Genomic DNA, 121,896 nt, shown 5'->3' on the forward strand with positions numbered 1-121,896 from the left:
TCAAGTCACTAGTACACACAGACACAGACACTGTCATTTTCAAACCTGATCACTTGTCAGCAGACTTGTAGAAGGCCTTCTCGAGCAACACTGTTATGAATATTCGTTACACTAAGTACTTTTCCCTCTGTGGCTGCACTTGTGAAGGTCAAACTAGCCAGCTCTCATTTGGAGCTGCTCAGCATGACAGAGAGGTAAGCCAGAGCATGCTTTTGTAATATTACATAAAGATGAGGAGGGAGCGCTGCTGACAGCTGTGACAGGCTATTAATTATGGTTTCATGAATGTGCGTCTGTGGTGTGCGTTGGGTTTGGGAGAGGGGGGCAACACAGTCACAATGCTCAATCATAGCCATCAAATCAGAAAACTTTGAGCTTTAACGGGGCCATTTTATGGGTGAACTAATTGATTTCCTTGTGTCCGCCTTATTGAAATGAATGCCTGCATTCAGCTGGCGTTGTTGCAGGAGAAAAGGAGCAGATGACCTTTACCGCTATGGGATTTTCTTTATTACATCTAGTTATTTCGCCATTGTCCCTGACAAAGAATGCAACATTGGGTTTTAACGGCATCTGCGAGTAAAACATATCTCGCTGTCATGTGTTCATTCTTTCTCAGCTCCATTCGTCTGTCACTTCTTCTCTCACCTTGCCTCTCTCCTTCCTTCTTCCCTCCGGCACAGGGGCCACAGCGTGAATAAGATGTTGGGTGCATGGTAATTGAGTAGGTATTGATTGGACTGCAGCGTGGCCTACGAGAGGCCAATGAGAGCCAGGGGATCAGAGCAGCACTGACTGCGTCTCTCATCCCACATTCTGCAGAAAAACATAAACGCAGGATCACTTGAGGCATCAGAAAACAGAGGAACATTACATTTTTAGATAACATAAGCACGTCATAGCACGCCTTGTTCTCTGACTGAAGGCCCAGGAAGCGCTTCCTTCAGCCTTGGCTGTATCATTTGACTGACTGGGTGCATCATCTGTGAGGGGCTGACTGTCATATTTCACTGTGATATCACCACTGGCGAGAGAGGAACTGATGTGGAAATGTTTGCTAAGGAGGAAGGGGTTATTGCCCTGTCAGCATGCCGTCACTGTGCACATGCTGAACCCTCTTGTTCTTCCCCTCCGTTCTACTTGCGAGGAAGAGGAGGGTTTGAAAACACAACAAGTAATGCTGACAGGTGAAGAAGAAAGCCAGGGTTTAACTTTTCTAAGGGGTGACATTATTGTCATCGGCAGGGATGCAGATGCATCCGCTTGTGTACACATTGTGCAGGATATACTAACATTTTTTGAAATTCTACATAAAATTAAATTATGATGTTTTCTTGTCAGGGTCTGTTTTGTTTTTGATGACCAACTGCAGCATGTTTTTTTTTTTTGCCAAACATACATACGAGAGAGGCCGTGAAAGTCTAATAAAACAATTAAAGAAAAGAAGGTTTCACATTTTGGGAAATACACTTGTTTGCCTTCTTGCCGAAAGATAGATTATTGATACCACTCACATGTCAGTACAGTAAATATGAAGCTACCCCCAGCATCCAGCTGTCTTAGCTTAGCATAAAGACTGGAAACAGGGGGAAACAACTAGCCTGGCTCTGTCCAAAGGTGAAAAAACTCTCGCTTAAAGCAGTAAATTGTTATTTTTACACTTCATTTTTTGCACAGATTAAACAAACAAGATACAAAGTGTTACTTAGTGAGCTTTAGATGTGCTGGTAGGTGGATTTTATTACCTTTGGTTAGAGCCAAGCTAGCTGTTTCCTCCTGCTTCCAGTTATTATGCTAAGCTAAGTTAGCCGGCTGCTGGCAGTAGCTTCATATTTACCGTACAGATATAAAAGTGGTATCAATCTTCTCATCTAACTCTGGGCAAGAAAGCAAATAAGCGTATTTCCCAAAATGTCAAACCTTTTCCTTTAACCTAGATGATATACAGTATATCTACGTGTGTGTCAAATGGTCAAGATTCACTTCATTCAAATCTCTTCTCCTGACTTCACTGCCGTAATGTCATTTTTGAGCACAGCTTCTCTCCATTTAACTGTGTGTGTGTGTGTGTGTGTGTGTGTGTGTGTGTGTGTGTGTGTGTGTGTGTGTGTGTGTGTGTGTGATGTGGATAGGCAGCACTGAAGGCAGTCAGGCACATCCAGCCCATGGCCACGCATGTGCGAGCACAGAGCCGCATAAACTGCAGTGAGAGCCCCAAGAGGTGAAGCAGGGGGAGGTGACTAAGTGGGCTTGCCGGCCAATACTGTGCAAGCACCGGTTACCATGGGAACACATTGATTATTTAACAATTTGGATGAAGCCTGTGCCCTGCACTTGCCAAGGTTCAATGGGAGTCTTAGTGGCTTTGCTATCCCGAGGGTCTGCAGCCAAGTGAGTGTTGTGTGGTGCAATGCCACCGGGACATGATACACATCCACCGTGATGCTGAGGGACAAGAGACAGACACACAATCTCAACTGACAGAAGAGCAAGATGATAGATTGATGAATAAGAAATTATTATGAACAGATGGGTGGATGAGATGAGGAAGTGAGAGAAAGAAAGCACAGAATTTTCATCACATTTGGTGGTCAATGGGGACTTGTTGTAATGATCTCATGCTGGGAAAGCAGTCTGGACTCATTGTCATTGTGTGTACATGAGGTCTTTGTGTCCAGTATGCTCACTTGCTTCCATGCCTCAGCCTATGTGTATGGGTGTCCATATAGTGCCAAAGCTACTGTAACCCTGAACGCTGCATTGCAGGTGGGCAGAAATAAAGAACAACAACCGTCTGTGAAAACAGCCTTTACTGATTAATGTTTTGAATCAAAAGGAAATAAAGGGATTTTATGGTAATCATATCCAGATTTTGTTAATTCCTGCCATATCTGTCAGTCCCACACGAGTAATATACAGAGCTGTTTTTAAATCTTTTGGGGCCACTCTCAAGACGACACCATTTACACCTGGATAAGGAAAAACGCTTGTTAATGCCATGTGTAAATGCTCGCAGGACATGTTGTGATCAGATCGTCTGGCTCGCATTGTGATCAGATCTTAGCCAGGTGTAAATGCTGTCCATACAGCATGGCCACATTATTAAGAATAAAAACCACCCAGTAAGTTGAAAGGTCACCTTATTCCTCCTCTTCCTGCTAGCTTGGGCAAACCTGGCCAAAGCTACAAGTAGTAGCAATAGCCAGCAAGTCTTCCCTCGCAAAAAAGTAACACCCATCCATGGCATTGCTTTCTCTGGGACCCGCCAAGTCCACCTGCTCTGCCTAACTAATTTTCATGTTGAAATCCAATTACATGCAGGCAGAATCAAAATAACAAGAATGCTTATTGCCAGGTGTAAATGCAAACGCCCGTGGATTGGATGTCATTATCCAGATAATGAATATAGACACAGATCACATGTTAATACCAGCTGTAAATGAGGCCATCTTGTCAAATTGTCCTTGAGGGCTAGTCCAAGTCAAGTGACACGTCTCCGAATGCTGATCATTGTGGCATTTGAACATTTTCCTTTCAAAGCTGATAATAGTGTTTTTACTAAGCAGAGACCTTGTGCTTTCAATACAGAGGGATAATAATTAAAATGTCATGCTGTGTGACCATGTACGGCCTGTCGCTGTCTTATTTATCTTTGGTTGTTCCAGGATTTTACCAAGTCAAGTCTCAAGTCTTCATTTTTTAAAATTTAGTCTGACTCAAGTCCAAGTCTCCAGGCTCAAGTCTACAGATCTGGTACTGTACCGCATCTGCAACCTTTTACTGCCTCACCAATGAATCTCTTCAAGTTATCTGACCCAAATTCACCTGCAACACACTGACAGACATTCCCATCCCCTCCTGGGTTGACATCAATCTGTAAGAGACTGCTTTGGTCTTGTGATCCTCAAACTGCCTCCCATGGTAGGAAAATCCAGATACTGTAAGTTAGTTTTTGCCCCCTGCTCGTTGTCTGAGGGCCTATCGTAGCACAGAAAGATCCTACCTCCAGGATGTGTCATAAACTTCAGTGGTGGTCAAATCTTATGGTCTTTAATCAGCTGACTTCCTTCTCTGGACAGCAGGTTAACGTAAAAGCAGGTTACCGGCAATCCCGAGGAGGAGGGGTAATCCGACCTAATTCGAGTTATCTGAGTAAATTGCTACATTCTAAACAAACTCATGTTGAGATTATCTTCCATTATTCCTTTTTGTTTGCTTGTTATGTGAGATTCAGATAGAGGGATTACGCAGCGATCCCAGGCCAGGATAATACTGCTGTTTTCTACGACTGATGGGTTTATTGTCTTTCAGCTGGACTTGTAGGTTCAGTGATCCCATTGGGCAGCATTGGTCCACTATGATACTTACGATAAGCACTGCAGGCATTATACTGTAGCAGGTGTGTTTTGTGACATGTGGTCTCAGTAGTGGATTCAGTAGCTTAGTCTGTCAGTCACCAAGGGACAAAAGTAGCCAACGTATTCCCCTGTGTTGCCCTCAGGCTGTGGTTCATATCATTTCTTGCTGTACAGGCTTTGGTTTCAGGGTTTTCATTCACAATAGACTGTCACTAACATGGCTGCTGTGCACCCATAATACAGATGCATTTACTATTAAACCCTCTGCTGGATTTGAGGCAAGTGTTGGGGTCTAAGATGAATGGAGGGGGGTACAAAGCATTCATGAGAAATTTGCAGATACAAGCACAGACGTGAGCATCTGTTAGTCCATATGCGGATTACAGCAAAGGCCTGATTGTGCTGACTGAGGTGGGGTGGGGGGTGGGGTGGGGGGTGGGGGTGCAGCCACAGCTGTCCAGAGTCATAGCACATCACCACCGAGTGGTACAGGTCAAATCTACAGCTCCTGTTTATATGGAGAGCAATGAGGTGATGAATGATTTTGATCAAAGGATATCAGATCTTTTTAAGAGCGTGTTTCAAGCTACTGTCTTGTGGATACAGAAGTATTGCAACCTCATGCAACTTGACTGAAAACCCTTCAGTGGCTTTTATAAACTGCTCAAGTAGTATAAACTTAGATGTTTTTAATAGTGTACAGTACATATCCACAAGGTTGAAAGTACACTGAGTAGAGGTTGGCAATATGGATGAACTCTTTTATCACGTTATATGTAATTTTATATCATGATAGACAGGGTTGGGTAGTATGACCATATATACACATATATACAGTATAAATATATAAATTTGTCAACTGTCAGGTTTTGCCGTACTGTATAAACTGTTTATACTGTGGAAGTTATCCCTTTAATATCTCTGGATTTATTATACCATTATGGACAATTTTGTAAGTCACTGAGCAGGACTGCATTGTGGGAATTTTGGATTTTTATATGATCAATATGATGAAATAGCTTGACATGTCAGGAATTGTATTTGCTAAATACAGATGTTCCAATCTTTTCATTTTAACCAAAAAACAGTTTCTTAATCAATCACTAAACTGTAAAGCAGCCTTAAAGCCCTAAATTAAAATTAATATATATTGTGATATTACCATAACCAAATTCTAGATAATATTGAATCTTATATTACAATATTGTATTATATTGATTTAGCCAGCTCTACATATGTGTACATCTAATATTGTACTAGTGCTACAGACTGTCAATCTTTCACAGATATTACTGCAGGCAGTTCCACAATATACAAATGGCACAATAGCACAGTTTACATACAAAACTGCATCATAAGTAATCTGTAATATGTGATGATTCAGGAGGAAGATCAGAATCAGCTGCTTGGATACTGGCAGCATCTGCATATATTAAGAGCCAAAGGTGAGAGGGTGAGATTGGGTTAGGTGAGGGAGGGTAGGGGTACGATAGGCAGCTAGTGATTTTCTCCTCAGTGTTGGACCTCAGGAAGTGTAAGGTCCCCAAGCAGCGTCGTCAGCATCCCCTCACCCACACAGCTCAATCAAATCAATAAAAAGTAGACAGCCATTGTGCTGAACTAGAGGATGGCCATCAAGCTGCTCCTAAACCAACCAGCGTCTTATCCTTCACCCTTCTGCTTTCCACTCTGTCAGCTTTACTCTGAGGTCTCAGCTCATAGCTTCTTCGGTCGCTCTGCAGGCCTGAAATGGAAAAAGAAACACCAGGTGGCACAATAGAGCTGAGCTGGAAAGATAATTGAAATGTTAAAGTTAATAATGTAGCACTTGACTAGTAGGGTCAACTGGGTTTTAAAGGCTGATACTGATACTATCCATCAGTACTGCAAGAAAACACCAAATGTGTAGCCTTCTCCTGTGATAAATGACTTCAACGATTAATCCATTATCAAAATTGTTGACAATTCATTTTCTGTCAATTGGCTAAACGATTAATCGGCTTATTGTTTCAGCCCTATTTGCCAAAACAAAACATTCATTCCAGATTAAAATTCCAGATTAAACAGATATTTAACACATAACAATGGCTGCAATTAATGATAATTTTCTAAACAGCAGCGCTATTCAATTTACAATGATACTAATGAGTGAAAAGCCTTATATTTAAGAGACAGGAACCAGTAAATGTTAGGTATTTTTTCTTGATAAATAGCTTAAACAATTAATCGATGATCAAAATTGTTGTTAAATTATTATCTGCCAGTCATCTAATAGATTAATCAGCTAATTATTTCAGCATTACACATATAAAATATAACCCCCTAAATTATAGAATACAATAAGATAATTTCATCTAGTATTCTTACATGTAGCCTGTTAACTGAATGGCTACCAAACCATAAAATCATGCATTTTGAATGTGATACTACATGGTGTAATTTCTGTGTGTGAGTGGAAAGGAGGGGTTGATGTGGGATAAACGTATTGTCCCAATAGCTGGAACACAAGCCGGTTTGTTTTATGAGGTGACTGCAGGACGTCTGGCTGTGGCGGTTAATAAGCAGCGGTCTCTCTGCCCCAGTCCTCATTCTCAGTCCTCACACCTTTCCAACAACCCCCCCCCCACCCCCACTCTACACCACCACACACACACAGCCTCAGCCCCAAGGAGATTCACCGACTGTTCCCATGGCATCCGTTCACTTTGCTCCCAAGTGATAGTGTGTGTACCGCATTACGTCTGTGCGCTGCCAGCCTCACACACTCAGATAATGTGTATCTCTTCGTGTTCACAGGCCAACCCTCCCCCCATCATCGTCAACGCAGACTCACTAGATGCAGGCCCTTATGTAAGTATCTGTTCTCTCTCTCTCTGTACAGTATATATCTCTTATTCACACTCCCTCTGTGTTGGTGTATGCGCATGCTTGTGTGTGTGGATGTGTGTGTGTGTGGATGAAAAGGCTGCCTCCTGGTAGCAACACGCTGTTTGCCATGTGGACCGACATCCATTATCCTATTGACCCTGCCTGTTTGTGGGGAATGTGCATTCTGCAGTTGCACATTTACTGTCACAGTGCATATGCATTTTAAGAAAGAAAAACACTTTTGAATGCAACAAATCAGATATTTATGGTGTATTTTTAGTGAGTCAAACAGTCTGGTGAATAAATCTCCTGTATATTTTGTCAATTGGTTGAGCGTATAGGACTTGATAGTTATCCCTTAGAATAATCGGCACTTTCTTGACATCTTGAGTGAGGGGTAGGGGTAATCACTTCATTGGGGTCATCAGGTGGGCACCCTCTTTCCTTGGTTTTTCGTTGATAGGCCCACAACACCTCCAAAGGGCTTAACACTTAGCGTCCCAGGTGCACCCCGCTCTGCTTTTACCCCTCTTGGTCATTTTACAGCCCATTTGGGATCCTCCTGTTTTAGCCACAGCTCGTTGCTGGTTCGCTTAGCAGCCTCTGACAGCGACCTGATGGCTTGTCGGAAGGCCTGTCCTCTGACTCCCAACCCCTTCAGTAGCCTGGTTGTTGCTGTGGCTACAAAACCTCTGCAACCAACCTCTACGGGGGAGCAACTGGGTTCGCCAGCCCCGTTGTACTGCCTCGGCTGCTAGGTCTGAGTACTTCAGCCTTTTACATTAATTCGCTTCACCAATTGTAGTCTCCCATGGAACATACTTCCACGATAAACAGGGACTTTTGCGAGGTTGACCACAAGATCAGGTCTGGCCTGAGGTTAGTTATAATTATCTCAGGCAGAAAGCTGAGCTTCTGGTCTTCTGATTGTGGGGATTATTCTTCACGATTCTCTGTGTTCAGTCTGTACATAGGTCTACTCTGCATTATATGGTAAAGGATTTAGCTGAAACATCTGCATGCTTCTCCTTTTTTCTCACTATATTTTTATAAAATTACATAATTCAAGCTCAGTGATGTAACTAACCTTTATGCCTTATATTTTGACAGGTAAACGGCAGTGATGGGATGTATAAATACGAAGAGATCATTTTAGAGCGGGTGAGCTTTACCAGTTGCTTTTACATTTTTTTTCCCACAATTTACACATTCCTCTTTAATGTATTTTCTGCATGATGGATGGATTCCTCCCCACTAGGTGGTAGTAAGCAGCTCAGTCTTCACTCATTGAGCTTAAAGAACATGAAAACCAAAGAAAAAAATCTTAATCTCTGTGAATTTATGAGAATCACATATGATACTGTGTGCTAGTGAAGTTATAGCTGTTATATCACTGCAGCAATAATGTCTTATGTGTGATGTCTCATGTGAGTATGAGCACAGAATAACGCCAGTGAGGCGTAGCTTTTTACATAATCCTGAAGCACATGTCATCAGCAGACGGCAGAAATGTAAAGTGCTCTCCTGTTCAATTGTTCAGCAGGCACCACTGCACTTGTTAGCAGTGGTTCAGCTCGTAGTGGCAGAGCTATATGTTTGCTCATTATTCCACCCACATATAGATGCACCTCCGAACCCACGGTATATGCACAGTATCTCCCTGCCCCTTCCAATCTAAGTGGCATTTCTGCATGCAGAAAGCTTGAATAAGCGATGCGAAGTCACACTTTAAAAGGTCTGTGGGTGTGTAACATTTGGTGGTAAGGCCCAGTGTACTCCTCTCAGCTCCAGAGCAGCACACTGGGAGGCCTCAGCCTCCCTCTGTCCTAATTTGTTGCGACTGTTCCTCATTAATTATAGAAAATAATAAAGTGAGGTCTTTTCTCAGCTGTCTTGTTTGCTGGCTGTCTCTGTGGCCACGGCTGTCAGACGCAGCAGTGCGCCTGGACACACTGGATCCAAATAGGTCCTCTGTCATTTTCAGGGCCAGGAAACGGGACGGGAGGTGGTAGTGTCTGTCTCCCTCAGAGAGCGAGAAGCTCTGTATCATGCAATAGAAATGATGCTTCTCAACTCATCTTTACTTTATAGATCATAAATCCACTTTTCTGTGGACACAAAGAGACATTTCTAACACTGAAGCCTCTCTGTGGGTTGATGGAATAAGCATGACATTCTGAATGAAATGCCCTCTTCTAATGGAATACATGCCATTATCATTTGTCACATGTGAGGACACACACACACACACACACACACACACACACACACACACACACACGTGTCCACAAAAAAGGACATCAGAAATCCCTGGAGCAGTTTGCAACGATCACATCTTCCTCTGAGATACCAATACACTTAAGAGCCATATTGTGCTGACCTTGAGCCGACATTGTATGTGTGTGTGTGTTGTTTATTGTACCCTACTCAAAATGCATTCATAACCTGTGTGCAGGGGAACTCTGGCCTGGGCTTTAGCATTGCTGGAGGAATAGACAATCCCCACATTCCTGATGATCCGGGGATCTTCATCACCAAGATTATCCCTGGAGGGGCAGCTGCTATGGATGGAAGGCTGGGGTAAGTTCCCCTCCTCACCATGTTACCCTCCTTCCTCCTCCTCACCTCCTTCTTTCCTTCTACTCTTTTCAAGCTCAACTGCACCCTCTGTCCTCTCTCTACTCTAACCTCCCTACTCTCTTCTTTGACGCTCACCACCACCACCCTGTGTCCTGCCAGGCGGTGCTGTGTGGGAGACAGAGTTTCTACAGCCCTCTGCCCCCAGGCTCTGTGTGCTTCCTCAAAGTTATGATTCAGTGGAAAACCAAAGCCTGAAACATGCAAAAATTATGATATGGAGTGATTTTTTTATGTGCTTTGGAGGCCTCTGATTACAGTGGCCATGCTAGGGTCTCTCCCTGCCTTTGTGTGCTGTGAATTTGTTGCTATAATCTGTTGACTGAGAAGGTGGAGTCTGTGTGTGATATATATTAAAACTTTTCCCTGCACAGGGTGAATGACTGCGTGCTGCGTGTGAACGATGTGGACGTGTCTGAGGTGGTTCACAGCCGGGCGGTGGAGGCCCTGAAGGAGGCCGGGCCAGTGGTGCGGCTGCTGGTCCGACGGAGGCAGGCCCCACCTGAGACGATTCTGGAGGTCAACCTGCTGAAAGGGCCCAAAGGTCAGGGACACATCCACCCACTTTATCACACACTAAGATAGAAATATATAAGTTGAGTGTCATGCAAGCTTCTTGAAGATGAATGCAATAATGCTGAATGACCACTACACTGTTTTTAGATTCATTAAAGACATATTTATAGAAGTGTGGGGTTAACTTACTTTTTCAGCATACATGCACGTTAAATATGGAAATATAGACAAAGACTACACTTTCAAGGCAATATTTATTAAGAAGTGAACATTTCAGCATAGGAGAGGCAGCCCCAGACATGGAATATATTAAAAATGTGTAAAATCACAGGTGATTCTATGTGCACAAATTGACTATCTGTGTGTATTATTTAACCAGGGCTTGGATTCAGCATAGCTGGAGGGATCGGCAACCAACATATCCCAGGAGACAACAGCATCTATATTACCAAGATCATAGAAGGAGGAGCTGCCCAAAAAGATGGACGGCTGCAGACTGGAGACCGTCTGCTAGCTGTATGAGCCTCCCTCTGACTCAGTCACACATTGACTGTTCAAATCAAAATTAACTCATTTTAGGTGTTAATGCAGTTCACTAGCGAGTTAAACAAAAATTCAGCAATAGTCGTTAGTACTGATTACAAACACCCATTGCTTCAGCTGAGCAGGTATCTGCTCTATTGACTGACTGTTTATGGGACATGTTAAGTACACTACATGATCTGGTTGGTTGCTCTATGCTGTCATTTTGACCTAAGTGAGACAGACACCACACATCAACATTTATTACTTTGTGCATGATAGATAATCTACCATTTGGGCCGTGACGTGGGACAGTAAAAAGGCCCATCAGCTGGACATAAGAGTAAGAAGTATAGCATTTGTTTAAGGCTGCTATATATCAAAAGAAATCAGTAATTGCTAGAGTGTTTGTGAAAAACCTGTAAATAATTATCGTCATTAATACAATATGTCTTTACAGACATATTGCTTTACTGATCATTTTACACAGTTGAAATACAAATACAACAGCAGTCAAAAGTTTTTAAACACTTCTTTAAACACTGCTCTTATTATTTACTCACCTTTTATTTTGTTTTGTTATGGTTTTTCTTCTCATGAAAAACTTCTTTTTTATCTTCTTCTTTTTATCTAATTTCTGCAGCTGAATTTGTCCGATCATTTTTGAAAACTACTATGAGTAAATACAAGAAAATAAGTAAAAAAACACACTAATTAAAAATCCCATTAGGAACTTGACTGTTGATAGAATACAAACTCAGGCATCATCGTGGCAGTCAAATGTCAGCTCACAACAGTGAAAAGGCAAGCTGTTACTCCTCTGAGATATTTGTTGTGTCTTACATTATCAAAAGGCATCAATATGTCTGTAAATACATATTGTATTAATACTTGAAAGACCACAGAGAGAAGTCTGGCAGTCCTACTGTGTGGTGAAAACATGCACACTGAAGCATTTGCAACACAAATTTACAGTATAGTAACAACTATACAATTTGCAATAATATAAGGCAATTTGCAATAATATAAGATCTCAATATAGAATAATAAGAATATAGGGTGGTCAAAAACTTTTGACTGACGGAATTCAATCTTAAAACAGAAACTGTAGAAATTCAGAGCATCTTTAGAGCCTCTATCTACTGATTTTGACCTCTGTTAACGCTGCGCAGCACACCAACCTTTCACTCTGCTGCTGAAATGTACTGAAATCTCATAATACCTTCAAGCTATGATTCATTATTGTGTTGGCTGGTGTGATGGCATTTAGGTGTTGATACAAGGATTTTTGTTCCTCTCTTTTCTTGACAATCGTCACATTCAGGTAAACAACATCGTGCTACAGGATGTGCGTCATGAGGAGGCAGTGGCTGCACTGAAGAACACCTCTGATATGGTTTACCTCAAGGTGGCCAAGCCAGGACCTGTGCATCTCAATGACATGTACGCCCCTCCAGACTACTCCAGCAGTACGTATCTACCTCTTCTTGTTGTTCCAGTCGTTCTGCTTATATAGTGCAAACACTGTTCACACACTATCGAAGTCGGAAACTACATTTTATATTCACTAATCCATAAGCGGCCAGCTCCAAAACTAGAACAGGTTTATTTATATAAAATGTTTGAGGTAAGGTAAAGGGTGATTTATAAGTCAAGGTCCATGTTGGAGTGTTTTGCTCTAGGAATCATCCTTTTATCTTTATCAGAGATGTTTCAGCGGGCCTGCATGCATTTTAGTGTTGGATCACTGTTCTCTCCCCAAAACTGCTATGCCCAGACACCCACATAGTGAATGTAGTGAATGCTTGCACACACACACACACACACACACACACACACAAGCCTACCCACAGCAACAACAAGCGCAGTTCTCTGCCTCCCACTGAGTGTGGATGGTTTCTCACATCCCACCTGCTCATGAGAGCCCACGATCTTGAGCTGCAGCATCTCAAATTTCCACAGAACAGTGATTTAGTATTAGAGGGAGCTATTGAGGGCTTTTGTATGTTGTAAATGTTTGTAGTTGTCAAGGTTTAAGAGAGCCCTTAATGCAGACTTAACCCCGCTCTGACAGTATAACCTGTGGTCAGATGATCTGGATTTGAAACGCTTGTTTTATCATGCTCAGCTGCCTCCATCAAGAATGTTAATTCAGGGGAAAGAGGTGTTTTTTAATGCTTGTCTGTCTTATGCGTGCACGCACAAGGGACTACACCAGCTTTTTTAGAAAAATGGCCCCAATTTTTCCTCTTTGACAGACAACATCAGGTGTCATCTCTGTTATTTAGTCAGTGCTAGTTGCCTATTGTGTAAAGACTAGCACAGACATGGAACAGAGACAAGAGATGAATTTGTGTGTATAAAAAGCCAATTTCCTAAATGTCATTTTGGTTTTTCAAAGGGGTCTTATTTTTGTACTTTTGGCCACAATTCCTATTACTAATAATATCATTGTTCTCACCAAGTTAATTGCTGAGATCTGGGAACGTGGAGACTTTGCTAAAAAGAAGTTAGATGGGGTAATAAACACAAGCAGTCAGACGATTAGACAAGTTTTAAACAAACCCACAGATTGCGCAAACTTACTTGGAAGAGAAAATTAAGGCAAAATTATTACCCAAACTGTCAGATGTAAGCATCTACAGCTTACAGACCAACTTTTCTGGTTCAACTTTGACCTACTGTACTTGCCAAAGTTGTGTGCGTACAGTTTTCCTGTGCACTAAGGGACTATTACTGACATTGGGTCCACAAATTTTTGTTTTTTCTGTACTTCCAAGTAAAGTGGTTTGTCTGATCGTCGCTGCACTCCCACATCTCAGCAATTACTGTGGTAACAACAGTGTTATCATAACAGATAGTAATAATGGCCAAAACTCTGAAAATAAGACCCAAGTTGTTAGAAACTGGAATTTCCTTTAATATAATCAGTAAGGTGGTCATGATACTCTAACAGGACTAAGCAAAACCTGTGGATCAGATTTTTTGCTAGGGTTGTGAAGTTGCCAGTCTTATGCAGTGTTCCTGTTGTGCCTGTGTTGTAATCATTCTTTCTTTCCCCCTACTGGCCTGGCCCTCCCTCCAGCCTTCCCCACCATGGTAGACAACCACGTCAGCCATAACTACATGGGGGCAATGGAGCCCAAGCCCGTGTACCCGCCGCCCCAGGTCACCCCGTCCAGGTACTCCCCGGTTCCTCGCCACATGCTGGGGGAGGAAGACTTCACAAGGTAGGTTACAGACCGGTTCCTCCATGAATGATTCTCCTCCCATACATTACACTCATACAGGCTCTATGAGTGTAGATTTGAACAATCATAGCACATACCGTAGGTTGCTTGTGGATATCAGCTAAAGGCCTTTTTGCGTTTTTGCTGTGGCAGTAGTAAGTGAAGAAACATTGCTGTGGACCTAATTGTATAAGATTTAATTACTCAGTCTTCGGATCAGTTATTTTTAGTTTTGCATGGGTTTCTCTTTGTTCCTAGCAGCCTCCATTTTGTCGCTGTTTTAAAGGTATTGTCATGGTGTGGTTTACTTTAACGATACATGTACGTATAGTAATTTAAATTGACCTTATGAAGTGTTTCATGAAGCAAAACAATGCTTTGTTTACAATTTTCAGCTCATCAGGGCCCTGGTGGTGCACACTGTATTATAGCTTGACAGTGTGTGGTGGCTGTGTGCTGACCAAATACTTTGCAGAGAGGCCGCTTGTCACTTCTTGTACTTGTTATGACTGTGTTTTAACCTTTGACCTCCTATCCAAGTACTGGATCAAAAGTAGCATTCATAGAGGCTTGATTGGAGTGTCCTGCAAGGCCTTGAGTCATCTTAACCCACAGCTCTGGGGCGGAGGCTGTATTCCCCCTGTGTGTGTGTGACTGCATGCTGGCGTTAATGCGGTCTGTGTGTTGTGGAGTGAATGTGTTACTGGATGAGTGTTCGTTATGTGGCCCTGTAATGTCCTTGTACAAGCTGTCTACATGACTTGTATGTGTATTTGTCGCATCTTTGTTGGTATGTGTGCTTTATTTGTGTCCTACACTTGTCCCGTTCACTGTGATTCCTGTACCCCACAGCAGGGCTGAACCTATTTACAGTGTCATCCACAAACCTGGGGACAGCAAGGTGCCCCAGGCCTTCTACAGAGGCTTCTGTCCTTCCCCTGCTCCCTTGTGCCAAGGTCCACTTCCCTTCTCTGGCAGGTACTAACCTAGTCCATCAAGCCTTGCTTAGCTAACCCTCCTCTGTATAGCTCAGCATCTGGATCTGGCATCAGACAGGAGTAGGGTCAGAGAGACACGGAGGCCACCTGCCTCACCAATAGCATGTTGCGCCACATTTGTGCACAAATTACACAAGCAGAAGAAATAGACTGAGAGGAGAAAGATGGCAACGGACAGAAGAGAAGGAGATGAAAGGGGGGGGGGGGTGGCGGGTTTATACTTGTGTTGATAGGTGTCATATTTTTAAGCAGAGCTTTTTTTTACTGTAGCTTTCTGTCTCTATGTTTGCATCTAAATGTTTCCCCACCTCATGTCTACTTTACTGCTTTGTATACTTACGTATGTTGCTGCTTTTTATCTTTGTACAACATACTCAGTATTTGACTCATATGCAACAACAAATTGGCTGTAGATGAGCTGAGATGTTTTATAAGAAATTAGCTTATTATTTCTTGCCCTTTTTGTTTGTGTTTTGTTTGTTATTTACTATAATTTTCATATTTTAAAAGGTCTACCCTGTAGTAATTTTTTGTCCATCAATTTTCAACTAATATGCTCACATCTATGAATCTAAAACAATAGGGCCCTGTTTATCACAGTTTAAAATGGAGTCGTACCTGCTCTTCACAAACACATCTCCACAGGAGTGCAGCCGAAAGGGCTTCACGCTCCCACAAGCTGCTCAATTCCATCTGTCAGGAGGCATCGATAAAACTAAGCCTGTATCTTGGGCCAATCTACTTTCACTGGTGGTTATGGCTGAAGACAATAATATACAAGATATTTATGGCAACTTGTTTTTTGCACTGTTTGGCATTACCAAATGTGCAAAAGGCATCCTGTTTGTTGATTTTGTTTCACTTAGTTATTACATTATATCCACAGTCTTGTCCATGGTGCTACACCTTATGGATGAATGCCCTGATGTTTCTGTGTGTGTGGACCATTGCTTTTGTGTAATGCGTTTGTGTTGAACGTAGCTTATATTGTGTACCATATATGCCATGCACTTCCAATATGTGTTTTCCTGTGTGTGTGTGTGAGAGAGTGTGTGTGAGAGAGAGAGAGAGAGAGAGAGAGAGAAATGGACAGATTCTGGTCTTGTTTATGGCTGTAACCAATGGCAGGTTGTGACAGGACTATTACTGCAGCCACCCAACACAAACGTTCTGCTTTGCAGCATTGGAATGTTTTGCGTGCTGCTCTATGTATGCAAATATAAACACCAAGACTTGCTGTTACCATAAATGTAATGGGGAGTAAGAACCTGATCCGGTACGGGCCAGCAGACCAGTAGCTGCAGACAGTCGTGCAGCTGTCATGATTCATCTGCACACTGGGAAAACCAGTCCATGCACTCAAGTCTTACCCCTCTTGTCACCCATGCTGCCAGCGCCAATCACACACACATACTGTACACTGAGACATTTGCTCATAATGTGCTAACACATACGAGCACACACGCAGATACGCACACTTTTAGAGCAATGCACAATTATGACACGGACACATACCTGTGGGTATACATCCTGCACAGCAGACAACTCGTAAATCAACGGTGCAAATGAGAACAGCCTACATACTGTGACCATGTGTGCACCTGTTTGCCCTTAGTGGGTTTGTGTGTCATGTCTGCTGTATAATCAGAAAAGAGTGGCATTGTCTCGGAGGACATCATGGCCGACTTGATTCCAAATCACAGCAGATAAGCATCCAGCTCCATCAGACTGACAGGTAGATAGCGGACACCTCCATCCAGCCCCGGCAGCTTCCCCATTGGCTCCAACCGCGAGGGGTTATTTTAGATGGATGCTGTAGTAAGCACAGGCTTTTCCGCAGAAGGGGAGCAGGCTGGTTGTAAGGAGTGAGTCAGAGCTTGTATCGGCCCTCTGCCCATCTGCACATCTCCCTCAGTGCTGTCATCACAGACACATCCCCCAACACCCCCTTCTCCATCTGATATTACCCCCTTCTTCTGGAGATATGTCAGTACTGTACATAGCTCCCCTGCATCCTTGTCTCTGTCCACATTGGACTCGATAAGAGATAAAAACCTATGTGTTTAAATATGCGTGTTTGGTGTAAACATACGTGTGTGCCGTGTTGACAGTATACGCAATCACTAAACAAGATGCTCTCCTTTGCTGGTCTTATCGGGGCTGCAGGTGTTAGATATACACAACAATGCTTCTAGTTAGGCCGCTTTGTTCAGGCAGAGCTTGTGTATACAGAAGCCTGTGGACTGCAGCATCAGGTGAGCTAATCAGTAACTTTATGTGTCTCACACACACGCACAACACAAAATCTTTGACTGGTCAGTGCAAGAATTCAGTCATCAATAACGAGGAACCTTTGGTTGCTGTTTTTAAAAGCTGCAAAAGCAAAGGGGAGTTTAAAAAGTAATCAGAGCAGATTCACCTGAGTACTTGCCTTAGGTGTTAATCATTCATCGCTCCAATTGTATTCTTAGTCACAGTGAGACACATGGAATATCTGGTCTATCACCTTAGCCTGAATACATTTTCCCTATGTCAAATTAGAAGAAAATAGCAGGCCATGAAGAAGCAGCCACAGAAAAGCTATTTAAAGTGGTGAAATTTAAGCAGTGAAAAGGAAGATGGAGATAAAGCAGCATTTAAATTTTATCAGTATACGCCTCGATAAAGTGCTGCGAGAGGTACTGTCTGTCTGTGGAAAATGGCGTCCATCTGCAGTGTCCACCATTAATCAGCCAAGCAGAGCCAATTACTGGGCTGAGTCCAGGGCAGCATGACCCGCTGAACCCCACAGCCCAGATATCCATTCACAGCTTTAGGATTGAGCTGCGACAGCCTCAGCCAAAACACTGAAGCAGACAGGGAAAATATAGCGGTGGGAGGGAGGGTGAGGGGTGGGTTCTAAATTAGAGAAAAGAGAGGCTGGACAGAGAAAGGGTTTTTACCGCTCTATAACTGTTTACATTCCTGGCATGGATGAAAAGGCAAAGGGGGGAAGGGAGGGGAGGGAGGACTTGATCCCTGCATTTAAATCTGTTGGAATTCACTCCCATTTTCTATGAAAATGGCCAGGCAGGCCACATCCTATGGACAAACAGACAGCATGCATGCAGAAACACACACATGCATACAGCTCCTTCAGAGAGCAGCACCAACTGTACGATAATAAAAAGACGTTGTCCATATATTCCACAGTAGTCAGGTCACAGACTATGGGGCCGTCAAATCAAAGGCCTGAAAGTCGTGAAAGTTCATGAGCTCCTCATTTTGTTTACACTCACAAATTAGCAAGGACTCTCTGGGAATCTGTCTGTCTAGTGTCCAGCGGGCCCAGCTGACAGACAGGAATGCTGGTGTGCTGTATTGGAGAGGGTGGGGGGAGTTGCTGGACCCAAAGCAGCATCAGAGCAGAGGCGAGGGGACAGCACAGTGTGAAGGGGGATCAAACTTGGACAACTTCCAGTTCAACACATCCGCCGAGTCCTGATGCTCTTGATGTAATGCAGTCCTGGTTATTCCAGATGTGAGTGAGGGGTAATTTTGGCCTCTTCTTGTAGAATTGAACGAAGATGATTTGCATGGGAGCGTTAGGGTTAAATATTAAGTCTTGCATTGCTGTTGATGATGGGGACAGAGCGTTTGTGACAGCCCAAAGAGGAGCTGTTTCCCATCACAGCACACAAGGATGAGATAGGGAACACCAGGCCCCGAACACAAGAGCTTCTAAAATTGTAGCCCCTCTCTCAGTGGAAGGCCAGATAGGAAGAAGGGGTCGAGGAGTAACGCCGAACTAAGCGATGTGCCATAGCCACCATGTTCACAGTCAACATCTCGTCTTCCATGTCGCTGGTGAGGAGACTGCCTGAACGCACTGTTAGGAAATGCTCTTTCAGAAGCAAGCACCAGTTCCGGATACTAAGGTAACCATGGAGATCTGTGTGCCTCGTTGAGCTGGGATGAAAAGCTCAAGATGGAAAGCGAGGTTATTTTAAGCTTGACTTGTTTGAAGGCAAGTCAGTTGTTTTAGCATATTTAAAGGCATTTGCCACTTGCCATTTTTCTATTTTAGTTTATCATATCTGGTACTAAAACAGTCTAAAAGGATATGGAAAAAAGCAAGAACATAATGGAGCAAATGTTTTAAGCTTTGTCAGTACAATCGTATTGAATCTGTCCCTAATTCTGCCCTAAAGAAACACTACTTGCAAAGAAACCCTGCAGACCCAGAGTCACTATGTTGCTAGTGATCTATCTTATTTAGTGGTCTTACAAAGTACTCTGCCTCTAAGTTCAGTTAATTTCAAATGAATACAGTTTTCTTTAAGTCTTTCTATAGGCACCGTTTTACTATTTAGGACTTTCCGATGCTCTTAATTTCTTTAAGTGGAGTAATCAATGCTTTTTCCAGTCAGTCATGGGTATGATTCGGAAAGTCTGGAATGCTGCCTCGGCTGCCATCGATGGGAAAATGGTCTTAACAGCAAGTTAAAGCGCAGCTATTAGGGACTGAGTAGGAATTGTTCCTGTAGACCACAGGCTGAGTACTGCGAGAGAAGACCACTAATGGAAACCATGCAGTGTTTTCTGTTAAGAGAGGAAACTGTGTGTGTCTCTGTGTGTGGTGTTCCTATGTACGTGCATGCATGTATGTTTATGTGTGCATTTGTATATAAAGTATGTGCGCATGTGTTTGTGTGTGCGAGGCCAACGTTGGCCTTCCTAGAGTGTGTATTTGCACTCGTGTGAAGTGTGTTCTCAGAGGGCTTTTGCTGGACCATAGCAGCGGTTTGGCCTCTCTAGCATCTTAAAACTGAGGCAGTCTGAATAGCCTGCTGGAGGATGAGTCATAGTGGCTAAAGCTAAAGCAGAGCTTCAGCGGGTCTGTCGAGCAGGAGGTGGCTCATTGTGTCTGCGTACATTCATGTGAGTGGGTGTTTAAATGTGTACACGTGTACATTTCCATGAGATTGCCATGTGCAAAGCAGAAAGTTCTATAACTGGTAGATAATGCTGCGTGTTTTATTGCATTCCTTGTATATATTGCAGAACTGTTTTCAGTGTTATCAGTGTAATCCAAATCATCTTTATTAACACTATGATTAGTACATGATTGTTACATGCTTAATCGTTGTATTCTACTGCTGAGTGGTCCTGTAGATGAATCATTTAAATGCACTATTTAAAGCACTCACTTTCAAATATATACATAATGGATCTACAAAAAAGATCTGCAGGCCTACTGCTTGCAGCTGCCTAAAATAAATGCACTCGACATTTTGGGATCATACACAATGTAAACCAAAAGAAGATGGCTGTTTTCTGAAACAGCCTCATTGTACGCCTCTGTTTATGCTCTTTCAATTTCAGTTTAGGTCATATCTCTCCCTCTCACTGCCCATCTCTTCTATGCTCTCTGTCATGTCCTTCACCCTGACGCTGTCACTCTGTTTGGCAGGGAGCCAAGGAAGGTGTTGCTGCACAAGGGCTCCACAGGCCTGGGCTTCAACATCGTTGGCGGAGAGGACGGAGAAGGCATCTTCGTCTCCTTCATCCTGGCAGGAGGGCCGGCTGACCTGAGCGGCGAGCTGAGGAGGGGCGACCGGATTCTCTCGGTGAGTATTTCAACCTCAAGCTTTCTGTTTACCCACATCAACAACTGTAACAAGTTTGAGGCAGTTCTCAGAGATTTTCAGCCAACTCCCGTTGTCAGAATAATGATGATAGAATTAAGGTGGCCTAGTGTTTAGAAAGCCAGCAAACATCTGCTCTGCTGAAATGTCCTTGAGCAAGACATTAAATCCATAACAACTCCAAGGGAGCTTAGCTGTGCTCTGCCAGAAATGAGAATTTGGTGAATCAATAAAGTATCCAATAAATTACATATTAAATCCTTTGACTCGTATTTCATAACTCTTAACTTTTTCAGTATTGCTCTAAATATATGCCTGTTTTATTTCAATGCTGCTTGTAGTGTGAAAATACATTGCCACACATTATATGAAAAAGTTAAGTTATTCAATCTAAGGGTGAATAAATGTCTTTACTGCAACATGATTGTGTAATCATTGACAGCTAAAAATCTAAATCAGCGGTCTTATCTTTCAGAAAAATTCATTTTCATAAATACTTATAATCTGGCCATATTTAATTTCAGGCCTTTACATGATGAGGGCAGATCTTATCTCCACAGGCTGAAATGAAACCTTCCAGATTAAAGGATAAGCTTTGCTCCATCTAGTTTGACGTGTTTCCTCTACAGATAATTAGACCAGCAGCACACCTTTAGGATCTAATAAGGGTTTTCTTTGCTAAAAGATTTGTTGTCTGCTTGTTGCAGGTGAATGGAGTGAACCTAAGGAATGCCACACATGAGCAGGCGGCTGCAGCACTGAAGAGAGCTGGACAGACTGTCACCATCATAGCTCAGTACAGGCCTGAAGGTAAGGCCATACTGTCTTGTATGACACATGAATACTTCATGATCTTGAACTCACAGTTTTGATGGGCGGTATTGGAAAGAGTTATCAACAAACTTTAACGAACTGAATAATAAATCTCTTAAAACTAGATTTTGACACAGGGTCCATCTACAAGACATGGCCACAAAATTAGTTAATAATGTAGGACCCACCTTAGTTGATGTACTTTAGTGGTGCAAATTCCCTGTCAAAATTACAATTAATCAAATTACCAAAACCAACTGACACATAGTGAGTCTGTAGTTGCTAAAGTAGGTTTCTAAAATGTCTTCTGTAGCTCTGGAGACAGCTTTAAAGTCTGAGAAAATGACCCAGATGATGTAATCAGGGTTGTCTCAACTTGGGCTTGGAGACTATACATTTATAACAGAAAACCTGCATTACAAACTAGAGGCATCAAGTTTGAAGGAATAGTTCAATATTTTGGGGAAATATTCGCTTTCGATAGCACTCTTGTGTTTGCACAGTAAATATGAGGGCACTGCTAGCAGCCTGTTAGCTTAGCTTAGCACAAAGACGAGAAACAGGAACAGCAAGCCTGGCTCTATCCAAAGGTAACAAAATCTGCCTTCCAGCACATCTAAAGCTCACTGATTAATATGTTGTATATTGATGGTTTAATTCATACACAAATCAAAGTGTAAAAAGGACACATCAGAATCAGAAATACTTTATTGATCCCAGAGGGGAAACTCTTTCGTTCCAGCTGCTCACTATCACGTCAATGCACACAGGAATAGAAGTACTAAGCAAATCAAAATATAATACACTATAATACAGGTAAGATAAATTAACTACAAAGTGGATATAAGAATAAAAGCTAAAATAAGTGTAAGTACCAAGTGGATTTAAAGGTTGATAAGTATGTACGGTATAATACAATGTAATAATATAAGTAATACGTAATAGTGCAATAATGAGTACTGTCAAGTTAAGAGTAGTTTATTAAGTTTATTAAATTACAATTACACATTGAGTCACTTTGGAGTCTCTGCTGGTTGCCTGGCAACCTCACTTTCACAACAAGACTCAGGAAATAGTCTGGCACATAACCCTGTGAAACCACAACATGTTGGTTTATACACTTAATTTTTTTGTGCGGATTAATCAAACAAGATACCATGGGTTAGCTTTAGAGGTGTCAGATTTTTTTACCATTGGACAGAGCCAGGCTAGCTGTTTCCCCCTGTTTACAGTCTTTGTGCTAAGCTAAGCTAACTTAAGCAGCTGCTGGCGGTAGCTTCATTTACCATATAGAGTGGCATCAATATTCTCATCTAACTCTCAGCCAGAAAGCAAATAAGCGCATTTTCCAAAATGTGTACTTATTCCTTTAAAAGACGTGGGCATTTACCAGGCAGTGGAGGGAAAAGCACTGTTAAGTGCATTGTGGGTAATGTAGGATCCAGAGGTCATAAAACAGGATATCTCGGCCTCTGCTGCTTTGATTTAGGCCATTTTTAACTAGTTTGTCACAAGTACGCCAACGTTATGACAGTGCAGTACTAAATCACTGGAATACCCCTTTAACGGTGCAACGAAACAACAGATCTACCTGGTCGTGATACGCTCTGGCTTCAAATGAGGGCAGCGCCGCCGACAGGCTCGCTGTGAGCAGTATTCAGGTTCAGGGGCGGCACTTGCGTTAGCAGGCTGAAGTGTTGAACCAACTGCAAGGCGGGCAAACGAACCGCTGTTGTTTTCTCTGTTCAAACTCCGAGCTCCTGTGAGCAGCCGCTGTTCGTGGACACAAACCCGGACAGCGATGGGAAGAGGAGACTAGGCGGAGAGTGTCGAGCTCTACTTCTATTACGACACCGGGGGGGAAAGTTTAAAAGGGTTGAAACTGAAGGTGGGAAACGAAAAAAAACTTCAGAGTTTTATCTGTCTACCAGCCTGTGCGGATGGGGGATGGGCTCGAATACAACAGCAGCCCTGCAGAAGCCGCATGAACTCGGTAATGGCTGGATGAAGAAACTACCGGCTGCGACAGCGAACTAATAGCCACAGTTTCATTTAATTGAGGTGAGACGAGGAAAGCAAAACGCGGAAAATATTGACACACTGAAACAGGAACAAACTGAGTCTTTACATTGTGGAACAGGTTTATCTTGACTGTGTAACGTTACCGAGGTAGTTTGCTCTTCCTAGCTGTAACCTGTTGTTTTACTCCATTAGTACAGTATAAAAAGTAAGTTTATGTCTGCAAGAATTAGCCTTCTCCAAGTGGCAACACAGACTTTAAAGTTGAAAGCGGCTCTCTTTTAATCAGCCTTTTAATTAATAAGTTACCATGGCAGACATGTGATAGCCTCACCCCTACTGTAGCTAATACAACCACTTCTGTGGTAAACCCCCCTCATTACCTGGAATCCGCATTTGTGTGGTTTTATGATTTGTTAAATTTTTGTTTTGTTATTTCTCGATTTTTAATACTTAATTGAGACCAGTTGAAGTAGCTTTATGTTGTAATTTATTTTCATTCAGGCACTTTAAGCCACTGCTTTACTGTTCTTATGTAACCTTAACCATTAGGTGGGGACGCACAGGTGTGGTCACACAGGTGTGTTTAAGCATTGTGGTGGTGGTTTAAACAATGACCTCACCTGTGAAATCGCCTCTTTACATTTACATTACAGCTGTATGCCACTTCCCCAGTGGACTTTGGACATACATCTCTCTGACCCAAAGTCCATTTTCATGCTGACTAAAGCAGAAGTTATTTGTTGGCTGCCTGTAAGTTATATTAAGTACACATTTACTTATTTACGCTTGTTTCACCAAATGGTGCCACTCTTTCTTTGTAACAGTAAATTATAGACTGGCAGTGCATTACAGCTACTTTGGCTGTTGCATTTTTCTCAGTGTTCTTTGCATGTGTACTTGAGCATGATGCAGTAATGCTATAACAACAATGGGAAGGATATTGTGAGCTTTACATGTAGGCTGAGTTCTCAGGTTGGACTATGACAGGAATGTGAAGGGGCATAAGTTGTAGCACGCACTCACTCCTTTCTCTTTCAATAAAACACAAGCCTTAAATTTCCAATAACTCTCCAAGGTCATTGAAATTGAAGTGGAACGGGATCAGTGAATTGGAACGGAGCTAAGCTAAAGAAAGACACAGTCTGAGATCAAAACTGAGAATATTGCAGTATAGGTTTTCCTTATGCTACAAAATGCTGATTATAATGCCTCATTCTTGTCCATGTGAGTTGATGTTGTCTCGCATGCCGGACCAATCAGGCAGCATCTTGAATAATGATGTGGTTAGTTGAAGGGAACCTTTGTTTTCCATACCGAATCATGCTTTCAGCCCTGCGCGCCCTTTGTAACGCAGCGAAGGACAGTTATCTGTTTGTGTACACAATGCTTAACTACTCTAAACACACGAGTTGAGTGCTGGCAAATTATTGACTTCCTGCATCCCCACTGGTGACCTGAGATCTGTCGCCAGTAATTCGTCTGGCATCCTAAAGCGGTGTGTGACATGTGCAGGAGGAACCCCCAGTGATCTGTACAAGGACAGCCAGTTAGGTGGAGGAAGTGGAGGGTGAATGCTAGTTTATGCAGGGCAAACTGCCTGGAGAGTATTCTCAGGGGCCAGAGCCGGGACCTGAGTGTCCACTGACCTCTGATGGAAGGCCAGCACTGAAGACTACAAGAAGCCACAACAGAGCACACAGGCTGCAGCAGGAACCCCCGACTCTCAGTGGCTTACTGGAGCATCCCCAAGTTTTGCACTGAGCTCGAAGGAATGGAAGTGAAGGGTGTATATCCACATGCTGCTTTGCCCCACTATCAAGGAGTGTAATTACTCTAAAATCTTTGCATGTAGGAAATGGGCGGAGAGCCGTGGAGGAAATGTTCTCTGTGTGCCCTCACAAAACTCACACCAGTGTGCATTACAGAAGTTTGTAGAAACAGTTTAGCCAGAGTCTACATGTTCCTCCTGCAGTATATTATTGGGGAGGGGGTGTTTGTCTTTACTGGCTCGACTCTCCCTGAGAACATAACACACTCTCACATTACAAGTACATGCCTGCTGTGTTGCATAACTGGATCAAAAGAGAAGCGACCGTCCCCCCCAAAATAAAAAAGCTGTACGACTAATGAGGACACGCAGTGGGAGTGAGAGATACAGAATAGTCCCAGTTTCTATTAGCTGTCTTTTCTTCCTGTGGGTCACTACTAAAAATATAGGCTAGCTAGCTCTTGTGTATTAAGTGCTTTAAGGGACAGAGTTTTAACGTTAATAATTGCGGACTCCCACCGCCCAGCATTAAAAGCTGTGCTAGTGAATAGGGATGTTAATGAATAATTGATGTTGGATTGATCACCGTAAAGACAAGAGTTGGACTGGTCAAGAATAAATTAATCGGCATTGCACATATGACTCATTCTTAACCAGGTAAATATGGTTATTTTCTTAAATAAAAACAGTAGCACTTACTGTAAGTAAGTTTGGGTGCCTTCCTTTTGAGTTCCCTGCATGTCCATCCGATACATGTTCTATCCAGTACAAATGGCAAGTTGTGCAGAATTATGTTGTATCTGTTCAGTTTTGTTTGTTAAATAACAGCAGGCAGAGGGCACAGCAGTAATTTTGAGTGATGGCATTTTTGATTGTTTTGGTTTTTATTTTATTACTCAAATAATTTACAGGTGTTAATTTCTGATTCAAATACCCAATTTGCATAGGTTCTTCTGCAAAAATAGACCTTGCCAACTTTAAAATGTCCATGAAGTAAAAACATGCATTTGGTATTTTAGAAGTTTATATTGTTAAATTAGGTAGCTGACAGTAGCGAGATGACAGGAAATGAAGGGAAAGAAATGGGTAATGACATGGAACAAAGGTCCCAGGCCGGATGCTGACCAAAGACAGTGTGGTTCTTGGTCAGCGCCTGAACCCCTAGGCCACAAGGGCACCCTTTTTTCTTTTTTTCCTTTTTTTTTTAAGGGCCTTTTATTCATTAATCAATTACTGATCATTAATGTGACCAGCAAACAGTTCAGGACATTTCTTAAATTTGCATCCCTACTTGTGAGTCATCTGAGGACTGAATGATGCTTTAACAGTTGGTGATTTGGTTTGTGCTTATTATCTGACTTCCTCACAATCTAGGCACACTTCTGAAAGATTTGTTTTCATTACTGTTGATACAGAACTTACATTTCAGTATAATGTATCATTCTCCCGTGGTACTGTTGTGATATGGTTTGTGATCTTCATTCAGAAGTATCACAATACGTTCTATTTAAATACTGGGAGTATCCTTCCTTTTCTGTGAATGTGTATACTTCTTTACTGTTTCTTATCATCTGACTTTAAATTTACTGGAAACTGAAATTATTTTATTATACAGGAAATAAGTGCTGCAGATTGGTTGGTTGTTTTTGATAGATTGATTACAGTGTGTTTTCCTACTCTGTTACACAGATACTGTGATGTACTATACATAGATGATTGTGTTGCAAAATTGCCTGTACTCTGATGTCATCATTATAAATGAGGCAGGGCATCAATTTATGGTTTAGTTTAATTCCCACCTCACAGAGGCTTAAACTGGTTGTAGTTCAGCGCTCTTCCTCGTCTTGAATGTCCAGTCTTTAGATTAATCATTTGGACCTTATGTGGAATGTGAACAAGCAAAGCATTTAGCTCTACCACCTGTGCTACTCATAGTACTATCTCACCTGCACAGCTCTCAGCCAGCCCTTCAGGTTGCTGGTATTGTGAAGCAGGCCATTAAGACTGCTCTCTCTGTTTAGCTACTCATTGTCTTGTCCCTCGACCCCTCCTCTCCCAAGCAGCCATTCTCTCGTGTCTCCTGTTCCTGAGAGCCAAGTAGACTAGTCTGAATGGCTGTTTCCGCATGTACTGTCCCTGTTCTAGGAGTGCTATGATGTTGCTGTTGGTTACAGGCAGGCAGGTGGTGTCTGGTTACCTCACCTTGCAGTGTCACTCTTTTGTATTTGTTAACCCTTTGAGCAGAGACCAGGGTGGAGAGCTTGCACCAGACCTAGGGCAGGTTCTGAATCTCCTATAAGTTTCGGCAGGGGGGTTAGAGTTCGGTGACCTGAAGCTTGTTTTTGCACCTGCCCAGAATTTTCCGGGAGCTTGGAGTAACTTTGGCTAAATCATCTTTGTAGGCATGGGTGTTTGTTTTTCAAGGCTGCCTGTAGGTTTGTTGGACAGAATCTGGACTTTGATCTCTTGTTGTTCACATTTCAGGAAGCGTTACCAGCTATGGATGATTAAGCTCTAAGGTAGGAGTCAACTCCTAACGGTATGGCAGTAAAAGAGATATGTGGAATAAATGTGGACTATATTTTCTCGCACAGGTTCTTTTTATAGGCTAATTATGATCAAGACATAGATATGTCATGTCATTAGAGCAATAGTGTACGTTAGTGTAAATTCCTGAGCACAGCTGTTCAGCATGAAACAATAACACTCGTTTCATCAGCAGTGCTAAGTATAAAATTGTCAAAACACTTATATACGACAGAAGTGGTTGCTCGCAGTGCTGCTTTTTTGTGGCCCCAACGCCTCTTTTGTGTGATCACATGAGCAACCTAGCCTACTTGTTTTTCTAGCTGCATCTGCTGGTCTGTTTATCGAGCCGTGTGGTGCGGTGGCCTAGCTTGTTCCAGCAGCCTGGGCACAGAGCACGCTGTGCACAGCAGGCTAATGAGAGCATTCTTAATGAGGAGGTCCAGGTGGATTCATATATCATCCCTGTGCTCCTGAGCAGCAACTGGATTTTCACACCTATGACAAATGGTCATGTATTTGAAATTGTTAGAGGCCTTCCCTTTTTTTGACCACACCGAAGAGCCCATGTTGAACTTAATTAATCTGTATAATTAATTACCTGACATGAGACATTACTGGATGTGTAAGGCAGATCTGTGATAAACCATCTGTTCCTGGGGTCATTAATCAGCCTAAGGATTTGCTGAACCTTTCCTCTCTTCACTGCAGCGCTAAATGAGACACAGACATCTCCGACAATTTTCCAGTGAAACGAGAGCAGGGTCCAGCACTCTTTTGGCCTCTTTATTCGACATATTCAATACCACCTTAACCTCAGGTTTATCAACCTTAAAGGCCAAAGGGATGGTATATGCTCGAGGGCCTATTTTTGGGGTGCTGTTGACACAGTTTGTTTTGTTTGTTTCTTCCTATGCAGAGTATAGTCGCTTTGAGTCCAAGATCCACGACCTGAGGGAGCAGATGATGAACAGCAGCATGAGCTCAGGATCAGGCTCCCTGCGCACCAGTGAGAAACGCTCCCTCTATGTCAGGTAAAGCTTGAGGGCACACACTGACACACACATGTTTGCACTCACAACATCAAATTCTAAGATCTGTGGTCAAAATAGCCACTCTTGCATAATAAACCTCTACCTGCCTGTCGGTGAGAATAAAGCCTGAAAGCACATGTTATCAAAAGCAGCCACACACTGTCAGAGTACAGCAGCATGACATATCGCATAGATCATATGATAAAACATAATACTTCACACTGAGCTATTTATAAGGTAACATTTAATTTAGGGGATTGGGTTGATACCATGCATAACCATCAAAAAGCTGATGGGCAGGCATTCCCTGTTGTTGTTTTGATGCCACATATGACATTGACTCTACTTTGTGTAATGTAGATTGACAGTGGGGCTTGTCGAAGTGACCTGTGTTATGACACTTTGGGCCGGTTGCCAAACTGGTTGGAGGCTCATTTAGGAATTGAAACAGGTGGCACGCATAAATGCAGCGAGCAAAGGACTCAGAGGTCAAGGTGAAAGGACTCTGATGTAACTCCATAGTCCGAGTGCTTCACCATATTTCTACTGAAGCACTAATACACTTTACTTAACCTAAGCCTAATAACTACATTACTAGATTGATTTAGCCTAAGTTCAATAGCAATGGACCTTACTCGGATATATCAAAAGTATATAGGTGTTATCTCTTTAGACGCCTGCTATAAAGAGATGAGCATTAACCAGTCTGACTCATGCCTGTCTTATAGACCAGCTCCTATGAGGCATGTAGAGCCTAGCCTGCTCCTGTACGGATGACTAAGCCAGCAGTTATGTTGGAAAAGCTGTCTAGTTAGCCGGCTGATGCAGGAGCCGCCATGTCCTCCCAGCCCAGCCTCAGGAATGTGGAGGCGTTAACCTTCTTAGGTGTTCTCTAAAAAAATATTTAAAAAAACAACAGTGTCACATGTGCTCACACTCTCTCTGAAACACTCTGTAAGTATCTCAAGGGGCTATAACATGGTTAAGGCTAGGCATTTGACTATCTCTTGTCAACTTATGTTAAAAGTGTACTTGTTTCCCTGCAAAGCACACTAGTAGATAAACTTCCACTAGATTGCATCATGACAGTTCAGCAGTACTGTTTCCTTATTGCCAGCTGCAGTTTCAGTTAGCAGGACTACTCCAGCAGAAATCTTTAACCAGAGGAGAAATTGTATTTTGGCCACAACATGTCTGTCAACTGGACCATGGTTTATGGCCTATAGATATAGGCTTGTAGGTCAAGTTAAGTTTAAACCTGTAAAGCAGGTATTAATTCCTTTGGAAATGGCTGTGGGTTTACCTGTCTGACAAGATACTGACGCATTCAGACAGACAATACACAGTTTATGCATGTCGTGGAAGGTATGTGGCAACAGTCAAATGTCAAGTGGAAACTTATGAATGGCATGCTTTAATATACGTCTTGTCCAGAATAAGATGTGACATTACTTTCCACCTCATGTTTATATGGTTACATAGACACTGACTGTTTCAGTACAACACTAGAATGTAATAAGTGACATGTCTGAATATATCAAAGATGAATTTCACCAGGTTTTACATTGTCATCTTAATTTCCACATATTGTTAATAACAGTCAAGTCACAGCCCACATACAAGCAATGTGAAGTAATAGAAAAAATAACAAAGGCCAATAATGTAATGCAGGATATTCATAGCTGCCATTTTGTGCCAGAGTAATTTGATCATGGTGCATGTGGAATCTCTACACACAAATTTAAGATGAAAGGAAGGAAGGAGTGTAACCAAAGCCTTTGTTTTTGTAGAGCTTTATTTGACTATGATCGAACAAGGGACAGCTGCCTGCCCAGCCAAGGCCTGAGCTTCTCTTATGGGGATATCCTCCATGTCATAAATGCTTCTGACGACGAGTGGTGGCAGGCGAGGCTGGTCACGCCACATGGAGAGAGTGAGCAGATTGGGGTCATTCCTAGCAAGAAAAGGTACACTCACTCTTCATTTGCATTGCACTAATGCCAGACAAAGCTAATGTGACTACTACTACCATTCATGCCCAGCCTAAACTTATGTCCCCTTTTTTTTTTTTTGCCCAGAGTGGAGAAGAAGGAGCGGGCCAGGTTAAAAACAGTCAAGTTCCACGCCAGGACAGGCATGATTGAGTCTAACAGGGTAAGTGTAGAGGGCCAGCTGCTCCCTGCCCTGGTGCCAGAGAGGCTGTCTTTAGAGCTGCTGCTGGGCTCCCAGGGAGATGGCCTACTTCCCCCTGAGTGTGGGAAAGAGACCAGCACCTGCTCACTGAAGCGCGCACAAAAAGCGCTCATATTACTGTATAGATTACACAGAAGCTTGTGCACTCAGTGATATTAAGAAATGTGCACTTACAAAATGTCTGCACGTTTGTCAGAGGCTGATCTGTCAGATGTAATTTGCAGATGTATAAATCAGCTGTAATGTTGTGTCTGTATCATCTATAATGCAAGCAGATTCAGTTTAATGAAAATGGTACATGTTTAAGTTGGTAAACAGAATCCTGTTTCCTTCACATTGATATGCCATTCATTTTCACCCATTACCTGCTTCTCATTTTCATTATTTGATGTGTATTGTTTGTTTACATTTCATTTGTTTGTTTGTTTTGCACGAGTGTTGAGTGCCTTCATTGAAACCCATTCTGTTTTTGTTTTCACCCTCTCGTTGCCCCCCTCCCTCCCTTCTCACCCACACATCGACAAGCAGCCAGTCAAAGTAAAGCGCAAAAAAAGCTTCAACCTCTCACGCAAGTTCCCGTTTTACAAGAGCAAGGAGAATATTGTGCAGGAGTTGGTGGAGTCTGAACGTGAGTACCAGCTGTGTGATCGATTTTTTTTGGGGGGGGGGGGTTCTTTTTTTTTTTTTTTTTGTCCTTTCCCCTTCATGCTTCAGTTCTGTCTCTCGACTTTCATCTTTCCGCTCACCTCCAGGGATGGTTTGTGTGATGGCACCACTCGCATCCCTTTCTCACTGTCCCAAAGAGATGCCCACTTGCAGAGCCGGCATCAGGCTGGAGATGTGGGGTTCTCTCTGGTGTGTCTGTGCATCTGTCTATGGGCTCCAGAGGAGTGTCTAGTGTGTGTGCTGCCAGCTGTGTGTGTGTGCGTGTGTGCGCAAGTTCTTGGCTGCATTAACACACAGGCTCTCTAACACTGTGATGCTACTCCTTGTATAAGTCCTGATCAATTCTCCAGTCAGTCACTGACCCACAACAAGAAGAATCTCATTAACTGGACTGAAGCTTTAACACTTAACAGGTCAAAATCCCATTTTAATGGGATTGGGCTTGTGTAATTGAAAGGCCGTGGCTTACTATGAACAAAGTGGGGCTCAGGCTTAATGAGTACAGCACAGCACCATGTGTCAGTGGGCCTGGCGAGCACCACACAGCACTCCTCTCCCTCTCTGCCTCAACTCTCACTAACCTCTTCTTCTTCCTGTCTACTCTCTTCTCTTGGTTTCTGCTCTCACCTGTCGGGACACCTAGGACTTCCCAGGGTTAAGCGATGACTTTTATGGATCAAAGAGTTTGAGTAAGTGTGTGGTTGTACTGTGTCAAGCAGCTGTCCCCTGAGCTCAGAGAAAAATGCTTTGTCACTGCAGACCCAGCTGGGAATGCTAAAACCACACACATTTAGAGTGACACACGCACAGACACAACACACAAACACACACTCCTACTTCAAGTCACAGTACATATAAAATATCCATTCCCAAGGGAGAGTGAGTAAGTGTTAGACTTATTTTGAATGTCTCATGGGGTCTTTACAATAAATGTTTAGTAGAGTTTTGTCAGTTAAGGTAACACAGAGCTGGAATATATCTGTCACCAGAGCAGGCCTGGTTGGAAACGCTTTTTCCCTCAAGTTCCCCTGAGTCAGCCAGATCCTGCCTCCCTCCTGTGGACGGCGTAACGCCTGTGTGTTTTCTTTGTCTTTCCCCTGATATGAGATCTGCCGCCACAGGCACAGGTCTAGCAATAGGAAACATTGGCAAGGGAATTGCGGGTCATTTGGGATATTGTCACAGGAAACACTTAATTTCCTATTGCTTGCACCTAAAACCACTTCCCTAATATTGCGAGAGAATGGCTGCCACACCAAACAAGACTTCTTTAAGCTTTCTTTATCCCCTTTTTTTAATGGCCTAGATGTTGAGATACAGAGTGCTTTTTCCCCCTAAGGCTGAGGCAGGTGAAAATAATTTTCACCCATAAGAGAATTTATTTGAATTGAATTCTGGCTATACTGGTTTTGAGATTCTATGAAATTTGCTCTCTTGTGCTTTTGCAGAATGCCTGACATCCAACACAAGTGACAGTGAAAGCAGTTCAAGTGAGTCACGTTAATTTCTCCTGGTCTTTCTGGTTAGTTTTACACTGCCCACATAGATGAATAACATGGTAGATGTCCTTAAATTTACCTGTGAAAAGACATCTGTAAATTAATATTCCTCTTGATGTTTTATCATGATTGTGTTTCTTTAAATGAGATGTAAAATGTCTGATTTTTTTTGTGTGTTATTACAGAGGGACAGGAGGACACAATTCTTTCCTATGAGCCAGTCATTCGACAGGAAAGTGAGTGATCACTTCTACACAATTAAGGGGGGGAAAATGCATAAATCAAACTGTGGATTGTATAGTTCTGTATGTATCCTCACCTGCCTTCTTTGTCTCTAATGCAGTCCACTACACAAGGCCTGTGATCATTTTGGGCCCAATGAAGGACAGAGTAAATGATGACCTCATCTCTGAGTTTCCCCACAAGTTTGGCTCCTGTGTACCCCGTGAGTTTACAGCAACAAATAGATCCAGACCGTAAACATAACATGTTTGACAAGTGAGTGACAAAAATAGACTTGTTCCATTCCCCTCTGCAGATACGACTCGTCCAAGGCGAGAGAATGAGATGGACGGCCAGGACTACCACTTTGTGGGCTCGCGAGAGCAAATGGAGAAGGACATTCAGGATAATAAATTCATTGAGGCTGGCCAGTTCAATGAGAACCTCTATGGGACGAGCATCTTGTCTGTCAGAACTGTGGCTGAGAGGGTAGGCGCCGAGTCTTGTGTTTCTCTGTAGGGTTGGGTTACCAGATTGGTGTATTTGAGGTGTAACCCGAGGCATGTTAGGTGGGCTGCTAAATCGGAACGCAGACATCTGTACTTAACATTCCACCTCCAACTTCCAAAAATTATTAGTTTGCAGTAGTCATTTTTGCAACATTACAAGAACCACAATCAATGCTTGATACGTGGCCTATTTGTGTGACAAAATTTTAAAGTTTATATTATTTTTAACAAAACTTATCTCTACCTGTCTACAGGGGAAACACTGCATTCTGGATGTGTCTGGGAATGCCATAAAACGATTGCAGCAAGCACAACTTTATCCGATTGCCATCTTTATTAAACCAAAATCCATTGAAGCCCTAATGTAAGTTTGAGCTTTTTGACATACTGTAGTTAAGATATCGGTGAACGTAAGTGTGTCTGTGATACTAACCATTAACTACTTGTCTGTTCCAGGGAAATGAATAAGAGGCAGACATACGAACAGGCCAATAAAGTCTTTGACAAGGCAGTTAAGCTGGAGCAAGACTTTGGAGAGTATTTCACAGGTTGGTCTCACTACCCTTTTGCTTTGGGTCACTGATAAATATTTGTAGTTTCGATGGGCTGCAGCTAATGAGTTTTTAAATTATAGATTACTCTTTAAATTATTTTCTCAATTAATTGTTTGGTTAATAAACTGTCAGAAAATTTTTAAAAATGTTTGTCCTAATTTTCCAAAACCCCACAAGGGGCCAAACTTCAAACTGCTCGTTTTGTCCGACCCACAGTCTAAAACCCAAATATATTCAGTTTACTGCTTTCTGTCTGTCACATAACAAAGAAAAGCGGCAAAACCTCCCAACAGAAAAGCTGGAACCAGATGTTTGGCATGTTTGCTTGTAAAATTACTCAAATCAATTAATCGATTGTGAAAAAAGTTGCAGATTAAATTTCTGTCAATCAACTGATTAATCTACTAATCATTTCAGCTCTTTTTTTTTTGTTGTTGTTTCCCAATTAATCGTTTACTGTATGAAATATAATGTCAAAGTAATTTCTTCAAATGCCTTGTTTTGTTCAATCAACAGTCCGAAACTTAAATATATAGAATTTTTAATGCTAAAACACAGAAAACTGGCATTTGAAAAGCTGGAACCAGCAAATATTTGGCATTTTTGCTTGATTTAACAACTGAAATGATTAATTGATAATCAAAGTTGTTGCAGATTAATTAGCTATGGACTTACTGGCAAGTCGACCTATTGTTTCAACTCCAGTTCTGATGCAACCAACAAACATATCTGCCTGTGTTTGTCTCCAGCTATTGTACAGGGTGACTCACTAGAGGAGATCTACAACAAAATCAAGCTAATCATCGAGGAGCAGTCTGGTCCCTACATCTGGATCCCCTCCTCAGAGAAGCTCTGAGCTCCCTGCCGTCCCCTCTGCATCGGTGCAGAGCTCCCCACCTGCCTCCCAGAGACCCCACCCAAGCCCAAATAGCCCCCCTCCTCACCTCCTTTTTGCAGATATGTTTCATATCAAGTTTTAGTGTCATCATTATGTTACTCTCTAAATGAAAAAGAAGTCTTATCACCATTACTGTGACTGTGCACACCCCTGCATGAGTTTCTCAACAAATCCATTCATGACTGGAAATGCCATTCCAAAGGAATTTGTCAAATGAAAACAAAAGGGAAAAGGAATAAATCCTTTGTGAACTGGGACTGACTGAAGATCAGAATGTTTTACAGAAGGAGAGAAGTTGGGATTCAAAAAGAAGTTGCAGGGAAACAGAGACAAATCATACCAAGTTGGAACACTTTGTAAATGTACATCAAATCACATTTAAAAAGACACGAGAGGAGAAGTGAAGACCAATTAAGGTTGTTTTTTTTTTTCTAAAAAGACTGGATAAAATCGAGCCCTGCTGATGGTACTGTTCAAGGAGTCATCTCTCTTGTTTATAATGACTGAGGAAATTAGTGGAGCCTACAAACTGGTGATCTATTTATCACGAACCAGCTTGCTGTTTGGTCGTCTGCCAGTTGTCTGTGCTGCAGCTGATAAAGACATCTTGGGAGGCAGATCAAGAGGAAGAAATGCGTTGTGAATCTCTACATTTATATTATGAAATCACAAGATAAATGATAAAATCCCACTGAGATTTTACTACATATTAAAAACTACACATTTTACACTTCACTAGAATTGTCAATTTGGAGGGCTGTTAGATTTCATTTTTGTTTTTTGTTTTTTTCTTTCTTTGTGGGATTTTTTTTGCTTGTGGTTTTTAGCTGCTCTGTGTAAAGGATGGGGGTAGAGAAGTGTAACTGGGCTCTCTGCAAAACACCAAACTGCCTTACATCAAATACAAATTCTGTTTTGTGACTACCTGTTGTCTGTTAGGGAGGCTGCACACAATTGACAAGGAAGAGAGGAAACATTCTCATCTCTTCTTACTTTTTTTTTTGTGTCCTCCCAACTGCCAGGGGGCCTGACTTGAGTGCAATAGATATAACACAGTCTCACCTCTGTGGGCTCCTTTTCTCCCCTGTAGTTCAACCAACCTTCCTGTGTAATTAAATAAGAATTTGGCCATTGAATTACAATTTGGACAGCCAGAGCCTCCTAACTTATGTTGAGCAGCAGACTACCCTATTACACTCTCTGCCTTCCAAGAGGATTCTCCTCTGATTGAATGGTCACATGGTACTGTCCTATCTGCCGCCATGATGGTGGCCTTAAAACGGGTAGAACAAGACAATAATTGTATTGGATGTCCTAACAATTAAAGAGTCAATATAACCTGTTTTGGATTGTCCCCCTGTCCTCCTACCAAAAACACTAAAGTTGGGTTTGATTAAACTGATATGCTTTGTGTATCTATAAATGTATGAATTCTTAATGAATCTGTTGGCAGGTGCTGAACCACTGTGTTGAGCTTTTAGTGCGTCTGGGGTGAGCTAGACCAGCTCAGGAATCTTAACGTACAGATACCATTTCCCCTGCGACTGAAAGACCACGTTTTGGCGATGACACAGAGTTCATAGCTGTCAAATGTGAACAAACAAGTGCTAATAGTACTGTCGCTTAGTTAACAGCGTTTTAAGCTAACCAGTGTAATCGGGCTGTATTGTGTGTCTTCTCTTTTACGTGAGGTGGGGAGCTTGTTCAAGGCCATTTGTGTGGTAACATTTGAGTTGGTTGTATGGCATCACCGGGATTGAAATGACCTGCTCCACCCTCCCATGCAGATCTTGGCACTGTATGTTAATGTGTGCATGTGAGAGAACACGTCTGAAGAAGGAATACTGTGGCCCCTGATCATGAACGTTCTCGCTTCCCTCCCCAGCCTTTTGAAGAGTGCAAAGGGATTTTTTTCTTCTTCTCAGAGAGCCAGACCCAACAGGAAGTGGTAACGTAGACCTCTGGGTCCCCTGCTCTCTCCCACCCACAGAGCACCTGTAACTGCAAGCATTTTCTGAACAGGTGTGCCCACCTGCCAGGCACCACTGCTAAACCAGCTGTCATTACCTGTGTCAAAACCAGAGTTCAGGGAATAACCGAAGGGAACAGAGCCATTTATAAACTGCTTGCAGACTGTTTCAAAGGTTGTGGTAGCTGTACAATGTAAATAAGCCCCCAGCAGTTCCCCCTCACCTGTGCTTCATGCATGTGTGAATCAAACTGGGACAAACATGTTTTATAGACCACAAATGTCAGGTAAGTAAAGTTTGAGCTACTCTTCAGATATAATTTCCATACAAATGTGCTGTATTGTTGGTATTTCTCTTCAAATGCCTATTGGAAAACTTAACTAGTCAGTTGGGAATTCAATTCCCTCAAGTAGGGCCTGTCTACATGTGATTTCTTGTGGAACGTGTCTGGGTGTATAAATTTTAAAAATATATTGTAAAATAATCAAAAAGAGATGCAGGCAGAAACCTACATAATATCACAGAAACCAGGAGCATTGATCAATACATCATTAGAAGTTTAGAATTGGTCCTCTCTGGTGTTTAGTTGAAATACAGCTGACTGTTAACAATGTGTGTGGTATTCATACCTCAGTCAGCCATGTCAAAGCCCAAAGAACTTGATTTCATTTTACTCTTTCCATTGAGGTTGTGATATATAACGAGATGGAACCTGAATGCCTCTGTGTGTGTATAATTGATGAGGGTCTTTGTTCTGATGAGAGAAATGATGACATATATGCTTTTATTTTTTGGGTGGGGGGGGTCAGGGTTCTTGTTTGTACTTTTGGGTGATGATGTTTATGTTATAGCACATCTGTGCAGTAAGTGCTTGCAAACATGAACCCTTTGATTGTACAGTAGTCTCCTTCCTGTCACTGCAGGTGGTACAGCCTATCAGGACACTTGGCCTCATGGTCTTCCCTGTCCTAGTCATGAGGGAACACAGTCCTGCAACTTTTGTTTGGGTTTTATTTTGGGACTTGACAAGAGTTTATTTGTTTGAAAATAAAATACGTGATTCAGTTATGATTTTGATGTTCTTGTTATTCCGCTTTAAGTGACTCAGTGGCTTTGAAAATAATTCAATAATTAAAATTATACTTTTTTTTTTAAAGATTATTTGTTGGCATTTTAGCCTTTATTGACAGGAGACAGTAGAGAAAAAACAGGAAAGGGGGTAACATGCAACAAAAGTCTCAAGCCAAAATCAAACCATGAACTAATGTGGGATGTGTCTGAACCACTAGCCAGGATGCCCCACAATTATACAGATTTACAGCAACAATTTATCAAACTGTAATATCTGATATTTTACCACAACATTAATAACATTTAGCTGCAACAAAGTGATGGAACTGAGTCCATTTAAGTTAACCCTCAAAACAGGCAGTTAACATTGGGGTGACAACAGCTGACCTATCCCAGTTTGGTTATTCTTCCATGATGAGGTTCTTCTTGGCTTTGTCCAACCTGTCCAGGATTTCACTGTATAGACCAGACATCTGTGGGTACACAAGAAACAACTATCACTTAAAAAAGTATTGGCTCTCAAAAGTATACAATGATGGTTATATACTTAATTCATCATAAGACCTGTGTGTTTCTTGGGCCAACGCCTTTGTCATATTTGCCTAACTAGCAGGATGATTCAAGCTCTATCATGCTCCACTGCTACAACCACCCCAGTCTGCTTAATTCATCCCCTTCCTTCCTCTTCACCATTCCTGTACCTGTGTCTCGTAGCTCTCCTGTAGGGATCCCAGGTGGCGGATGAAGCTCATGGCGAGGCCACACCACTTCTCAGCCTCGGGGTACTGAGCCAGGCTGTACAGCAATATCCCTGTGTTCCAAGCCCGAGTCAGCAACCACAGGGTCTCCGTCTCTGGGAAGTCGTCCGGCTACAGAGAAGAGCAGGAAGATGTTCAAAAGGCCATTTAACGGAGACCACCTGGGTGACTCACTTGAGCCAAGCGTATGGAAGGAAATCTGTGTTTTTAGTGTGTACAGCCTGTGAGTAACTTTCATCCAATCCTGTGTCTACTGTATGTTAACCTTTACTAACGCTTAGGAGTCTTAAACAGACTGTAAACAAACTCCAAGGTCTGCCATTTCTAAAGTTTCATTCGTTTTTCACAACACTTTAATCTTGGGCTTTCACTTTGATCCAAAGAATTCCACAGCTTTCAAGTAATAACTCAATATGAAAGGGGAAATATGCACTGCCTCTAAAGCAGTGTAATGTCTCAATAATTTGATGCCTCTTTCAGAGCTGCTGCTCACCGGCAGTGTGATGACTTGTACAGCACATTAACATTCAAATTGACAGGAAGGGGGTGGTGAATGGAAGCATCTGCTAATTGAAGTGCGGCTGAAAGCCCATTGATAAAAAGATGCTTCTAGAACAGCAGGCAGGCATGGAGTGGAAGAGAGGGGGTTAATTATATAGCAGGGAGCAGTTCTGTTGGATGGAACAGGAGGTGGGAGCCAAGGGATGGCGGTGTGTGATTGGTGCTGACTCACTGCGGCTGCAATGATGGACAGAGCCTCCTCGTAGTAGTCGCACACCTCCTCGAGCACATGGGCCTCCACCTCTGACACACCACTCGGGAGGGACAGCTTGATCAGGCTGTGAATACACTTGCTGAGACAGGGACACAAAAACAGTCACACAATCTGAAACCCTTTCGTCCAAATAAGCATTTTGTGGGAATGGATCGTTAATAAAATGTCATGATTATTTTCATGCAGAGTAGTGATGGGTATGCCTGCAGCGGGCCAGGTCAGCCTGTGGTTGTTTCTTGTGCAGAGAGAGAGCAACCCTCAAGGCCTTCTTACACAGCAGAGGGAAGTGGGCTGGGGGCTCCATGGCTAAGGCTACATATAGAAAAAAAAGGATGCCAGCATACTGCAAATACTAGAACATGTCTGTTTCTTTAGGCATGTAGCAGAGATAAGATTAACAATCCAGCAAGGGTTTTGCTTTGTTTTTACCTGCAATGGTTTCTAGCACCTTGGTTTCAACATTTTCAAGCTCCAAGACAGACTCCAGTACCGTCTCAACCTTGGGGTCATTCAGCTTAGCACGAGCTTCAAATTCATACAGCAGCAGCAGTGTGTCTGTTGGGTCCATTGGGAAGTTTCCTGTAAGCACATGTTGAGAATACATTTCTTTAGCTCCATTTTGATGCATGAAAGACGTGAAAATAAACATGGCTGATATTCGGATAGTGTAGCTACTTAAGGTACCTGATGCTTTCAGGGTTTTCCAGACCTCCCAACAGATCTGAATGTGCTCCAGAGCCTGAGTGAGCTCCTCAGTCTGTGAACCAATCAGAAGCATATAACAAGCATTCTGGATTCATCATCGCCATCTAGTGTTCAGTTCCTCTTCAAAGGCAGAGGGATTAAAATGAAACACCTACGCCAGCACCAATAATGTGGTTAGTCACCTCTCTTCTCCACTGGTCTTGGTAAATTTCCATCTATGTGGATGGAGAGCATGCTAAATGTAGGAGATGGGCAGAGGGAGTGGGTGACACACCTGGACAGAGAGAAGAGACTTCCTGCAGAGCTCCAAAGAGGCAGCAGCAGCCATTAGCAGACATGTCTTCTGGCCCATGAGCAGTGTGCGATCAGTAGGGCACAACTGGGAGAGCTACAGGTCCATGCAGATGCACACACATGTATGACAAAGGAACTAATGCGCGATAGTTGAGCATTTCTTAAATACTGTATTTCCATTTTGATTGCAGTAAACCAAGACAGTGGCTTGTGATCTGAAGGTGGTTTTGAGCACAATATAAACTGGATCATTTGTGGTAGGAAAGAATTGGAAAAACATTCCTTCCTCATTCAACAACTACTTTTGACGATTCCCCCTAAAATAAAGTAGGTCATCCCAGTTTCTCTGAAACATCTACTCAACATCAGGAGCTTCTAATTGTATAGGGGTGTTCTCAGGCATGAATGCATGTACTTAAATCAAGTATGTGCCCTGAGTCAACATCTCATGGAGAAATAAAGGTTAAAAATCCACATGTAGGATTAGATCATTGTGGGTCACTGTGATTCTTTATCTTAAATTGATATGTTTATCTTTCTAAAGCAAAGTTAAATCCCTGTTCAGGTGTTATTGATCTACACCCACGAACTGTAGATATTGATTAATTCACCTGACAAAGCTAATATGGGCACTTGCCTGGTAAGAGAGCACAAAGAAATCCCTCATTCGGTCAGGGCTGCTCTCGCACTGCAGAGCCGAGTTCCAAGCTGTAACAAGGACACACACAAGCGTACACACACACACACACACAAAGACAAAATGAAGGTGCTACAAGATTTGAAGTGATAGCATACGATGTCTGATTGAAGTGAACAGGAGAGAAAGAGTCCTAGTACCAATCTTCCTGAACCAGTTAGCTTCCTCTGTGCGTTGCTCAACAGTCATGCAAGACTGGTGTGAAACTTTATGCAGAGCTGCAGTGATGGCAAACAAAACATTTGTGGGTTGTGATGCACAGCAGATACTGTAGTTGAGACATTTCTTCCCAAAATGCTATTTAACCCCTGTTGCATATGTACTCACCCATTTTTAGATATGGCAGCAGGACATCCAGATTCACATTTCTACATGGAGTGATACAAGGTAGTAAATGTAAATCTGTTTTGATTTTATTAAAAGCAGCATCAATAATACTATATAATCGCACTTTTTTAGGTACTTTCCCTTCCCCTCACCTCATCTCATCACTCGATTTTTCCATTGTGGAGAGCACAAGTCGAACCAAACACCTATAAAAAGATGAATGGAGAAACTGGTGTTGACCTCCTTTATTTCACCTACTAACTGTATTATACAGAGACACACTTTCAGTGGAGAAGCAAGGGAATATAGGTCAGTGGATCATAGAGGTGTATGGAAAACTAACAGACTCGCTACAATCTCTCAGCACATAAGCCATCTCTACTAAATGTTGTCGCTTTATGTGTAAAACTCTACCATCATGTTTTCTTTACGCGGTCACAACATATGAACACTCAATACTTCAAAGTAAACGGAAAAACAATTTGGTACCTGAAATTCAATATTTCTGTTCTCAAAACAAACTGCAAGCAAACTTAAGGGTCATCCAAAAAAGCCTTGTTTTTGTTTCAAGATAGCAGCATGGAAAACAAAGGGTAAGGCAAAAATATCAGCAAAAAATTAGAAGGAAACCAACCTATAACTGAAAAAGCCTCCTTGGTGAAACACATTGATTATTGAAATGTCCACATGTGTCATTGTCCTTCACAGCCATGTGTATTATACTTTCTGAGGTACTGGGACTTAAGTGTGTGAGGTTCTCAAATAAATACATTTTGCTGGCTTCCTACTCCTTTATTGCTTTCATGTCAGAGATATTTTATCAGAATAGATATTAATAAATTAATAGATAATTTTTCCTGCAGGAAAATTATTTTTTTTGGTATTTAACTCATTTGTATATTTGGGTTCTCACTGACCTGAGAGCAGTCAGGACCTGAGCTTCATCTTTGGAGTTTTCACACAAACTCTCCAGTGCCTTCATGGCAGTTTCCTGCTGTTCATTCTGTCACAGGGGAACAAGCATCCAAGCATCCTCATCATCATTAAAACCACCACCCACCAGTCATATTCATCACAATCATATTGTATACTAAAGAAAGGATTCTTACACATTTTCTATTCATAAAATCATTTTCTAGACCCTCACAAAGTACTGGTTATAGCTGGTTGCTGTCCAGTATGTTTCCTAATAGCAGCTTGGGAAAGGGAATGTCCACTAAGCTGTCTTTTTTAATAACTTATAAATATCACAAATAAGTTTTTTTTGTTGTTTATTTGTACAGTATGAACTGTCATTTAACTATTAAATCTGAACATCAACATTTGTCTACACTACCAACAAGAATGAGTGCAGTGACATGTGATATGATCTCTCATTGGCTTCCCACCCAAAAACTCTGCTAATTGTGTTCGAATGGAAATGTGACAATAATTCCACTAGACCAAACCAATTATTTTCCCATAAATTCCACACATTTTACGAATGGTGTACAGAATTGAGTAATGAGTCCTACGTCCAAAGCAATCTGAGCAGCCAGACTGAGGAGATTGGAAGCAGCGTCCTCAGATACCAGCAGTCTGTCCTCACTGGCCACATGACTCTTGGACAGAAGTCCCATTGCATTCACTGCCTCTGCAGCTGGTACATATAAACAGCATCATCACCATAGAGAATATACTGAAAATGTAGTTGTAATAAAATTGCAACACTACTACCATGCACGCTTTCACTGCATATTCATCACACATAATGTTTTGTAAATACCTTTCTCCACATTTTTCTCCTGCACTGCAATCTTGTAAACACTGAACTGAGTGAAAATGCTGTCAGGATCACATCTCTCTGCTTCTTTAATTGCTTCTTTGGCCTGATAAACATAAGTTTTCATATACATACAAACATACATCACACGTAAAAATGTGGCAGGAGCACTTGCCATTGTGGCTGGTGACAAACAAACTACCTGGTGAGTTCTGACACGCACCACCCAGTGCAGCCACTGGACAGCACATTTATTTCCTTGACTTGCTATTGTGGCTCAAGTTGTCTTACCTTTTCCAATTGTTTAAGTTGCAGGAAACAGGAAGCTCTGTTCCTCTGCAGCTTGGCTAAGTTGGGCTCCATCTGACCTGCCTTAAAGAAACTCAGGGAGTAGTTATACCACTGAAGAGCCTCAGAATAGTTCCTGGCCTGGGAAGAAAGATAGAACGTTAAGTTATCCTTTATGTATCCCTCTGTGGAAATTAAACCTCTGAATTGTACCTATCCTAACTATTTAGGAGCAGTGGGCAGCCACAATGCAGGGATCAGGGACCACCAGTAGTTCTGATGCCAGTACCTTGTTCAAAGGCAGCGTAGGAGTATTCCTGACTTTGGGTTTTAAGGAAACCAGAGCACCCAAAGCAAACCCACAAACAGAGAGAAAAATGCACAGTCCGCCAAGATAGGTGGGCCAACAGCGGCCCAACAGCCTTCTTGCTATAGGGCAACAGTGCTGATCACATGCTGATAACTATACATGTGTATATGCACTATCAAATATCTTGTGAATTAAGGATAAACAAGGCTGTGTTTTGGATACCTCAAAGTGTTTGGAAGCTTTATCCCACAGCATGACATGTAGACTTGTGAGGGCCTGTGGAGTCAGCTGTTTTCCTGTATAGTGGCCTGTGTGGATGTAAAAAATGTTAATACTAATACAGAGGCACATCTATAGTGCATTACCTGCATTACTATTAAATTCATTATGTAATTTTCATTAAAATCAGACTTATTCTAGAACTGGAATGCAAATATAAAGTACCAGTGATGACATCCTCTATCTTCTGTTTGCCCAACAGCTCCTTGCCTCTCTGCAGCAGTAGCTCAATTTGCAAGACAAGAGCAGTTCCCAGGTCAGGGGACGACTCAAAGTGCTGACACACACGTTTCAAATACTCAAATGCCAGCACGTCTCTAGAAAAATCAAAACAGATATTATTCAGAGTTGAATAGCATGTGTCTGAGCATTCCTACAAAGAAAATATGTATATACGCACATGTTCATGTTAAGCTATGTGTGTGTCTGATGACTTTCTACAAAGAGCCAAGTGAGAGCACTAGCAAGGATGCTGTAGTTTTTACCTGTTTTCAGACATGAGTCGTTTCACTGTGCTCAGACACACTTCAAGAGAAACCTTAGCTTCCAGCATCTCATTAAGTCCTGAAAACATATTTTTATGATCTGCTTTTAAACGTGTGTCTAACTGCTTAAGTCACCCATAGACACACATTAAGACTTAGCAGGGTCCCAGAACAAGCACAATCTTCTACTGGAGCACCTGGCTTGACTTGAGGGAGTAGTTACTGTAGACTATTGTTCAATGTACACACTTAGAATATTTCTGGAACAAATAAACTCATCAATAGCCATTTTTTAGTTTTTACCAATCTATTATATTTCCAGTAGCTTCAGAGACTCAAACTTTTAAATCTTGAATCTACTTCTCTAACCTCTCAGTCACTGACACCCGACTGCTGCCTATGTTAATGAAGATCTGTGTAAATAATTGAATGAGGTCGGGTAATGACTAACCTGCTCTGATATGATCGTCTGAGGCCCCAGATCTCAGGAGTATTCTGATTTTTAAGTACAACCCAGAGGCGCTCACACATTCCTGTCAAAGTGCACAGTGACATTAGGTACAGAGCATCTGAGCTTTTATTTTGTAAGTGCATGCTTCAAAATGCATAATGTAAACTATTATGTAAAAATGATTTCTTATATCCAACCTTGTTGGCTAAGCTGACAGCATTAAGGGCCTTCTCCTGAAAACTCTGACAGTCCCACTCTAAATAAACAGTGGCAAGGAGCCTCAAAACCTTGGCCTATTGGGAGGGAAATTGAAGACATTAAAAAAACATATACTATTTTAATTGTACCCACTAAACTTTGCATTGCACTGTCTTACCTGGACTTCAGATCCAGGGGCATATTTCACATTCATTCTTCCAATGTCATAGCTTTGGCTGAAAAAGAGAAGAACAAAAAATCCATTTTCCACTGCATTGTTTCTCAGCACTTTTCTGTAGAACGTAAACATTATATTTACCTCAACCAAAATGCACTGTCCTCAAACTTTCTCAAATTGTAAGTGTCTATTCCAAAGTTGTAGCACATAAGGGAGAGGTACGCAGTCTGCATTGAAAAAAATATATTCACAGTTTACATCCCCCACACTTTCAATAGCAATATGTACTGTAAATGTTAAACAACAATATATAGTTTTGTTATAGTGATAACAGAGGGCTTTTTTACATCTTTTGGTAGTCGCAGCAGCATGTCTTTACAGCGCTGCATGTAGGCCACAGCCTCATGGTTATTTCCTTGACTTATGGCCTGCAAAGAAGAAACTTTCTATTAAATGTAAGCAAACAATATAACGTTCCCTATTAGCACAGAATGAGATTTCCCCCTCTCATTGTTTCTCAGTTCACATTTTAGCTGTCTCACACTTCACACTGCAAGTCTGTCAGAATAGCACTTCCTCAGCTGCCAAATATCACAAGAACAAATATTCACATTGAAGGTGTTGAACATCACATGCGCCACAGCTCACCGATTCTGCCTGGCATGAGAGAACTCGAAGCAGATCCTTCTCTACATCCCCTTTGGATGAAGTGATGTCAGCAGCTCCGTCACCTCTGGACGTTAGTTGGCTATAGAGGGTTTCCAGGCTCTAGGGATATTGTATGTTTAATAATTTGTAAAGACACCATATTTATGTTTGCTCTCTCAGTTTGAGTGTTATTTTCTTCACCTTAACAGCAAGCCTTAAGAAGTTATCTGCCATCTGGGGATTTCTGCAGTCCAGCCAGGTTCTCCCTGTTTTGCTGGCCATCTGTAAAGATTAGACACTGACAAACAGACCTTGTCCTCCTGAAATGTTGAGCACTCACAGAGGGTGCCTACAGTACTGCCTACCAGGATTTGCTTGCGGATGACGCCCTCTGTTGGATTCTCAGGCTCACAGCAGTACAGCAAACTGCATGCAATATGACGCACTGTGAGGATGGTGAAAACATTTGAATGTGGCGTGACACAACCTTGACTACCCCTGCTTGCAATCCTTACATTGTGTCAACATTTCAGATGATGATGTCTGAGTATTTTCAAGTGTCAAGATCATCTGTAAAAATTTTCATGTAAATAAATACAGCAACTAGAAGTATACCTTTGGCTTTCTGATTTTTACTTATACTGGTGCCCACATTCTTAGTAACTGCCCAGTTCCACAGCTGGATGGCACACTCCTCAAGCTGGAATATAAGTAAGAAAAAGAAAAATGCATGCAACTTACAACTTCTGCCAACTTATTGGCCACATAAAGGTGACATAATGCTATATTAGAAAAAAACTAATACTACTTCTCTTTGACTTAATACTAAATAAAGAGATCTGATGTAAAACTTCACAACTCGGTTACAGTAGTCATATAAATTATGGTAGAACCAGAATGATGAGTTAAATTAACTCACATTTCAAGAGAGTGAAAAAAAAACCACTCTGCTAAGTAGAAATAAGTTTGTTGGCATTTCATATGGTAAGTCCTGCATTACAAGAGTGATAGCATGGTGAAATTTTAGATTTATGACTGTTTGCTAATTCATAAATGTTGGTTGCTTTTTGTTGCTTTGTTTTTTTTATTTACTATTACAGTACATACCTGACCAGAACTGTGGGCTATAGTCAAACTCTCTCACACACACCTGTGGATCTGGTATTTTGGGGAAATCCTCCAGGCCAGAGACTTCAGAGAAGAGTTTCTCTATCACCTCATCATAATCTGTCAGATGTTTCTGCAGCAGGGTCTCTGTGAGACCTGTGTATGAATAAAAGCAAATCAAGACATGTTGACAGGACACGAACAAGACAACAGCAGACACTTCATGTCCACAAGTGGTCAATGATGTCTCACAGTGTACAGCACATATCACAATATCGTTTTGCCTACTAATCTGACAGCAACCTTCATTTCACCATGAGAGACAAAATGGAAAATGTGTTAGCTCATCTCTACCTGCTGGTTGCATTCAAAAATATAACAGTAAACATACCAGTATTGTCCAATCAACAAGAAGAGCCACTATCCTTTTTTAAATTGAAATAATTCAAATGTTTTCCCCAAAAAAAGTTTGTGTTGCAATAGCTAGTTTCACTTCTTATGTGTGTCTTGTGGCAGTTTTAAAAATAATTGTGATATTTGGTTGTAGCTTATTGTTGGGCTAACACACGTTTTAAAATGACATAATAATCATAATAATCTGTTAATGCTGACCATTGATGTTCGATTATTTAGTCTAGTTATTCAGTCTAAAATCACAAATGTTCACAAACAAGTTTCCAAATCCCAAAGTATTCAACAATATGAAATAAAGAAAAGTGAAAAACCTTTTAAAAATTTGAGAAGCTGTAACCTGTAAATGTTCAGCAATTGTTTATAAAAATTCTCATTGACTAAGTTTGCTAATGTTCTGTCAAAAGACAATTTTTTTAGGTTATCTGATTGCGCCCTCGTTGGGTTACTTCAGCTTAGTGTCATTAAGGCTTGTTAGCATGCCATAAAAATGTACATTATATTGCATTCCGATATAAAAAGGATCCACTTGTATTAATTTTGGACATGACTAAGGTAACGTTAGCCAGGTGAAGGGCATAAATCAAGTCAATGCAGAGGTAGCAAACATAAACAGGCTAACCTAGCTACAGTAGTTAGCCTTAGCTAATGGCAGTATCAGTGGAACTCGGTGGTAGCTATGCTTAGGTATCCTAGCATAGCTAGGTTGGACGTTTAGTAACGTTAGCTAAATTTAGCCAACAACAGCCAAAACTGTCTTAAAGCAATACCTGGTATAACAAATAGTAGTTAGACCAACTGAACTGGATAGTTACTCACATTTTACAGTTGAAACAAACTGCTCCATGCTTTGGTTTCACCGCTGGAAAAACTCTCAGTCTAGCTTCTCCTCGAGATCTTGTTTGATTGACAGCTGTCACAAATGCCCGCGAAGTTTGTCAAGGAGGGGAAGAGCTTGAAGGTACCAAAATCAAATCAAAGTTTCCATTATTAGTGTTATCTCTCAAAGACTTTGTGTGCCTTACCAAGCTGATATGGTCCAGAATGCCATACTTGGTTGCAGTTAGCTATGTGAAAATTTTGAATTTTGGTTTATTTTACTGTTAGCATAGCTAGCATTAAGATGTATTGACATATAAGGTAACTACCCATTATAGCTATTGTTACTATGGCATATTGATTTTTTTAGACCATTTTGACTTGGTAAACAAAGCTGCAGCAAATAACCTTAATTATGGGTACACTACATTTAGTGCCAGTACCTGCTGGCATGGTGGCACACCCATAAAACTGTATTAGTTACACCTTTCCTTGTTTCTGTTAAAGCAAGTCAAAAGAACCAAAATGTTATCTGATACTGACATAACAACATTGAGATATTGTACTCTCTTCAAGATACTGAAATTAAACCAGATAGCTTGGTCAGCATGACTAAACCTGAGACCTTTCCACTTTTAAATCAGCTGAGTAATCAGAGCAGGCATGCAAATTTATTCTGCTAAGAGAGTTAGGGTTGCTCTGTTATTCTAAAACAGGAACTTCAGTGGTACCTTAAACGTGACAGCTACCTCTGCTAATTTGGTACATTTCATTTTATTGGACTGAATTTTGAATTGATCATTTTTTATTCCACATTACCTTCTTCCATATTTTTCGTTGTACTTTTGTTCTTGATCCAACAATGGGGCTGTCGAACACTATGTGTCTTTTATATCAGTTAGTTTTTATAATCTTTTGCAGAGAGACCCAGATTGGGCCAGCTACTTGCATGTCAGATTTGATGCATGATTGGTTTCCAGAAAACTTTAGGTTTTCTGACTAGAGCAGACTTCTGTCCATGACCTTGGCTTGAAAATCGACAATTTATAATATTGTTGTCACAAGAAATGGTTTTGTTAATATTGTAGACTATAAATCTTATTCTCCCACCAACATTTAATCCATAAAATTATATTCCCTGCTTCCAAAGCTGCAGTATAAATGGGGTCTGGAGACTGTGGCATTGTTTCCACTCAAGACCGACTACAGTCATTTGATCAACAGGGCAGACAGTCAGACCCCCTCCACTCTTCTGCTGAAGAAAGACTTTATTTCTACTGGTTCATTTAACCCTGAAGACTTTGCTGTTGGGGCAAAAGGAAGAGTGCATGCTGTGTGTGTAGAGCCAGTTAGTCCCCCATAGTGTGTTTTGAACACCAGATTCTAAAATAAAACACTTTAAATCCACCCGTCTCAGCTAGCAACTTCCAGCAATTGTTCATCAGGAGTCTTATCTGCTACCCTCTTGGCCCAGTGGGGATGTCTCCTTTACTGAAGACTTAAATGTGAACACATGCGAAGAAAATTGTTCTAGTAGACAAGGTAGTTTCTTGCAAACCTCACCTCATCCTTGTGTATTTTGTGAGCTACTATCTTTCTCTTAAAATGTATAAGCCTATAGCATATCATCTTTACCAATGTTGATAGCCCATGTCTTGTAGCCATTTTCTTGAGACTATTAGCTCTTTAAGAATCTTGTTATATCATGTAGATTTCCTTCCCAAATCTACTAAGTGAGAAGGGTGAATTCATTTACTGTTGCTTCACCAGATTGTAACTGTGAGTGTCCACAGTCTTGTTCAAGTCTAGATACAAAGTAACCCAACAGCCTATAAGCCTATGTCTCCTTTTTTGGAATAAACCATGCAGAAGAGAACTTTTTGTGTATACTCTTTCTAGCCACCCAAATATGGACATTACTTTGTTATTTCCTTGAGTGATTTCATGAAAAAACATACAATTAAACTACAGTATATTTTAAACTGTGAACTAAAATACTGATAGTGTGTTGGAAATCTTTGAATTCTTGAGCTGTGACTGTGGTCTCAGAGTCCCAGAGAGCAATTATGTACTCCTACGAGTGACTGGGATGTTATAAATTGTTTCCCATATTCTCATGTGCCTGCTGCAGGGATGGGAGAGTGATGCTCATCACGTTTCACCACTTGTGCTGCGCCTCACCCAGGACACACCACCACTCAAGATCCAGTTCCCAAGATGGTGGCTGTTCAGTCCCGACGTGGGCGGAAAGGTGAAGGCAGGATGTTCTTATTTACAATGCCTGCTACTGTGACCTGCAGCAGCAGAGTAATTGTTGTGGTGATAAAAGAAAACAGTCTGCAGCACATCCACACACTGCAGGGTGCTGGACAAAAGAGGATTATTTACATTGATATAAAAAGCAGTGTATCCTGTTTCTGAAGTTAAAAATAAATCTGGCAAATATTTATTCTAAGCACTTTGGCAGATAGATTTGATCTGATAATGATTGTTTACGTTTTATTCGTTTTCCTCTCTAGACAAGATAACTAGCTGTTACCTTTAACCTCAGTTACACAGTAGGTTGATTTTATCAAAGGCAGCATTACACGCAAAGGCCAGTTTAATGATCTACTGTGATTGAAACAATGTTGTGATACATCCTGTTCAGGTTGATTTCAGTTGCTTTAGAGTGGAGTTTTCCTCTATAAATAAATATAATTACTGTGATTTCCATTGCATATTTCATGTCCAAGGGTTTTAACATTCCTGTACCATTAGTTACCCATCATGTTGCAGGATTAATCATTGCCTAATAGTTATTTCTCATGAAGTGATCTCCCCCCACAGCAGCCTGATGAAAGGAGTTTGTCCCCCCCAAAAAGTGACGTTGCGTCCTTCCTCTGTGTCTCCATAAAACGTGCCTCACGCATGGAGTGCAAATGTTGCACAGAGGAGGCAAAGGGAGGAGAAATTGTCCAAGGCGCGCATAGGAGGCAGGAGCTGATTGATCTTGCTTTTATGGGCTATACCACACACCAGTTAGAAACAGATATACCACTCACTCCGTTTTTATATTTCACCACCCATTAAATTATTTAGAGCACCTGCCCGAGGATACAGCGGTACATCCGTCTCCTCATTGCGGGACAGAGAGTTGGACTACCCAGCTGCGCAAGAGAGCTCCCCTGCGAAACGCGTCATGGGATACGGGAGAATCACTGCCGCTTTTTGCATGTACACCTGAGGGTTTTGTGGATTTACGTCGCGCTTTTTAAAAGACAAATACGACTATTTGATTTGCTCGCTTTTAAAAGAAACTTTTGTCAGCCACCCGGAATTATAAGCCCCTGCCAGTGACTATTACTTTATTTCTAACACACGGTTTGGATTTCGGTGAAGAGTTGGCAGGATGGTCTCATCCGACTGCTTCAAATTGGTCGTTGTCATCTTCTGTTGTTCGTCACTCACAAATGGTAAGAAGTCATTCATGCTTATACAGATCCGTTATTACGCATAGTAGTTTTATGCATGGCAGAACAGAATTTTAACATCGCACAGTTTGACTGTTTGATTCGTTAATAGCTGAATGCATATTGTTTTTACAGATATTTGACCTCATCAACTTTCACTTATTAAAATGAGAAGTACAGAGAGAGGCTTTTTTTATTTGTCTCAATAATAATAATAATAATAATAATCTTATTCTTCCAACGTTTAATTGAACTGTAAGCTAGAGTTTATTTTTTGGCCAGTTTTTATTTAATCCTAACTTTTGTGGAACTTTTGTTATTGTATATGGATATGACTGTTTCAATTTGCATGTTTTAGGAAAATGATGTGTCAACAGTTTAAGACAGTCATTGCACCTGCAGTTCCCACACTAGCCGCTAGAGGTAGTCTTGTCCCGTTGTAATTTGGTGATTATTAACAAGTTAATAAAATGTGTTGAGTCTGACAGGTAATTGAAACAGTTGGGCAGATTTTAATATAAGACTGATTTTATATGAATTTTGATTTGTTTTCTTAGATATTATGAATATATTACAAATCAGTCTTTTGTTATATATTGTGAAAAACATTTATTCCAGCAATTGTTATCTGTGAGATAACAGGATTAAACATTTTGAGAAGAGAATGCATGTTTCTTCTAGCAGTACAATCAGCGTCATTGTCTCAGTGTCACTCCACTAAAACAAGATAGGATATAAAAGGTGGATGTTCCTCCACCTTCAGCCAGGTCTAGTGTGCCATGGAGATACACAGTAAGCCTTCCTCACCATTTCCAAATAAACAGCTCATCCAAACAAAGGAAATACTGTTCACATTCACCCCCTCCCCCATCACACACACACACTCGTACACACTTTCAGCCTATGAAGCTTTGTCTATGATGTTTTTAAGGAGATTTCCTTCACTGTCCACGCACAAAGCGTGGGAAAGACACAAGGAGGAAGCGGATGTAGGGGCAAGAGGCAACCTGGAATTGTTCTGGCTAGTAAAGGTCACGGAAATGTGACACGCTACCTGAGCAAAGATTTCTTCCTGGAGCTCCTTGTGCTCATATTAAGCTATGTCAAACTCCATCCACAAGACAATGGTAGAGAGGAAAGGAGGGTATTGTTTCTGCATAGGAGCCACTGACTGGTAGAGCCATTAGTTATTGATTGTCCATCAAGTTATTTCTATTCATGCTGGGGTGTGTAACAGATTTATTTTGGTGAATAAAGCACAGAGCTGTACAGAAACAATGAATTCATGCTTAAGCACCAAAATTAAAATTCATGTTGCATCAGTCAGTGATGTCAGTGTCAGTGATGGTGCAGTGTCATAATATTAAAGTTAGAATTTGATCACAGAGAGACATTGATAGAGGCTATGATTATTCTACTGAGACACATTTTAACAGCTTGTATTTTCAAATTTTCACTTAAGCCTCTTTTTTTTTACTGTGATTATATATACTGTTAGAGAAGAAAAAGGTAAACACTGTATCTAAAAGATAGTCTGACCTATTTTGTATTTTGTTAACACTTAACTTGTAGCTGCATCTTTTTCAGAAAGGAGCACAGGTCAAGTGTGTTGCTTCATGACCTTTTGACACCAATTTAAATGAAGCATAATGGCTGAGACTGAGGGAGAGAACCTTTTTGCAGCTGCAACATGATGCTTGCATTTCAAATTTATTTCAGTAGGTCTGTGTAGTGCTTAATGAGTTTAAGCCTTTTACACTTGGGGTGTGATGCATGCAGTAATATTGAGTCATTGAACTGTGTCTGTGAATTTCATAGATTTCATGCTACATCCAGGTAGTTGTGCAGGGGAATTTGTCTTAGAATTATGAGACAAAACCCAAGAAACAAGTTATATGTGTAGATTTATATTGTTTTAGTCAGAGGTGTTTTAGGGTACAGACCAAATTCTGGAAAAACAAGTGAAGCAAAGTGATGGTTGAAAGACATAATTATTGAATTTGAACTTGGAAGCTACCTAGTTATTTTTTGTCATAAAATTCCTTTTTCTTTACTCATCATGGTCGCAGTTCTTCTTTATTAGTCTTCAATATGCTGTATTAGTCAAACATCTCCTTTTCTTCAGTGAGGACAGTGTTGTTGTTTTTTTTAAGCAGAGTGAGTTGATGTCGTGTCTAATTTGTTTTGAAGTCATTTTTTCTTTCCTGCTGAGACACTTGAGATGGAGTGGAAAATGGGAGTGATGAGAGGTCAACCAAGTGCAGTGGGGGCTCATTGCTCACTGGCGGTACGTCTGGATCCATGCAGGCAGCACTAGAAAAACACATCCACACACTCATACACACACACTCACCTGGATTGGGAGACTTACCAGCAGAGCAGAAAAAGTCATTGCCTTACACAGAGATATTTAACTTAACAAATTGCTTTGTGTAGCTGTTCTTATAGGATGATTGCAGCATCTGGTCCATACTAGGCATAGTCACCCTGAGCCAGCAATATACTTTCTTTGAATCCTGCATGAGATTTCAATTTCAAGGAGCTTCTGCCTGCCTACTAGTCTTAATCAGACAATATGGAACAGGAATCCTCTGGGTTTACCATTTTGGACTCTCATTCCTATTTGTTGGATCTACTCAACTTTATATAACCTAGAATGGCCACTCATCATGGCCAGATGTTCCTTTATTTTGCTTTTTTAAGAGGAGTCTGAGGCATTTTGCCTCCAAATCTCCAAAGGCTAATATACAGCTAATAAAAAAGGTACTCTCCCTAACTGTTGTCTTAACTTTGCAGTTGGCAAAGTGGATGGGTTTCAGAAGGGCTGTGTGTAAGAGAATACTCCAGGACACACAGACCATGTAACACAGCCAGAGCAGTGGTAGCTACTCCTTATTTTGGGAGGTGGTCCTGTCCCACTTCTTGTCAAGGTTTCTACTTTATGTTATAATTCCACCACCAGAATGTTGAGCTTTTTGTGAATTTGTCTCTTTTTTTGTCTTGAAAATCTCAACCTAAAGGCAACTTACCATGAAATGTCACTGGCACAAAACACTTTTGCAGCAGGATACTGTAGCTGCACTGCCACACAAAGAAGCAATGAAACTGTGAGAAGGTGTAATTCTTTAACTTGCTGATGTAGTGGATGTAAATCTAAGTTTGCTTTTCAGTCAGTTTCCTTAATAGGCAGAAGGGTAGCGTATCCCCATTTGAAATAATAACTTTAAACTAATCATTGAAAGATAATTTAAAAACAAGTTTAGATATAGTGTGTTGCACTGATTTGCAATTATTATAGCTATTAGACTATCAACAGGCTAAATAGGTTGCATGCCATCCCTTTAGCTCATCTCAGTGGCTGCTGCAGATTGGTGACTATTCGCTACTGTTTCGCTCCTGTTGCCATGGTCACATTACAGCGAAGATGACTCACCAAGAGTGACCCTGCACTCTTTTGTTAATCAGTAATTTACTCTCCACCCTTTCTATGTCTTTTGTTGTCACAGAAGTACAAGAAATAAAGTGGCAAGGTTAAACAAGGGAATCATCATGCCGTATTGTTACTTTTGCCTTGAAAAAAGATGTTCTTTCCCCCGACTCTCAAGATAGTCGCGTTGTTTCAAAATGGGACGGGAAGTAAAGGGAGATGAAAGGTACTCTCTGCAAAAGAGAAGGGAATTCCGTACATTATTCCCAGCACTTGAAGGGTTGCGGTTTGGGGTTTCCCGTTTAATTTAGTGCCAATACAGTCATCTCATACAGTAATAGTGGTTTTTATTACATGTCAAGCATGAGCTACTGGCAGCATGCTGCAACAGCACGGCTGGTGACATCTTGTCAACAGTTACGGCAGCTTGTGATGTCCTTTCCTCTCACATTTTCTCTCAGCTTCTTTATTGTTGTTCACATATTACTCGTCTCTGTAACAGTTACAGTATCCACAACCTTCTGTTCAGTTCAGAAGTTGTTATAAAATTGTAACTCTGTGCAGATATTGGATTAAAGTACCAAATCAGTCCAGAATTATTAGAAATTAATACCAATAAGAAGTATAATAATAATGCAGTAACTAACAAGAGCAGTTACATTGCTGAACCTCTGGCTTAGATGAATTGAAAAATTTTTTCAGTTGCTGTCATTGTTTGGCTGTTCTTGCAGACTAAATATTTAAATAGCATTTTCTGGGCCGCAAACATTTTAGAATAGTGTAGAGTAGATCCTGGAATTTTTGGTCTTTTTTTCCTGACTGGTTGTGAACCTACCACAAATGTTTTCCAAACACTATGTCCTGTGCCACTTCCCTTCATCAATGCCAAGTGAGGACAAGGACATACAAATGTGATCCTGGTCTAATCTTAGTTAACTTGGCCCTGAGTCAATAATCAGTTTGATGCTGCGTGACTCAAGACCCCTGGTCCAGAAGTCACTCAGCCTCTCTCTCTCTCTCTCCCACATTCAGTTTCTTCCATTCCTGTCCTCTTCTCAATGGCTGTTAATGAGAACCAACTTCAGGGCTCTTTGAAGACAATAAGAACAATTTCTGGCATTTTTCAGGCGCTCTGCTAGAGGAATGCAGCACACAGCTGTTACCGGGGGTTAGGGGTGTCGGGCCACTTGCTGAGGTCAGCGCTGGGCAGGCAGTGGGGCAGGTGGGAGTTTTGAGGGTGTGGGTGGAGAGAGACAACCGCGGGATGTTGGGTTTTTCTCTCTTTTAGTGGGCTGCTGCGGGCCCCTGCAGATTTATCCATCTGTAATGTGTTACTGAGAAGAATAGGGGGGAAATTGGCCAGTTTTATAAGAGATGAGCTGCCTGCCAGTGCAGTTCAAGGTCAGGATGATGTTTTCAGTTGTTGTTATTGGTGTTATGTGTGCAAGCAGATGTCAGCATTCATACATATGTTGCTTTTGTATCAATACATAAGTCAAAAAAGTGACGTATTGAACAAATTAGTCTCGCAGACAGCACATGGTGCCTTGTACTTTTTATTTTGCCTTTTGTATTTAACAGCTCCCAGGTGTCAAATTCTGTTTGATTCATTATTTGCAAAGTTCTCTTTTCCAGCAATTCAATTACATGACTTGCTGCCTGAATGCATGGCATGAAAAACACAAATGAAAACATTCTTGAGGAAATTTGTATGACAGCGAAGGAGAAATCAACGGATAATAATTAACTAGTGAAGATTAGAAATCTAGTAGATCCTGTGATTGTTTATCAAGGTCAGGATGACCAGGATCACCTCAAAGCGATTTTTATTAATCTAATATGCAGTTGAAAGCACGTGGTATCACAACATGAAGGGTATGAGCCACATCCCTTCCCCTCTGCATAACCTTGGTCAATAAAACAATGATGTTCTAATATTTTGTTAGGAAGTCGATATTGAGTGCCACTGCCAACACTGGCACCGTCAGCTCATTGTTAGCACAACAGCTGTTCTGAATAATAGACAAATACTAGCAAAATGTGTGTGTGTGTGTTTTTCGGTGTATGTGTGTTTGCATTTGTAAATGCAGGTGTACTTTTGTTTTGTGTGTGGGTTTCCATGTGCGTGTGCATGCATGTGTATATATATATCTATCATGTGTCAGCATGTCAGCCTGGCAGTAAGTTGTTGAGTAACTCCATTGTCTTTCTTGATTCTGTGCTACAAATAAAGGTTTCCCTGAAGACTGTCAGATGTGGAGGGTGGACCCTAATAAACTTGTTTTCTGACCACAATGACAGACTTTTCAGGGAGCTCAGTGAAAAGAAGGAAATCACATATGGGACTGTGACACCTCCTGGACAGCAGGGAGAATCACAGTGTTTCCTATGTTGATCACTGTTAGAGGGACCTCTCAACAGATACAGCTGGCTGTACACCAAGTGGAGGCCACCTTTGAATCAAGCATGTCAACCTCATATTTCCCCCCGTGATAATATAACAATAGCATTTAGTGTGCAAGGTCAATGGTAAATGAAAAAATTACTTGTTCCTAAAAGAGAGGAAGGGAGCACCCACTAGAGGAGGTTGAGTGGTTGATATAGAGGAAACGCATGCAAAGACACTCATCAGGGTCTCCCTCGGTTCTCCATGACTCTGGCTGGTTTGACCTTTCTGGCAAAGTGGCACAGCTGCTCCCCATATCGTCCACTTCCTCCCTCTATTCTACCTTCTCTCTTTCTTTCTGCTCATCCCAGACCACCACCATACAACAACCTGCCCTCCCAGCACTGGAAACACCCCTAGTCCTCTCACAGCGGAGAATCACTTGCATAAGATGCAGGAGCATATCAGCATAAAGTGATCCCACATGCACAGCGCTGAAGTGATTCATGGGAATTTCCTACAATGTTTTCCATTCTTTTGTTTAGTGTGATAGTGACTGACAAACACCATTAATGAGATGCTTTAAATGTGCAAGTTTGTTGGCCTTTCTCTCTAAGTGCTCTGTGTGTGTATGTGTGTGTGTGTGTGTGTGTTCAACAGGACATTTGGAGATAGAGCATTCGCCTAGGATTCTGCCCTCTGACAATCCCCTCATTCTTCGAAAGGATGATTTCTTAAACCTCAAATGCAGGTATGTAACACACCTATTTATGTCAATGACAAGTAAACCAAAACAACATTTAAATAAAATCAGTGTTAAATGTAAAATCTAGCCAATAGTGGGATGTAACTTAGTACATTTATTAGTACTGTACTTAAATACAAATTTGATGTACTTGTACTTTCCTTGTATTTTCATTTCATGCCACTTTATACTTGTACTCCACTACATTTCAGAGGAAAATACTATATACTACATTTATTTGACAGCTATAGTCCTTACTTTACAAGTTAATATTTTACATATAAAACACGATGAGCTTACAAAACATGATGCATTGTTACAGATTAAACTACCCAACAGTTTATAAGATATTAAAAGTGGCTCTACCTCAACCTGCATCAAGTACTTAAAGTACATTTTACTGAAAAACAATTTATACTTAAGTAACATTTTCATTGAATGACTTTTACTTGAAATTGAGTATTTATTACTTATACTTTAAGTAAAAGATCTGAATACTTTTTCCCACACTGCACACACTAGCTATTGATGAATATGTAAATTCCTGATTAGTGTGACAAAGCTAACTATCTTGTCACGCAGAAATTCTTTAACATAATTTCATGCGATAATTAAACAAGTTTATGGCCCTGATTTTTCTTCCCCTTTATTGGTCAGTTATCAGAGGTCAGCCAGGAGGAGAGGAGTCTGTTTCTGAACTGTCACTGCAGCCATAAAGTTTAGACTCTGGTCTCATTTCTGTCATTACATGACAGAAAGGCCAGGGGGGAAATAAACGGGACATGCCTGGGCCTCAGGACACTTGCTAGTTACAAAGAAGCTGGGACAATCCTTGACAGGAACCAGTGGTGGTGGTCCACATTTATCAGTCTGTTGCAATTTCCTTTAGGGATGGTGGCACTCAAGTGTGCTGCATTCACATTTGTTAAGAATTTAGAGAGACTTGCATCATTTTGTAGGCCTGCGAGGAATGTTTAGGAATTCATGTCTATCTAATGTAATGCCTCCCTACAAGGCCATATGCTAAGATGCCAGGCCCATACAGTACTATCTTGTTTTCTGTCACTGGATGAGAGCTGGAGGTTGCTTGACCCAAAATTCTGCAGGCAAAGGCAGTGGTATGCAAGACATGTTTGATGTTCCTCTGGGATCTCTTTAATGAGAGTTTTAAAATGGATGCTGCATGGAAAGAATGTGTTAGCTGAGCACATCATTCAAGAAAAACATGTTCCCATGTGAAAGTTCAAGTTATTGGATGACTCAAGATTAACTCAAAATAAACTTAAAATGAACATCAACTCAAAAAGTCCCAAGGGGAGTAGCAGCCGTTGCCATCCTAAACTAAAAAAGCTTGTGAGTTCATTGCCAGCTGTGACACTTGCCCAAAATAAATCCAAGTTTTGGATCCAGTGCTTTGTTTGCAGAAAACAGATAAACAGTAATTTGATGTGTCAAATAAAATAAAAAAACGTAAACGTAAAAATGTATTTAATAGTACATATTGTTTACAAAATAGTGTGGAAAGACCTTTTTCTTTTACACAAAATAGCCTCAGTCATCAAATCTTAAGCCGACTAAGCATATTGTCTTCGGGTACATCTAATACTTTCCCTCTCTGTCTTCTGTCAGAGGTCATGGCCTGCTGCACTGGACTCTTGGTGATCCCCGTCGATCAATCTCATCAGAGGGTGTGAAGGTGGAGCAGTGCGAGTCCAGACATCACTCTCAGTCACACTGCAGCAAACTGACAATCACACACTTGAGGGCCAATGACACAGGAAGGTACAGCTGTAAATACTCCAAAGATGGTTCAGATCACATCACCTCAACCTATGTCTATGTCAAAGGTGAGTCCTGCAAAGCGTTCTGACCAGTTCAGATTATAGGTCCTTTTTATGAAATACAGTCGAAGAAGTGCAGTGGGAATAAGAGAGCAGAAGCCTGTGCACTAGTGTCTGTTAGATTTATGACCCTGACATTATTCCCAGTCCAGAATGGAAGTAATTCAGTAATCCAGCACGAGAGAAACTGAATGTAATGTTGTTTAGAAATACAAAGAACTGGTCTATAAACTAAAACACTGATAAGAGTTCTTTCTTTTTCTTTGAGCCAGGATTTAACTGTGTTTGTTTTTGTGAAAAACCCCTGATAAAAGAAAGGTTTTCACAGGGTGATTGTCATCTGCTGACGCCAGTGGAGGGGTCTGGTGTTGAACTGAGCCTGCAAACAGTGGCACTCAATGGACAGAATTAAATGGTTAATGAGCAATGTGATATTTCCTGTAAGATACAAGAGCTGGAATACTTACCACTTTAGCAAGAAAATAATTACTCAGTGAGAACGGAAAGAAAAGCAAAAGAAAAAAGTTGAAAAAAGGGAAGAAAGTCTCAAAGAAAGAAAGAAGGAAGTGAGGAGAGAACTTTAATCTACATGCATTTAGACTCAAGTTGCACTGGTCTCCTCAGAGAAAGAGAGAGACAGGGAGAGGAAGTGGTTTCTTTGGTACTATGGTTTCTTCTGGAGGTGGAAGGGTGAGCGTGATCGCACAGGAAGCCCTGGTCACTGACTGTGATTTCCTACTCCAGCTACTGTTTTCCTCAGTCTCCCCTAAAGCATCATATGGCACCAGTTACAGTTACAGTATCATTCAAATGGAGATTGTGCTGTGCAGCATAAGAAGAGCAAATGTTGAGTGTCAGCCTCAGCCCATTTACCTATTTGTGTATGTTTTTAGACTTTATGCCAATAGTTGATATAAAGACATTAAATAAAGATAAAATCATGGAATATTGGTCTAAGGAATGTGAAATACTTGTAAATAATACAGACTAAACTAAAAGCTGGATGCACTTTGTTCGTTCTCCTGTTGCTCTGTGAATGTGGTTCCCAGTTCGCCTGGCTATCAGGCCGCCTGCTGTGCCCGTGTTTAGTCTAACCTCTCTTTTCAAAACCCTTCAGCTGTTTATTACGTCATTTTCCATGCTTACTTTTCAAATAATAGTTCCTTTATCACACCACTACTGCGTGACCTCACGCCATTCGCAGACTATTTGTGTAGCCGTGAAATTCCCACAGCGGTCGTGTGATGCCTGGCTGCCCAGTAGGAACACACCACTAGCCTGATTGCTCTATCTGTGCTCTGCTGCCTTATCCGGTTAGAATTAACTGATCCGAGATTTGATCTCTGTGTTGGATGCCCTGTCATTGCCCTGATTCAATTGCACTGCTAAACTCAGTTCTAGCATAACAGTTTTTTTCATAACAACAGCTGTAAATTTGCAACAAAACATGGTTCACCCAAAGGACAAGGGGTCGCATCTGCTTTAAAATGCGATTTCTGACTGACCTGCATTTTAGATCTCATTTATTTTGAAGGGGTTGTTTTTGTCCTTCAGATCCCAAGCAACCATTTGTGGACCTCCATCTGACACCTTACATCCTGGGCATCTACAGGCATGAGACCAGCCTTGTGGTCCCCTGCCGGACGTCCTCTCCGGATACTATTGTAACACTGACAGGGGTAAGGTCTCCCAAAAAATATCATTCCACTCATGTCTTCCACTTGTAGGTTAAGTTGTTTTATTGTACTGTATATATTATATAGCAATATACTGTATGTGTTCCATAGACATTGTTGGACATGAACTTTGAAGGAAAACACACAGTACATCGTCTGAGAAAGCAAGATTGCCATTAATGCCACACCAGGGTATCCTTACTTGTAGTTTTTGGAGAAAAAAAGTTTCCACTCTGTGCTTAAGGCGTCTCACTGGTTCTCACACCCTTTGTGTGTTATATCACTCTAGCACACAGAGAAACAGACCAGCGACAGTGGCTTGTCTGACGGAAGCTCAGGGGTGGCGAAGGGAGTCATCCTGTCTGCTTCCTGTAAGAACAGGAAGGTGCTCCAAGATTGTTTTTCTCAGAATAGACTATCACACTAAATTTAGTCCCCCTTCTCTTACAAACATCAGGAAATGCAGTAGAAAAACAGTACACACTGTGTCCAGTCACAGGAAACAACAGGTAACTTATCATGAGGATTGTAACACATGATACCAGAATGCAGCAAAATATGTCAGTGGAGGAGAGCTCTCTCAGTGATGTGGTTTGCACAATGCTTGTGTTGCCATGCCAACCACAAAGGTGTGTGCTTTCTGTCATATTGTTTTGTCATTGATATACGACCATGTGACATAGTGCCTTCTGTGGACAAACACATCCGACTCAGATGGCACAGATAGTGGTTGTGGGACCTTCCTGCTATTCGTAAATCTTTGGCACTCCTCCTTCCTGCTCCCTTTCCTTCCTTCCCTTACCTTGCCTCCTCTCCCAGCCCAATTTCTGGCATGGGAACAAACAGCAGCAGGCATGTACATCCTTCTCTGAGTCCGCAATGTTTTGTGCTCCATCGCATAATGATTGCAGAGGTTACACGCCACAAAACAATAAAAACTAATTAGACTTTCACTCTAACAGATGTCTGTCCCCAGCTGAGCCCAGTAGAGCATGAGTTACATGTTAAATGAAGTTGAGTTCATTACACTTGAGTCTGTCCGGCTCAGTGATCTTTAATGAACATCACAAGTGTCACCAAATATCTATGGGTAGTGACAAAACTTCTCTGTTCTACTCTCTTGATTGCAGATCCCATCTTTATCAGAGAAGATTGCTAAGGAAATGGTATGGGATCCAAAGGTGGGATTCAAGATTCCCTACGGTCCCTACACTGCCTATAGTATTTTCACCTGTAACACCATGGTCAACGGGCATGAGTTCAAGTCAATGTACATCCCTACGAGACACAGTAAGTCTGTTGTCTTTCTGGCTAAACTTGCTCATTGAAAAATACTGTAAAGGTTTGTGTCGATTTCTCTGTTTCGTCAGCATTTCACAGTCTCATTATATTTGTCTCCATTTTACAGCTCTTGTTCTTAATAATGTGAAGATCACGCCAGACCGTGTCAGAGTGTTAGTTGGAGACACCCTCATCCTCAACTGTACTGGTGAGACCACCTATAATGGAAGAATCAACTTCACATGGGATTTTCCAAATATGAGAGTAAGTTAAGGATTTACTGTTGACACTGTATGTAAAAGGGACCATCACAGGTTGTAACTGTGGAGTTTATGATACTTTCTTTGTCTTAAGGAAAATCGACATTTTATGAACAAGACCAAAGATGACCCTGCTCAGGTTCTTGTGATGAGCAATTCTTTAGTCTTGCCAAACATTACCATGGAGGACAAGGGGGTGTACCGCTGCAAAGCTGAGATTGAACCCACAAAACACAAGAATGCCTCAGCAAAAGTCCTTGTCTATGGTGAGTATGCTTTGGGTGGATTAAAAGTCAGGTAACCAATTGAAAATTGGACATCCATGAGCTCTACATTAAAAAAAGCTAAAAATACAACTGAATTTTCACACAAAAATGCATTTTATCATCTAAATAATTGTGTCACTATGGTAATACTTTAACGATATGATGATAATGTCTGTCATTAATCTTTTTGTTCCAGAGCATCCATTCCTCAATGTCTCCTATAGGCATGATCGGTCTAGTACGGTGACTGTCAAAGAAGGTAAAAAGAAGCTTGTGTTTGAGCCCAAGGTCAGTGCTCTGCCACCAGCAGTCATGTTAGCTTGGTAAGTAATGATTTACAGCCACAATAAAAACCACAGATTATGTATTGAGTGTAGGAGCACCTATATAAAATGCTGTGGCAAAACCTGAAATATAACTTTGTAAATCAGCTTTCCATTCACTTCTTTTCATTAATTATTATTGTTTATCCATGCTTAAAAAACCTTGCCATGCGTCCAATTTTTAGGTATAAGGATGGGGTCCCTATCAAGAAGAATTCCACCTGTTACAAGATGTCTGGTTTCAGCTTGATCATCACTGATGTGCAGCAGAAGCATGCTGGGGTCTTCACCATAAGCCTGGGCAACCAAATGAAGAGCTTGCACAGGAATCTGAGCTACACTCTGGTAGTGGAAGGTAAGCTGTTGCCATAAACCTGATAATAACTGCTGATCCAAAGGAAATGAAGCAGTGCCTTGGCTGTGAACTGAGGCTGCCTCAGCACTGTAGCTGCTTTCAGTACAGTTCACTGGACGGCAGGTACTCTAGTATGAGAGGAATTTGGGGGCTTGTTGATTCCAGGGCTGGATTGACGTAGCAGGGGCAGCTGTTGTTGATTATTGGGGCTCTTTTGAAGGGGCTTGGCGCAGTGTATAAATGGCCTGGGTTCTATTCTGCACGCAGACTCCAGTCACTCCAGACCCCCAGTCCCCAGCATTTATTTGCATCCTCACCATGTGTATATACAGTGCAGCTCATATAAACAACATGTTCTGTACAATATGTATACAGCTTGAGGAAAATAAGGACTGAGCATGTAATTCATTATTATGATGACTTTGTAAAGAATACTAATAACTGCTAACAATTGAGGTTATAAATGTTTTAGCATGTTGAATGAAGTCTGCTCACTATAAACAACAGAGAAGTGTATGTCAATTACTTCAACCCTACCATGGGCGGGGGGGCAGCAGAGCTATTTTCATTGCATTCTTTAAACATTTTCTAGGAATCCCAATTGCATGCCAAAAAGTGGAAAAATCAGCCCCCTTCTGGCTTGTATAAGCTTTATTTATGGTCCTTGACTGTCCTCATCACAAAACTTTCATTTATTGGAATGACAAAAAATAAGATACACAGACATAAAGAAACATAGTGAAGAGAGATTCCTGGTATCAATTAGGGAACTATTCAAAACTTTGTCCATCAGTTGTTTAGAGCTGACACAGTGCTCCAGATTTTGAATGTGTTCTAAGTGATGTGTGTGTGTGTGTGTGTGTGTGTGTGTGTGTGTGTGTGTGTGTGTGTGTGTGTGTGTGGTGGGATCCAGGTTTTGTGGTTTGCCAAGCTATGTTGCTGTGTGTAGCCTGAATATTTCAGCTGTTCAAAATGGAGAGAATGGCTAAGTAATGTGGACTGCCTCCTGAGGTGGCACAAAGCTCTTTGTCTATTGTTGATCGCAGCGCACTTGGTTGATTCACTGACCTGGGCATGGGCCAAACTGGGGTCGTTCTTTGACCTTCAGCCCCGGGCTAGCCAATCATCCTGCCATTCTTCTTCTACACAGTTTCTAACAAACAACTGGTGTCAATGGCACCTTTTTCATGGCTATCCATCATGACTGTCACCCCTCATTATAAAGACATTATGAGATTCCACAGTGGGCTGGGCCGGGTTGTGATGGCGTATGGTTGATCTAACCTGTTCTCTTTATCTCTCTCTCCCTCCCTGTACATGTGTGTGTATTTTTGTGTCTGTGCACTTGTGTGTGTTTATGTGCACTTCTCTCTCACAGTGAAGCCAACTATTTCAGAGGCAGAGCTCGCCTCTGTGGATGTGCAGCCCTACATGTCTGGCAAGCAGCATCAGCTAACCTGCACTGCTTACGGGTTGCCCTTGCCGACCATCACTTGGCTCTGGCAACCGTGTCACTCAGACCCTACGCTTAAAAAGTGAGTTACCATCCTGCTATGTTCCAAGCATCAAAGTGTTTAAACTAGTTTTTCTGCATTCATGGTCTGTTAACTTCCTCCAGTCTTGAAGAATTAAAAGCATATCAAAGGCAAAGTATTCCTGATTTTAAGCACAAATTTTATCAGTCATGAACACCCAACATAATCTGATTCAAAATCAGTTACACGCCACTAATTACCATGTAGTGGTTCTGCATTGTGGTTGTGTACTGTTCAGTTTCAGCTGCCAGTTTACAGGAGATTAAAATATTTGATTCAGGCTACTCTTAATTCTTAAAAGTTTCACTTTGTCCAGAAAACTGATTATGCAGTTTGTTTATTATCTGTCAGCCTGAACAAAAACATGAAAAATCATGCAAATGGGTCTACTGATGTAAATATGACATCATGTAGTGCCACAGTATTGGAGTTGTATTCACAAATGCACAGACTTAACAGTAGATAAATCTAGAGTCCAGAGCCAACCGTCCAGCCCAGGGATCCCACTATAAAACAGATCTAGATTGACTGAATTGACTCTGGCCCAGAATATGACACATTAATCAAAGAAACGCAGCCCTTGAGAACTGCCCTCTCGTTTGTGGTCAGTGGCAGTGTGGGCTGAAAGGGAAACATGGGGGAGATATATTAATCTCAGATTCCCCAAGCTCTTACAGCACCAAACAGAACTGAATGTATAAGTGACTGTGCAGGAATACCGACCTGGTAGTGAACCCACAAACAAGATGAACATTCCCTGAGATCCTGGCTCGTCAATGACAGCAGGAGACCCGCGAGTCGTAAGATCAGGAAAACAATGGGCCATTACCCTTGGGTTATCAGGCCCCAACACCATTAACAAAAACAACATTGTGGACTGCTGCACAAGAAAGAGACTAAACTATGTTACATGTTCGATGTGTTAATCCACCAGTGCGTCCATTATTTTATTCATTAAATTATCTCAAAAACCCACTTATACTTGTCAGATGTATGATAAAAAATAGCAGAGCATTAGTTGGGACAAAGCTACTCTTTCTGCAGGCCTAAAGATAATCAGGGCTGGCACTAGGAACAGTGGCTGGGCTGTGGCAGGCAACTAATGAGACAGAGGAACAGCTATAGCCTGGTGGGAGGCCAATTGTGCAAAATGTTTGTTTTATACAGCCCTGACCCTATAAAGTATCTGTCACTGTAAATCAAACATGTAGCCCTTCAAGATCATATCTCATCTAAATCTTTGGGAATTTGGAGAGGAGGGGAAGCGCAGAGTGTGGGGAGGGTGTAGAGGTGAGAGAAGCTTGCTATGTTGGATGTGCAATGAGGCTGATAGTGTAGGTGGCAGAAATATGGGGGTTTCTTTATCACCAGATTGAGAAGTTATCAGCTGTCCCTTGTTGACCGCCAAGGTCTTAGGATCAACCTTATCTCCTCTGGCCAGAACGCGGGGGGGTGGGGAGTTTCCTGTACGAGGTTACGCAGAGCACAGCCCTTCCTGTAGCTGTTGCTGTTTCCTCCTCTGCCTCTCCTCTCATCAGGCTGATTGTTCCTCACCACGGGCGGTGAAGAGTTTGGGGTGGGGGTCAAGTCAAGGCTTTCTCTAGGTTTTATAACCCAGACAGGCTGGTCTAGACTTGGACTTTACCCAGACCAGTCTCAGTAGTCTTTTAAAATACCCTCAGCCTTTCAGAATTGGGACTTTTACAATAGGATAGCTAGCTGTACATTATAATCATGTTATCTGGGCAGGATGTGTTTTAACCAATTAAAACAACATGAAAGTCTGCTTTTTTCTTCATTGTTGTATTGTTTAAGGTCCAACACGTGTACATCTGTCTCTACACATACTGACAGCATGACTGTGTGGTCAGTTTTACTGCATTATCTCTGTCCTACAGTTGCATTGCTTACACCAAGCCAATCCTGGTTAACATTGATGACAGGGAAAATTACTCCCACAACTGGATTAAGAGCATAAACGTCAAGCCTGAACTGGTTAAAGGAAAAAACAAGGTATGATGTTTAACTTTGTTTTTTGAACAACTGTGTTCACCGTGAAATGTTGTTGACAAAAAGCAATGACCAACTCAACAGTAGGATTTATATGAGAACTTGATCAAGAAGATGTAGAGATCCACAGAATAGCCAATAGCTAGGTCAGATTCAAGTCGAAATCTCTCGAGACTGGGGCTTGAAAGTCAAATTCAATATCGGAAATCCATAATTCCTCACAATTTTTCCCTATTGGCAGTGATGCAGTACTTCTCTTCACTGAAAATGATTCATTTTGTCTACATTAGTTTGGACTTGTGTAACTGTGACCAAAACCCATGAAAAGGCCCTGAGCAGTCCCTTTTGAAGAAATCAGTTTTGTTTTTCATTGCTGCACTTAAAAAGGCTTGATTTATTCTTAGAATGAGCAACCAGGAAAATATGTGGAAATCACTTGGTTTCACGATGTGCTACATCTGAAAAGGAAGATTCTATATTGATAAATACTGTACATTTACAACATAGATTAAAGAGCTAACATATTAGCATAATTGTATTGGTTTTCCTTTGGTAGCAAAATCTCTACTAGAGCGTTCCTGCCCTTTGAGGCCCACACTAAAATGGTGCATCCATAACTGACAGACACAGTTCATTTCCCCCCACTGGAGTGAAAAACACTGTCCATTTCACAGTTTGTTCATATGAAAAAGACCTGTAAATAAGGCAGCTGCAGCTTCATCATGGGCCTTGCCAAAGACATATCTTTTATTCTGACATCAATAAATCTTATTGGCTGTTGAAACTCTTAAAGCTAAGCCTTATAAACAGTACAAAAGCTATATGGCTTAAGCCATGCGTGTGCCAAGAGCTGAAAACAGTCTTTTATAGATTCTACCCGACACCATTACCTGTGAAAATGAGCCTCTATACACACTGAAAAACTGCTGGGATTGTGCTTTTGTTATATAAGCATATATATTGCTGTAATTGTACATAATGCAAAATCAACATTAAAGCATCAATGTGGGATCCAGCAATCGGTCAGCTTTTTTTAGGAAACATCAAACACATATTGCCATGCAAACCTAAAACATGCCACACAATGGGGAAACTGTAGACATTGCTGCAAATGTCCTGTGGGAGCCTGTTACTAAAACTGTTCACCCCAAACATAATTAAGAGCAGACCTTCACTGCCTTTCGAGAGTCTGTCTATAGGATTAGGTTAAAGAAACCCATTACAGCAAACTGGGTCACATTAGGGCACAAATTCATTGACATAGAAGTTTTCAGCAGGAGAAAGAATCAGTGATCATTCTCAATCCAAACTTTCTTGTTCACTGTTTTCGGGTGCATACCTAGGTGATTTGTTGACTCTTGCTTTCTGATTAAGCATGGAAAGAAACTCAGAATCATATCAATTCTTTGCTCACGAAGTTGTAAATGTGGCCATTTTCACAGGGCATCAGTTCTAATATGTCTGACATAAATAGGGAGGCACCACTTATTTACAAGTACTCGTGGTCAAATGCTGGTGCTTTATGAGGGTTGGGACTAGGGGTCATTGATAACAAGCAGCAGTTTAAAAGAGGAGGGATTTGTTGGAAGTGAATTCCTCTCTGTCACCCCACATAAATTGTGTTGGCCCGTGAATAAGAACGTAGTCAGGGCCAGGCCTCTGAGTGGCTTGCCAGAAGGCCCAGTAGAAAGGAAGACTGGCCCAGGTCATAATAAAAGGAAACACAGGGGGAAGACATGGGCACAGAGGTCACACTGTGTCTGGTCAGGTCACCTCTTAGGGACTGCACGCAATCGTTTAAACGACTGTTTTCGAGCTTGGGTTACATCATGGTGAGTAATAGCTGTAACATAATACCATAAGGCCACTCCATCAGTGCATTGACAAATGTCAGAGCAGCATGAATTGGACAATATGATATTACTTTTTAACACTTATTCTTTTACTGCCTGAATGTTTGTATGGGGAACATTGTAAGTACAGGGATGCTGAAATAGTTTCATGGCTACAGCTGTGTTTCTGAGTCAACACAATAGCTCTTACAGGCCCAGGAAGTTTAGCCCAGCATACACCCAGACAATACACCCACATCATTCAATCTCTTTGATGTAGCTGACTGCCCTCAAAAAACAGATGTCACTATGAACACTAAACAGAACCCTATGCAGTCTGGCCCTCACCCATTTCACTTATTATTTTGTCTATTCAAGCCATTAAAATGTTGTGCCGGTGCAGTGACAAAATCGAGTGTGTCATTAGAAGTGCTTTCCAGGAAATGGACATGGAGCCCCATTAGATCTATAGCACAGGTCTTAAGGAGACAGGAGTGGGTTTTAAACTCCAGATGTATCCTTTCATTAATGTGACGCACTTGAGAGTATGAAACGGACCAGGCTTGGTCCAGACCTCTCACCTGCCTGTTAACAGTGACTCGCTGCTCTGATGATTATTGAAACCCCAAGGATAAATCACACTGAAAGTGGAAACCTGACTTGTGATATTAAGCCTTTGTTGTTTATTTCAACATGTTATATTCTGCTTTGAATAATCAGTAACAGTTGCCCTATTGATCCCAATTAGACTGTGAGTACCCTGGTGATAGGAGAGGCTAGCACGTCAGGAAACTACTCCTGTGAGGCCCAGAATGAAGATGGCACCAGCACAATGACAATCCCATTCTTTGTTGATGGTAAGTGGGTCACCAGAATATGACAGCTGAAATATCAACATTTAAATCTTAGGTGCTCAGCTGAAATTGCACACTGAAATACTCTGCTGAGTTTATTGTAATAATTACAACCGTGCACTAGATTCTTTCAAATGTTTCACACATACAGTACACGCTGTAATGAACTGCAAGAACAGCGAAGGAATGTGCAGATTGTATTGTGCAATAAAGAAACCAGAGGGGAGCATTCATTGAAACCATCTTCCACTGTAGCTGAACAGCTTCAGGGCGGAAGAGAGGCAAACATGTCTTGAGCCTTATGGAGTGCTATAATGGCACGCGTTTAAACAGCTATGAATAACTGCATTCCTGCTCCGGTGCCAGCAGGTCATTCCTCTTTCTCTGTGAACCTTCTGCTATGAGGATTTACTTTTTCATGTGTATCTGAGCATTTCCAAATGTTCCCAAAATGAATATCCATTGAGACCATTGAATATAACCATGAGCATCCACTGAGTTAAGTGATAGTAGTGGGGATGAGGTGTCAGCCTTAAATGCTGAGTGAATCACATCTCCCGAAGGGTGAAGGATTGCTTTTGGAGAGGGATGGATGTAGGTGAACCCATAATTGAGGGGATGCCAAGTACCAATAATTTGTCTCCCAGAGTGGGAGAATTCCCAAGAGCGATCATACTCTCTTTCAGAGGTGAGGAAGATGGAGAAAGATGGAATTCTGCTAGAAAAGAGGACAGAATTGTAATAACAGCTGTCCTCTCTTATGGGACACAGAATGCTTTCCAGCAATCTGAATAAACAAGCACAGTCTGGTTCCCCTGGGGCCCAGACTCAGCTTCTCTCCAATTGGATGAGTGCAGGAACGCCATCAGCAATGCTGTTTGCCAGCAACGTGCTTCCAATTAACAGTGATGAAACAGGAAATAACTGCAAATTTGACATTCCTGGCCTTGCGACAATCAGCTTTGTGTCCAAAACTTTAGTCCAAAATAGGATCTCGGGCCAGCAGGATAAGTGTCTCTTTATATGTATGTAAAACAGATATGGACTCATAAATAGTTACTGCAGATGACCCCATCTGTTCATTGAATATATCTGGAACTGAGGATAATTTAACATAATTGGAATCCTGATTAATTATATTTCTCTCCCTTGTCACACTAGATCACGCCGAGGAAATTACCATCGAACCTCGGGCAGCCATTGAGGGGGATGATGTCAGTCTGACCTGTCGGGCAGCTCGCTACCTCTACACAGACCTACAGTGGTTGGATTCCTTGAATCAAACGATCACTTCCAACGTGTCCAGTCTCAAGCTCAGCCGCTACTCCATTTCTCTTTCTCTCCGTCTGCATAATGTGTCCCAAAGCACCACTACAGGTTACAAGTGCCAAGCATACAAGCTCCACAAGAAGGTTGAACTCAAGCCCGCTGCACTTGTTGTGGATGGTAAGTTAGAGAAGGATATGAGAAGCAGATTGCATTTCTATTGTTGCCATCTAAACAAGACAATAACAGAGCAATAGCACTACTAATTAAAGTTTTGTTTGTTTTGTTTGGTGCAGCGAGAAAACGCCCTTGGCTGAGTCAAAATCTGACTAATCAAGATGTGAACAGTAGCAGTACCCTGATGCTGGCCTGCTTCGCTCTTGGAGTTCCTCGTCCCAATATCACGTGGTACAAAAATGGCGTTCCAGTGGACGAAGGCCCAGGTAACCTGAGAATAGTATTCTATGTGCTATGATCATCATATAATAAATAATTTTTGCAGTTTTGGTGTGCACTGGCACAAGTGCAAGCCTGGCCCAGCTCTGCACAAACTGGATGAAAGGCTGGAAGAAAATGAATACATTTTGTTATTAGTAGGACTACATAATCAGCAGGTGGGGTATGCAATTTTAATCCAATACACGTCTTTTTGTCAAATTCAGCCAATATCTCCTCACGGTCTGCTAGCTGTCCGTTCTGTGTGTGCGCTGAAAAAACTTCCTGGCTCTATAAATGGGAAACAAACAAAGTGGCTCGGACCAAGCCACATGACAATATTCCAGCCTTTCAGGTAACATTAAATGACTTGCCCACGGACATTCAGCTTACTTTCTAGTTTGCCAAGATATGCTGTTGCTGTGATGTTAGCTATAGTAGCAGGAGAGTTGTGAGTATCGCTGTCTGGAGCTGGTTTGCTGCCTCTGGGAAACCGTCTCGTCCTCTCTGGCTGTTAGCTGCGCAGCAGCAACAGTAGCAACAGTTTGCTAACCCACAACCTAGCTAACATTAGTTACATTACTTGCTGTGTCGCTGTTCGCTCTATATCATGGTATTTGTCATGGTATTGGATTTCTTCAGAATCGCATACCCCACTGAAATTCCGCTGACAGTTTCCCAATGGTTCAAAGGCCAGGCCAATGTTTCATTAGAGAAAACAGTTTTTTATTGGAAGTCATATATTGCCAAAGCACAAATAAACAAATGTGATTCAGAGATGTTTCCCCTTCTTAAGCTGAATTTACATTTCCAAGAAACTAAAGTTCCTGTTTTTGTGTATTGATTCATGCAAAGTAATTTTAGTTAGGCTGCACTTGCAATTACTTGTAATATAGTAGAATGTATTTGTTGACAAAGTTGCATTCAGGTAGTCATAAGCCAAATACTGTGAGAAAATAAATGTGCCAAATCCTTTTTATATAATTTCATAACCTGAGCTCCCACATTAATTCAAAATCATTTCTGGCTTTTGGTGTTTGAAGTTTTACTCAAAGAAAAAAAAGAAGAAACATAAAAAGTGCACTCTGTCACCTAAACACGACCTCAGCTTCGGTGAAAGCGGGTTATTTTTCAGGCGCACTGTTTTACAAGCTCAAGTGCCTGAAGAAAATAGCATTTCATTTGCTTTTGCACTACTGCCAGTCCCAAGTGTTAAATGCTGCACTTTTTTAAACTTTATGGTATCAGTTTGACTGAGAGGTTGTGTGTTGCAGGTATCACACTGGGAGATGACGGGGTTCTGACCATCGAGAGGGTCAAGAAAGATGATGAGGGTCTGTACGAGTGTAGAGCTAGCAATGGTGATGGTATCGCGAAAACAAGTGCTGTTGTTACTGTGCTCGGTAAGTCATTCAGACACCTTGAGATATTAACTAAAAGATCAACTGTCCAACCTGCTGCATTTACATTACTGGTTTCTCAGTGTGAAGTGGTGTGTACTACAGTCAGTCTGGCTGCAGATCACATCAAGTACACTCATCATTACATTTTCTGCATGTCCAATCAGCACTTCTTAGTAGCCCTCTTGGCCTTATGTTTTCTTGTCAACACTACAAATAGCTCTGGTCTGACTTCAGCATGAAAAGTCTCCCCTGACAGAAAATCTGTGGCTTATAGGAATGACAAATTAATTCCTTCCTGGGTTTTATGATAAAGTCTCTGGCTGAGGGTTCTTACCTTGAGGACATGACCTCTGTGAAGTGCTAAGAGGTTCACTAATGAGTGCAAAGAGACTGACTGTTACAACAGCCAAGGGACTGGAAACACACAGTAGATAATTGGAGTAGAAGACCTGTCTCTTAACACGTGTGTGTCTGTGTGCCTTTACATGTAAAATTAATTGCATGTAGACATGTGAAGGTGGAGATGGCAATGTAACGGATATATCATGCAACCAGTTTTGTCCACATCTAGGCACTTAAATTATTAAGCTGAACTTGAGTTTCTCTTGATGTTCAACTTTAGTTATTTTTATCTATTCCATCTTCACCTCAAAGATATTCCAGCAACAGGCTGAATGCATGTTCTGCTTTGGCTGTTTATTCAAGGATCACATGAAATAAGAGACAAGACACATTCAAGGGATATTAGCTTTCAGAGTGTCGACATGGATGGTTAGAAAAACAGTGCCTGGAAGAAAACACTATAGGAAAAAGTGTGGTATGCATGTCCCAAACAAACCAGAAATAAACACCAAAGTGTGTTTCCACTTCCTTTTTGTATACAATCTCTCAGAGAAAAATTAGGAGGAAAAAATAAAGAAAAGAATGACATGAAATAAAAGTCTTAATATTTCCAGTCAAAAACCAGGCTCTATTTTCACAAATCCCTCTGAATATAATATGACAACTAATGAGATCATGAAAAGTACACAATGATTTCTTGCCAAAGAGGTCTGGTAGTTTACGACGAGTTCTTCTCTTTCCAGGGGATGAAGGGAAGCCAAACATTGAGGTAATCATTTTGGTGTGCACGGGAGCTGCAGCCACGTTCCTCTGGCTCATGCTTATCCTCTTCATCCGCAAGCTAAGGAAGGTAAGGTGTTACATTACTTCTTTTTGTCAGAAACCACATGAAGGAAGTTCAAATAGTCAAACAAGTGACATAGCATTTGTGAAATGTTTGCGGATCCTATTTCAACTAATTCAGCTTCAATGACTTTATGGAGGCGACAGACTCATGCCTCTTGTGAAATACAGTTTATTGGAAGGACAAATTTAGCCAGTGTTTATGATTTCCACATTTCCTGGCAATTGGGAAGTCCAAATCTCATGTTTGCATGTATGGTATGGCCTCAAAGGAGAACATAATGTGCACATGCAAAAAAAAAAAACAACTGAGGAAACATTTGTGTGTAGAGCAAGAATTTCAATAGTCATGTCAACATTTTTACTACTTACTACTTACCCTTAAAATGAAATGGAAGTTCAAAACTCTGCATTGTGCCATGGTTGTCATTGTCAAAAAGTTCTTTATGATAATCATAAAATTGAACACCTTCAGCAACCAGCACACTATAAGATGGGTCCATCTATCATCATTGACCCTGACGAGTGTCCCCTCGAGGAGCAGAATGACCTTCTTCAGTATGACAGCAGCAAATGGGAGTTTCCCCGTGACCGCCTGCGACTAGGTGAGCATTGTGCAATTGTACCAATGTGGGGAAAGATATTTCAAACTGAAAGAATTTAATATATTATAGGCAATAATAAGGCACCAACTTTAGACACAGTCAGTTGCTTGACCTCTAAATTTTAAATACGTTAATATGGTTTCTGGAGGTTTTATGCATAATTCAGCTGTCTCGTAAAGCTGAAATCCATATCTCTGCATGTAGTTGTTGAAATTATGTTTTAAACAATAACAGTCCAATCACACATGTCAAAAGACATTTTTTTAACAAAAAAAAGCTCATTTTAAAAGTAGTTCATGGTGAGGATATGCACAGCCATATTAAGGTACATGGAATAGTTGTCACCCCTCTCTGCAGCTGATGTGTAGGGTCATTACTTATCAGTGACCTGCGCTGTCATCCAGTCTTAAGTGAACCATAAAATTTTCTAGAAAAACTGCCTGGTGATCAGAGCCCCAGCATGTTGTTTTAATTACAGACCCATTGCCTGACTGAGGGACAGGAAGCTCAAATGTCATCCCACTTATCAAATACCTTCTTCCTTTGCCAGGCAAAACTCTTGGCCACGGAGCTTTTGGAAAAGTGGTGGAGGCTTCTGCCTTTGGGATCGACAAGCTCTCAACCTGCAAGACTGTTGCTGTCAAAATGCTGAAAGGTATGGTGTCAAAAACTAATAATTTTCATACTGTGACTCATATTACTGGAAAATAATATACAAAACCTCTAGTTCTTTTTCACATAACTGTAGTTTCCACCTAGAGGTACCACCACTCATGACAGGCTAGCATTAACGTCACAGTATCTACTGTTGCATGGGTAGCAGATGCATAGCAACAGCTATCTGTCATTTCTGCAGAGGATTTATTTCTTGTGCACATTACAGACTCATGAGCTATAGCACCACATGTGCCTGCAATTAATGTTTGTAAGGCGTATCAGTTCAAAGCAAAGCATGCAGTGTCTGTTCCTCCCAAAGTGCAGTTAGAGGTAAAGGCTAAGACCTCTAACCCTGTCCTTGATGAAGAGATTGAGTGTATACAGATCCGACAGCTCGGATCAGAATGTCCAAAATCTGCAGGTTAAGAAGAGTTCAAAAGTGTAAAATACAAGTACAGAATGAGCAATAACAAATATGTTTATATTTGTCACATTTCAGAGATTCTAACATTTGGAAACTATCCCCTGTCTCCGGTCTGGATTTTTAAGAGAAATTATTTACAATCCGATTCCAGCATCTTTCCAAATACTCACAATAAACCATAAATGTTGAATCAAAATATAAACAGGAAAGCCAACAAGCTAAAAAGAGTTTTGACTACAGATGCTCAGCTATTTCATTCACCACAGCTTTATGTTTGAATGACTGATTCAAATTTGTTTTTGCATTATTAGAGAACTGCAGACCTATCAGTGATTGGTGATATGGGGATGATGAATTAGTAAGGATGAAAAATAAGGCTGCTGGTTAGATGTATTGGTCACTGCCATACCATTTATCATGTCTCAGCATAAATCACAGGCTCTCTGAGAGGAACAGACTCTCTGGCTGTTGTTAGTTGTAGGTTGTTTTAGCTGGCTGTTTTAGCTTCTAGCTCATAAATATCTGGTTGGTCAAAGCAACATAATACAACCCCTAAGTCTTGATTTTCCTAATTCAAGGTTATGACATTACATCATTGTTCAAACTTATCAAAATTAGGAATGGTATCGTGAGCACCTCCCGTTTTATTTCTCTAATTTCGTTAGCATTTATCTTTGAGGATGTCCTCCATCAAAAGCCGCTTCATATCGCTGGGCCTAAAGCAATGTTATTATTTTTCCATCATATTTAATGAACTCTCAAAATTAAATTCCCCAGTAATCCAGCCAACAGGGTTCAGGCTTGTTTTCCTGCTTCCTCTCCATATTATACTATACTAGACAAAAGGCAAGGCGGAATCATTATCTGGATGTTTAGATTTTATATGTACAAATTTTGGTATAAATATTTCATATATTATTGTCATACTATATGAAACATATGAGATTTTAGAGTTGGTAACTTAAACAAACTTAAGGCTAATAATTTTCTATTTTTACTGATTTCTACAAAAATAGTTTTATAGGTCCCCATGCATCCAAAAGTTGTGCCTCCAGCTACAAAAAGACACTGTTTACCGCAGTTTACCGTTAACAGGCACTCGGAATATGGAAAGGGAAGTAAAAACAATAAATGGTTAAACTACTAGGTGTTTCACTGAAAATGCCATTTTTAAAGTGAGATTTTCAATTAGAATTTTGTATGATTGAAAGAAATCTGGATACATAAAACTCCATGCTCTATTTTAGTCAAGGAAAATGTTCACGACTATTGAAATATTGATTCCATGTTGTGTGTTTGAGTGTTATATAAAGGTTGTGCCCTCCTAACTTTGAACACAAGAACAGACATGAGCATAGATTTTGTTTAATGAAAAGATCTTACCTTCCATCTTTACTTTATGGAAGTGAAAATCTGTTTCTTATTATTTTTTCATGGAGTTTGGATTCCAAGCGTTCATGATCGTAACATCACTGGAGTGATTAAAGGAAAATCTAATTTATTGTGAATATGTATATCCTTCTAGTCAGGATGTTTAATGATACACCAACCAATGCTGAACAAGTTCTATATGTGTTTACATTATCACAGGAGGCGCTACGTCAAATGAGCGGAAAGCTCTGATGTCAGAGTTAAAGATCCTGATCCACATTGGCCATCACCTGAATGTTGTCAACCTGCTGGGAGCCTGCACAAAGCCTGGGGGTGAGCTTTATTACTGAGGAAGTTATAAAATGGAATCCTACTGTTTTGAAATTTGGGTATAGAAAATAATAAATAAGAAAAGTACATTCAATTACTGCTAGATTGCCTGTTAAATTGTCAGTCTAATTTTAAAGTTTACGTTAAAATTGTCATTCCTATCTTTCTGGACTTTCTTTATTCTGAACTATCACATGCCGTAGGAATAATCATAAGAAACATACCATCTTAACAGGTCCATTGATGATGATAGTGGAGTTCTGCAAATATGGAAACTTGTCCAACTATTTAAGAAGCAAGAGAGATGACTTTATCGTCTACAAAGTGAGTCACAAGTTGCATGATTTAGACTTTCCAGCACTCGCTTGCTTTCTCCTCATTCTGATTACGAGCTTGTCAGCAGTGTGAGCAGGGAGTGACTGTTTCGACAACTATACAGGAAGGCTCCATGCATGTCAGCAGCAGCGTTTAACCTCATCTCATTTAACATGATATATGTGTGCTGGTCAGAGCCAGGACGGTAAGGTGATGTCAGGATCGGGCTGCGAGCTGAGCGAGCTGATGAAGCGCCGCCTGGAGAGCGTGGCCAGCACCGGAAGCTCAGCCAGCTCTGGCTTCATCGAAGATAAGAGCTACTGCGACTCAGAGGAAGAGGAAGAAGGTAAAGGCCAAGCACATCTTGCTTACTTTCAATCCCTGCATCCCCTCCCCCCTCTGTTTGTCCCTCCTGCTATCTCTCTCCTCCCCCCTCCTCTCACCTCTGCCCCACCCCTCCTGCCCAGGAATGAAAGCTCCTCTCAGATTGTTTTCTAACCCGAATCTGATGGGACGTTTCCTTCTCCTGTTCTGCAGTACAATCACTGCAGCAGGAGCCACTGTCACCCCACTGAGTCTGGGGGGGCGTCTGTTTATTTCCTCTCCTGATCTGAGTGTTGCTCTGCTCTCGGGCTCCAGCTCGGGCATGGCACATCGGCCATGTTGTTCCTGATGTGTTATTTCTGGTTTGATTAGCTGTTTACTCAGGTGGGCCAGTGGAAGGACTCCTTGTGAGTTCCTCTCTCAGACCCCCGACCAGCACTCTGGGCCCATAACCACACGTTTCACCTGACATCTGAAAAATAGGAGAAGTAATTTTTTTTAATCTCGTCTGTAAAGGATGTGTGTAGGAGGAGACATGTACATGACAGGATGGATTTTAGTCTGGGACTTTACATTTGCAGTTTCCCCATGGGAATTGTTACTGTTTCATCTTATCTGATTTAATCTGACAGGCGTAGAGTGCTGCTGATTACAGTGACTGCATTTAAAAACACGCCTAGATGAGTAGGATTATTTGTTTTAAACATGTTATATACATCCAATTTGAAAAATCTGTCCCACTGGGAAAGCTTTATGTTCTTTTGTTTCACAGAATCTGAGGATTTATATAAGAGAGTCCTGACATTGGAAGATTTAATTTGCTACAGTTTCCAAGTTGCAAAAGGCATGGAGTTCTTGGCTTCACGCAAGGTACTTTTTTAAAGTTTATGTTGAAATTATTGTATTTATTATTTAAAGATCATGTCATATTGATTTAAATTTGCCCACATTTTACTACTTACTAATGAAGGTGCACCGTACTCACCCTTGTTTAACTGGTGTGTTTAAACCAGGAAAGTCAATGATGTACAAGTAGAAGCAAACTGATTTACACAAGTACTCTAAGAGTAGTCAAATTTTTTAAAGTTGTCGTGCATACAGTACTTGCAGAAAGTTTCTGCATTGTAAATGAATAAATATACAGCAAACGACTTAAAGATTTGGCTTTTCTTAACTTTAAGTGTAAACCATTCTGCTTCTACTATGATACACTTTACATTTATGTGTTTGTAGTGTAAACTTGCCCGTGTTATTCCAGTGTTTTTTAAATCGGTCTAGAATTCATTCATTTTCAAGTCATTCATAATTTTGGGGAGACCAGATGGGACTGATTAAAGAATGAAGCCATTGTTGTAAATAACCGGTTACAGACCATTTCTTAGCCTGGATATGGAAAACATCATCTCCTATTGTAATATCAGTGATGACTTGACCATGTGTTGCTCCTGCAGCAGCCATGCTTTCACGCAGAATACCAATGTGAAGTCAATTACATGCAGAAAAGTTGAACTTATATATGTAAACATTGTATTGAATAAGATTTCGTTTCTTCTTTTTTTTCATTAGTGCATCCATCGTGATTTGGCTGCACGAAACATCCTGCTTTCTGAGAATAATGTTGTGAAGATTTGTGATTTTGGACTTGCCAGAGACATCTACAAAGACCCGGATTATGTGCGCAAAGGAGATGTAAGTTTATTAAAGTCTAAAAATTTGCATGTTGTGGTTTATTTTTCCAGCTGTCTGGTATTTACTGTGTTACAGAAAAAATTATCAATAGCATTTTCATTAATAGATAACATGCAAAATAGTAAGCTACCACTGACTTGGCAGAAAAAATGAGGACTCAATAAATTCAGCAGTTCTTGGAAATGTCTCAAAAAATAATTGAGATCAGTCTGTTTGAGATAAAGAGAAAGAGATAAAGGGAACCTGCTTAGGAGACTACTGTAAGTTATTCTTAGCTAAATCAGAAGCAGCCCCTGCTGACACAGTTTAAACTGACTGGCTCTCCACAGATGTTACAGTGTAATTATTGTCCACACAGGTGAGATAAGGGAGTAAATTATTTTTTATTTTAATACCTGTACAGGCTAGACTGCCACTCAAGTGGATGGCACCTGAGGCCATTTTTGACAAGATCTACACGACTCAGAGTGATGTTTGGTCCTTTGGTGTTCTCATGTGGGAGATCTTCTCTCTGGGTAAGTGTCATGGCTCAGCATTGACCACTACTGGTTTTATAGTTCACACACATAGTGTTTAACATACAAGGGAGCAAAGGACAGACATTTAAAAAAAAATTTGTAAAAGTAACCAAATATCTACAGTATAATGAACTAAATACAAATACATACCAGGACTTAAATGTTGAAGTATCAATTGCCAACATTGCTACAAAGGTAGGTCAAATTAGTTTGAATACCAAGCAGCTATTAAACAGGCCTGGCAATCAATAGGTCAGTTTCAAAGCAACAGGAGGTAACTAACAGAGCTCCAAATGACACAAATAATATGCATCCAACCAGTAGATGCATCAGTCAAAAATGCAAAATTATTAATAGGTAAACAGCAACAACATTGCACACCTACACAGCCTGGATTGCAAAGACAAATATTATGCACAGCATATAGAGAGAATACAGTATGCTGTATAAGGATTGGACAAATACTCCTAATTCTATGCAGCTTAATATTACCCCCCTTTGTAGCAGTGTTTATAGTGGTGATTTTTTTCCTAGTTAAACCATTGCATGAAATGTTTACAATGTTTTTCATACCTTACATACAAATGCATTTAAAATGCAAAATGTCTGTAATTCAAAGATATCGTTATTTCCTAGTTAAATGAAAATATTGGCATTCAATTCACATTTACTGATAGTTTGTGTTTATTCTTAACATTTCCACATATGCATAAAGCCTCGAATAAACACAGATTATGTTATTAGAGATGTTCAGTGAGAAGAGAGCTCTAGCTTGGTGGACCCGCTTGGTGCCCCCGGCTATACAGCCTCACCAGATGCACTGGGTAATAACTGTCTTCTTCCACTGTGTAATTGTGCCTTTGGGACAAAGGGCCTGGGCTTGCATTGTCAGCCTGAGAAAACTATTTTCATGCCACTTGTGAAGTTAGACTGTAATTTTTAGCACAGGCATGGGACATTAAAACGAGAGAACACCTCCTATTTAAGTTATCCATTTCTTCCCAGCAGGCAACACAAACTCACTGTAACCAAGCAGCCAGATCAGTGTAAAAGTGTGCTCCTGCTGTGAAACCACTGCAGCCTTTAAGACAGTATTGTGTGGCAGTCCATGATTGCCTGTGCACTGTGGCACAGAGCTAACCACACGTTTCTATAGCAAGACTCAACATGAAATATTGTATGTTTAAATGTCACCATGGGAAGCAGGGGAAACATAAGAGTAAGTGTAAAAAAACAGCGAACAAAAGTTGAACGTATTGCTATTCTGTACTTTTTGACTGTGCTGCATTGAATCACTGCCATATAGTGTCATCACTCACTGCAGCTGAAAGAAAAGTGTGTCAAATTGTATATTCTTTTAAATGTAAAGCACACTGACGTCATTATGACACTTTCTCTTTTGTCTTTCCTTCTTTTTCTTGTTCTCTTTCTCCCTCTTCCTCACTCTTGACACATTCTCACCGCATTCTCTGTTAAAGAAACACTTACACATCTGGGTAGTGTTAGCGGGGCCTCAGAAAAATCAGGAAACAAGGATACAAAATGACCAAGAAAAATGGCAAAGATGTGAGCTTTGCAACCTGATCATGTTTGGAGGTCAAAAGTTTTAGGGTAACCAAAGTGTGTTTTTCAAATCACTCTGTGAACCAAAAGTGTGTCAGTTCCGTTTTGTGGATTTAAATCAAAAATAAACCAAAGCTTCCGGTATAGTGTTGATGCCAAAAAGTGAGCCAGGCCTGCATGGTATTTGTCATACTAGATATACACCATTATTGGTACAAATGTTGAAAAAGATGAGATTACCATTATAGAGAAAGGAGATGAGAGAATATTCTGTCTCATCATAAAACACAGGTAATATCTTTGGACTGTACAGACATTTGATATCACGATAAGATACAGTAGCATAAGATATGATACAATAAGTTATATTTAAAGTATGTTTTTCCAAAAACTTTTAGAAAAGTCTACATCGGCTGCAACTAGAAAAATGGGCCATGTGAACAGTGACAGTTGGGATTGAAATGTTTTTTCTACACAAATCACAGATTGCAGCTTTTACTTATGCATTAAGCTTTATTTCTTTAGAAGTGTTCAAACACTTTGCCAAGCTGAATCTGTGGTTTCCCTATAAGTTTGGCCACAGAGATGGTATTTTATGTTGTGCGTGGAGATTCAAGCGAACACAAATATTATTTAATGACTAAGGAAATTGTATTGATAACAAGGAATGGGCTTCATTTTCCAAAACCAACAAAATTGGATATTGGATACAAGTTGGTTCAGTGTATGACTGTAAGTTTTCCCAGGGGGCCGAGCATGAAGTAGGCTTTGGCTCTAAATTCTAATTTTATTACCAACATCACAGTTCAAAAGCAAATAAAATAAGTGGTGGTTTTGGTTGGTGAGTGATACATTTGACAGATTCATGACTCAGCAATCCATGCAACATTAAACATTTACTGTATGTCATGAGTAGATCATCCAACCAGTTCTGATTAAAAATCCTTCATATTTAATTTTTTCTAGCAATTTGTTAGGTAAACATGTATGTATACAGCAGCTGTTACGCAATCTGCAAGAGCTTGCAAACTAATCTGCGAGATGTTTTCATGTCGCATATTGCAGTTGGAAAAGTGCTCACACGCACCAGTAAAGAGAGTTTAATATTTCCAGTAGAGACTGGGCAGGTGTTGTCTTTGTATCTGCACATTGTGCATAGTAATCCTTTAAAACCTTAATGTGTCAGTCACTCAGAGTCTGTTGGTCATATTGATATCATCTGAACGTAGTAAAGAAAATGAGCTTTTGTTTTTTCAAAATTGTTTCTTTTCTACTCACGGCTCAAGACTTGGTGTTGATGTTACATTCAGTAACTTGTATTTTTTCCAGACACCATAAGTCTTCTAATGTACTATAAACTACACTAACTTGCCAGTTTATTAGCTAAAACAAAACGAATGCAGTCTAATAAAACAGTCCTGATATAAATCCTCCCTTGATGGAGGTTATAATGTTCAGGTTTTGTTTTAGAGAGGCGTTGATTCAACTCATTTGGAGGATGTAGCTTTTACTGCTGTTGAAATGTATTGCATTATTGTGTTATTTAGTCAACCCTCATTGTTATAAACAGGGTGGACAAAATAATAGAAACACCTGGTGTATATACAATACACTATACAAGGGTTTATTAGGTGTACCTAAAAAAAACGAGCAAAAACCAGCTTTCTGAATAATGGCACCCTAAGGATTTACTTTGGAGCCTTTAAAATACCTCAGTTAGTAACTGTTTATCCAAGTATTAACACTGAATGGAAATACTGTAGTAATTATGTAACTGAGCACTAACTACTAACGTAGCTTTCTTAAAGATATTCTTACTTTTGGATTTTACAATGTTAATACCATGTAACCTCACGTAATAATGTAAACGGCAACATACTTCATACAGTACCTCCATGTTTCCCATCACATTAAGATACAAGTAAAGTCATACAAATGGACTGTGTATGGCCTTTTTTATGCACAACAAAAAACTGTAATAAACCTCTCCTCCTCTTTCCTCTCCCAGGTGCCTCCCCGTACCCCGGCGTCCAAATTGACGAAGAATTTTGCTGCAGGCTGAAAGAGGGGACCAGGATGAGAGCGCCAGAATACTCTTCCTCTGAAATGTGAGAATTCCTATTCACTATTCTTCAGTAAACATCAAATGAATGTAAAAAGTACCTGCATGCTGTCCACCTGAAGAGAGCAGTGAAGTGGACTGTGCTTGGGAGCTTTAACTTGATCTGCCTTAGAAAAATGTAAGATTGCAAACATTTTATTGTTTTTACTTTGTGAGAAAACTATATCACATCCAAAATTTTGATCTTTGTGGCTTTCCTATAGCTAGAGAAGTCTTGTTTATCCCAGCCAGCCTGCTCCATACCCTCAGCTGTATGTTCTCCTCACAGAGGCCAAGAAAATAAGGCAGCAAGTAAAAGCCTCCCATATGGATATACAACTAAGAGGAGGCATTGTTTCTTTCTCCCTCTTTGTGGTTGCACCAGCAAGTCAGGGGTGCCTGAGTCATGGGTAATCCTGCACTGAATGTTGCCGGAGGAAACATTAGCCTCTGATTAGCTCTGCAGCAGCAAGCTTTAAGCTCTGAAGCATTTTGTGACTGACAGTGGCACAGATGTAACTGAGCACCACGATTAAATGCGAAGTCTGGAGTCCAAGTCCCCCCAGTAAGGAGCACCAGAGACTGGCTGATTTTTTTTAGCAGGGGCTGGTGGATGTGCTAGACATAAATATCTGTGGTAGAAGAGAGAGTCCTCTTCTTTGGTATCAGTGATGTCAGTCAGTGATACAGCTAGACAAACCTTTGTTTGTTGTAAGAATACTTTGACTTTTCTGTCCAATGTGCAGCCGATCCACCATCTGAGCTCTGCAGCTGAGTCTCATTCCAACATGTGTGCATACGTTGTGTCTGGTTTTAATTTAAAATTACTCATATAGTCCACAAATCTTATTTGTTTTGAAAGCATAGTGCTGCACTTCTGCTTAATAATTATGTGATATCAAAAGGTACAGAGTTTTAGAGCAGCTTGTGCCAAGTAAAGCTAACTGAATGAATTCATCATCTTTGCAAAGGAGACAGTGATTGGAAATGATACACAAAATCTAGTCCAGACTGCAGTTTTCAGTCAGAACAGAGGATCTGTAGATGCAGACCTATTGGTGCCAAGAATCTCTCGTACTTTCCATCTTGGTTCAGGCAGTCCATTGACGAAAATAGAACTGCCAGATTATATATTTTGTATGCTTATGGTTGTGGAGCCTGCTGCTAATTTAAAGCTAAGATAAAACCTGCTGACATTAGTTTAAATGGGATGCACAGTAATGCACTCAGAGTCAGTGGGGTGAATTCCGCTGATCCCCTGAAGAGGTCTGCAGTTGATCGCATGTGTCTGTAAACCCAGGTTTTGACACCTTGACCCTCACCCCAAACTCGTAATATATGAATGATGAAAAGCACATGAGGTTGCAGGCAGTTAATTTGTGCCACAGCAGCACTGATTCATCAGGAATGTTGTCTGCTGCCTGTTAATAAGATCCCCCGTCCTGATGCACTGCAGAGGAATTTTTGCGGATGCTGCTCAGAGAGTAGGAGGACAATAAATAGGATGCTCACTTCCCATCCTACCACACTTGCACAATCCCACCCACCTCCCTCAGAAACACCACACTCCCTCAGGAACCAAAACATGCAGGGGGAAGGCTATTTATTCTCATTGCGGATCAGGCAGGAAATGTGGTTTAAATTGTGCAGTCATACAATGTGTCTACTTCCCCTGCCTCAATGATATGCATAAAGGCTGTGATCATGCTCTCCACATCCTGTCACCATTAGGAGGGCTACCACCTGGACGAGTATACTCTATGTTCATTAACGTCGGAATCACAGCCGCTTGGCTTCTTTCAGCTGGGCCTGACAACACTCAGAGGAGCAGAGAGGTCTAGATGCCCTGCACACAAACACAGATGGAGAAGAGAGGGGTGTCAATACGCAGCAACAGACCATCTGCTTTTCCAAGTTCTCAAATTTGAGATTGACTAAATATGATGCCAAAAGGGAATCATAATAGATCTAGTTACATAAAACTTTAGATATCTGGGGGGAAAGTGATGGTTGCTGCAAAAGAAACAGGATAGGGATCCATCACAGACCAATCCAAATCAGTAACACGCTGCAAACGTAATTTAAATAGCAGCCGTGGCGCTCTGTTCCTAAATTCCTTCACAAAATGAGACAGACCACTGCAATGGAAACTCACATAAAGGCTCTGAGTCTTCCCACATGGGCAGAGACGCTGACAGCTTGTCAGAGACCTGAACGAGGCTGTGTGCTCTCACTGGTCTTCACACCCAAGACTAAGAGAGAATCAGATACAGCCACAGAGGCTCAGGATCACCTGAAAATAGAAAACAGAGCATGTATGAATAATCTAGAATCTACAGTCGATTTAGCGGTGGACCAGATGTGGTCGCTCAATACAAAGCAAACTACCATTCCTGAGGATAGACGTTTTTCTTCTTAAAGGTGCTTAGTCACAGTTTACAATACATCAACCACAGCATTAAGAGTGTCCATCCAGTATGCTGAAGGCTTGCATGTGTCTTTCTTGCAGTTTGTGTTCAGTGTTGTATTCTTTGCTCTTAGATATCAGACCATGTTGGACTGCTGGCAGGGGGAGCCACAGGAGCGACCAACCTTCACTGAGCTGGTGGAAAGGCTGGGAGACCTGCTTCAGGCCAGCGTGCAACAGGTATGATTGACAAGAAAGAGTGAAAATCCAGTCAGTAGCAGGAATGAACAGTTTATGACCCGCAGCTGTTGAGCTCTGGTGTGAACTCAAACTAAAAGATGATAGTGATACACAAAGAGAAATGTTTATAGAAATGTTTTCAGTAACTGACAAATACTGGAACAAAATTTCTATTTCCAGTTTTAAACCCCATATACTTTGAGAATCCTGACCATATTGTGGCTTTACTGGCTAACAACATTAGTCACTAGTTCTGCAGAATGAACTTTAGTCACTAGAACTGCAAATACTCAGGAAGCAGCATTGCTGATCAGAGTCCTGCCGCCTAAAGAAGATTCAGAGCAGCGTCTCACCCAGGGGAGTACTCAGAGTAACTGAGAGGGGAAGTAACACTCATCACAAACACTTGGCTCCCTTTGAAATGGCACCAACAGTCTTGTACGAGGAACCGCACTTCAAAACACATGGGAAAAACAATGTAATTATTAGTGTGACTCAAGACAGCATTGTCTGGTATGAATGCTGTGACATGTCACACAAATTGTTGAAAGTTTTATCCACCTGACGTAGTCCAGTAGGCCTTTTCCACAGCAGACATTCTGACTTGTCGTAGTAAAAGCACAGGTGTTATTAATAACAGTAACAATGGCTCCATTTCATTCAAGTGTCCTATTAAGCCATTAGAGTGTGACAGTGAGCCGGCATGAACAATACCAGGACCCTGAAACTGAAGCAGCTAAATGGAATTTAGATACCATTCTTTTTATTGATTTTTCCTACTGTGACATGTCAAAATGTCTTCTGTGAGAAAGGCCTATTTAGGGGTCTTCATGGCTAACTGAGACCTGACCTGTAACCTGAGTCGGACTGGGTCCAAATTATATTCAGACTACTTTTGAGGCAAAATGGAGAATTTGAAGTCAGAAGTTTTTGGGTTTGATGTTCGATGGGTCTGTTTCAGATCAGGTGGACCCTTGAAGACCTCTAGGCCTATGAAAGAATAACAAAATGTTTTTGAAAAATCGTAGAAAAGGTTTCAGTCGTAGTCATCTGGACACTGTTTTCAGAATCAAGACGTTTCGGCTCCCATCCGGAAGTCATTTTCAATTGTGAAAAAATGGGACGGGAACTAGAAATTTAAGCTACTCTATGTTACATAAGCCCTGCCCTCAGGAAGGAATCTGAAACTGACCAGTTTCAACTAGGTCAGTTTCAGGTGAAACTAGCTATTAACAGATACTCAGGCAGATTCCTTCCACTCCTGGACGAATGAGGGACTACACCGCCTGTTTTTGAAAAAGATGGATGGAAATTGAAGAAAGTGGGGCACTTAACAATTACTATCACTGATGACAGGAAACTGGCCAGAGCCCCAACAAGAAGAGATCATTTTCAGTCATCAGGATCTATATGATGCCCATAGTCATGTTTCCACTTTCAGCCACTAAAGAGAACAGAAATTACATTTCACTACTTCTGCAAAGATTACACAGGACTGTCCAGTGAAGTAATAAGAGATAAAGACAAGGCCACACATCACATGAAAACTACAGCATGTTGCATTACAAATGAGTCTGTGAAAGCCATCTTCATGATAAAACGTTCAGACTGGACAGAATGAACAGTGGAGGGGTTTGACTCTTATTAATAAAGCTATTGTTACAATGCAGGAAGGCTGGTCACGGTCTCTGACGCTCCCAGCAACTTCATGAACATTGTATTGGATTTATTAGGCATGACCTTAGTTCCTTTGGCTGCTCGCCACAACCTGTGGATGTGTGCGTTTGTATAGCGCACACGCAGCATCGAGCTACTTAACCCTCTTGTCTCTTTATAATTTCCTTCATGGAAGCATAAGGCTGTACTCTTAGATGTTCTGTCTCTGTTTGGTTGATTTAGGAGGGAAAGCACTACATACCCATCAACACAGCCCTGCTGGGTAAGGTGGGAGACCCGTCCAACACAGTGCCGTCAGAGGAGACGCCTACACGACCCGTATCCCACCGCGACTCAGGGAGCACCTGGTGAGAACATGGATCATTGTTCATCAGCTAGTTTACATAAAACAGACACTTGAAACTCTAATGTACTTTGACAGACTGTTGAAGGGATTACCATGAAATTTTGTATAGACATTCGTGGTTTCCATGTATGACTCATACTGACTTTGGAGATCCCCTTACGTTTCTTCTAGCGCCACCATAAGTTTGATATTTGTGGTTTTGAGGGAAATATCTCTCACAAATATTGGATGAATTGCCATAAAAATTGGTTCAGATTTTCATGTTGCTCTCATGATGAATTATAACTTTGGTGCTTCCTTAACCTTTGATCTAGCGCCATCATCAGGTCAAAATTTTAATTTGTCCAATACTTGGTTTATGACCAAATACCTGCAAAACTAATGACATTCCTATCAGCCGCAGCTGTACTTTGTCTTTAATGCTAATTAGAAAATGTTAGCATGCTAACACGCAAAACTAAGATGGTGAACATGGCAAACATTATACCTGCTAAACATCAGCATGTTAGCATTGTCATTGTGAGCATCTTAGCATGCAGATGTTAGCATTTAGCTCAAAGCACCACTGTGCCTCAGAACAGCCTCTCAGAGCTGCTAGCTTATCTGTAGACTCTCAAAGCTAGGGTAGGTAATGTAATTCAGAAGCATTTTTGTTATATTTGATGAAATTCTCATTACATCCAGGCAGTAATCAATAAATCAAATGCTCTGGGGAAAAAATGAAAAAAATCCGGTATCTGTGGCTGTCGCAGGACTGTAATAAGCACATCCAATCAATGAATTTGCCTACCTGCCTGTCTACCTACCTATATGCCTACCTGTGCGCACTCTGCCCGTGCATTCATTGCACATGAAAATGTGTTTTGGGGGAATTACTTTGGAGGTAGGCCAGAAGGGAGGGGGTGGGATTTTTTTTAGTTGGATACTTTCAAAATCTATATGTCTCTTGCTAATTTCTCTAACATTACCTACCCTAGCTTTAACCTTGTTGGATCAGATCTGTTACACTCCCCTATGAACTTGTTAAGACATTCAAAGGAAATAAATCACCTTATCTTGACATGTAAACCTATCCTCAAAGGCAAACAGTGCTGAGTCTGTTTTGCAAAGGAAATGCCTAAATCATTTTCCTACATGCACTGAACTTTATCCAAAACAATTAGTGTTCCTGTAGCACTCAGACTAAACCCAACCAGGAGAACATTTAGGTCTGACCTGAGGACAATGAGAGACCTGACTGGCACATGATAAGAAATATACACAAAGCAGCTTGATGGCCAGAGAGCTTTCAGTATTGTGGCTCCTGTGAGGAATTTCACCAAAAACCACAGAGCCAGCTTCAAGATTTATGTCCACTTAAAATAATATTTGTTGAGCTCTTGGGTTTTCACAAGTCCTCTAAGTGTGTTTATTGAAGAGGTGTTGAAAAGCAGTAATGACAGTTACCCCATAAGCTAAATTAAGCAGTCATTTTAGCCTCTGAGTGTTGAAATTCAAAGTAAACAAGGTGTGTTTTCAGTACAAGTACAATGTCATAGATGCCGCACATTGTTGATTTAAGTGATTATGTTCATGCAGTTTTGTTGCTGAACTTTCCCTTTTGGCTCTAGTGTAATCAAAAGGATTCTCTAAACAGAAAGAGAACATTTTAGGGTATTTTGGAGACTTACCCTAGAAATATTTTCTTGCCAGGAACATCAAGATCCGCCCTGCAAGTGTGAAAACGTTCGACGAGGTTACAGTGGAGAACGGGACAAATGACAACCACAAGGTGAGTTATTCATTCTGGATCTAAACCAGACAGACACACACTCTCCGCTCTAATTTATCCTAAGCCAAGCAATTAGTTAGATGACAGGCATGTGACAGTTAATTAGAAACTTCAACCTGGAACATAAATGTCATTATTTATAGTGGCCCTATTGAACTGTATGAGAGGATACAACGTTGTTTTGGTTTTCATCCTTTCATCCTGGTTTTCATCCTACCTATGTTCAAAGTGTTCAAAGTTGATAACTGCTGATAACTTTATTTCTTCCCTGGCTGTCATATCATGCGGAGTCCCACAAGGCTCGATACTTAGCCCGATTTTATTTAGTTTTCATCTGCTATCATTTGGCCATATTATTCACTATGACCTACCATTTGTATGCCAATGACACATCTTGTTGAGTCATGAAAATCTTAACAATATGGATTCCCTACACTGCTGCCTTGCTGCTATCAAAGACTGGATGGCCTTTAACTTTTTGCAACTGAATACTGATAAAACATTTCTGGCAATTGGTCAACCCCCACCTTGGACCACAGAAAACTAGGAGTTTATTTTTGAATTATACTTTAACCTTAACCATCACATTTAGTCTTGTTCAGTCTTGCTGTCTACAAATCAGAAATATCGCCAAAGTCAGCGATACAGAAATTGGTGCAAAATGTAACAGCAAGGTGTTTGTCAGGTTCTGACACTTTTAAAGCCCTCAGTGGTTTGGCTTCACTATATATTTCTGATCTTTTCACTCATTATTCTGCACCAAGACGTCTATGGTGTGACACCCAAATGTTGTTAAAAGTTCCTCAGTTCAGGCCCAAGACAAAGGGGGATTATGCTTTTACTGTTTTAGCTCCAACACTGTGGAACAAAGTCCCACTCACTATCAGATCAGCTGAGTCTCACATTTAAGCTTTAAGGGGCGTCCTGATAGCTCAATGGTATCAAAGTATCAAATAAAGGTGGAATTTACCCCCAAAATAATCTTAAAACATAAAAGCTTTTAAAAAGCCACCTCTATAGGCATTTTTAACTTATCACTCCAGTGGTTTTATGATATATGTTATGTAATTTCACTATGTTTGACCATTCCCTGAAATTCTTTTTGTATTTCATACTTTTGACCTGTGAAGCACTTTGTAACTCTGGTTTTGAAAGGTTCTATAGCAATAAAGTTTACTCCGATAACAAAGAAGGAAAGATGACGTTTGGGGTTTTGAATATTCACTCTCTGTCTGTCTCTGCATCATCGTCAGGGCGGTCAGTCAGACAGCGGGATGGGCCTGTCATCTGACAACATGCAGACTCTGAAGCGCCTCGAATCATTGGCAGGCCGACCTCTGAGCATCATGGCTCTAGCGTACGTACACTACACCACACAGCACCCCTGCACATGCCCTGCAAGTGACAAATCAGCACACACAAACACACTGGAAGAGACTGCAAAATACCTGCTTGGAAACCTCCACGCTGTGCTGGAATGTAGACACTATAACTGTCATACACACTCACACACACACAAGTTTCTTCAGGGGCTAGTTTTTTTGTCTGACTGAAGAAGCCATGCGGGAGGGACAGTGGCACAAAGGAGAAGTGGGAGGGAAAAAGCTTGAAGGTGACAAACTGAAGGACTGAGCACAAAAGCAGAGTGGATGCGTCACTTGAGGTTTGGCTGTTTTAAGAGCGCACACTAAAACCTCTTTGTTTTCACTAAAAGAGTCCTGAATGAGATACCTCCCAGATTTAACTTATGAGTCATGGCTGTCTGGTATAATGTAAATGCTAGGTAACAAGCACACATAATCTCAAAGGAGTGACATTGGACTAAAGCTTATACTCCAAAATCCTGTGGATTGTTTGATGACTTTAAGAAACTATCGTGAAGGAAAAAAACAAGACAATATGTTCTCACTTTAGGGTTATTTGAGGATGAAGTCAAATCTGAGTAAAATTTCTGTAAATCTTTTTCTTAGGAGGGTCTCTGTAGGTGTGTGAGGGCTTACATATTAAGTTTACAGCAGCTCAGTGGCAGGGATGATTTACAGGGTCAAACCTCTGAACTCAGTAATTACACTTTAAACCTTGTAGTATTATGTATATATTATTCTACTGTTCCCTGCACAGTAGCAACTATTAATGCTCCTTCAAAGTGTTGTGGCTTCAAATTAAAGGAGGAAAAGCAGTAAATTAAATTGTCCTAAAGCAAATCTTAATATGTTTCTCAAATCTCTGTTAAGTTGAAGAGGAAAGAGTCTAAACTTGTGAAAACAGCATAAAAGCATTTATAAGTTATTAAGAGGGAACATGTAAACAAGTACTGGGGAAGTAACTTAAGAGACACACTTAACAGAGTTAATGACACTCTCTGATGTGCTGTAATTCACTTACAGCTCACCAAACTCACTTCTACAAACACCCACACCCACTCACAGTGACTTTTAGAGCTCAAAATGTGAAGTCGAGGCTTGGCAGAAAGAATCAACTCAGGCATGCAGAGTATTATCTGCATTTTGAGGGGAGGACTTCCTTGCTGGGCAACCGCTCAGTCACTGCCACCTTTGAACTTAGGAGGGTTTACAAGGGGCTCCCCTGTTAGCTAAAGTGCTGTGCTCCTTTTGTTTAGCTGAAGTCCACCTGTTGCTCCCTTGGGCTTCACCACTCCTCTTGCCTGACTTATTTTTGCCAGTAGCACACAACACAACTTTAAGATGATTGAATATTCTTGCCAAGGGAGTTGCCTCAGCAATGATTTAATAGATTCTTAGCAGACAAAACTGCTGTAAGTAAATATTAAAAACAAAAGCTAGCCCTGTTTTGTACAACCAAGAGTCTAAACCCCAAAGATATTAGTTTTACTATCATAGAAAACCAGCTAATATTCACATTTGAAGCTGTCACCACTGGTTTTTGCCATTTTTGCTTTAAAAAATAATTTATACAACTAATCTACTAATTGTTTCAGCTCAGGGTCAATTTTTTTACCCTGACTCATTTTGTTTCCTGTTGCTCAGTTGCCAATTGTATCCCCACCTTGTGCTTGGCATCGGCAAGGCAACATTGTACTATTGTTAACTATTTTTGATGCCTACTTTACCAGGTAGTTATTCATCAGGGCAACATTCCAGTACAGCAGCGTCACTTACCCCCGCTGAGCATTGACCCGTTGACCTCGAGAGAGGAGCTCTGGAAACCCATAGCAACCTCCAAAGACAATTAAAGGCAATTACTCATATTCTGAGCATCAAATGAAGCATAAAAGCTCAGGATGATTGATTACATCATATATGAATAAGGAGAGGTTTGTCTGATTGTACAGCTTCACAAGGGCCATTTCTTAAATAAAAAAATATCAAAAGAGCCTTCTGTTGTGAGAGCGATCAAGTCAAGTTGTCTTGAAAAAACAACTTGTCAAGAAAGAAGAGCTTGATATTATGCCGAATAAGTTAAAGTGCACAGCTAACCCTAATCCTCATTGACTGCACCAATTTCCACTCTGATTGTCTCATTTTCCCACAAATAAAAAGTTATGCCATCAGAATAATTTGAAAGATGCTGTAATAATATAAACAATCAATTCATTGGGGCTTTGAATGTTTTGTGAAGCACATAATAAGGACACAAGAATGCATTTTGAGAAAAGCCCTGAGGAACATTTGGATCCTGTGTCATTTCTTGTTCAGGACGTTATCTGATCATCCTGTCACACCACACTGATTTGTTGTGTCTGTTTTTACAATTAGGAGTGTCTGTTCATTGTACAAGGCTGATAACGTGGCCATCACCCACTTAAATTGCTGCATCTGTTTTCATGAAGAGAAAAATCATGACAAGCTAGAACTCGTGGATATTAGAGCTCCAACTAATGATTATGTTCATTGTCGATTAATCTGCTGATTATATTCTTGATTAATACATTTATCTTTTGTTTATAAAATGTCATAAATGGTGAAAAATGACCATCACAATTTCCTATAGCCCAAAGGTTTTCAAATTGGGAGGCGGGCCTCCCCAGGGGGGCTCCAAACAGTTTCAGGGGAGGCTCAGTGAATGGAAGTGAAAAAATATTATATTAGTTATTACATTAGTTATCAAAAGGAGATCACACAGAATGGCCTAAATGTGTGTGATTTGGTTAAAGAGATAGTTCAGAGATACAGTAGTTTTGGGGAATTTTACTGTTTTTCCAACATTCCCAGAGTCAGAAACTAATGGCACTAACTAAGTGCCTTAGGGCAGACCTTTTTTATGTATTTGGTGTAGTCTGAAGTTATGTCAAACAGCAGTATTAGGCTATCTTGGCTCAATTGTTGAGTGTCTATGGGATCAAATAACATAATCATCACCAGCCCAAAGAATATTCAGTTTACAATGATACAAAACAGAGAAAAGCATTAAATCCTCATGTTTGAGAAGTTGAAACCAGAGAATATTTGACATTTTTGCTTTAAAAATTACATTAAAAAATTATCATAATAGATGGAGGCATTTTTGTTTTGCTGCGTTCTAAGTAAATAATGAAAAGCATCACTCTGAATCAACTTTCATTTCAGTGACGGATTATTTTGTAGTTTTAGCTTGTTTTAAGCATGTGGATGAATAGTTTGTGTGTTTTTATGTTTACAAACCTGCTTCTTTTGAATTGCCCCTTCAAAATGATGTATTTTGAATTTAATTGTGTAGTAGCAGCCCTAATATGGTGATATTTCCCTGTTACATTTATGCTGCATCTCTTTGTGTTTTCAGGATGAAGGCAGTGAGTAAGAGTAAAGAGTCTGTGCTCAGTGACACGGAGAAGTTCCCACCCACGGTCCCCTCTCTGGACTTCAGTCTGGACGACTCGGCCCTGGACGCCGGTCTGGAGTGTCATAGCCCGCCACCTGACTACAACTATGTGGTGCGCTACTCCACCCCACCTGTGTAACCTCCTGCTAGGGCCCTGGAGAATCTGACTGACAGCCCCAAGGCCTTTGCTTTGTTCTCCTCTGTTCTGACTCTTATCTCTGGACTGTTCTGTAGCCAAGTTTGAGAGGAAAACACGTGAGATTCCCTCTTAAAGTGTTTATAAAGGGCGCTCTGAAATGAATCATGAATCATAAAGCTTCTCGGCTGTAACTTCTACATCTTCCAACTTCCAGGGCGTCTGCTGCGCAACAAAAGGAAACCTGTAGACTGTTGATTCCTTTCCAATTTCAGACATTAATGCTGCTGGTCCGTTCCACATTCACTGTGATATATCAAACAGCTGAAAACAGGCTCAGGTATTTCTTTCATCTACTGTGAAAACAAACCACAATGATTCCAACTTTACCACAGATCGGATTAAACTACAACCTTTGGTAATGAAGAAAAACATCCAGAAAAGAAAAGAGAGGGAATAGCTGAGTTTATATTGTACTCAAAAAGTAAAAACTGGAAAGTAATTTGTGAAAACCATTAAAGAGAAGCTATTTTTGTAATGTGGCCACATCCGCTCATATGAAGTTTGGCTAAAGTTCAGTTTTGCTCAAAACAAAAAGCAGATGGACAGTAATATAACATTGATTATTAATTATGGAAAGTCTAATTTGAGTTGTCATTGCTCATGTAATTCCATAAAAATATCACCTCAACTAACTCAGGTTGACCCAGAGTGGCAGAGTGAGTGCTGGATGTTTTTGAAGCTCTCCAGGTTATGGAAAATCACAGGTTAATGGAGGTAAATGGAGGAAACAGGGTAGAGGTGAGAGTTCGACCAGACGGCTTCAGATTTAACATTACAGCTCGACCATGAGAGCATTTAAATGAATAATTTCTGTATATTCCTACTCCGATTGAAGAAACTCGAACGCTGTGTTATTTTTGTTTGGTCAAACTAAAAAGAAAGTGAGCAGAAAACCTTCTTGTTGAGTAAGAAACATGAGATTAGAACAAGATGTCATAGGAACAATTTATTCAAAAAGCACTAGTAAAATGTATTGTGTATTTATTTAGAAGATAAACACTGTCCCTTAGTAATCCACTTGTGTTTGTTCATTTAGATTCATGTTTAAAAGTTAACCAAAGGATTTTCCAGCTCAGTCTTCCTGATATCACCATGTAATATCCCAACATTTCACTCCATATGTATATGCTGTTTGTGCTGCTGCTGTATTCACTTATAGTAAAGCTGAGGGAATGTGCTCCTGCAGAAACATGTATGTGGATATTCTCCATCTTGTGCTAAGTGTTAGTAAAGCTTGCAGGGCAGGCTCCAAAAACTGTTATATTATTTGTTAACATGTTTTAACAGCATTTTATTTGTAATATCTGATGTATTGAAAGTACTGTGGACCAAACCTTCGCTCACACTTGTATTAGCGTACACACACCCTGTAGAAATGCAGCTAACTTGTGCTTGTTGACCACTAAAGAAAACAGTATTTGCCAGTGAGGAAACTACAGTATAAAGTGGATATTTTGTGTGTATTTCCCAATGATGTTTTGTTTGTGACCAATTTGTGTTGTTTATGTGGAGAGGAAGTGAATATGCACTGATACTTTTATATCAAGTATAATTTTGTATTCTACAGGTATATTATTATGAAACAGTGTTGAGGGTCACATGTTACAAAGACTTCTGATTTATGTTACATTTTCAACTCTAAACTTTAGTACATAGTAGGAAATTAACGTTTGTAGTATTTGTTATATTATTTCTTGCCAGCCTAACATCATAATGGAGTATGTTCACTTCTTATAATTAGTCTTAGATTTCATTTTAGTTACTGCTATCACAATAACAAGGTTTCAACCTGAATGCAAAGAGAAATGTATTTGGATTTTATTGCATTTTTATTGCATATTCTTCATACATAACCATGACTAGTCAGACCTGCAGCAGCTCGAGCCATCCTCCTCGCCTTTTCTGTTTTGTTCAGTGGAGGTTAATTTTAATGAAAGTAATGTTCTCCAACACTGTTAACTGAGCATATGAAGTAAATAAATGAATAAAGATCTATATATTTATACATTACTTGCAGTCTCGATTCCTAATTACTTGAAATACTTGAATACTTAGGAAGTTTGTACAGACATTCATGATTCCTCATGATAGGATGAATCTTAATGACTTTGATGATCCACTGACTTTTCCTCTAGCGCCACCTTGAGGTTGACATTTGTGGTTTAGAGTAAAATGTCTCGACAACAAAATGAAAATTTGCTCAGTACTTTGGTTAAATACAAAGCTGCTGGCATGGTTGTAGACTCTTGTTGGGATATGACCATTTTTTGTACCCATTTTGCTTAATTCAATCAAAAATAATTTGCTGAAAATTACTACAATTCAGCTAAAAGCATCACAGAGCTGTACACATTTTGTGTGCTTTGTGTTAGTTGTTAGAGTCCAATGCACATCCGTGTCCTGACATTCTACAGCAAGCAAACAAAACTTAGAGTACACACAATCACCTCAATTCTATAAAACAGTGTGTTGCCAATAAAATAAAACCCATAATAAACTTGAAATCAGGGAACTTTAGCACAAATCAGTGGTCTCCAACCTTTTTGGCTCATGACCCTCGAAAGCAAAACAATGTTAAGGACAGCAACGTCAACTTACAACTCCCTTATCACAGGTTGCATTGCCAGCAGTACAACCAAAGAGTGATGTTCCTTCCACAGGTTTTTGCATTTAAACATTTTTTAGAGGCTTGAAGTAGTATAATTATCTAGTAGTTCACAATAAAAAATCTTAAATTAGATAAAGGTGGGAAAATACGAAGAATTTGTGTTGTAGAAATATGTGTCCCCCTCCCCCTTCCCCACCTGTAAATCATCTCAATCATGACATGACTTATCCTGCAATCCCTTAGAGGGTCCCAACCCTGTTGGGAACCACTGGCAGAAGCAAGTATGACTGGTGGCTTCAGACTATTTTTAACTCTAACCAAGTAAGAATCAAATGTTCCTTAATTATTCCCATTTGAATCACCATCCCTTAATGAAGAGGTCTGTTTAGATGGGACTGTGCCATCAGTGTTCAGCCCCTCTGCTGCTCACCGGACTGCGAGAGACTCACTTCCTCGCCAGGACAACGTGTCGGCAGCATGTCTGCTTACCACGACAATGCCTCTCCGAGCAGGAAAGGAAGGAACTCTTAATCATCCTGATCACGACCGGAGGACGCCACACACAGGGCTTCCTATGGGGGCGCAGTGCCCTTGCTTACTGGCACTGGGTGTGTCAGAGGGGACTACTCGCCACAGGACAGGTTGGGCCCTTGACTGTCTCCGCTTGTCTTCATAGAATTTACTATGTTTACTCTAAGGTGAGCAACATTACACCCAAAGACTTATCAACAACCTCTGACTATTTCCAGAATATGATATACAAACAAACAAGGGAAGGATGTTGGAGGGGGATTCTTGACTCGTGTTTTTTTCACACTTCGTAACAAGCAGGTTTGTGTAGCACCTACACACAGTGTTTTTCCATACAGTGGAGAAAAGAGTAAAATATTTCCCTCTGAACTCTAGTGTAGCAGAAACATAAAGGAGCATAAAATGGACATACTCAAGTACAACTACCTCAAAATTGTACTTAAGCACAGTACTTGAGTTAATGTTCTGTTACTTTCCACCGCTGTAATGCAGTTTCCTTGACATCAAAGATGGCACTATAGCCCAAGCAGCACTGCTTATATCAGTAAAGATAGGAAATGTATGATGAAGAAGAAATCATAATCATAAAATCAAACACTACAGTTTGTACATCACCTCTGCTTGTATTTCACATGTATCTTCCCTTTTTGATTTATTAATACTGTACTAGGGTCAATAAAAAACATAATTTAGGAGTACTATTAATAATAGATGTAGTAGCAGTAAGTAACATAAGATAAACTGTATCATTCCCACACAGGGAAGTAATACATTTTTGAGAAAATTGTCACATGAGAAATTTAAAAATGGAATGTAACAAAGTAAATTTACTCAAGTACTGTACTTGAGTATAATTTTGACATACTTGTACTTGAGTATTTCCATTTCATTCTGCTTTATACTTCTAATGCACTACATTTCAGTGGGAAATATTGTACTTTTTACTCCACTACATTTACTTGCCACTTACAGTTACTAGTTAGTTTTTACATAAAAAAACACATGATATGCTCATGTGATATGATGCAGTACTACAGTACTAACTATCCAGTATTATACAAAATATCTAAAATTGGCTCCACACAAACATTAAAAGGCTCTCACATGTATTCGTTGGTGAGAAAAACAGAATTATATAATAATATTCTATAAGAATATAACACTGTGAAAGGAGCCATTCTGCAAATGGCTACTTTTACTTTTGACACTTTAAGTACATTTTGCTGATAATACTTCAGTACTTTTACTTAAGTAACATTTTGGATTCAGGACTTTTACTAGTGTTTTGGCTCAAACTACAATCCTTTAAGACTTTAGTGAAGTCAGTTTTTGATTATATTGATCAAATTCAAAAATCACAAATTTGCCATGGAGGGCTTTATAGTGTGCAACATATGACACTCTCAATGCTTAGACTCTCAATTCAGATAAGGAAATTCTACACAAAAATAAACTTTAACAGGAAAAAAACCAACAGGATGAGCAACAGAAGGATCCTCTTCGGGATCTGATCAGTCAGTCACGACTTTTAGTTACAGAGAGCGCAAAGATATTATAATAATCAGAAATGTTCTGTGTTTCAAGTACCACACCCACTGTGCAGTCTGTTTTCGTTTCCCTCATTTAACTATTGCATTTATGAAGATGACCTCTCCCCTCCTTGAACACTTCCACAGCCTCTTCCCAAAGCAAACAGCTGCAAAACACTCCATTAAAAAAGATGTTGATTAATTCAGGGAACCTCTAAAACTTGCCGAAATAAACTAAATCTGTGCAGCTTGAAATCCGATCATACACTGATTTGGGGCCAGTCAACCAAACAGTAGAAAGGTGCCCCCCCCCCATATAAACGGCCACACAATGCTATTCCCAGACCCCTGCCAAAGAAGATGAATGGTGGGTAGGCCACATCCGTGCCTCTCACCTAAATGTACAACAATAAGCCGGATACTGTCCCCTTAAAATACCTAACTTCTGTCCACCTTTAACAAGCAAAGTAAAAGACCGAGCCAACGATGCATGCTGCTAAATAAAGACTCTTCTATAATGGGCTTCAGCACCACTGTGGTTCAAAGACCGAAGGGGGAAAACAAACATCAGATCAGCAACAGGTTGATATACCGTCATGTGTAGTAGCATTTGGATGTCTGTCATGATGAACAACAACAAAAAAGACCTTTATCAAGGCAAAAAAAATTAGAATCCGTAAGCTGTTTTTGGTCACAAATACATTTTTTACACAGCAACAGTCAGTGAATTATTGTTGAGTTTGTCCAGCAGCCTGATGCATGCCATGTAACTGCAGTGTCCCGGGTTTGGTTCAGACTGGGGACCTTTGTTGCATGTTGTACTCCTCGTTCTCTCCATGTTTTCTGACTGCATCTACACTGTCACATAATATAATGTTTAACATGTTTGCCATCTTAGTTTAGCATGTTAGCATACTAACATTTGCTAATTAGCACTAACAACAAAGTACAGCTTAGGATGACGGGAACGTCGTTAGTTTTGCAGGTCATAAACCAAAGTCATTCAAAAATTTCATAGAAATCCATCCATTAGTTGTTGAGACTTTTTACTCAAAACCATAAAAGTCAACCTCGTGGTGGCGTTAGAGGAAAAGTCAGGAGATCACCAAAGTCAGTAGGCTTCATCCGCTGGGGATCATTCATGTCTGTACAAAATTTTTCGGCAATCCATCCAATACTTGTTGAGATATTTCAGAAATGAACAAAAGTGGTGAACTGATGTTGCCATCCTTTGCTGCTGGTGTGGCTGAAAACTGTTCATGAACAGCCTAATGACATCAAAAACCAGATAAACTTACGAAATATCTGGTGACTCCACCTGTTAACACCACCAGTGTAATTTATGGGAAATGATTCATGAAGATCTGTGATGTTGCTGAAGTTTCAAGAACTTTAAACTTAAGTTCAGGAAATTAAAGAGTGACATTTTATTCTGGCTGAGCCACTCATGTGTTGTGAATTAGTAAGAACAATCAAACTAAATTCAAGCATAGTTTTTTACTAGGTCTCTTAAAACACTTTCTATGAAAACTTCAGAAAGCTTTGACAGGCTGGAATGCCAGCGGAGTAAAGAAATATTGCACAATGTTTTATTCATAGCATGTGTTCCCCTTCTGTCATTCCCTGTTTGTTTACTGATGACAGACAGAAAACTTGTGTCAGATATGACCAGTTCGTCTGATCACCTCCTGCTTCAGAGCCTACATATGTCTGACTTCAAATAGTTTCCACAGAACTGCTACATAACCATGTCAGGCCTGCACCCTCGGGAGCCTTCAGATTCATCAATGCCCATTCAAAGGCAAAAGTGCAATGAAACCAGCTCACCCACTTACCCCCATTGTTTACCCCTCTGGCGGGGGGTAAGGGGTGTATAGAGTGCTTGTGCACCAGGAGGGCCTGGGAAAAATGCTGTTCACAGTGGCATAATTAATGTGAACATGGTGCGGTTATTTTGGAGCTCAGATGCTTGTTTTTCCGTGTTAATCCCTTTCTGTGAAATTTCTGTCTGGTTCTGGTTTTATTTGCCACCCTGCTGCTCTGTGGCTGCCTTTAGTGAACTGAACTCCCTTCGATGAGTCCAAATATGAGACATCAGAGCCTCCTGTTTGCTGCCACCAGCAGTTTGTAAATGTGTGGTGGCTGGCACTCTGGCTTTGTCTCTTCTCTGTTGCACTGCAGACATTTGCAGTGACATGTTGTGGCTTAGATTAACACACATCATACCGAAAAAATAGGAGTTTTTTTTCTAGGGATTCAATTGTAGGTAGACCAGAATTGTAGGTAGTTTGTTTTTAGTTTTGTTCTTTTAAAATGTTTTAAGGAACAAAATTGTGGAATCTGCACACTTTTGCACCCGCAATCATTTTTAGCCATGCTAGCAGCACAGCTCTGTGGAGGGCAATGCCGGTCTGTCGGTCTGTCAGTCCACCACTTTGTTCCAGACTGAAATATCTCAACAACTACTGGATGGATTGCTGTGAAATTTGGTACAGATCTCCATGGTACCCAGAGGATGAACCCTAATGACTTTGGTGATCCCCTGTCTTTTCCTCTAGCACCACCATGAGGTTCACATGAGGCTATTAATGAAACATTGCAACAAATATTGGATTGACAAATTGATTGCCATGAAATTCAGTACACACACGCTCATTCCCCTCTGGATGGATTGGTATTGCGATCCCCTGACTTTTCCTCTAGTGCCAAATGTCAGTGTCTCCAAGACTTCTCTTTAGCACAGCTGTGTCTATGTACAGCCTCACAGAGTTGCTGACATGGCTGCACACTCTTAGTCTTGTTCAATGATATATGCACTGGTGCAGTGCTGTATCTTCTTCCTTTTCTGTGCCACAGATCATATATTATCATTATTAATATTATTTTCATCAAAACTGCCTAAAAATTGAGAAACAACAATAACAGAAAGATCAGAGCCTATTTGTGCCTTTCATGGGTTTTTTTTTTTTAAATCTCTGGTCTTCAAATGATTTTAATGCTCTCACGTGAAAATATTTTTAAAATTACAACTCGCAAACTTTGCTCTCCAAAACACCTGAATTCGCCCCCGCCCCAGGATGTAGAAAATGTTCTCTCATTCTCGAAAAAGCAAAACAATAACAGCTCATAAACAGAAACATTCTTCACAATCTTGCAAACATCTATTTCTGTCATATCCTAAATAAATGTATCAAAATATTCCAACATGACTTGTGTTTGCAGTATCCTGCTTTACATGTGTTTTACATTACAGATGACAAACGAAGGATTGCAGCCTGTGTGTCAACCATGCAGGCTTTTTCTCTAAAAATAGTAGCAGATGGTCTTGTTTTACCTCTTTTCCTGCAGAGAAACGCTGCGGCCACTTCAATAACATCAATGAAATTAGGCAACAAACTGAATTCTTGGGCTGCTTCACTGACTGTCACTGATCTGCTACACACACACACACACACACACACACACACACACACACACACACACACACACACACACACACACTATGCTGGGCTCAGCGAAAGAAGGGACTTTTGTTACTTTTGCAAAGTCCTTCCAGTGTTTGCACATTTGTTAACACTTAAAGCAAGATACTGAGCGCTCTTCACTTCATCATCTCATGTTGCAGTATGCAAATGATATCCCTGGAGGAATTTTAATGATACTGAAACATAAATCCAATCACTCAGTATGAAAGTTTGACTTGGCCTGCCTAGACCAATCAGAGCAGTCAAGAATGAATAAACCACAGCTTTTAAGACAAAATGGATGAGAAGTCCTCATTTAAAAAATGGAAATTTGAACATCGACAATGTCACGACAACTGGGCAAATTCCATTACAGTGATCACTTGTGATATCAGTCTTGCCTGGGTCGAGACCTTTGAATCCGCCCACTCCAAGTTGACTAATGAGTTGACAAGTCTGTCTGTTACCAGGCAAATATCAGTGTGGTTGTAACTCTGCTCTACTGACAAGAGAGAATGGTAGGAATGTGCTTCTTCAGGGTTTATACAAATTGTCTAAAGTTTCACTGTTAAATTGGTGTTACAGTGCAGTTGTGTCTGAGCCAGAAAACCCAGCGTGACCCTTCAAAACATCCTGGATACCATTACAGTCACCTTTTCAATCTTTTGCAATGCACTGAGCTGTACAACTTCACAGACTCAGAGGAAGAAAACACTCTGCTGACCTCACACATAACAGACATGTTTCAGCACTGAGACAAATAATCATGTACTTCATGTGGCTGTATTTGTTCGCTTATCCATGTATGTATTGCTCTTGCGTATATCTATCAATAAAATTTTATTCAACCAGACCACACATAACTGACTCAGTTGCGCCATCTAGTGAATGCACATGCAGTTTGTTCACGGAGGGTATCTACTGTACTTCAGCCAAATGCACCACACACCTGAATTTATAACTGTGTATGATGAGTTCTCAGACTCAGTGACTCAATAAGCGTCGCCTGATACAAGTACTGAGTTGCATGAAATATTTTCTCCTCAAACTTCCTCTTACTCATGGTACTCATAAGGGTGTCGCAAGAAACGTCTGAGAATTCAACATCCATGACAACATGAGGAGGTGAACCTTGTGAGGTGAATATGCCAAAAGAAAACACAAGGCCTATATCACAAAGTAAATCTATTATCCAGTTTGAAGCAACAAAAGTGCCAAGAAAAGATTGAGAAGATATCCATCACTCTTCTTCACACATGTTCAAAATGATTGTCATAAAGATAGTTTCATCATTGAAGGTAATTATTCTCTTAAATTTTTATGCTCCATTTATTTATGCTAAGTTCAATGAAAGGGGCCTCGAAATTCACCTGAGGATAAAACATCATTTATATAAGGATGTTTAATGATGACAGGATTTAAGATATGTGCAACTAATTATTGTCTAATTAAATTTTGAAATAACTAGTAAAGAAATATTATCATAAGATGGACAGCTCAGGAAAACAGTTGTCAGTTTGTAGTTTATTACCTAAAATCAATAGCAAGTTTTAAACTTAGTTTTAAGGTGGTTTTCCCCTTTGATTCCTTATGTGATTATTACAGTAACTTCTTGTCATTTGGAATATAGTGCATATTGTAATACTGTGGTGTACAATATGGCATACATCATTAATGTTTTTTGTGGGTGGAGGCTGCCCTCTTGTGGTAGGTAGTCGGGTGAGTGGTCAGCAGTGGTGGAAGAAGTACTCAGATCTCCTACTTATTTAAAAGTAGCAACACCACAGTGTGGAAATACATTGTTAAAAGTAAAAGTCCTTAAAATATTACTTAAGTAAAAGTGCAAAAATATTAGCATCAAAATATACTTAAAGTACCAAAAGTAAAAGTACTCATTATGCAGAATGGCCCATTTCTGAATAATGTATATTATAATATTGGATTATAACTATTGATGCATTAATGTGTTCATCACATTAATGTTGCAGCTGGTGAAGGTGGAGCTAATTTTAATTATTTTGTACACTGCTAGTTTGTGGATTAATCTTATTTTAACCTATAACCTTGTATTATTAATCTGAATCTGCAACAACAAAAGTGAAAAACATAAAAAAATAGTGAATTAATAAGTAAAGTGTTAACCTCTGAATTCTCGTGGAGTAGAAGTATAAAGTAGCAGAAAATAGAAACACACAAGTAAAGTACAAGTACCTCAAAATTGTACTTACAGTACTTGAGTAAATGTACTTAGTTACTTCATTCTGCAGAAATCCGCAAGAGGGCAGCAATGAGTCTGAATGCTTAATCTGCACACTGGAAACTACAGGACAGAACAAAGTAACCTCAGTACAAATACAGCCCACTGTGGTGATGTAACTTAGTATAAAGTGGATGACAAATGTCTGGGAAAGGTTCTAAAATAAAACTCGTTATCTACCGAATATAGTCTTAAAATTAAGAAATACAGGCCAACATAATTCCTAGTGAAGTGATTCAATGAGTCAATTCTTCTCAAAAGGCCTGACCTGTCTATCTTTGTGCTTCAAGTCTTTATGACCAGAATTTCTAGTAACATCACCCTGAGAAGTCATACTAATATGTAGGTTCCTTTAAGAGGAAAGGCATTAATTTATCCTTTTCTGACAGACACATGTTTAGGTAGGCTATTGACACTGCACCACAGCGTGTCAATAGCAGTCTCTGTTGAAGCCAGCAAAAAGCCAGGAAAACAAGTGAAAACGTGTCATACTTGATACTTAACGGGATCTTCATTGAACAGACAGCAGGCTGACAGCAGCACAAATCAGAAAACTGACTGGCCGTGGACTGTCAGAGGCCGTCTCGATTAGACTGTCTCATAAATATTTTGTGGTCAGTAAACGGATGCTTCGGAGACCATCCATCAGCATTTATTACTTTTAGACAGCTCCGCTAAATAAGCCCTCAGACACCTGACAAATTAATCAGAAAAATATCAAGAACTGACAAAGTATGAGAATAAGAAGCAGTATGTGCTCCTCCAAATGCTTATCCAACTAATGATCAATACAGACGCACAGGAGTACGGCTCAGACCTGGGCCTGAAATCAAGTTCCTGGTAGGAAAAGTGCATTGTAAAATTATTCTTAAACATGTCTGGCATTTTCAGATTTATGCTCAGTGAGTTTGTTGTTTCATCAACTAAATGAACCCTGTTGGCCTAAATGTATTAGTTTCCAGCGCATGCTTGCAGCACAGTAAGTGGCAATATGTAAACTTTTAAGCAACTGAGTGTGTCCAAATGCGTTTTTATAACTCAGATTTTTAATCGGGCAGTTAGTTCCCTGGTGACATAATCACAGAAAAATAATTTCACTGTAATTTCAGGGAGTGGTGACGGATGTGTCGAGGGCCGCTGTTTGTCACAGAGGGGGTTGTTGGAGTTTCCTTGTAACCGGAATTAGCTGTGAAGTGCGACCTTGAGGTGTGAACACGGAATAGGAAAGGTCCGGCTTGCTTCAAGAGAAAGTCTCTCATACTTTGCACCTCGTTTGCAAGTGAATATCTTAACAAATAAAACGGGGTTTACGCGTGAAGCGTGGTTGGAAACAGTTGAATTCCCATAATAACATGCTTTACATCCAAAAGATGTGAAAAATGTGTTGAATGTTCTGGATTTAGTTTGGAAAGATGAAAATCTAGGACTAAAGTGTAAAATAAGTTGCTGTTTATGTTCTGTTAAATGTACTAGGCTCTAACTCATTTAATAGTCACTAGAAAGTGAATGCTTCTAACAATTCCTAAAATAGGCTATATCTGCGCGCAATTACGCACAGGCCTTTTTTACTTGATGCGTTTGTGGACGTGTTGCCTCGGTTTATTGCCGGTTCATGCAGCATGTGCAGCTGATAGGCCGTGGTGTTAATTTATTCATGGAGAGGAGAACTCGTGTTCAGGATAGGCCCACTGTCAGGTGACGCGCAACAGGACAGGCGCAAGGGGACAGCTGTGCCGGCAGCGCCAGTCACTCTCATTTGAATGCAAATCCCCAAGAGTTGAGGAGTTAGCTGACGTCAGGAAGGCCTTAGTATACCTTTACCATCTTGTCAACAGAGCCACATCATGTGAGACTGGAGACAGACTGGAACTACGTCGCATTTCACATTGGGAACCCATTTGGACTAAACAGCAGAAGGATTGTTTTTAACAGTTTCAGGGCAACAATGTCGCCTTAAAATAGGCTACATCATCCAATTTGCTGCTTTTATTATATTTAATTGTTTTTGTACAAATCATGTATGTGGGATACCTTCTGGATAAAGAAAGCGGCATGTATCACCAAGGGCCAGTAAGAAGATCAAGCATCAATCTGCCTCCACAAAACTTTGCTTCTACACCACAGTACCCCGACTTTACTGGATACCATCATGTGCCAAACATCGATACGCACGCACAGTCTGCGGGGAGTTGGGGACCTACATATGGCGCTCCACGGGAGGACTGGGGCGCATATAGTCTGGGACCACCTAATACTATTCCTACATCCATGAACAACTCCTCTCCTGGACAGGTTCCTTACTGCTCTTCTGAGTATAGTCATATGCATCCTCCAGGATCTGCGGTGTTACAGCCGCCGCCGGACAACGTTACTGTTGCACAACTTTCTCCTGATAGAGAAAGACGCAATTCATTCGAGTGGATGAGTAAAACTGCGCAAGCATCTTCTACAGGTGAGTTCATCACCTTAAAACACTGTGCCAAAATCATATTATTCGATTCTGTGTCCATTGCCTTTTCTTGCAACAAAAACTTTAGGTTTTTGCGCACCCAAGCATTTGTGTTTCCGTGAGTCCAACAGGATTTTACGCACACATTATTTTTTTCTGGCAGTTCCAGGTCATTTCAAATAAATGTTCCTATCGAATTTGTTTAATTAAAAACAAGGACTAATCATCAATAGACCAAACTCATTGTCCGAAAAAATGCCAACAGTATAAAGTGCTTAAGAACTCGACAGAAATGCAAAGAACAGAAGGAAACTCTGGTCTTTTGACACTTGCCTTATGCGGGTTGCTTACATTTAGGTTAATAACAGTGTAAAATGTTGAACAAAATGAGAATATTTACAGGCTATTATTTAAGAAGCATCTATAACATAATAATAACGAATTTGCATCAGACTCGCAGCAGAAGGAATCAATCAAATGTGTCCATAATTAATTTCCATATCTCATAATTTTGATGGGAAAATGGACTGAAGGCCAACAGCTCAGTCTACTACTATATTCTCTTCTGTGGTGGAAGAAAAAAAAGGTGTGAGGAATCGGCGCCAGGCCTAGTTGTGATGTTAATGTCATTATTCCTGGAGATGTGAGGTCGACTTCCCTGTCACATTGTTTGGTGTTTTGAGTGTTATCCGTCATATCCAGGCGGTGGCCTTTGCTTTCAACACCTCTTCACTTTGATATGCACCAACCTCCCTTCCTCTCCAAGAGTTATATTGCAGGGAAGAGTGACGTTTTTCACAGCCAAGTCTCAACCTGGAGTCGTGCATACTGTGGGCCTTTACAGTGGCGTAAATTATAGTTTCAAATCGAACAATTTTTAATTATGAGGATCTAGAATAAAACAACCCTGCGGTGTTACACTAACTTCTATTTGTTAAGTGGATTTAGCTTATAGTTTATTGTAATATGGGTGTCCATATGGGTGTCCATAACAATTTTTTAAAAGTTTGATAAGATTTGTCATAGTCAGCCATTTGTTTTCAATCTTACATACATTAAAAGTTAACATGCACTCCATGCACACTATAACAGGCCTGTAAAATTATGAGACAAATCCAACACTTTAGGTGGAATAATGTGCATGAATGCTACGTCTTTATAGATGTTTTTCTTATCTCCTGTGTCGTGTGTTTCTTTTTAACTTGTCCCTGGAGGATCTGATTGTTGGCTGTTTGAAATTCACTGTACTACAGTTGTCATCAAAGCAAGATGAAGCTCAATTTGCGTATCTGTAGCCAAAGAAAAGAGATGTGGATTTAAGAGGCAGCTAATAAAGATGCTATGTGCAGATAGGCCGGTCCTGGCATGCAACCTCCTCTGTGTAAATCTTCCAGTTCAACCACCTGGCTGCTAAAAAAAAGAAGCACAATCTTAATGCTGTGTGTTTTTGTTTCTTGTCGCCTTCACAGGTAAAACAAGAACGAAGGAGAAATACAGGGTAGTTTACACAGACCACCAGAGGCTGGAGCTGGAGAAGGAGTTTCATTTCAACAGATACATCACCATCAGGAGGAAATCTGAACTGGCTGTCAACCTCGGTTTGTCGGAAAGACAGGTATGTCTATATTAGAATGAAATACTTCTGCCTGGTTTATTTTAATTGCGGAAAGATGCAATGACTGATTTAAACATATGAAATACATTGTATAGTGGACACCACATAGAAATGTAGGCTTGTTTTCACATGTGTAACTTACAAAATGTCAATATTATCATCAACATATTGTGTTATTATTGTGACTCTGCATATTTACATTCACGAGATAGAAAATTCATTTGCCTTGGATATATTTAAAGATACCTTAACCCCTGATATACTATTTTTATTATTCTATGTTTGATAATTAATACAAACATATTATATTATTACTAATTGCCTGATATTATAATATAAATATAAATTCTCATGGTGCAAACAGGTTTTTACATTTTCAATATATATCATCGTATATTTTAAATTTGAAATGACAGCAGAAAGTAATAGCAAATTATGGACATTTATTCACTATACTAGGCCTGTATTTATTATTGTTATTTATTATTATTTTTAATGTCTTATCTCTCTGTTAATGGGCATTTTATTTTATTTTAGTAATGGAATGGAGATTAAACGAGGTAGCTCACACCCAAAAAACACATTAAATGTTTATTATTCTTATTCTCTAGGCTTATCTATTTATAGGGGTTTTATTTTATTAATGGTTATATGGAAAGGAATGGAGATTAAATGAGGCAGCCCACACCCAAAAATGTTTATTTGATTTCCTTTTCTTTGGGCCTTTTCAGGTGAAAATCTGGTTTCAGAACCGCAGAGCCAAAGAGAGGAAACTGATCAAGAAGAAGCTGGGTCAGTCTGACGGCAGCGGGGGTTCTGTGCACAGTGACCCGGGTTCGGTAAGCCCTCTGCCGGTGCCGGGGTCTCTCAGTCCCACAGACATCCACGGCTCTCTGTACCCTCCTCAGGGAATGAACACCTTGCCATCTATCAGGAATATACAGCAAGTGACTGTGACTCAGTAAAGCAGTTCACCCTCTGGACCATCTTACATAACTGAGCACTCCGACACGCTGACAGGACACTTGATAGGCAGCCAGAGGATCTGAACTCACGTCCTGAAGCACAAAGCTGTGGATAAAGATTTGATTTATAGCAACGAAATGCTGGAGGCTCTTGAAATATTGCTTTTTATAGAATAGTTCTAATAACGTGGGGATTCAAAAAAAAAAAACGTAAAAATCGACGTGTTTCAAACTTAAAAGCTTTGAATTGTTTGTGAGTTAATAAGATATAAATATCCTTTTTTGTATGTGATGAAGTGTATGTGAATAAAATGAGAATTCAGGGACATTTGAATGAAGTTTTAAACTGGATTGTATGTAGCTCATGCCACACTGGACAAACCTGACAAATCTTTTTTTTTTTAGCACAATTGTACCCGCTTTAGTAAAGCAGGGAACAGCTGTTGATGATACGGGTAGGACGGTCGTCTGATAGCAACGCTCAAAATGTAAATAAAAGGGTTTTTTTGCAGTACATCTGTCATTTCTCTTATTTCTGAATTTTGGATTTTTGCAAAGCTTGGATAACCATTGCAAGTTTTGTATTTGAAATGTTTTTAACCATATATATAGTAGTCACCAATACAGATACAGGCCTACTGTATATAGCCTACAACACGTTTTCCACCAGTATCGGCTCCCTATACCAATACACAATGTTACAAAACAGGTTAAGCCTTTCAGAAATGAACATCTCAATATGGCTTTTATTATTTTGCTCATTTGAAACTTGTATTAGTACAAGTTTGATTTGCTTAGTACTTCTATTCCTGTGTGCACTGACGTGATAGTGAGCAGCTATAACGAAAGAGTTTCCCCTCGGGGATCAATACAGTATTTCTGATTCTGACACAGCACAATCAGCATATAGACCTATCAACAGAAAAAAAAAAGTTTGGACAAAGTCTATTTACAATAATGGCCATAGTGATATGTCAGTTCAGTACATCTAGTTTTAATTTGGACTTTGACAAAATAGGTAGGACTCATTTCCAAAGCCTGAACATGAATAGACTGAGCAAAATAAACAGACTTTGTATCGCCTTTTTTAGCCTACATGCAAGTCTGGTTAGTTGTCACTTAACTCTGAAATTGCCTCACTACTTGTGACTTTAAAACCAACCAGTATAAGTGTCCACAAATAGATATAGCAATTAAAATCATCATGGGGGGTTATTTTTTCCTGCTCTGTATAACACTTGATATATGCCACTAATCTTTATCTAACTCTTGTTAAATATAATGGCATTTTTGGCTATTTAACATATAGGGTACTATATCATCATCAGGTGCACTTTCATTTTGCATTCAATGTCAGGGAATTTACATCTAATGGGCTATACTGTAAAACATTTCAGCCTGTAGACATCACTGGCTTTCGTCTGTTTAAGGTTAAGTGAGGCAGGTTCAAAGCATTTTAGCAACTATAAGGTTCAACTTCAGGCTTATGGGTTCAAAGTGTAGGTTCATGCACAATTAGTTGAAGTGACATGTTAATTGTCATGTGACTAGACTGGCTATTTTGGGAGGAGGACTTTTCCTGACTTTGACCCAAGTCCATGTCAGAAGTTAATTAATTAATTATACCTGATGCAAACTGCAGAATTTATCAAACACTGTCTAAATATGTTATGGGTCTAATATCTTCTACTAATCTACATGTGTCATGTCTCACTAATGTTAGAGCGTCATTTTAATGATCATTTCCAGCTCTGGTCCCCGTGAACGCAGCGTGGCGGTGATCGCGCTTCGCTTTACTCTGGCTCCGCGCGCCCGCTCGTGCGTCCGTGCGCAGCCCCGTAGGAGACGTCATGAGCGTCTTACTACCCAACATGGCGGACTTTGATACCATTTATGAGTTGGAAGACGAAGAGGATGAGCACGTAGTGAGTGAGGAACACTTGCCCAGATACTGTCCGGAGCCCGTGGTTATGCGAGGGGCCGGGCACATCACAGTGTAAGCAGAGCCGTGTTTATCGCTCCTGTTCGTCCCGGCGTCGCTTTGTTGTTTGGTGTCTTCAACCTTAGCCTGTTTAGCAGGCTAACATGCTAGCTAACGCAAAAACACAACAACTATAACAGCTAGCCATGTGTTTTGTTAAGAAGATAGCTGGTTTGCCCAACAGTATTACAACATAGCCTAAACTAACGTTAACAGTTTTATGTCCCCATGGCAACCATAAACGTGGTAGATAAGGAACCGATATTCATTGGTAGGCAGGTTTACATGTGATGTACCGTTAGCTTGAAGTCTGTAACGTTATTACCGGACAGACTAACACATCACCACCAGTCTTGTGGATTTAACACAGACATAAATTAAGATATCTACCAAGGCAACACAACGTCACCGGCTTAATCACGGTCTAAGACGTTTTTATTGCAAGTTTCATCATTGTTTACATGGGGATGTCAGCTCCTTAGCTACATTGTGATTGAGGCTGTTGCCTCTTTTTCAGGGTGGTAACTAAGGATAAAGATTATTGTTAAGATTATTTTTTTGGCATTTCCGCTTTATTTGAGAGAGAGGGGATGACATGCCGCAAAGGGCCCGGGCTGGATGCGGTAAGGACTCTACCTCGTCAGCCCTCCCCACTATGACGTCATGTTGTAGTTAGTGAGTTTTATTTAGAACAAATTGCAAAAGCTGAAAAGGTTGATCACTGTCATCATAACATTAACCTGACTAGCTGATGCTGAGTCCCAGCTGGAAACCTCTCAGCCTTCTTAGCCTTCTGCATCTGGATTCTAATAAGCCAAAAAAAAAAGTGAGGATATCAGTTTTAAATCACAATCCCATCTGTTACTGTCCACATGGGTATTGTTACTATTGGCCTTTCCAGGAAAGACATGTGAACATGAGCAACTTTCTGGTAAAGCTAAATACAAGGAACAATATTACCATCAAGGAACACATTTTTAAGCTGCTCCACAAACGGCTAACGGCAGACCAACATTGCTATTGTGCCCAATGAGAACTGAAAAATATACCTGTGCACTGCTTTTTCATTCCCAACTCTTCTTTTACTCTACATGGACATGACGACTTTTCAACCGCATATGATCTTCCTCTGGTAAAGATGGGGGTGTGAACACACCTGTATATATGGATGAGCTGTGATAACACACATCATCTGTTAATTTGGATAATTGATAATATAACTACAAGGGTATTGTTTTTTAATCATTGGGATGTGAGTGTCACATCAAGTCTGCAGTGGCAAATTCTCATCTGTCAGAAGTGGCCACTGCTGTAAAATAAAGCACTAATGGCTTATGGGAAGCTTGGATGTGTGCGCTTATCATCCTAGTTATAATTTGTTTGTAATTAAGTTTTTGGATGTTTGACTTGAAGTAATATTACTGATGGTAATTTAAGTATTATTGTATTGGTTTGTTGGTAATATGATGTCACTTCCAGTTACCTGGACTCCTGCACCTTTATTCCTTTTACATCAAGAACTACAATATGAATAAGTCTTTATTCTATATCCTTTTGTTGTCACCCTTCTCTTAATGTCAGCTAAACAAAACTTTAAAAAATGCAGAATAAATAGTTTGTGAATAAGCATGTTATGTCTCATCACGTCATCAAACAATGTATTTCTGATCTGGCTCTGGATTATTTTTGTTCTCATCATGTTCATAGTAATAGCAGATTTTGTACTTAGTTTTAGATTACCATATCAATGCTCACATTTTGTTTGTTGTTTTTTTCAGGTTTGGACTAAGCAACAGATTTGACACAGAATTTCCTTCTGTTCTCACAGGAAAGGTACAGTTGCTTTTTTAGTTTTCTTGTACTTCAGTCTTGCAGGCGGCTTTTTGTTCACTTCCAAGTGGGAAGAATTAAGCAATTAAAGCCACAGTGATTCTATTGTTCTTTTGGGCCTTTAACAGCCCCAACTTCCCCAAACCACCCCATTGAAACTTCTCCAAATGGTTTTGATCTGATGGAGCTGCATTTCAACTAACGCACCACAGTGCATAGAAAAGAACCTGAATGTGCTGCTGTCCAGCTCTGTAAATGAGTAAGCCGTGTATAAGGCTCAGTTGGCGGGGACCCCAGTGTTTTTGAGGGTCCAGCTCCAGGTGATAAAATAATGAAACTGAAGACTCTGCCGTAGACAAGAAAGAGAAGCTTCCTGGGTCGGACGCAGAAACACAAAAAGGCTGTAGGGGTAAGAGCAGGCCGAGGGAAGTGTGGGGCAATAAAAAGTACCTTCAGTATTGTGACCCAGGGTGACGTGATGAATGAGGTCACAATTATGATGATTGAAGGGTGCAGATCAGGCCCTGCTGGGCTTTATTCTGAGGTCTTTGGCTGTTTGCAAAGAGACCTTTGCATCCTGTCATAAAAGATTACGACCCCTGTTTTATGGCGTACAGACTCAGCGAGGAATGAGTATCCATTCAAGTTGTTTGGCCGGCGCTGCCACAGGCACAGAGCTTATCTCTCCTTTGAGTCCCTCCTTGCCTTGAACAGTCTAGAGCTTAGTTAGCAAGTCAGAGGCATAGATCTCATCTCATCTCTGGACAACATCTGCAAATATCTACCTGTTGGTTTTCTAAGACTCTTTGATCTTTGTGCACAGCTTTTCTTTTGAGCAATTAGGAATCTTTCATGTCAGCACCACCTAGAAACACTTGAATTGGCTCTCCCCCTCTTGCTTTTAGCAATTTGCTTATTGCTTAAATTTTCTGATAATTTCCCCGACTGCATAGGCCCTGTAGGAACTGTTTATTTTGGTATACACACATCCATCCTCTCTCTTTTTCATTCTAGGTAGCACCAGAGGAATTCAAAACCAGCATCAGCAGAGTGAATGCTTGCTTGAAGAAGAACTTGCCTGTGAATGTGAAGTGGCTTCTTTGCGGCTGCCTGTGTTGTTGCTGTACAGTAGGCTGCAGTCTATGGCCTGTTATCTGCCTCAACAAGAGAGTAAGTCCCAGACCTCCTGTGACACGAGTTAGACAGTTTAACTCTCCCTTACATCAGCGCTGATTACTCAGGGGCTGTTATAGCAGTTCAGCCGCATTGGTCTAAGTGTAGAGGGTAATAACAACTCGTGTTCAATTAGTGGCTCTGTGTAGAAATGACGCATTGCGCTGCACAGCTCCTCTCCTTCCCAGCCCAAGGTTGTGTTATTTAAAGGTGGTGTTACCACTCAGAATTAATGACAACAAAGTGGAAATTGCTAGCTGGTAAATTGGGAGTTCAGTCCATAAATCCTAAGATTATGGCTGTTTACTGCTACCTGTTTTAAGTGTTAAATTGAGTAATGAGTATTTTGCTGCTTGCATTAATATACATGAATTTGTTTTCTATTCCAACAGACAAGACGGTCTATTCATAAGTTGTTAGAGTGGGAAAATAACCGGTTATACCACAAGGTAAGAAAGACGACATATCGCACATTAGCACCTGTGTGAAAGTGCTTAATTGTCTATGTCAGTGTGCAGTGTAAGTTGAGTATCATTGTGATGGATAATGACCATTAATCTGATTTGTAAAATTTAACCTGCAGCATGAGTCCCTCAAAGCTGTTTGAGTCAGATCTGTTGCATGCGGGGTCTGAGAGGTCAGCAGTAAAATGCCATGTTAATTTTGTTTTGTCTCGCAGCAACAAATTACAGCTAGTAGCTGTGCAAAGGCATAAAGGAAGCTCTTCAGGGTGTCTGGCCACAGTTTGACCTCGGCGAGACCAGACAGCCCTGCTCCCAAATTCCCCCGACACTGAAAGGGAGATTTCAGACAGATTTTCTTTTTTGTGTGTGTGTGTGTGTGTGTGTGTGTGTGTGTGTGTGTGTGTGTGTGTGTGTGTGTATGTCTGTCTTTGTGTCTGTTTGAGAGTGAGAGAGATGTTCATTCATTGTGTCTGTGTCTTTTCTTCTCCCATCAGCTGGGGCTGCACTGGAAACTCAGTAAAAGAAAATGTGAAAGCAGTAATATGATGGAATATGTAAGTAGGCTGTCACAACAAAACAACTATAAATTATTGGATTGTTGCATAACCTTCTAAATGTTTTGATTATTTCCATTACCAATTAATCAGTAGATCATTTTTCTTGATTTATCAATCAACCGATCAATCGTGTTGTTCATAAAATATCAGAAAATAATGAAAACTGCACATTATTATTTCCCAGAGCCCAAAGTAACGTCTTTAAATGTCTTATTTTGTCAGACCAACAGTCCAAAACACAAATATAATTAGTTTACTATCATATATGACAAGGACAAGCAACAAATCTTGACATTTGAGGAGCTAGCCTTAAAAAGAAGTTTAATAATGCTATTGTCGCTATAAGCAGATATTTTATTGCAAGATCAGAAATGTTGACAAAATGAGATACGTTGTCCATAAATATTTTACTGATACGTTCAGTATCAACATTTTTGCAACTTGCCAGATTCGGTAATCAATAGTATTTTTTCATTATGTTAAAAGAAAATGTAATCCGGTCTGCATTACATTTCCTTCAAAACGTATTTGCTGTTGCAAATTAGTTGAAATATGTTATTTCTAGGAGACAGGGTTGCTTTATCAGAACTTTGTCCCTTTTGTCCGTGTAATTAATACCAAGTTACATGGTTCTTTTTAGCAAACTTCCTAAGAAATGACAGGAACCAGAAAATAAAGCGTTACTGATTAATTTTCTGTCAGTCGATTGACTAATAGTTTCAGCTCTAGTTAAAGCAGTTAGGTTAAACATCTTGCAGTTGTCCTAAATAATAACTTGTTTTGTCTTTTTCTCTCTACAGGTGATTCTTATAGAATTCTTACCCAAATATCCTATATTCCGACCGGACTGAGGAGGCTGGTAAAGGACTGGATGTGTGGCCCTTGAATCTTATCCTTAGTGCCTTGTATATACAGTATTTTGGAATAAGGGTCTGCACTGGTGTCTCTCGTGACGACCCCGTACATCTCCTAGTACCTTGTACATTAGAATTTGCAACACTGTCACTTTGCTTTAGAGCAGATTTTGCACATTTTCCCAACAGAACCAGACATGTTCCCTTTGTTGCACTCGGATGTGTATTTGTTACATGTAACAAACAAGTGAAACTTTCGAAAAGTGCATTTACCCCAAAGAACCATCAACCTATATCCCATCTATTATATCAGTAATCCCTTGCAAAGAATGTGATGCCTCCACCTTCCTTAACTATCCTTGCCTTATGTATGATTTTTTTTTTAAGTAACTACATGTAACAGGAGGAGGAAGGCATTGGGTAATTCAACAAGTCTGTAGATTCAAATGCTGTTTTGTTGGGTTTCCTCTCTTTGAATCCAGTTCTTTGCAAGTAGATGGGATGGTTGAAATTGCCTAACGTACAGTGTACGTCATCACCCTGTGTTTTGTCTTTACATTTGACCCTCTATACATGGGAACTAGCTAGTAAAATAACTTGACCTGTAAATACCATGTTAGGATAAGCTGTACAGTGGTATACCATTGTTTACATAAAGTTACTTAGCTCTTTAGTTTTGTTGCCAATATATTGCTGTACCATAGTTTTGATTAATGAAAGATGTCTATGTACCTTTCTAGTTTATATGGACCTGTTTACCTTGTAAGCCATATAGTTACAATGTACATGATGCCAGAGTTAGGACTAATTATTGCACTTGAGCCCAGTAGAAAGTCAGGATTTCAAACGATAATGCATTGTGAAGATTCATCCAGTGACAACAGCAGTGCATGTTACCATGTGGTTTTTGCCAATAAAGATGACATTCAATGACCCATCATCTGTTAAAACTGGAGATGGTTGCATCTCTGATGTGCAGTTGGAAGATAACGATTTGAACTCTGCTCTTCCACTTCCACATCATTTTATCCCAACTTTGCATTCATTTTTTTAATGGTTTTGTACTTTTCCCCTGTGCTGTGTTTGGTCCTCCCGATGCGTTAGGAAGCACATACATCTACAGTACCACACAAATGGTGTGTTGAGCAGATGGTTCTTTTGTTTCAGCCATTCTGTCCAGTGTTATTTTTCCTGAATCTTAGTCAAGAGATTGCTACATTGCGTTGTATTAGAGTGCCTCTGGAGTAGTTGGTGAACCACGGAGAAGTACAGGTTGAAATCTGTTCTCTACAAATGAGATTTTAAATCCTCGTCCCTGTTACAATTCTTGTAAATGTTTGTCCTAATCCCTATGGAGAGAGAAAATAAATTGTTAATTTTAATTTTTCTTTGCTTCCTTTTGGCTTCATTTGAAACCATTCTGTTATTTACTGTCACACTTAATGAATGATGTGTCATTTTAGCAAAAACCGGTCATTACTGACCTCTGCTAATGCACTTTGCCCAAAGCCTGCTGCCCCACTACAGATATGTGGCTATTTGTCATGTTTAACAAGGTGTTGAATCGTTAACTTTAACAGGACAGTCTGCAATTAGTCGACACATTTGTAAAACCATAACCTGCTGCTACTTTCTAACGTTATGGATCAGTGGTCGGAGCACAGAGAATACTGGACCATGTTTCTGCTGTATCTCACCACAACCCCCGAACACTGAAGTGGTGGGCTTTGCTTCAGTGTGGTTGGTTTTATGGTCCTTTGTTTTTTTTGTTTTTTCACATTCACAGTCTTTCCCTTCTTAGACAGAAGTTTGCAGTAACCTTTTACTGCACCAGTGCTCCAATAGTTTAAATTCAGTTAGTTTGGAATAGGATTGTTAATGGTAGGACGGTATATAATAAGCTTTAGCCAAGTAGTGTCTTATTTGAAATATTTAGATTTCATCAAAAAAACAAAATGCACCTACATCTTGAAATGATTATAATAATTACTTTTTGGGTTAATTGACATCCCAAAGCAAGTATATTATTTCAACTTGTGAGAAATATTAGTTGTGACATGCAGATTTATTTAAATTAACGTTTGTATACAGCACGTAAAGTGCATTTGACATGAACAGAACTAAATCATACATTATATTCACTTGTCATGTTATCAATTCTACTTTAATGGATGGTTGCTATTCATGGTGGTGGAAAGTACACGTATTCAAGTACTGTACTTAAGTACAGTTTTTAGGTGCTTTTACTTTACTTGAGTATTTCCAGTTTATGTTGCTTTATACTTTTACTCCACTAAATGTCAGAGGGAAATACTGTACTTTTTTACTCCACCACATTTATCTAAAGTTAGTGGTTACTTTGATTCTACATACACAACATATGATCAGCTAATAAAATATGATGTATTATTAGAAATGAAAGTCCCTGTATACCCACACAGGTAATTTCATTTATGTGGCTGATTAGACCTGCTCACTTTGAAGTTATGCAAAAGTATGCTTGGTCACCAATAAGAATAAGACTTTAAAAAAAAACCATTTTGCATGACCTCTGGGGAGCCATAATTTAACCCTGTGAAAGGGGACATTCTGCACAATGAGTACTGTTACTTTGGATACTTTAAGTACATTTTGCAGGAAATACTTATGTACTTCTACTCAAGTAGAATTTCAAATGCAGTACTTTTATTTGTAAATGAGTATTTGTTAATTGTGGTATTGCTACTTCTACTTAGGATAAGGATCTGAGTACTTCTTCCACTACTGACAGTTCATACT

The 121,896-nt window shown here is 40.5% G+C and overlaps 5 protein-coding genes across 18 annotated transcripts in view; 4 read left to right on the forward strand and 1 right to left on the reverse strand.

Moving 5' to 3' along the window:
• dlg3 (discs, large homolog 3 (Drosophila)) overlaps window positions 1-38,501 on the forward strand; it is an 80,423-nt gene extending 41,922 nt beyond the window's left edge. For 4 of the 9 annotated variants that reach the window (XM_044205535.1, XM_044205537.1, XM_044205533.1 and 1 more), the window contains 20 exons: window positions 7,155-7,208; window positions 8,337-8,387; window positions 9,682-9,806; window positions 10,238-10,407; window positions 10,759-10,895; window positions 12,226-12,370; window positions 13,969-14,131; window positions 20,582-20,738; window positions 21,464-21,566; window positions 28,805-28,919; window positions 30,710-30,886; window positions 30,998-31,073; window positions 31,641-31,740; window positions 33,227-33,268; window positions 33,463-33,513; window positions 33,621-33,722; window positions 33,816-33,988; window positions 34,263-34,372; window positions 34,465-34,556; window positions 35,312-38,501. In XM_044205535.1, coding sequence (XP_044061470.1) covers window positions 7,155-7,208; window positions 8,337-8,387; window positions 9,682-9,806; window positions 10,238-10,407; window positions 10,759-10,895; window positions 12,226-12,370; window positions 13,969-14,131; window positions 20,582-20,738; window positions 21,464-21,566; window positions 28,805-28,919; window positions 30,710-30,886; window positions 30,998-31,073; window positions 31,641-31,740; window positions 33,227-33,268; window positions 33,463-33,513; window positions 33,621-33,722; window positions 33,816-33,988; window positions 34,263-34,372; window positions 34,465-34,556; window positions 35,312-35,418 — 2,250 coding nt within the window. In that variant the 3' untranslated portion in view covers window positions 35,419-38,501. Of the gene's footprint in view, window positions 1-7,154; window positions 7,209-8,336; window positions 8,388-9,681; window positions 9,807-10,237; window positions 10,408-10,758; window positions 10,896-12,225; window positions 12,371-13,968; window positions 14,132-18,901; window positions 19,047-20,581; window positions 20,739-21,463; window positions 21,567-27,692; window positions 27,879-28,804; window positions 28,920-30,709; window positions 30,887-30,997; window positions 31,074-31,640; window positions 31,741-32,421; window positions 32,468-33,226; window positions 33,269-33,462; window positions 33,514-33,620; window positions 33,723-33,815; window positions 33,989-34,262; window positions 34,373-34,464; window positions 34,557-35,311 lie in introns of those variants that run through there. The other 5 variants (XM_044205539.1, XM_044205536.1, XM_044205540.1 and 2 more) reach the window with 5 other exon arrangements.
• On the reverse strand, window positions 36,227-49,200 carry tex11 (testis expressed 11). 5 transcript variants are annotated; one of them, XM_044205528.1, is made up of 29 exons: window positions 48,994-49,196; window positions 47,807-47,919; window positions 47,272-47,356; window positions 47,022-47,101; window positions 46,858-46,935; window positions 46,657-46,776; window positions 46,356-46,436; window positions 46,150-46,235; window positions 46,009-46,066; window positions 45,830-45,925; window positions 45,633-45,714; window positions 45,182-45,260; window positions 44,862-45,013; window positions 44,640-44,725; window positions 44,111-44,248; window positions 43,823-43,925; window positions 43,572-43,696; window positions 42,975-43,060; window positions 42,210-42,263; window positions 42,058-42,098; window positions 41,871-41,948; window positions 41,671-41,741; window positions 41,014-41,127; window positions 40,719-40,791; window positions 40,464-40,613; window positions 40,238-40,346; window positions 39,993-40,113; window positions 39,203-39,370; window positions 36,227-38,974 (listed from the first exon to the last, which is right to left on the reverse strand). In XM_044205528.1, exons 1-29 carry the CDS (start codon window positions 49,019-49,021, stop codon window positions 38,903-38,905), a joined length of 2,727 nt encoding a protein of 908 aa, XP_044061463.1. In that variant the 5' UTR covers window positions 49,022-49,196; the 3' UTR covers window positions 36,227-38,902. The 5 variants fall into 5 exon arrangements, with proteins under 5 accessions (XP_044061463.1, XP_044061462.1, XP_044061464.1 ...); XM_044205527.1 differs by having other exon boundaries at window positions 46,858-46,938; window positions 48,994-49,187; XM_044205529.1 differs by lacking the exon at window positions 41,014-41,127 and having other exon boundaries at window positions 46,858-46,938; window positions 48,994-49,192.
• A 2,704-nt stretch (window positions 49,201-51,904) lies between these two features.
• On the forward strand, window positions 51,905-98,851 carry kdrl (kinase insert domain receptor like). Its single transcript, XM_044205883.1, has 30 exons — window positions 51,905-52,448; window positions 58,919-59,009; window positions 60,633-60,850; window positions 62,399-62,523; window positions 63,651-63,810; window positions 63,929-64,065; window positions 64,156-64,327; window positions 64,524-64,650; window positions 64,836-65,005; window positions 66,384-66,540; window positions 68,439-68,553; window positions 71,131-71,239; window positions 72,398-72,682; window positions 72,799-72,945; window positions 74,212-74,340; window positions 75,426-75,532; window positions 76,001-76,130; window positions 76,681-76,785; window positions 78,802-78,915; window positions 79,148-79,236; window positions 79,423-79,573; window positions 80,324-80,421; window positions 81,118-81,240; window positions 81,644-81,755; window positions 85,330-85,429; window positions 87,964-88,069; window positions 89,969-90,093; window positions 91,785-91,863; window positions 93,117-93,220; window positions 96,604-98,851. The coding sequence occupies exons 1-30, from the start codon at window positions 52,385-52,387 to the stop codon at window positions 96,779-96,781; spliced, it is 3,927 nt and encodes a 1,308-aa protein (XP_044061818.1). The 5' UTR covers window positions 51,905-52,384; the 3' UTR covers window positions 96,782-98,851.
• A 10,116-nt stretch (window positions 98,852-108,967) lies between these two features.
• cdx4 (caudal type homeobox 4) lies at window positions 108,968-112,773 on the forward strand. The gene is made up of 3 exons (XM_044205884.1): window positions 108,968-109,682; window positions 111,149-111,294; window positions 112,026-112,773. The coding sequence occupies exons 1-3, from the start codon at window positions 109,247-109,249 to the stop codon at window positions 112,257-112,259; spliced, it is 816 nt and encodes a 271-aa protein (XP_044061819.1). The 5' UTR covers window positions 108,968-109,246; the 3' UTR covers window positions 112,260-112,773.
• A 1,314-nt stretch (window positions 112,774-114,087) lies between these two features.
• chic1 (cysteine-rich hydrophobic domain 1) lies at window positions 114,088-120,500 on the forward strand. Of its 2 annotated transcripts, XM_044205885.1 has the most exons (6): window positions 114,090-114,255; window positions 116,019-116,073; window positions 117,085-117,240; window positions 117,636-117,692; window positions 118,202-118,261; window positions 119,065-120,500. In XM_044205885.1, the coding sequence occupies exons 1-6, from the start codon at window positions 114,110-114,112 to the stop codon at window positions 119,113-119,115; spliced, it is 525 nt and encodes a 174-aa protein (XP_044061820.1). In that variant the 5' UTR covers window positions 114,090-114,109; the 3' UTR covers window positions 119,116-120,500. The 2 variants fall into 2 exon arrangements, with proteins under 2 accessions (XP_044061822.1, XP_044061820.1); XM_044205887.1 differs by lacking the exons at window positions 118,202-118,261; window positions 119,065-120,500 and adding an exon at window positions 117,923-118,169 and having other exon boundaries at window positions 114,088-114,255.
• The last annotated feature ends 1,396 nt before the right edge of the window (window positions 120,501-121,896 follow it).

The sequence above is a fragment of the Siniperca chuatsi genome, linkage group LG8 (assembly GCF_020085105.1).
Source record: "Siniperca chuatsi isolate FFG_IHB_CAS linkage group LG8, ASM2008510v1, whole genome shotgun sequence".
In the NCBI taxonomy this organism is placed as follows: domain Eukaryota; kingdom Metazoa; phylum Chordata; class Actinopteri; order Centrarchiformes; family Sinipercidae; genus Siniperca; species Siniperca chuatsi.

What these genes read in the sequence shown, in the direction of transcription:
- tex11 (XM_044205527.1), bottom strand. Translation starts at nt 49,021, where the DNA reads ATGGAGCAGTTTGTTTCAACTGTAAAAT. An exon ending in CCAAAATACCAGATCCACAG is followed by an intron (nt 47,357 to 47,806) that starts GTGTGTGTGAGA and finishes CTTATATTCCAG; the next exon opens with CTTGAGGAGTGTGCCATCCA. An exon ending in TAACTGGTTCAGGAAGATTG is followed by an intron (nt 41,742 to 41,870) that starts GTACTAGGACTC and finishes TCCTTGTTACAG; the next exon opens with CTTGGAACTCGGCTCTGCAG.
- kdrl (XM_044205883.1), top strand. Translation starts at nt 52,385, where the DNA reads ATGGTCTCATCCGACTGCTTCAAATTGGTCGTTGTCATCTTCTGTTGT. An exon ending in TTGTTCGTCACTCACAAATG is followed by an intron (nt 52,449 to 58,918) that starts GTAAGAAGTCAT and finishes TGTGTTCAACAG; the next exon opens with GACATTTGGAGATAGAGCAT. An exon ending in TGCTGTTGTTACTGTGCTCG is followed by an intron (nt 74,341 to 75,425) that starts GTAAGTCATTCA and finishes TTCTCTTTCCAG; the next exon opens with GGGATGAAGGGAAGCCAAAC.
- cdx4 (XM_044205884.1), top strand. Translation starts at nt 109,247, where the DNA reads ATGTATGTGGGATACCTTCTGGATAAAGAAAGCGGCATGTATCACCAA. An exon ending in TGCGCAAGCATCTTCTACAG is followed by an intron (nt 109,683 to 111,148) that starts GTGAGTTCATCA and finishes TCGCCTTCACAG; the next exon opens with GTAAAACAAGAACGAAGGAG. An exon ending in TCGGTTTGTCGGAAAGACAG is followed by an intron (nt 111,295 to 112,025) that starts GTATGTCTATAT and finishes GGGCCTTTTCAG; the next exon opens with GTGAAAATCTGGTTTCAGAA.
- chic1 (XM_044205885.1), top strand. Translation starts at nt 114,110, where the DNA reads ATGAGCGTCTTACTACCCAACATGGCGGACTTTGATACCATTTATGAG. An exon ending in CTTCTGTTCTCACAGGAAAG is followed by an intron (nt 116,074 to 117,084) that starts GTACAGTTGCTT and finishes TTTTCATTCTAG; the next exon opens with GTAGCACCAGAGGAATTCAA. An exon ending in TTATCTGCCTCAACAAGAGA is followed by an intron (nt 117,241 to 117,635) that starts GTAAGTCCCAGA and finishes CTATTCCAACAG; the next exon opens with ACAAGACGGTCTATTCATAA.